Source organism: Piliocolobus tephrosceles, chromosome 13 (genome assembly GCF_002776525.5).
Source record: "Piliocolobus tephrosceles isolate RC106 chromosome 13, ASM277652v3, whole genome shotgun sequence".
In the NCBI taxonomy this organism is placed as follows: domain Eukaryota; kingdom Metazoa; phylum Chordata; class Mammalia; order Primates; family Cercopithecidae; genus Piliocolobus; species Piliocolobus tephrosceles.
Genome location: NC_045446.1, coordinates 51,214,309 through 51,358,149, shown reverse-complemented (window position 1 = coordinate 51,358,149; position 143,841 = coordinate 51,214,309). Strand labels below are relative to the sequence as shown.

Sequence of the window (143,841 nt, the reverse complement as noted above, 5' to 3'; positions counted from 1 at the left end):
AATGTCTTAATGAGATGTGGAAGTTTTGACATCACAAAGTTTTGACATATGTTGCTTTGGTCATGGTGCTGCTGTTTAACCTCATTGATACAGTTTGTTGTCGTTGTTTTGTTGTTTGCTTTTCTTGTAAATTCTCAAATTCCCTTAACTTGAGGTAAGATTTCTGGATTAATCAAATAGTGGAATTAACTTAACCCTCTGGGCATATTTCCAAAAGTTCAGTCAGTATTAAGAAGCCAGACTGCCTTCTTTTTTATCGCCTGTCAGCTACTTGTTTTCAAAATGTATAAATTATGTAGAGATGGGGGGGGTCTCAGTATGCTGATGAGGCTGATCTCGAACTCCTGGCCTCAAACAGCTCTCCTGCTTTGACCTCCCAAAGTGTTGGGATGACAGGCATGAGCCCCAGCACTCTGCCCAACTATTCCTTTTCATTTATATTTTTCTGAACTCTTTCTCAGAAAGACAAGAGTTCAGGATCTCTGATCGTAGATTCAAAATGCTGTGCTAAAATTTTAGGAAATAGAGCTCGATAAAGTGTAGCATGGTTCAGTATTCTCCAGCAGGAATCTCCCCTGGGCCATGTTCTCTGTTCTACTCATTATCTTCCACAAAGTTCAGGGATGTGTCTAACTGGCCAGTAGGAAGACGCAGCTATGTGCATGCACTAGGAAGAGACGGGATCACTGTTCCTTCAAGATCTGATCATACAAAATCACGCAGATGGGAGGGTGAACAACCATATCCCCAACACCCACCCAGCCCACTTAATGGTTGGTGGTCAGTAAATGTTTGCTAGATGAGTGAACAAATGAATAAATTAAATGGAAAACAAGAGATCAAGTACACATGGCCAAATAAACTTGAATTTGCTTTAACCGTGTCCCTTCAGACTGGTCTCTTCACGTTGGAAAAACTGAGGCAGCTAAGCTGGCTCATTCATTGTCCAGTCTTCTTAGAGAAGGATATTGTTCTGTTAATGAAGATGTAAACTCCCGAAATTAAAGCTATTAGAACTCAGCATTTACAGATTGAGACTAGCAAAGCAACTCACTCCCAGAGTTGAGTCTTCTGTCTGCCTCCAGTCCCCCAGTTCCACTCCTCCAAAGGCAATCCACTGGAGTTATTGTTCTAAAATAGAAATCTGATTGAAACTCTGCCCAACTGGAAACAAAGGGGGAATTAGCATTCACCAAGAGCTATGATGATATGCCATGGCCATGTTAGGAGTTTATACCTTGCCTTGTTTCATTCAAATAACTCCTCTGTATGTGAGGTGGACATGATGTCCCCATCTTATAGACACAGGCACTGAGACTCAGAGAAGCAAAATCACTTGTCCTCAGCCACATAGTCAGTAAGTAATGGAACTCAGATTCAAAACCAGATTTGACTCACTCTAAACCCCCAGGGTTGTTTCTCCTCAGACTGCACTGCCAGAAATCCTTGTCATTACACCTCACTGTCCAGAAGCCTTTGTGGGGCTTCAGTCCCTTTGTGAGCTGATTCCAACCCTTATTTCCAGCCTCATCTCCCTCATGTCATGCTCCTGTCCTTGAGCTCCTGCCAGCATCTGTCACAAAGCATTTCAGGAGTGCCATGTTCTCCCAGGTCACATAAATTTGTAGTATTATCATTCTCTCCTCTCTGTATACCCGCCCCCTTTCTCCACCTGGCAGACTTCTATTCATCCATCAAGATCCAGCTCAAATATCCCCTCTCTAAGTTTCTCTGATCACTCGCCACCAAGTAGGCAGTTAGTGGCCCCTGCCCAAGGATCCCGGTGCCCTTTCTACCTACTGCCATCAGATATAATCCAAGCAGTTCTCTGGTCTCTTCCTGTCTGACATCCTTTCGGCCACAACTTCATGTTTAAGAATCCACTGCAGGCAGAATCTGGGTGCTGCCAACCCTCTAGCCTATTTCTAATTGCTAGGCAGATGCCACCCCCTCTGTGGAAAACACTCACAGTGTTCCCTGCAATGAATTCAGGCAATTGTTTTAAGATGAAATCCTTCCTGGGTGGAATTAACCATCAGGTGAGCTGTGGTTCTATTCTCAGTGCAGTCTGTGAGTGTGTGGTCACTTTTGTGGTTTTGCGCAAGGTACTATACTCATGGTTTTTTAAAATTATGACTAAATGGACTCTATGAAATGTATGGACTGTGGAACCTTGACATTAAATAGCCTCACACTATCCCTGCTCCTCCCACTCCTGTTCTATGAATAGTAGACCATACAGACAGCAGGAAGAATGAATAAAAAATGACAACATTTCACCAGGAGACTGAAGCTCAGGATTATGGAACAGCTGGCTAGGGGATTGTGATCTACACACAAGCTACTGCATCATCTATTTTCTGCTGATCTTGTCCTTTTAGCTAGATTATGTGCTACTGTCTACACACTTGACTGAGCTGGTAATAAACATGATAGCTATGATTACTAATCTAATCATAAGCAGTTATTAATTGCTTATGGTGTCCCAGCAATTTTCATATGCCTTCTCGTACTATTACCATCATAAGCTTGCAAATAGAATGAATTTGTGGTTAAAAAACAGGCTCTGGAGTCAGAGAGACACGGATTTAAATTCTGACCCTCTAATTCCTAGCTGTGTGACCCTGGCCAAGTCACTCAATGTCTCTAAACCATGTAATTCCACGTGTGTGAAATGAGGATAATAAACGTGGTCATGTGGTATAACAACATGTCAGTCAATGAGGAACTGAATATACAACAGTGATCCGTGTTATAATGGAGCTGAAAATATATACGTTTTATCTGAATATGTTATTTATATAATATGTATGTGTTTCATATGTATGTGTATATATGTATAATGTCACACCTAGTGACATCTTGATGACATTCTGGCTCTGTGTAGTCCTATGCAAATATGTGTATGTTTGTGTCTCAGTTTTTAACAAAAAAGTTTAGAAAGTAAAAAAGAAAAATTTTAAAATGGAAAAAGCTTATAAAATAAGGATATGAAGAAAGAAAATACTTTTGTACAGCTGTACAATATGTTTGTGGTTTAAGCTAAGTGTCATTTTTAAAAGCGAAAACTTTTTAAAGATTAAAAAGTTTATAAAGTAAAAAAGTTACAGCAAGACAGACTAATTTATTATTGAAGAAAGAAAAATATTTCTTTATAAATTTGTTGTAGCCTAGGTGTCCCGTGTTTATAAGGCTTACAGTAGTGTACAGTAATGTCCTAGGCCTTCATACTCACTCACAACTCACCCACCACTCACCCAGAACAACTTCTAGTCCTGCAAGCTCCATTTGTGGCAAGTGCCTTATATGTGTACCATTTTTTATCTTTTATACCATATTTTTACTAAGCATTTTCTATGTTTAGTTACACAAAAAGTTACCATTGTGCTATAATTGCCTATAGAATTCAGTATAGTAACATGCTGTACAGGTGCGTAGCCTGGGAGTGATAGGCTATTCCACATAGCCCAGGTGTGTGGTAGGCTATAACTATGTCGGTTTATTTAAGTACATTCTATGATGTTCATATAATGACAACATTGCCTAACTATTCTCAATTACACATCCCTGTCATTAAACAACACAAGTGTACATTCATCACAGTGCAGAAGAACCTAGTAAATGTTTATCATGTTACTATCAGACACCCTTATCATGCAGGATAAAGAAATTGATTCAAGAGTTTAAATGGCATGCCTGTGGCTACAAACTAGTAAGTGGCAAAGCTGAGATTTGAACCCAGGTCTGTCTCTTTACAATACCATCCTTTCCAGTACAGCAAAGCAATATCGAACAGCAGTTAAGAGTACAGCTGTCTGGGCTCAAATTCTGGCTCTTCCGCTCTCAGTGTTGTGATCTTAGGCAAGTTACTTACCTACTTCTTTGTGTCTCAGTCTCTCCATTTGAAAAATGGGTTTTATAGGTTTGTTGTGACAATTAAATGTGTTGATATGTGTACAACTCTTAGAAGAGTGCCTGAAATACAGTAAACACTATACAAGTGTTTGCTATTAAAAATGACTTCCTTAGTTTTCCAAACATTGGATCTGATTGGACCCCTATCACAATGGTTAGGGAGAATGTTGGTAGAAACTTGGGCAGTTGCTCTGGATGATTCAGTCCTTTTGCTTTTCTAAGATATTTCTCAGGTCCCTAAATCTTCTCCAGGATAGTCACCAGTTTCTTCAATTTTCCCTAATAATACTGTTTTAAAAACTGTTCCCTCCACTAACCATGCTCTAGTTGCCTCATCAACTAGAGAAGGGTTTCTCATGCTTTGCACTATTGACATTTGGCCTAAGTAATTCTTTGCCACGGGGAGTCAGGGGCTACCCCATATACTATAGAATGTTTAGCCAAACCTTTGGATTCTGCCCACTAGATGCCAGTAGCACTCCCTCCAATTGTGACTACCAGAAATGTCTCCAGACATTACCAATGTCCTGGGGGTCAAAAACACCCCCAGTTGTGAACCACAAGGTGGAGAGCACGGCCACCAAAACTGATAAAATTCTCCAGATATAATCTGGGATCTGGATGTGCAACACTATATGTCTTTTAAGGCAGCTGAAGATTAGCATAGCTCCTTTGACACTGAAGAATCTCCATTCTCTCACTGAACTTGCTGAATGCTAAGACTCCTATGTCTTTTTCACATGAACTGCTGCCTGTGTAGATGGATTTCTGGCCTTAAGTGCATCTCTTCCCCAGAAATCTCAACGTGTTAGAGACTGCTTAATAGGCCTGTCAGTACGCAATTACCAGGGTAATCGTCTCTAAATACCATCTTCCCTTAGCTCAGAAGCAGGCCCCATTGTCCATCCTTCCATTTCTACCCCTCTGTAAGGCCTAATTCAAGTGCCATAGCTTTTAGGAAGTTCTTTCTGATGCTTTGTTAAAATTCTTATTCTTCAGCTGTCTCTACTGTGCTTTGTTTGCATTCTATGGGCTATTTCTTCCAAAGGACTGTTAGCTCTTTGAGAGCAAGAGCTTTCTCAGGGAATTCTACAGTTCCAGCCATCTGCTTGGGGCAAACTCTTTCCCAATGAATGTTCTTTGAATAGAGTTATGTCCTGACCCTACTCATAAATATTATAATATCTTCTTGTGTACTGGAATATTAACACTCAACCATTCTACTTGGCATTCAATGTCTTCCGCACACTGTCTCCACTTACCCAGTAAACTAGTCCCTAAACACATCTTCCAACTGGCCAAATCAGTCTGTTTTCATCCAGGAACAGGTTTACTCTTTTTAACCCGCAAAAAGCTGCTGTCTTAACCCAAAACACCTGCCTCATCTTTGAGCCCTAGTCTTCTCAGGCATGGCTCAGCTCATGTTTAGCTGTTTCAGATCCACTTTGGATGAGATAGTAGATAAAACACAAATGCTGTCTTTAAGCACAGCCTTTCCTTTGTTCTCAAAGGCAGACAAGTGGAGCGATTTGTATAATCTAACCAATCAGATAGGCATGGGCTCAAATCCCACTTCTGTAGATTTCATAGCACTGTGACTTTGAGAAAACAACTTCACCTTACCACCTTATTTCCATATCTATACATAAGAATTGTTTGGTTCATTTTGTGCTGCTATAACACAGTGCTATAGACCGGGGTGATTTATGGTGAACATAAATGTATTTCTCATAGCTCTGGAGGCTGGGAAGTTCAATATCAAGGTTCTGGCATCTGGCAAGGGCATTCTTGCTGCATTATCCCATAGCAGAAGAAGAGAGGGTGAGAGAGAGAAAGAAAGAGAGCAAGACAGGGCTGAGCTCAATGTTATAACAAAGCCACTCCTTTAATAATTACATTAATCTATTCGTGAAGGTGGAACCCTCATGATCTAATCATCTCTTAAGGATCCTACCTCTCAGCACTGTTATATTGGGGATTAAGTTTCCAACACACAAACTTTGGGAGACACATTTAAAGTGTAGAAAGTATCATAGTGGTGCCTGTAGCATAGACGAGTTGAGAAGAGTGAGGTAATGCATGTAAAGTGTTCAGTCTAGAACTTAGAATGTGGTCACCATTCCAGAAACATTCACTATTAAAGCTCTTTCTTGACCAGTCCACCTACTATTGACCTTCCTTATGAATTCCTACAGCCCATAGGCTATGTGCCACATAATGTATTCTTCCATTACACACTGTCTTATATTTTCTACTTGCATGGCTTTAGGACTTGTTATGTCTCTTTAAATAGACTGTTAAAATCCTCTGAGGCTAGAAATTCATTCACTCAACAAATATCTGTTGTGTACTCACTACAAGAATCAGGCTAGGCACTGTGGATGGAAAGTACACAGACATATCAACCTGGACCCTGACCTGTAGGAATTTACAATTTAGTGGGGAAGACAAGACATGTACAAAAAAGAGCCATAATTTAGGTAGAGAATGATCAGTGTCACTAGGAAAGTGTAAGAGGCCAAAGGTAAGAAGAATCACTTTTGCCAGGGTGATCAAGAAAGACTCAGGAAATCTGAGCCTTACAGAGATGAGGGCTGAGAGAAGGCTTTATGGGAAAATGGAATAGCTTGAGCAAAAGCATGGAAGTGAGAAGGCAAGAAGCTTATATGGTAAACTGAGTAGTTCAGTGTAACTTGAGCTTGGGGTATGTGAAAGGCAGCAGTTGGAGAAGCAGTTAGTGGCAAGAAGGGACCTTAAATATAAGGCTGAAAAGGTTGTACTTAATGTAAACTTAAGGGTAGGGAACAATGGGAGTCTTGATCAAGGAAATAGCCTGCTCAAATTTCTGCAACTGGAAGATAAATGTAGCAGGATGCAGGATGATCATTTATGAGACCACACTAATAATTCACGTATCATATGCAGGGAATTAACTTAAAGCAGCAGCTGTGAGGATGGGAAGGGAGGATGGAGTGGGCAAGACTCTGTGAATGTCAGGGGGACATGGATTACTATGTGGTCTTCACTTTGCCCCCTACAGTCTATTCTTCGTAGAGCAACCAGAGGGACCCTTTGAAATGCATATCAGATCATGTCTGTCCTAGTTGGTTTTCTGTTGCTTATAACAGAATATCGAAAACTGAGTAATTTGTAAAGAAAAGGACTTTATTTTTTATAGTTATGCTGGCTGAAATCCGAGGTCAAGGGTCCACATCTAGTGAAGGCCTTCTTGCTGGTGGGTGCAGGGCATCACATGGTGAGGGGGCTGTGTGTGCCAGCTAAGTCTCTCTTCTTCTTATAAAGCCATGAGTTCCATTCCCATGATAACCTATTAATCCTTTAATTCATTAATCCATGAAAAGATTAATCCATTCATAAGGGCAGAGCTCTCATGGCCCAATCACTTCTTAAAAACCCCACCCCTCAATTCTGCCACATTGGGGATTCAATTTCAACACAAGTTTTGAAGGAGACAAATATTCAAACCATAGGAATGTTGCTTCTCTGATTGAAACCCTCCAATGGCTTCTCATCACACTTAGAATTAAATTCCAAACCCTTTTCCATATCTCATAGCACAATCTGGAGGTGCTGCTTCTCTGGCCTTGTCTCTTTACTATCAACCTATCACTTGATGCATTCCAGCTACCAACCTCTTTGCTGTTTCTCAAGCATGCTCCCACTTCTGGCCCTTTGCATATGCCGTTCTCTGCCTGGTGTTCTCTTTCCCCAAATATCCACATGGTTTGATTCTTTATCCTGCTCAAATGTATCTTCTCAAAAAGAACTTCCCTGATGAAAATAAGCAGCATCCCCACCCCATCGCTTTCTATTTGCTTTTTATTTATAGTATTTATTGATTACTAACTGGCATTATAATATACATTGATATTGATGTGTTTAGTCTTGGTCACCCATACTAGAATGCTAGTGCCATCAGTTTTGGTCCATGCTGTACCCTCAGAAGGAATGAATGAATAAACGAAAGGGGGAGTCAAAGAGACACTAGCATTTCCAATCTGGATAGATGGGAGGCCAGCAGAACTGCCATGAACCAGGATGGGAAACACAAAAGGAGAAAGAATTTTGAAAAGAAAGATGAAGTCTGTTTCTAACATTTACTATTGCAATGCCAGCTGGACATATCATGGGAGAATCCTAGTAGGTAGCTAGGAAAGGACTGGAATTCTGGTTTGCACTGGGGTTCAGGAATCAATCATAAAGAGCATTTATTCAGCCATGACACTGGCTGGACAAAAGCGTAGACAACCCATCTATGAGTGTGTTCAAAATGAGGAAGCAGGCAGGGAAAGACAGGTTTTTCAATATCCACTCATTGCTCTTGGGAATAAATCCCAAACCGTCTCCATGTTCCCTACAAGATCACACATAATCTGGCCCATTGTCCGTGGCTCTGACTTCATCCCTCCACCATTGTTCCCTACACTTTAGCTACACTAGTATTCTTTCAGTTTCTTGAATTTGCCAAGTTCCTTCTCACTCCAGAGCCTTCACAGTTCTTCTTCCTTTTCCTGGAAGCCACCTCTCCAACTTTGCCACTCCTCACTCAGCTAACATGTTTTATCTTGCAGATCTCAGCTTCGAGATATATCACTTCCTCAAACTATTCTTCCTTAACTTGCTTTCCCCTCTCCCAGCTTCCTCCTTATTATATGCTTTTATAATATATTGTAAATATGTAAATGCACACATGCAGCAGATAGCTGATAGAAAGAGTGTGTATGACTGATGTCTGCTCTATTAGACCATAAGCTTAAAGGACTAGTGGGCCACTGACAATGCCTGTGATGTTCACCATTATATCCTGGCAGCTAGCACAGTTGTGGTGTATAATAGATGCTCAGTTAAAAATAAAAAAAATTGTTCTGTGAGTGAACTGAAGCAGTAACAAGAGAAGCAGGAGGAGAACAAAAATATATATACAATGATATGAAGTCAAGGTGGACTTTTCAAGTAGATCCAGGGCATTGCCATTGTTCAATACTGCAGTTGCACATGGCAAGCTGAAGACCAAGGAAAACCTGCAATCAAAGGGCCTAGAAAACTGTGACTTTAGGAACCCAATTTAAATATGGTGATGAGGGAGGGAGAAGAGGTGTTGAGGAGAGAGTAGGTGGCAGAGAAATAGAATCAGCTAGTGTAGACTGCTCTTTCAAGAGATTTGGCAGTAAAATTAAGAAGAGAAGGAGAAGATGAAGGTTGAATTTGTTAGAGTCACCAAAACAAATTCCTGAGGTGAAGAAGAATTTTACATTTTCTAAAGTCAAAAGGAAAAGTTTAGCTAAAGGGAATTACAAAACATTCATAAACAAGTACAAAGTAGTTGATGGGGCAAAGCTCCGAAGAGAAAGGGAATGGAATTTGGGACTCAAATGGAGAAGCTGGGGGGGTGGGGGTGGGAAGAAAATTCAGAAATTCAGGGCAGATGCCTCAGCTGCACATGCATCCAGCCATTTAATCCTCTTTACAAATCTCTTTGAGGTTGGTACTATTGTCATCCCCACCTATGGGTGAAAAAGGTGAGGCTTGAAACAGTAGATAAATTGCTCCCAGACATAAAACTGCTTGCTACTTAAGCTCAAATTCAAGCCCAAGACTGTCAGTTTCCAAAATCCATTTTTCCCCATTATACTTCTTGGGCACCCCAAAGGATGACGTGGAGAAGCTTTACTCCTCTGAGAAGTGAAAGAAGGGAGTGTGGTGGAGGGTAGGGAAGTTAAGAGAGCTCCAGTGAGGTGGCTTTCCCTCCACAGTGAAGGAAGAGGCAAAGGCATCTTTGGAAAGTGGAGTCCAGCTGAGAGTGAAAGGCTTACAAGAGATGCTACAGAGCATGGACAAGAAGCCAGGTGGTAGTGATGAGAGAGTGGCCAAGTCACGGAGACAGTCCTCCCAAAGTTGTAACAGATCCAAACATCCTGGGTTCCTGAACTTCCCCAGCAATGTGAAAGAGTGGAGAAAATAGAAGGGGTTTGTCCAGGTCTGGAAATTGGTAAAAGAGGCAGGGCTGCAGTAGAAAGAAAAGAGAGCAAGACAAGGAAGCAGCATCTTGCAATAATTGAATCTGGGCAAGGCTGGGCTGATGTTACGAACTTTAGGAGAGAAAGGATATTTGATTGTGAAAATTGAGGATTTCAGGCAGGGCATTGGAAGGGTTATCAATATGAGGGTTGGAGCTCTAAAGGGAGACAAAGAGAGGAGGAGAGGTGAAGGCTGTGAGCCTGGTGCTAAAATTCTTAAGGACTCCAAAAGAGGAAAAGCTGTTTTAGGATAAGGGTAAAATTATGGTCTATAAGCTACAGATGAATCCATCAGCTTATTGAGAGGACAGAGGTGAAATACTAGCAGACCCAGTAGAGAACTCTGTGAGGGGAGCAACGTCTTGATAGGGGACTTAACACCTTGAGAAAGTGACAGTGATGATTGAGAAGACCCTGAACATCCTAGGGAGTTTGTTCCCAGTAGAAAGCAGCAGCTCTGTGGGGCTTAGAAGTCAAGACTGAATTCATAGATGAATGAGGTGATGGAGGAAAAGATAGATAGGAATGGCCATGTCTGAGCTTGTGCATAGCATGTTGAGTTTAAGTGAAAGGAATTAATTTGCTCCGAAAATCATTGTTGAGGATCTACATACTGGAGTAGGAATACAAATGAGACACAGTCATACCCTTCGGAAACACCCTTTCACAGAGAAAATAGATTCATAGCTTAGTGATTGAGTGCAGTTACATAGCTTAGGTCCAGACTACAGCTTTGCCAGTTGAAGTACAGTTACTTAAACTCTATAAATCTTCATTTTTTCATTGTAAAATGTGGATAATAATAAAACCCACCTTGGCTGGACACTGTGGCTCATACCTGTAAGCCCAACACTTGGAGAGGCCAAGGAGGGAGGATCACTTGAGGAAAGGAGTTTGAGACCAACCTGGTCAACATGATGAGACTCTGTCCCTACAATTTGTTTTTAATTAGCCAGGCATGGTGGTATGCACCAGTAGTCCCAGCTAATCAGGAGGCTGATGTGGGAAGATTGCTTGAGCATAGGAGTTCGAGGCTGCAGTGAGCAGTGATAGCCCCATTGCACTCCAGCCTAGAAGACAGAGCAAGACCCTGTCTCAAAAATAAATAAATAAATAAATAAAAATATGACCCACCTCATCAATTTGTTGCAAAGATTAAATGAGATAATACATGGAAAGAACTTAGCACGGTGTCTGGAATACAGTTCTCATTAACGTCAGCTACTACTATTCATTAGAATACAGAAGGAGAAGTGTTGAGATACAGACATGACTAGAGTGCTTTTATAACTAGAGGAAATCAGGAAAATACTTCTATCATTTTAGAGTAAAGAGGTCTTTTAAAGTAAAACATAAAATTTAAAAGCCAAAAAGCAAAATATGGTCATATTTACTAATATAAAAGTGTGAAGCTTAAAAAAAAAAGTGCATCTTCTATATGACAAGAGGCATTATCAAGTTAAAAGGCAAGCCAAAAATTTTGGAAAATATGTCCATCCTCTCTAACAGATAAACATTTATATTCATACTATGTTCAAAGTCATTACAGTAGTCAAATTTGTAGAGATGAAAAGTAGAATAATGATTTCCAGGGGCTGGGGAGAGAAAAAAGGAGAAGTTACTGTTTAATGGGTATAGAGTTTCAGCTTTGCACGATGAAAAGCGTTATGGAGATGGATGGTGGTGATGGATGCACAACATTGTGAATGTACTTAATTCCACTGAACTGTACAGTCAGAAATGGTTAAGATGGTAACTTTTATGTCAGGTGTTTTTACCACAATGTTTTTTTTAAAAACCCATTGCAAATGAATAAAAATGAAATTGAACACTCCAATAGAAAAATGATTGATGGATATAAAAATAGTTCATGGATGAAGGACATAAATGGTGGTTAAATATCAAAAACTATCACGCTCAACAATTGAAAACAAGAAAGCTTTTGACCAATTAGGTAACACAGATTAAATACAGCAATAATACCCACTTATAGTGTGAGCTTCTGACACTCTTATGCACCATGTGTGGGAGTAGAAATGGGCAGTAGAATGCTTTTTTAGAAGACAATCAGGCTGGAGCTATCAACATACGATATGAGATGCCATTTGATCCAACAACTCCATTTTTAGAATATATTCCAGGCCAGGAGTGGTGGCTCACTCCCGTAATCCCAGCACTTTGGGAGAAGAGATAGGTGGATACACTCGAGGCCAGCAGTTCGAGACTGGCCTGGCCAACATGGCAAAACCCCCTCTCTACCAAAAATACAAAACTTAGCTGGATGTGGTGGCACATGCCTGTAATCTTAGCTACTCAGGAGGCTGAGGCACTAGAATTGCTTGAATTGGGAAGGCGGAGGGTGCAGTGAGCGGGTGCAGTGAGCCGAGACTGTTCCACTGCACTACAGCTTGGGCGATAGAGTGAGACTCTGTCTCAAAAAAAAAAAAAAAAAAATATATATATATATATTCCAGAGAAATAGCAACTGAAATTTATAAAGGTGTAAGGGGATTTATACCAGCATTGCTTGAAATTAAAAAAAAAAAAAAAAGAAGATACCTAAATAGCCATAAAGAAACAGATTTTCTAAAATGATAGTACAAGCACACAATGAACCAGTAATCAGCCACTGAAAAAGCAAAATTGCTCTCTCTATTACAACATGAAACATAAATACGAGAGATAGCAATTGAAAAGTAACTCACTAACTGGTATTATCCAATGATCTTTTTTTTACTTTCTAAAAGTATACAATGGTCCCTTTTTTATTTAATTGAAAAGATTTAGTATATGCTTACAAATGCAAAGAAAAGAACTCAGTGGTACTAGTGGTCACCTGGAGCCATGAGAATGGAAAGGGAGGCTTTCATTTTTTACTTTATACACCTCTGTGATGTTTGCTCATGGTTTTCTAGGAGCACTTTCTAATTTTTGTAATAAGAGAAGCAAACATGAGAAGGTTAGGAGAAAATAAAAGTGTTTGTGGAGCCTAGAAGCAGAAGTAACTAACATCCTACAAAAAGTGTCAGAATGGGGTGAAAAGCTGTTGTAAGGTGAGCAGGAATGTGCTAAGTGGAGAAGGTGATGAAAGGCCTCCCCAGGCTGAGGGAGGCAGGCACCTTGGAAGCAAGTTCAGGACACCTGTCAGTGGTGGGGACGAACAGGTGTGACCAGGCAAGAAAAGGCACTTAGTTGATGATATCAACTTCCCCAAGTTCCAAGTGGAATGTGGATTTGAAAGAGTACATTCTTTCATCCGAAAGTATTTACTGAGAACTACTATGTGATTTAGAACAAAACCCACATGAATTCTCTTCCTTTCAAATCGCTTTCAGTCTAATGGTAGGGGCACACAAAAAGTTAAATTAAATTTAAATTTAAGTAAGATAAAATTAAATAATTGGCAAGGGCTTTAAAGAAAGTACTGACAGTGCTGAAGTGGAGAATACGGGAGATGGGTCCAGGCAGTTATGTTTCAGTTTACATGCACACTATTTTTAAAGCCATTACAGTAGTGAAATTCAGAGATGAAAAATAGAATGGTGATTGCCTGGGGCTAGGGAGAGGAAATATGAGGAGTTACTCTTTAATGTGTACAGAGTTTTAGCTTTGCACAATGAAAAGAGTTATGGAGATGGTTAAGGAGATAACTACAACCCTCTGAGGCAGTTTTGCTCAAGCTGAAAGTTGAAGAATGACAAAGCATGCGCTTAATGGATGCACTGCCGTGAAGGGCAAAGGTTTTCCAGGCAGAGAACACCATGTGCGAACACTGAGAGAGGAAAAGTCTGTTTGAGAAAGGAAGGAAAGTCAGTATAACCATTTTCCAAAGCAATACCAGGAATTTGCCTAATATGGTATTCCTTTATAGCACCTAGGTTGGCTGAGGGGTGAGGACCTGGAATGCCCTTCTGCAAACACCTGTTAACTAATGGGTTTTTTGTTTGACATGGCATTAAAATTTTTTATTTCATACTAAATCTTGTACCCTAAGCTTCATTCACGTATCCTTAGGCATTTCTACTCTGTGTGTTGTGTATCTGTGTGGGTGTGGGGACAGAGGGAAAGACAGCAAATGAAAAACAAAGACAGAGAGATGGAGGGAGAGAGAAACAGAGGAGAAGGAGGGAGGGAGAGGGAGACTTGGAGTGCAATTTAGGTATGCTGCTATCTGTTCCTATCTTAAACTATTAAATGCAGAAATCATGCACCCTGAAACTGTTGCTCTTTTGAAACTGAATACTCAGTGTTGGTGCAAGCCAAATGTTGCTGAAAGTCACATTGAATGCAAAAAGCTGCACGGAGGAGAGCATCAGGATTGACCATTGTTGCAATGCAACTTCTTTTAAACTTTTGGCCATTATACAAATGGCAAAGAGTATAACAGCTGGTGTGTAAACTCTCCTTGATTCAATTAAGATGGAGCAAACACAGTACTTATCCCTGGGGAGCCCACAGTCTAATGGGGAAGAGAAAGAGCATGGACCGATCCCATACAAGGTAATAGCTGCTAGAAGAGAGGCACACATCTAGTGCCATGCAAACACAGATCAGGGAGCAACAAACTCAGCAGGGGTGGGAACAGGAGCCAGGAGTACTCCTGCAAAAAGAGGTGAGATGTGGGGGGCGCATTGCAGGGCTGAGCAGGAGGCAGTCAGTAGGCGATGGGATTCCAGGTAGAAGAAACAGCATGAATAAAGAAAGCAGAGCTGAAAGTACACAATGTTTTCAGGAAATAATGAGCAGGCAAATGTGGTTAGAAGCTCCGGGAGTGGCTGGTAATGAATCTGAAAGTTAGGCAGAAAGTCAAAGAGTGAAGGGTCTTGGATGGCCTATGAAGAATTTTGGAATTTCTGTAGGTGTGTATTCAGGGAGGGTTCCCTCAAAAGTTTTCAGGAGAGGGAGGTGATCTGAGCTGTGTTTAGAAAGATCACTGGCTACTGCGTGACGGATGGACAGAGGGGCAAGTCAGGGCAAGCAGCTGAGACAGGATTCTTGTTTAGGACACTGTTCCTGCTCCACCCCACCCACTCCTCAGCCTGGCCTCTGTACACGAATAGGTCTAATGGCGGATCAAGAAAAACACCAGTCAGCTTCTGCTCTTCCTCCATGGCAGGGCCGACCTCGGCACATCCATACTGCAGTTGGAAGGGAGGATCAGGCTAGCGAGGCAGTGTCCTCATGAGGCCTCATGCACACCCCTAAATCCTCCATTAGGAGATGCCTGTAGGTCTGTAGCAGCTGCAGGCAGAGCTGAGCCCTGGCTTCAGACTATTTCCTAGAGGGAGCAACGAGGAAATTTATCCTCTACCTTCCCAGGAGAGTACCTGCTTGGTGCTGGGTTATTTCCTAAGCTGAGTTTTGATTACTTTATATTTCAGTTTAGGAACGTCTCTGTCATTTGGGAACTGTTTTTCTGGCTGCAGCTCAACAGTGGCAAACATGGACACTGGGAACAGGCCCAGAGTCCTGAAATGATTAATATCCTGTGTTGTGAGATGTCCAAATGCATGGATAGCCAAAGCACTTAGAGAGCCAGGCTAGGCAGTGCAGTGTGATGGCAGACAAGTCCCTCAAGTTATGTGGGGAGAAAGATGCTACAATTCCATATACTAAATCAATGAAATTGAATAAAGGTTCTAAAGCAAACCTCCCTGTGGACATTCACTTTCAGGAAATGCTCGGGCTGGTTGGTCTGCAGAGCTCCGGTCATGCACGGCTTCTCCAGGGAGACTCAGCGGATCCCAGGTTTACCATCTTCTCACTTTCGACCCGATCCCTCACTTTGACCAGTGGCGGCCCTGCCTCTCCTGACTGCCACAGATCAATTGCTTTGTTTATCTTATTGTCAGCCTGTTTTGGAAACACTCTCCTAGACTCCTGTCTGACTCATAGGTTAAGGAGCGTGAGTAATTCTCCTGGAACTCACTTGGAACAGGAGGGAACCCTTCCCATTTGATTTCCGGTCCTAAAAAAAGACAAGATAGTTCACACAGGATGCTAATTAGTTTTCCTATTCAACAGTTAGCGTGGCCTAGCCCTGTTTGGAAAGCTGCCTTTTGTGCTGCAGGGTTTAGAAATTTGAATACCTCCAGCTTTTATTCAGAATTTATAAAATGACACCAGAATATCGTTTTGTTGTGATTAGTTTTGCTGCTAAAACTGTAGGGTTTTTTTGGTTTTGTTTTGTTTTTTTTACAGAGGAAACCCAAATGATTTCTCTTATGAGACATAAAAATGAGGAGAAATGAACCACCGGATTTCTCTTCTAAATTGTTCTCGTTTCATTGTTGGTGGATGAAGGTAACCTCTCATTGTTCTCCTCCTGTGGTTTTTGGCCTGTCCTTCTAAGCAGTGATGTAAACTCATGAAAGCTTTCACTTCAAATGGGTGTGGCTCTCTTTGTAGCCAGAATGGTTTGGCATTCATTTTCTGTAGCAGAAATGGTAAGAAAGTGGTTTTATGTTCTTCTGTTTCTAAACTGGCTTGAGAGAGGACCAGCCCCTTCGTAGAGGTCAGGTACCTGAGAGCTTTTCACGTTGCAGATAAAAAGTATTCTAGCTCTACTGGGGGAAAAACCACAGAGCGCAAGTTCAAAACCTCACCTTAGGGGCCGGGTTACAGGGAGCTTTAACTTTCTACTTTATGCAGTTTTGTACAGTTCGCATTTTTCACAATGAGTGTGGAAGACAGGACGAAAAATCAATCAAAGACTGACTATATTTCTTTGGAAATAGTTTCTTCATTCATTTTTGTCTTAGCTGCTCTGTGACCTTGGACAAGTTAATTCACTTCTTTGTCCTTCTCTGTAAAATAAAGGTGGTTTGGCTCACGCCTGTAAAGTAATCCTAGCATTTTAGGAGCCCGAGGCGGGCGAATCACAAGGTCAGGAGATCGAGACCATCCTGGCGAACACAGTGAAACCCCATCTCTACTAAAAATACAACAAATTAGCCAGGCGTGGTGGTGGGCGCCTGTAGTCTCAGCTTCTCGGGAGGCTGAGGCAGGAGAATGGCATGAACCCGGGAGGCGGCAGAGCTTGCAGTGAGCCGAGATCGCACCACTGCACTCCAGCTTGGGCGACAGAACAAGACTCCATCTCAAAAAAATAAAATAAAATAAAAGATAAAGGTGGTAATATACCCGTATAAGGCTGTTGTGCACTCAAACATCTAATGTACGTAAGTACTCATATTGAGTACACAGAGTTATGCTCCATAAGCTTTACTGTTGTTGCATTGTTGATATTGCTCATTGCCAGTACCCAAGACCCCCTCTCTGAAGCATGGCTGTTGAGTGGTGCAGAATGTAACTCTCACCCTTTTGATTGCAAGGAGGAATATTAGTCTTAATTAGAAAAACATTATATTGGGAAGATTTGGAAGAGACTGGCAAACCCACAGGTTTCCCCACTTTCTCTCCAATCATTTCTCCAGAAAACAGCTGAGAAGGTCACTGTCCACCCCATGCTTCTTCTAAGTGTAAGTCGGATTAAGCTCCTTCTCACTTGAGCCATTTGAAGGCTTCCAAAGCACTTTGAATAAAGTCAGACTCACCAGCCCTTCTAGTCCCTCCAGATCTGCTTCTACTCACTTTTCTTTCTTTTCTTTTCTTCTTTTTTCTTTTTTCTTTTCTGAGACAGAGTTTTGCTCTGGCACCCACGCTGGAGTGCAGTGGTGCGATCTTGGCTCACTGCAAGCTCCGCCTCCCGGGTTCACGCCATTCTCCTGCCTCAGCTTCCCGAGTAGCTGGGACTACAGGCGCCTGCCACCACGCCCGGCTAATTTTTTGTATTTTTAGTAGAGACAGCGTTTCACCATGTTAGCCAGGATGGTCTCGATTTCCTAATCTCGTGATCCACCCATCTCGGCCTCCTAAAGTGCTGGGATTACAGGCGTGAGCCACTGTGCCCGGCTACTCACTTCTTTCCTGGCCTATCCACTCTCCTGCCAGCTCATTAAGCTCTGGCATCCGACTGGACCTCATATGGGCAACCCACCCGCCTATATCCACTGTTTCTCATGGGTCTCAGTCTAAATATTACCTCCTCAGGGAAGCCCTTTCTTGTCTGCTCCCTTCATTATCCCATACACAGCCCTCTGTCTATTTCACTGTACCTGACAGAAGCTATCACTAGTTTACTTGCTTGTGGGTTTCTCTTACCAGATTGTAGGCTCCAGGAAGGCAAAGAGTAACCTGGACTGGCATGTAGTAAGTGCTTATTAAATATGCCATAGTAAGTGGGTAGGGGGCAGATCTGTGGAAGGAGTAAGAGGAGAGAAGTTGAAGGAAGGGAGGGAGGAAGGGAGGGAGGGAGGAAGGGAGGGAGGGAGGAAGGAAGGAAGGAAGGAAGGAAGGAAGGAAAGCCTGCAAAGGAAGGAGAGGTCAACTATTCAAGTGGGCGGCTTTAAAAGTCTAATGACTGGTAGAATGTGCTGCCAATGACAGAAACAGTTTGGGAGGGAGAATAAGATTAAAGAGTAGATTGAGAGCTTGGTTCAAACATGTTGCATTTAAAGTGAGGCCAAACACCTAGGTGAAACTTCCACCAGGCAGAAAGATGCAGGACTAAAACTCAGGACCAGACCAGGGCTGGAGATGCTAGGTGGAGAGTGATGAAATAGTATTTAGTGTCTCAGAATGGAAGAAACCTTTAAAGGTCAGGGAAGGAAGGAAAAGAGAAGTGCTTCTGGGAATCAAACCTTTGGGTTCTAGGGAGAATATGATGCAAAACAGAAATTTAAAGGAATCTGTAAAGAGCAAGATCATGAGTGGAGCCTGAAACTTAATTTGACCCAGCATGGGAAACCTCACCCAGGCAGGACATGGGCGGATTGACAGATTCCTGTCTTCATTTAGGGTCAGTGAATGAGAAGGCACATTCAGACAGACAGGAGTTGGAAGATGGTGTGAGGTCATGGCCAACGGAGAGGAGGACAGGGTTCTTAAGAAGACACCAATATAGTAAAAAATGCCTATGGACACATTACTCACAGGTTACTGATACCTCTTAGCAGTGTCCTGCCAATTAATGAGCAGACATGGACAGGTGATGGTGATGACCCCAGGCAAAACTGTGAAGTTAATGGAGTCTTTCTTTCCCTTCAAGGGTTTTTCTGCTTCCATTTTCCCCTTTCTTGCTGCTGGTGGTGTTTCTTAGAGGTACCATGGAGAAGAGAAAACAGTAAGGCCCTGGAGCTGGAGAGCCCTGGATTTGTATTACCTACTGCCAGCTTGGTGATTGGGAACATTTTCTCTGTGAGCCTTAGTATTGTTAATCTTTCAGGTGGGGATGATAATATCTACCTCCTGGGTAGTTGTGAAGATATCAGAAAGCCTCTGAAAAGCCCCTAGCACACTGTCAGTGCTCTGGAAATGTTCATTATCTTCCTTCCCAAGGCCTTTCACTTTCTGCTACCTTCTATTCTTATCAGAAATTAGTGAAACTACTTTATCTCTGCTAGGAGTATTGGCATTTATAGCTTTTTATGCACTTGTGAAATGCATTTTTAATTATTCATTCGTTCTTTCCACAAATGTTTATTGAATACTTACTACATATGTGTCCAATGCTGAGCTAGGTGCTGGGAGCACAAGGGTGAATACAATAGACACACCACACCTCAAAGCTCGCTAGGGAAATTAGCTTCACTGTTCTGAAGTATATGCAGGAGGGTGCAGCAGTAGTTCCCAAACTCCTGCATGGACCAGAATCACTTGGAGGGCTTTTTAAAACTGATTGCTGGGCCCCATTCAAAGAGTTTCTGGATCAGTAAATCTGGAGTGTAGTCTAAAAATCTGCATTTCTAACAAGTTCTCGGGTGCTGTTGCTCCTACTGCTCATGGTTCAAGGACCACACTTTGAGAACCATTGAAATAGAGCGTTAGGAAGAAGGGGAATAGGGTGTTAGTAAAGTATTGTCAGAAGAATCTGGTACCTCTTGTCTTTAAGTTGTGTTGTTTTCTTTGATAAAGATAAGCTGGGGTTATTCCAGCTAAGTGCATAAACTGCAGATGTTTTGGAGGTACAGAGGACTTCCAAAACAGTTGCACAGCAATCTCAGCTTCCAGATGTGGGGCCCATTTGCTTTCCATCCCAATTCATCTCTTTGCCCTGTCCTTAAAAGTCTCTATTCAAATCAAAGCCTTTTTCTGATGACTTTCCTCACTTTCCCAGATAGAGTTTGGCCATTCCTCACTCCCATCACACTTAATACATCCCTTTATTATGATAACCATCTCACTGGATTGTAAATTTGTTTATTGACTTGTATTCCCTGGTAGCCCAGAAATGCCTTGATAGGTGGAACTATATCTTATATCTCTCAGTATCACAGTTAAAACTTGAATGTTTATGGACCACTAGACTAACTGATAGGCCAAATGGATGTGTTTAATGAGTATTAAATTATATGACACAGGAAAAACCATCCAAATGATACTATGTGTAGATACTGAGAATTGGGAGCAAGGTTTCTCTTGTCTGACCAAAATGGGTTGAACTTGTTACTCCACTGATAGTCATGTAATCTTGGACCAAATGCCCAATCATTCTGAACTTTCCTTTCATTATTGGTAGAATAAGGACATTAATCTTTGCATGTGTGTGAGGATTAAATGAAACAACATATATAAAATGTTTAACATAGTGCTTGGCACGTAGAAAAAGTGAAATAAAATGTACTATTTGATAAAATAAAGCAAAAGGAAGAATTAAAAAATGAAAACGGATTGGGCTGGGAAAAAGTGACACCATCAGTTAAAGCTATTTATAATACTTGCTTAATATTCATGTCCAATTACTAAGAAGTAACCTTTTTGCATATCAGTTAATATATGTTAAATTAACTTTGGTAATTATTTTTCATTAAACTCTGTGTTGTTCTCAAGTTAAGAAGACTGAAGACGTAAGGAAAAGTCATTTGAATTGGTGTTTAGGATGTCATTGGTGACTTTTAAAAACCTTTATTCAGGAAAATGGGCATATAGAAGGATAAGGAAGGATTTCAGAGTTTATAACAAGAGGCCACAAGTATAGACAACTTTTTTGGGAGAAGTATAGCATTACTTAAGAGAGAAAGATAGGCCGGGCACAGTGGCTCACACCTGTAATCCCAGCACTTTGGGAGGCTGAGGAGTGGGGATCACCTGAAGTCAGGAGTTAGAGACCAGCCTGACCAATATGATGAAACCCCATGTCTACTAAAAATACAAAAATTAGCTGAGTGTGGTGGCATGCGCCTGTAACCCCAGCTCCTCAGGAGGCTGAGACAGAAGAATTGCTTGAACCCGGGAGGCAGAGGTTGTGGTGAGCCGAGATAGTGCCATTGCACTGCAACTTGGGCAACAAGAGTGAAACTCCATCTCAAAAAAAAAAAAAAAAAAAAAGAGAGAGAGAGAAACATAATAGCAATTCTTTGTTGAACAACTTATCTATAGGAACTAAATGTTTCCATTGGCATTAGCAACATATACCAGATTTGAAATGGTTTTAATGCAATGTACCAGGTATTCTTGAATCTGAAGCCCTGCAATTCTTTTCTCTATATTCTATGAGGTAAATGTTCAAATTCACATGTAGCTTATTTTAATGTTTCATTCCAAGGTTTCTTTACCAGTGGATTCCCAAGCATACTTTTTCAAAGAGCACTTAAAAACGAAGCTTTTTTACAGGATAGATATTTAAAATGGGCAACACCCCAGTAAGAGGAAGAATACCATTAATAAATTTGGTTTTAATGACCCTGGCAGGGCAGAGCAAGCAGGACCCTGTCATTGCTGAATTGGCTTCAAAGACAGTAAAGCACAGGAAATGGGATGACAGCAAATTTCAAAGTACAGCAAAATCCTCATTAATGCTGAACTTGGAAATCACACTGCAGCTTAAAATTTGCTGAAGCAGAAATAGAAAACAAACATATTGCCCTTCGGGTCATCTTGTGTACAAAAAAAAAAAAAATGAGTGATGGAATATTCTTTGGGATTCTATGATAATCAATTTTGACCACTTGTTTTTCAGGGAGCTTTTATCTTCAGAGTCATTCTCAAGGCGAGCTCATATAGTGCATTCTCCCAGTGTGTTCAAACGTGCACCAAGGACTATCCTACAAACAGAAACTTGAAAGCTTTTCAGCCTCAAACAATAAATAAATAAATAAATAAATAAATAAATAAATAAATAAGGCTTCTGCATTGCAGGTAATGGCCTCTTACAGAGGCTTGCAGAGAATAAATGCAGTTTAGAAGCATGGTTAGTAACAAACCAAAAAAATTAATTACGATTTTTTTATTCTTTGGTGTGTGTGTGGTTTTTTTAAAAGAGAAAATGCATTTTTCTAGTTCAATCAACTTAGTAGACCCTTTCTCTCCTTGCAGAATAAGAAACAATGTTTTCAAGAGACTATGGTACTTAATATTTTAAAATCAGATTTTATTTTCTAAACTTGACTAGTCTATGAGTTTCAAATGTAGTGAGTTACAGACCATCATTTATAAGGTGATCCCTTGGAAGTTTGAAAATACTTTCTAATAGGGAAAAAGTGTTATTTTCATTATGTTTTCATACTAACACAAGTCTCGTTAACCCATGATGTATTTAAAAGGACATATAATACCCCCTTTTTTTTCCTTTGAGATGGAGTTTCACTCTTGTCACCCAGGCTGGAGTGCAATGGCACGATCTCAGCTCATTGGAAACTCTGCCTCCTGAGTTCAAGCGATTCTCCTGCCTCAGCCTCCGACCAGCTGGGATTACAGACATGTGCCACCACATCTGGCTATTTTAAAATTTATTTTTAGTAGCAATGGGGTTTTACCTTGTTGGCCAGACTGGTCTTGAACTTCTGACCTCAGGTGATCCACTGGCCTCGGCCTCCCAAAGTGCTGGCATTACAGGAGTGAGCCACTGGGCCTGGTGCAGGACGTATAATACCTTTTATAAGTAGGACTATCCTACCTTTTATTAGTAGGAATAAAAAGTTCTATTTTTTATTAGAAAGTTCTATTATTTTTAATAGAACTTTTTATTCCTACTAATAAAAGGTATTGTATTAAATAAATAGCACTATTTCAGGTTGGAGAAAACACAAATATTAGAGCCAAAGCCACCTGAAATCTGAGTTGAATCCTAGATCAACTGCTTACCAGATTTGTGATGTTGAGTGAATAGCTTTACCTCGCTGAACCTCAGTGGCTTCATCCATAAAATGGGGGTAATGCCTACATCCCAAAATTGCTGCTGTGAGGCCAGCACATGGGCCGAGAGCTGCCTCTGGAGTCAGATGTCTGGGTTTAGATTCTAGCTCTGCCATTTACGTGCTGGGAGCCATAGGCAAGTTATTTAACTTCTCCATGCATCAGTTTCTTCGTTTATAAAAGAATAATAACATAGAAACTTACCTCTGGAGTTGTGTCAATTGTGACGGGTTGAGTCAGTATGTATAAAGTGTTTCAAATAATACTTGGCATGTGGTAAGTACCATAAAAGTGTTTGTTTTTATTATTATTATTTTATTAGGTATGTTTTCTCTCTCAAACAACAATAATGAACTCTCCTAAGTTTAAAAATAGATAGATTGATGGAAAGATAAATAAATAGATAGATAATAGTTACCTAGGAAACTGATTTGGTTCATGGTAATTTATCTCTATGTATAGGAAACAAATTTCATCCCCTAGATTGTGTAAATGAAAACATGGAGAAAGAAGGAAGGATTATGTCTAGCCAAAACCACAATTTCAGCTGCACATTCACTTGGTTTAGGAAGAATGTCAAGTGTTACCCATTCTTCAGCAGAAGGAAAACAAGCAACAAGTCTGCAGCCAGACATAGAAAGCACTGTTTTGAAAAAACTGGAAAGTAGATCTCAGACATGCTTGGGCAAGATTATTATTCCACTGCATTTTAATTGCAACTGCCATACTAAAAATAGTTGCATTAGACTTCATTTATCATTGTTCAATAGCCCCATTTGGGGAATATGAAAATATTTAATGCCTTGCAAATGAAGACAGCTGGATGCTTAAAACCCTGTCTGAAGAATTAAATAGAGAGTCTTACCGTATTATTTTCCCCTGGTACAGTGGAATTGCTGTTTGTCTTTCATATTCTCCAGTCCTAAGATTAGGAAGGAGTGAGGGAAAAGGTTTTATTTTAATAGGGAGGTTACCAACTATTTTAGTTTCATCTACTTGGAAAGGTTAACTCCTAAACCTTATAATGGACCACGAATCATGGCCAACCTTCCACGGTGCCAATATTGCACTCTGCATTAGGGGAAGAGAGTGGAGGAGTAGACAAGGTGGGGATTATGTGAGAAGAGCCGGTTCACTCTAATTTCCAAAGCCTGCTGTCCCTGGGAAGCATGAAATCACCAAGACCATAGCCTCAGGAAAAAATTTATATTTTCCCACTTTGGGCCCAGACCGGGGCTCCTGGTTAAGGCACTGACCTGGCGTAGTGTGTGGGGTTGTGGTGTTACAGTGCAGAAGTCCTTTAGCTATGAATGTTCCTGGGCAGCAGTGTCTTCCCCAGAAGCAGAGCTTCAAGCTGGAGAATGTCCAAAAAATAAAAATAATGCCAAGCACCACTAAAACTGTAAGTCATGTTGAATTTCATCTTGGAGCTGGAAATTCACAATACAACTCTTGGTATTTCTCTATCAGTGTATTGAGATTAAAAGGAACTCCAAGGCATAAAAGCAGATCACCCTGGAATTTTCCAGGGATCCCAGCCCAACCAGGGCAAGTCATCTCAAAAGCTGTTCAATTTGAAGGTGGATAACTGGTGACTAAGAAGAAAAAACCAGAATAACATGAAGTGGTGCCAGAAAACACATGAAGTGTTCTGGGACACTTGGCTCTCCTGGTTTCCTTTTAAAATTATTTTTATTGTTATAAACAACTTTGCAGAAAGTTTATCCCCTAACCGCTTCAATAAAATGCAATCAGTGAGATACCGCTAGAATACTTATCACTTTGTCCATGTATACACATCTTATTTACAAAATTTCAGTCACTCTGTATACGATGGGAGTCTCACTTTTCATATTACATTATTTGACTTTTTTCTATATATTTATGGTTTAACGTCATATTTAACATTTTAAAGGATGACATTGTATTTTATCCAGCTTATATAACTACTTATTTTCTCAAAAGTGAATCAACTTTCTAGTCCTTATTATTGGACTTCTGAACAACGACAACAACAACAACTAAATCAACATTCACACTGTAGCTTATGAAAAAGTTTATTTTCATACCCAATGAGATACTTTATTTGAACATATTGTCAACTCACTGAGGCAGAAAAACATAAAAAATTTTGATAGCTGCAACTTTAAAAATTGACTAACAAATGATAGAAACAACTCAACTAAAGGAAAATATTTTAAAAATTATTTGTTCTTTTATTTCCCTATATTATGAAATATGGTGCTTTTTGCTGGAAGTTGATATGACTATTTAGAGAGCCAAAATGGCTCAATGTGCTGCACTTGGGAATCTCATTGATTGATTGATTGATTGATTGATTCATTCATTCATTTAACTAATATTTATTGCACACCTACTACCTGCTGGAGACTATTCTAGATGTGAGAGATATGGCAGTAACAATAACCCTCCCCTCACAGACCTTACTGTGGGAAGCATGCAATAAATAAATGAATACACAACAAAATGTCAGATAGTGATATGTGTCGAAAAGAAAATTCAAGAAGCGTAAAAATATGAAATGCAGAGGCTGCTGTAATATTTCAGAAGGGATGGGAGGTTTTCTCTGATGAGGGGGTAATTGAAGCCATTGCTTAAATCCTATGTGTATCTCTGGAAGGTGATGACTTGCGTGTGTCCACGCAATTGGTACAGCTCACTTTCGCATCTCTTTATCATTTTTTATTAATTTGTTCAGACAATATTTGTTCTCATGAATGTGCCACTGCTTTGATAGCTATGGGAGATATGGAAGTGAACCATGCAGGTGTGGCACCTGCCTCACAGAGTTTATGAGAAGATGAGAAATTACAAGTGTGACAGTACTTTGAAAGAGGAAGTACCAGGTGCTATTGTGGTAGGTTTTTATAGCTGGGAGGTCAGGGAAGGTTTCCCTGAGGAAGTGACCTTTAAGCAGTGAAGCAAGTGTGAGCCAGATTCACGGGTCAAAGGCAATGGAAGTAAGGGAAATTTACAGGCAGGGGGATCAGTGTGCAAGCTTGCTTTCCTTTCTGTCCTTTCTTTCCTTCTTCCCTCCCTCCCTCCCTCCCTCCCTCCCTCCATCTCTCTCTCCTTCTTTTCTTTCTTTCTCTCTTTCTTTCTCCTTCCTTCCTTCCTTCCTTTCCTTCTTTCTTTCTCTTTCTCTCTCTCTTCTTTCTTTCTTTTTCTTCTTTTCTTCTCTTTTTGGCTGTTGACTTTCACCTTTCTCACCTATCCAAATCTTTCAAGGGCTAAGAAGTAATATCACTTGATTATATTTTCTTGTCTTTCTCTGGTAAATGTGCAAATGTATGATTTAGCAGTAGATGAATAAAAGAAAATGTACACACAGCACAGGAGTCAAAAACAACAACAATAATAATACAACCCAAACTAAATGGACTTTATTCATACTCAAGATTTGGATAGCTTTATTTACAGTAAGTTTTATTGTCCATATTTTGTTAGCTAGAGTGCTATCAATTTATGACACAGATTTTGGCTCATAAATTTCTCAAAGACCACTTATCAAGTTATAGTCACTTGTGGTTTTGTATTTAACTCAAGTGCATATAATTTTCCATGTCTTTAAAATAAGTTTTATGGCAGAGAGAGAAGCAGCAGCAGGAGAAGATAGCATTGAAACCTTATAAGAAAAAAATATGTAAGTTGTATTTCCTGTCTATACCAGCTGATTCTTTGAAACCCAGTGTGGTAATGAAGTAGAGTAGGAAAGCTATGGGCTGGTCCCATAAGCTTATAGCTTCCAGAGGGCCCTGAGGTTTAAAAATCCCAAAGAATGTTCTTTTCAAAACTGTTTACAGGTGAACCTCAACTTATGATGGGGTTATGTCCCAATAGACCCATGGTAAGTCAAAAATATTGAAAGTTGAAAATACATTTAATATCCCAATACACCAATCATAAACTAGAAAAATCGTAAGTCAAACCATTGTGAGTCCAGGGCCATCTGTATGATAAAGAAACACTAGAAACTATGTGAATATTTTCAATGAGAAAGTTTTGCATAATGAGGTACAGTTTCTCCATATAATAAAAATGCTGTAGCCATTAGACAGCCTGTTGTAGAAGGAGGCTCAGTAACCAGAGAGAATGCTTGTGATAATTTTTTAAAGCAAGATGACAAAACTTTGATGTGATAAAAATTAGATCAAAAGAGCTGGGTGTGGTAGCATGCCTACAGTCTCAGCCACTTGGGAGGCTGAGGCTTGAGGATTGCTTGAGTCTAGAAGTTCAAGTCCAGCCTGGGCAGCATAGCAAGATTCTGTCTCTGAAAAAGAAAAAAATTGGGTCAAAATATGATATAGTTACAGAGAAAATACGTTGATATTTTAACGGGGGTTATATCTTCTTAATGGAATTATAGATTATTTTTATTTTCTTCTTTATGTGTGTGCTTTCCAAATTTTTGATCACAAATGTAAATTGATTTCATAATCTTAAAAAAAAGCAATAGATGTTCTTGTTCTTCCAAAGAGAAAGGAGAGATTTGAGTAGCAGTTGTTCTTACAATGCACATACATCTGTGTACAAGATGAGAGTTTTCCTTAGGTAAATTCTGAGTCTGTAGCTTTTATGTGAGTGGAGCAAAGGACCCAGAGTTCACTGCAGAGGATCTGAACAACCTTCAATGCTAGAGATTGTGCTTGGTGATTATAAACTTTTATTTTTAAAACACCAAACGAGAAGGAGAGGGCCAATGAAGTAAGGCAATGTTACAAGGAGTAATTCTTTATAAGGAGTAATTCTTCTACCAATGACAGGTTAAATGACATCACTGCTTACATCTCACCATGCCAGCTGCTGACTTATTAACTGGAATGTGTATATCGTGCATTAATAATGTGTTGTGGGGCCTGCATGCTGGTTTTTCCTTTATTTCGTTTATATGGAGAGTGTGTGTGTGTGCAAAGGTTTCGTACACAGAGGTGTATGAAATCCACCTTTATTTTCATAGCCTCTGGATTTTGTGTTATACTTAGATGTGCCTTTCAAGATTATAGAAGTTCTACTCATGTTTTTTTCTAGTGTGTTTATAGGTTTGATTATATGCACTTAAATTCTCTATTCCTATGGTTTATGTTTTAATGTAAGTACAGGGTAGGGGGCAAATTTTATGTGTTTCCATACAGCTAGCTAGTTGTTTCAATAGCATTTATCGAAAAATCCATCTTTTCCCCAATCCTTTAAAATTCACGTTATAATTCAACTTTCATATACTTTGGGTCTGTTTCTGAATGCCATGCCTTTTAATTCGTCTATTGGTCTGTTTCTATACTAATACCAGACTATTTTATTACCACAGTTTAATAGTACACTTTGATAATGTATGAGATCTAATTCCCCCAATCTATCCCTTCTTTTCTTTTTCAAAAGCATATTGTAAATTTTTTTGAGCTAATGCATTTCTGAAATGGCTTGCCTGAACACTTCACTTTGCTATACTAACTTGAATAGATTCTTCCTTTCTTTTACATCTCCAGAAAGTGAATTCTAGTCTGCTCATTCCAGTGAAGCAGGGCAAAATCGATGCCAGTTTTTTGAAGATAGTGTCTATCTGTTCTTCAGAGCTTCTGTTGAGAAGCCATGTGGCCACTGGTGCTTTAGCTCCCTCTAGCCAAATGGAAAAGCCCCTTTCACATCTGAGCACCAAGATCTTTGGAATCTTGGCCATGTCTGTAAGCAAGATCTAGTCTAAAGCCTAATTACACGGTCTAGGACACATTCCAAATGAGGTATTACTGCTCTCCCATTCTGAACTGCTATGGCCATCTCATTCAAAAAAGAGCCAAGGAAGGTCTTTTCAAAAGCAGCTGAAAAAGCTATAAACACTGATTAACTCATTAATGCCTGATCTTTTTAATTCCCATTTTTTTGTACACCCAGATGTCAACCTTGGTTAACAGATCAAACCATTCACAAATGTTAAATCCCAGTGAAAAGCAATCAGAATCTTCCAGAATGGGACTCAGAAGTCTGTATTTTTAAAAACTCTCCAAGTAATTCTGATGGATCCAATCATTGGATCAGAGTCAGGGAAACTACTGTAGATTATACTACTTTATCCTCACTAACTTCATTTGTAAAACAGGAGCAAGAAATATCAATTTCATAGAATTGTTAAGAGTGATACCTAATATGTACTGAATCTTGACTGTATGCCAGGCATAACAGCCCTATAAAGTAGATACTAGATTATCTCCCTTTTACAGATGAGGAAACAGAGGTACACAGAGGTTAAGCAATTTGATAAAAGTCATCCAGCTAGCAAGTGTGGAGGGCAAGCATATCAACTGCTAGGGTTAATGTGAGGATTATATTAAATAATGTATTTGAAGCCTCTGGTACACAGTAGGTGCAAATAAATGCTCTCTCTTATCTTCCTTTTATCCACATCATTCTACTCATGCCCAGGACAATACTTTGACCTTAGCAGTGCCCTAAGAATTGAAAGTTCAGTATCCTGGAAAGTAGAAAAGAAAAGGGAAGTTAAGTAGTAGTGGAAGGAGGTGTTTGGGATCTCCAACAGAGAGAAACACAAAGAAAGGTGTAATTACCTAGGGAAAAACAGGTGCACATGAGGGGAGACAGTTGCTTGGCCACTGAGGGTAGGATAAGGCAGGGTGATAACCATTAAAAGAGGAAAGCCAGGGTACAAGATGAGAATCTCAGAGGAATGGAGTCCAAAAAGACACCTATTTCAGCCCCCCTCCCACTGCATGGTAATTCAATTCTCACTTGGAGATTTTCTGTGACAAGAAACTCAATTTACCAAGGCAGAGGATGTTCTAGCTGTTAGAAAATTGTTCATATTGATTCATTCTAGAGTTTCTATCCACAGGTTCTCCTTCAACCCCTTAAGGTCCTGAAGAATAAGTTTAATTTCTCTTCTATTTGACAGTTCTTCACATATATCAGGACAGTTACCTTGTACCCCTAGGGCAAAACCTTCTGCTTCCTTTAATATTTCCTCATATGACATAGGTTCTAGCCTCTTTGCATCCTGGTCCCTCTACTTGTGCAGGTAGATAATTTCTTTCTGCCAAGTCTTAATTGCAGACAATACTTCGTGTGGGTATTCACCAACACTAGGTAGCACAATGACACCTATCTTGCTTTACATGTCAGACTTCCATTGATGCAGCCTAAGAGCATTTATTTATGTTGGCAGCCACAATTCACTGTGGACTCAGATTGTCACCTAAGACCCTTTATCTTGCTCCTATAAGCATCTAAGACACCTCTGCCTCCGGCTGGCTTCACACAGGGTGGGACTCCACATTTACCCTTGTTAGAGTCAGCCCACTGCTCCAATATTGTATGTGGTTTGTGCTATATAATAGCGTCTCTTCCCCTCCTGGCTTTGTGTCATCTGGACATGTGATGCGAATCTTCTGGATTTTCCTTCAGGACACTGATAAAAGTTCTGATGTCTGGACCTGGGAGAGAGGCTTCTGTCATTCTGAGGGTAACTGGTGTGGTATAGAGGCTTTGAAATAAAAAGAAAAAGTCTGGTTTGAATCATGGCTCTGCCACCTACTGTGTGACCTTTGGCCAGCTAGCTAAATTCTGAGTTTCAGTTTTCTCATCTGTAAAATGGGGCAATAAAAGTTTCCTCGCAGTGTGGTTATAAAGATTAAGGGAGAAAATGCGGGGAAAGTACTTAGCACAGTGTCTGGTACGTAGTAGGTGCTGCTGGAATGTTGACTGACTCCCTGCAATCTTCCTTTCGGTCAACGTGGACTCATTAATCAGCATCTTTAGGTTATGGTTACTTAACCAGTTATTAGCCCAATTAATGATACTAGCATCCATCCCGTATTTCTTCATCTTGTCCACGATATCTTGTCAAGTGCTTCCCTTAAGTCCCACTTTCCTAGAGTGATCTCTTCAAGAAATGGGGGCAGAGACAAAGTAGCAATAAGATTCCATCAGCGTGTAAACTTAGGAAAAATAGCAAGCTACCGACCGAGTTGGTTGACCTAGAAAACAGTCAGCATTCAGCCCACAAGCACATATTGGGCACTCCGTGCCTGTCAATGAGCTGGGGATGGGCAATGCTGTTACAAAGATTAAAAAACGCAGTGTCTGTGTTCAAGGAACTTACCAGGCTAGAAGTCTAGAGTCACGGGGAGCCAGTCTGGGTAACAGAATTAGGCCAATTGATTTAATTCCATTTTTTATATATCCAGCCAGCAGATATTTATGGTGCACTTGCTGGGTGCCGGTCCCACCCCCACCACTCCACCCTACCCCAGCAGGCGCTAAAGGAGAGCTGGCACGATGGATAACGAAAAAGAAGACGCTGTCCTTCTATTCAGGGAGTTTAACATCTGGAAGGGCCGGGATTTCTTTGTGCTAAAGGCCCTCTACAAAGTGCCTGAGATGCAAAAATAAGTCAGTGTCTCTGTTCTCTCAGCAACCGAGTTGCATGTCGTTATCAAATTTTTATTTTCTGTAACTGTTTCCTTCCGTCTCGCTCCGTAGACAGCTTTTGGCAGCAGAGAGCGCTGCCGCGGGGCTGGTGTCTACCCCTCAGTAAGTGGTCAAAACCTGGCTACTGGAAGGAAATGCAATGGAATCGCTCCGCGCTCGAGTATTCTCTTTGGAACTACGGGAATGACAGCTCCAGTGGGACACTTGGAGGTCATGACGAACGCAAAGAACGTGAGAACACTTGCAGTCCTCGGGGTGGAAATACCTTCTAGAAATACTAAGTATTCGTTCTATCGTTTAGACTTGGGCACACCAGGGGTTTTAGGAAGGGTCTGGCACTCAATGTTCCTAAAATTAGTTTCCTAGATGGAGCTGGAGAGAGGGGAGTCAGGAACTGCTGCTTTTCGTCGCAATGCCCCGAGTGGAGAAGGAGGAGGGGTAAGGGCGGGCGGCCAGACGCCAGCCGGCAGGGCACCCAGAGAAGAGGGACATCCCCGGCGACCCCGAGGAGCGCGGCGTGGGCACCGCAGTGGCCGCGGTTAGTGGGAGACCTGAGGCGAAAGGGAGAGGGCAGGGGCGAGGAAACCCAGGGAGCGCGCGCAGATTGGTCCTCTCCTCGGGGCGTGCGCTCCTGTGCGCCAAATGATTGGTGGCAGGAAAGTAGCAGGTAAACCGTCCCCCGCCGCCTCGCCATTGGTCCGCGGCCTCTCTAGCCGCCACACAACTGGCCAGCGGGCTGCCGAGCCGCGCGCGGATTGGCTGGGGGCGGCCGCCGGGACCGGCTCCCTTCGGGCGCTCGGATTGGCTGGCGGGAAGAGGCAGGTATCCGGGCTCCGCGGCTCCTCCATTGGTGGGCGGGGAAGGGGGGTTGGGCACAGCGATTGGTGGGCGGGGGGCCGGGCCTGGGCCGGCGGGGAGCGGATTGGTCGGAAAGTAGGTTAGTGGTGCGACATTTAGGGAAGGCAGAAAGTAGGTCAGGGACGGAGGTGCCTGTTTACCCGCGCCGGACTCACCGCCGCCGCCGCCGCGGGATCCGAGTGCGGGCGCGGGCGCGGGAGCTCCTGGCGAGCCACGGTGAGTGTCAGGCCGGCGGCGGCCAGCGGCGCGATCCCGCGCACCCCGTCGGGAGCCGTTAGAACCCTCGCGGGCGCTGCGCCCCTGCCGCCGCCCCGGGGGCAATCCGGCCACCGAAGAACCCTGCCCGACGTGCCCGCTGCCGGCCTTAAAGGGCCCGTGACCGCTCCCTGCCCCCACCCGGGCCGCGGGGAGGCTGCGCCCCTTAAAGGCGCCGCGCCCGTCCGCCCCCATCGTCCTCGCCTGGGCTGCCGTTGCGGGCTAGGGCAGGCAGAGGTCCCACAGGAGCCCTTGAAGGGGCCGAGAAAGTGTCCGCTGGAGTACCCACCGCCTTTCCGCGGGCATCGCTACCTGGCTGGGGGAGGGGGCAGCTAGCTGCCTCTTAAAGGGACAGCTCTGCACTTGAGGGCAGTGAATCGGCTGAGGAGGACTCGTGGATGTATCCCCGGGAGCTTCGGGGATCCCCGAGGGGACCATCCCTGGCGGCTGCCCCCCAAGGGCGTTGGGCGAACGGTGCCGCGTCTGCCCTTCCTCTCCGCTTCACTTCCCTTTCGGGAGCCCGCGAGGCTGGGTGGGGGCGGGGAGGGCGTCTCCGTCGGGCTTGGGGAGTCCAAGTCCGCCCGCCCCTTCGGCCCTGTAGCCAGGGCTGGCGCTGCACCCGGGAATCCCCGGCCGGCACGGGGCCGACCCCAGCCTGCGAACTTTCGTGGGGCCTGTGCCGTCCAGGTCCTAGGCGGCCCGCAAGGATGCCCCGTGGGTCTGCGTGCAGGTGCGCGTCGGCGTGGGGATGTCGCCCGGATCCCGGGTGCGGGCCGGCCTTGGAGTCCCAGAGCTCGGTGGAGGGCGCAGCGAGCCTGGCTCCAGCTCCGAGTTTGACAGATGTCAGGGAAGAAAAGGTTCCCGCTCGGCTATTGCCGGGCGTTGACGTCCCAGAGAGCTCCCCGTTTGCTTGGAAGAAGACGAGGAAGGTAGAGGTGAACGTCGACCTTGTGGGGTGTATGTCAGCCACCCCGAGGGGTCGCGAGAGCCGGCCGCGGGGTGAGCGCAGGTGCCGCCCGGCAGGAGCTGGGGAGGGAAGGGGTGTGCTGGACACCGGCGCCTGCTGTCAAGTTTTCGCCGGCCGGTGAGAGACCCGCTGCCGCCGCGCCCCCCGCACCTCCTGACCCCTCTCCCCTCTCCTCCTCGGCCCCTTCCCGGTCACCTAGCGTTGTTTTGGCGCTTTGGCGCTTGCAGTCTCTTCTCCCTTCTTCCACCGCTACTCCTCAGCGAGGAATTATTAGCCAAGTTTTCTCACTCAGCTTCCAAAAATCAGATTCCGTATTTGTGAACAAGCTTTTCTTGACACTACCCGTATACCCGTATTTCCAGCATCGTCGTTTTATTAAAAATCCATAAAAGCTGCTCCTTAGATGCATTCATTTCCCACGACACCTGCTTGCTTGTCATTTGTCCTTCTGACATCTGCTGCTGTTCACCTCTTTAATCTATTTTTATATGACTATTATTTTAATTCTTCTGGACTCATTGATATCAAGATCTGTCAATTTGGATTGGTGGTGTTTTTAATTAATGTACCCATTGAATCATAAACTTAAAATAATCATTGTTGCTCCTGAGCAGTTTTGAATAATATCATGCTCTCTGTGCTTGCAAGACTTAAAAAAATATCGCCGCTGTTATATTTGATTTCCATATCAAAGGAGTTCCAAAATATTTTTGAAAATACAAAATTCGATCTTTCAGTCCATGTTTTGTTACTCAGACCACTTTATTGATAAGTCTTTAAAACAGCTTATAGAACATATTTAGAACGTTTGGAAATTTCCTGGGCAGGATTTGAAATTGCCTGTATCATCTGAAGCTGGGTCTGTAGAAGCGTTTTGGTTTTGATTGTAGGCGTAGCCAGTGAATGATAGCAATAAGTTAAAACTGTAGTTAAATTTGTTTTTTATTCTACCCTCTGAAGAACAAACAGGTCTGGTAGAAAAGCACTAAGGGAGTTAGGAGCTGGACATCCTGGTTCTAGTTTATGCTTGGGCTCTCGTGGCCTTTCCAGTTATTAAATTTATTAAAAGTTATTAAATTTTTCTGGGTTGTGTTTGCCTCTGATGGAAAGTAAGACAGATGAACTAGGTGATCTCAAAGTTTCCTCTGCTGTAAAGTTCTGTAAGTCTCTAAATATTTAATACATCTGAATTCAGGTTGGTATTTACCTCCTGGCACCTCCAGAATATCTGAGCTGAAGCCCTATTTTCATAAGAAAGTTAAGCAGATAAACAGATGGTGTTTTAAAGGATCCATTTCAAATGATTTATAAAATGATGACTACTCACGAGTTTGTCTGCTATTTGCAGAAGAGGTTTGCATGCCACAGGGCAGGAAAAGGAAGTGGCGGTGTTTTAAGATTTATCCCTTCACACAACAATCTCTGTGGAATTTATATGCTAAAAGATGGACAAGCACCATAGAAAGATTTGGCTGTATTAACAAAATTGCATATGAAAAGGTAAAAACTAGATAGTTAATATCTCTCTTTGGTGTTAGGGTTATAATATATCTGAGCTTTCTTTGTGATTTCATCATCAACTCTCACTGTGGTAGGAGAAAGTCAATATTAAATAAACAGTTTCAGCTCCCTGATTACATGCAGTGATTTTAGGAATCATCATGATAACTAAAGTAGTTACTTGTAGGGAAGTAAAATATTCTTTCTAGACCTTGAGGTTTAGTTGGGAGCTAGGGACACAGGCATGTTATCCTTCTCCACAGTCTTTTTTCATTATCACCAGACTCAGATTTATCCCACATACCCACCCTGTGTTTTCTTCACCCTCATGAAATAAGACCTGCTCTGACTCAACCCCCCTCAGCATCTCTTGCTTACTGCCCAAAATGTCCTGTTTCTATCCCCATCATCGCCTCCTCTCCTCCCAGTTCAGAGAAAGCAAGTGGACCCCTCCTCTGTTCTTTTTCTTGGCCTCTCACCATGGGCAAGTGCCTGGGCTTAGATGGCAGAAGAATCTATGACTCAGGTTTGGGCTGTGTGGCCTTGGATGTGTGCTTGACTCCTTTGACCTCAGGCTTCTCCTCTTGGTGTAATGGCAGTGCCTGCCTCATGGAGTCTATGTGAGGATTAAGGGAGATGGTGCATGTAAAATGCCTGGCACACAGGAAGCCTTTCCTTTGTGCCAGCTGCCATTCCTTCTCACCTCTGCCCGGGTCCTGTCACTAGAATATTATTTGTGCTGTTTGTCCTTAGTCTCCCCCTCCCCACCCTGAAAACCTTAGGCTTGATTTAGGAGAGGAAGGATGGAAGAGGCAGAAACACTTGTGGCGAGCCTGCTGTGTGCCAGGCAATTTACATGTGTCTTTACTTGGTACCCCGGCTTCGTATGCCTCTCTCTTTCCTCCCTCCTGCCAGCTTCCCCCACTCTCCCATCCCCTGCTCCATTCTTAGTACCTGCCCTCTGGCTTCTCTCTCTACTAACTTCCTTTATATTTCTTCTCAAAGTTTTCTCCAAAACTTTATCTTGAGTTCCTGGGGCCCATCTGCCCATCCTTATTCCTGAGTGGTTGTTCTTGGCCCCTTTGCAGTATTGTTTTTTTTAAAGGGTCTCACTCTTGCCCTGCTGGAGTGCAGTAGTGCAACCATGGCTCACTACAGCCTTCCAAGTCTCAGGTGATCCTCCTGTCCCAGCCTCCAGAGTAGCTGAGACAACAGGTGCATGCCACCACACCTGGCTAATTTTTGCATTTTTATTAGAGATGGGAGTTTCACCATGTTGCCCAGGCTGGTCTCAAACTCTTGGGCTCAGGTGGCCCACCCACACCGGCCTCCCAAAGTGCTGAGATTATAAGCATGAGCCACTGTGCTCAACCCCTTTGAAGCTTTTACCTTACTTGTTTTTTTTTTGTCCCTTGAAATTCTTTCCTCCCTCAGCCTTTGGGTCATGCTGGTTTCTTGATTCTCTTCTTGCACCCCTGTAAAGATAAATGTCTGTCCTAGCTTCTGCTATTCACACCATCTGTGGCCCGGGATCCCCTCTTTAGCTCTGACCTGTGTCTCCTGTGTTCTGCTAGCAAGGCCATTGTGGACATTAATGGCAGCCTGTAACCTGCATTTGTGGCCTTGGAGTTACAGGTTTGCAGACTGCTTGCAAGCACTGTCACAATGAGTCCTCATGACATGCTGGAGCCTACATCCCTTCATTCCCCAAGCTGTCCTAAAAGGCAGTTTGGTTGGGTAGTTTAGCATACAGACTCTGGAGCCAGATTTCACATCCTAAGTATTCCCTACTGGCTTTGTGACTTGTGGTCAAGTTTCTTTTACTCTCTATGCCTTGGTGTCCTCATCTGTGAAACTGGGATCATAGTAGCCCCTACATCAAAGAGTTGAGGTGTGGATTGAATGAGTTAAAGCTTTGGAAAAAGCATTGACAAGGGGTGCAACAGGGCCATAAGTGGACAAGGCCATGAGTACTTAGGTCTGCGTGGAATGAGAGTTTGAATTGGGGACTTAACCCCAGGGGGGAGATAAGATTCGATAAGGTTTAGTCATCTTTGCTGCAGGGGAACGTTGAGTACTGGCATATAATGGAGTGTGGTTTTTACCTTAGTACGTGCTGTCCTTTTAAATAGTGTAAACTAATTTTTATCTAGCCTGGTTAAAGAAAGGATGGCTTGTCTGCCTAATTTAATATTTGGCTAATGCTCTACCCACCGGGTTTTGTGCATGTACTGAATGAAGCATTGGCTTGTAATTATTCCTTCAATCACTGTTTGAAATGTGTGACCTGGGCAAGTTAGTTAGCTTCTCTGAGTGCAAAATAGGAATAACAATTTTTATGGTAATAGCCAGCATTTATTGAACACTTTCTATATGCCAGCACATATGTGAGTCACCTCTGCTTATTAACTCATTTAGACCCCCATAACAACTCCATGAGGCAGGTACTATTATCCTTACTTTACAAATGAGGTGGTTTTATAAACTGTCCAAGGTCACTCAGCTGTTATGGCTTGGGGCAGGATTTGTGCCGGTGGACTCCAGACTGTGCCCTGTAACACCCTAGTGGATGCCTACTGGGAGGAAACACCCCGTTACATCCCTTACGTCACTCAACCGCACCATGCCAGGAGCCTAGTAGGCCGACAGCAATTGGGAACCAGTGTTATTGTTGACAAACGTGGTATGAGTCTCTTTTAGAGCAGGGCTGGCTGAAACCCTCCGCATAAGGGACATGGACCTGGATGCTACCCGAGCAGCACCTCCAGGGGCTTGTGAGCATTCTCCTCACATTCTGTTGTACCTGGCTGTCTCTGGCCTCCTCCTGCCTTCTCTGCAGCATTGCTCTGACCCAGGCCCCCTGTGGCTCAGCCAGTTCCTCCCCAGGCAGCTCCTTGAGTGAGATGAACCTTTTAACCTAACTCACTAACCCCACCTTCTAGCCTCATCTAGCCATCTGCAGAGCTCCTCACCACGGAGGGGACCTTTTCAAAGGTCTCTCACCTTTGTGCTTTTCTCCCCGAAGACCAACGTCCACAACCTTGGTATATCCACAGCCTTGGGGTGTGTGTGTGTGTGTGTGTGTGTGTGTATGTTTTTAATGCCAGTTGTTCCCCAAATGCATTTAGATAGTAAGGGACACATTGTTTTATGTCAAAAACCTGTTACATAAAAATGTGTTATATAATGTTCAAATATATACTGCACAGTGAAATTAGATACCACTTTTTTTTTTTTTCAAAGAATAAAAAGATAATAAACACAGGCTGTCCTGAATATAATTAACCTCAGATTTGGGAGGCATGGAAGGACGTGCCCTGCCCTCAGAGCTGTCATCCTGAGCTCTGTCTTTCTTGAGTGCACCAAGAGCAGGACGGATGGGAAGTTGGCCTGAATCTGCCATGGTGTGCTACTGTGAGATGCTCTGGAAATTGTCTTTTTTTTTGGCGGGGGGTTGGGGATGCCTTCACATCTTGCTCACTTGTATCTTTCTCACGCCTAAGCAGAGGGAAGAAGTTCTTTTTGCCTCCTCATACTTAGACCACCCAGGTCATCTTCTGACCAGTTTTCTGCTCTGCTTACCTCCTTTCAGTCTTCCCACACGACAGGCCAGCTTTGCCTGCTAAGAACAGCCCTGTTGCCAGTGGCATGCAGGTGGCACCCCTGTGTCCAGTCTTCCAGGCTCTCCAGGGTCTAGTCCTGTTCCTCCTCCGCAACCCTGCTTCCCCACCCAACCTCCATTCCCAGCCACAGCCCTGTGCCCGAGGTTCAGTTCTCCTTGCCTCTCCGCTGTCCTCCCTAGGCCTCCTGACTTCACACTCTCCCTCTGGCTGGATGGGTCTTTGCTTAAGTTGTTCCCTTGAGGCCTCTCTTCCTTGCCCCTGCCTGCCTTTGATCTCACTTCTCTGTGAAGTACCTCTGATGACATTTGTTCCCTTCGTGTGTGCTCTCCTTTTTACTCTTGATTACCAGCCGTTCATTTGTTCAGAAGCAGGGGTATGTCATAATGAGCAAATTACCATATCATACCGAATCAGGATGGCCAGTTCTCTCATTTTTTAATTGTTTCATGGTTAATTATCTGTGCTTACTTCCCACTCTCCAGTTTCACTCAATTACTCTGTCTGTGAAGTTTATTGGATGCATAGCACTGTTCTGGGCACTGAGGATACAGCAGTGAACAAAACAAGGGGCCAGGAGGAGGAGGCAGATGATTAATAGTGAAACACGTTCATGCTTTGCTGTGACAAGTGCTGGGAGTGCTAGGATGGCAAGCAAATAGAGTAAAGCAGTAGTGATGAGGTATGGTGGGAGGGAGGGTGCCTTATCTGGATCACAGGGGAGACCTCTCTGATGAGGTGACGTTTGAGCTCAGCTTCAGAAAGATCTGGGTGAAGGTATCCCAGGAAGAGAGAACAGCATGTGTAAAGGCCCTGAGGTTGAAAGGTGCTTGATATTTTTGAGGAAAGTAAAGGCTAGTGTGACTCGATTATGAACTGCTTGTGTACACATGTTTTCTGCCTCTTTTATACTCTCTTTAACCCTGAGTCCAGGGTTAGAAAGGCCTTGTAAATACTTGCATACAGAATTATAGCATTTGTCCTTGGTTATATATTATAAAATAGTAATTTACCATACCCTGCTTGGAAGGCTTTTAATAAAACATTATATTGCATATAAACAAATTAAGGGTTTGAAGGGTTTTCTTATAAATGTACTCCTAGCATGTTTCACCAAATATTACTGTCTTAATTGTGTTTAGTGCAGAACTTTAGACCTCAGAATTCTGCTTCATGTGCACAGCCATCTTAAAAACAGGTTTTGTTCCAAAAGTTTATTTGTAAGGCACTAGATGGAAACTTGGGATAAATTTTTCTATAGGAAAAAATGAACTAAATAGTTGTTTAGTTCCTAGGTGAGCCCACAAAAGCTATTTAGTGGTGATTGTACCTGAAAACATACTGGTTAGTATCAGCAGTCGACAAGCCCTCTGCTGCTAGACCCTCCTCTCAGTAGCATTGTGCCTCATTTGCTACTAGCGTTCATAGGACCCATTTACCTCAGTCACTTCTCCTACTATATTTTCAGTCTGTTAAACTTTTATAGAAGGGATGTTTTACCTCTATATCTCTAAGATTTGGTTTCATGTGTTATAAATTTGACAGTAGTGCAGAGAGTGGGGAAAACTCTGGACTGGGAGCTGGGAGAGGCCTGGGCTCCAGTCTTGGCCCAGCCACTGACTGGCTGAGTATAACTTCGAGTAAGTTATCCTCTTTGAACTTTGATTTCTCAGGTTCTTCTTGGTTGAAAAATCCTGTTGTTTTCTCACCATAGCAGGGAAAAATAGATATACTTCATTGTTCAAACCTGCCCTCAAATGGCTGCCTCTGATTTCTTCTTGAAGAAGTATATGGCACTCAGCAATGAGAAACTCAAGCAGTTCCCATGTGTAGAGCTCTGCAGTGACATTCGCAGTAGGAACCTTGATTTTGATCTGCTATCTTTCTTGATGAGTTGAAAGAAATTTTGTCCCAGAACTTTTGGTCCAGATAAGATTTCTGTGTTCTTGGCCAACTTATCTTCCATATAATTATGTAAATTGTTTTTTCTTTTTAACTCTTAGGGATAAAAATGGTGATTCTGGTTTGCCTGCTTATAAAATATACTTATAAGTGCCCTTAGGGAATGGAATGAGTTTGCAGGAGAGAGCAGAGCTGAAAGAGTGTGGGATCAAAAACAACTTTAAATGTTAAATGCAAAGCTATTTTCAGTACCCTGCTGGAAGAAAAATTTTTTTTCAAGGTTTTAGAGGATAGAAGAGGTTTTTGCTCCAAAGAAGAAAGGAACCTAAGGTTTTGCAGTGGTGAAAAGTACCTGATCCTTTAACCAACTACCACCCTCCCTTCCCACCTCTGAGTTTTGTTTTTGACATCATGAGCCACATTTGCCATTTGAGAGGTTTGATATTTAAGTGACGCTAGTGGCAGGGCTCAACTGGCAGTGTTCAAATGACTTAGGTGCAGAGTGCCGTGCTGCAAACTTCCCCAGTGCATTCTAGGGTGAGGAATGCCTCATAGGGAGTGACAGAGCACTTTTAGCACTGCCTCTATTTGGTCAGTCGTGAATGGTGTGTTCTTTTTTTTCCTTACTTGAAGGCATAGCAAGGAGTTGGTACAAGAAGCTGTTGCTTCGTAGACTTCACTTTGGAGCTAGAGGGTGGCGTTATACCTAGCCTGCCTTCTTGGATGCTGGAATACCAGCGGCAATGTCATCTCTTTTGTTCTCTGCTATATCCCCAGCAATGAAAACAGTGTCTGTACAAGAAAGTCTCTCAATAAATACTTGTTTATTTATTCAAAAAGTGAATTCAGCTTTGGATAAACCTCTAATTTCCTCCACTCTCTAACAGTGTAGGCTTATGAGGTTGATCTTGCAAGATACTTTGCAGTTTAGGTTACCATTTCTTTTTGACATCTGTGTTTTTCTTATTCTTCAGGTTGGTCGGATATCAGTGTCTTTTACTGCTAATAGTTGTCCTTGCCCTGCTGATGTTCATCTTCTGTTAACTTCAATTGGCTCCAGGCTGTAGCAAATCTATAGCTGAGCCACATTAACTAAAAGAAAACTTGTTTGAATTTATTTAGGCATAGTACTACACATTTATTTATTTAGTCAACAAATATCTGTAAGCCTATATACCAAGAATGTTGCTAGACCCAAAGGAAGAGCAGAAATTGTTGTTGTGACCAAGGAGCCTGCAGTTTCTTTGCCTTGTGGAAGATGTTTGTGAGCATTGTAGAAGGGAGGAGGCTTCATAGAACAGGTCAGGCTTTCACCTGTAAGGATGGTAGGATTTCGATTCACAGACAAGGTGAGGACAGGTATTCCCAGGAAGTGCTGGGTGGAAACATAGCATAATTAACAGAAGTAGGAATGGACCAGTTTGCATTCATGTACACAGACTTGCCTAAAATGGAAGGTTCTTAAATAATGGTGGAAATTTAAGTTTGGAAGATCACTGAAGGCCCAAACCTGAAGCCATTTTAGACATCTAGTGACTTGCCTAAAGTGACAACTGATAAGTGGTAGATCCAGGCTTAAAATAAGGCCATGGGAGCTCTGGACCACTGGCACTGGACTTGGCTGTCTCCCAGCAGTCTCTAGATTCAGGATTTGGGCTTGATTGGGGATTTTCTTTTTCTTTTTCTTTTTCTTTTTTTTTTTTGTAGTGGACACTGAGATTGGGGGTTTTAGAGTCATGAGCTGGAAATGGGCAAGGCTCTATTTAACCCGCTCTTTCATTTTGCAGTTGAGGAAACTCAGTGAGGTTAAGTGGCAATTCGGAGTTTGCCTAGTGAGTCAGAGATTGGTAGGCAATGGAGAACCACTGGAGTTGTTTTATTATGATCATGATTTTAGTGACATGAAATATTTCTCCCTAAAGCATCAATTCAGTGTTCGTGTTCCAGTTGGATTGGAGCAATGAAGGACTAAATGCAGCAGAGACCTGACAGGAGGCTGCTAGATTAATCCAGGCAGGAGAGAGAGGAAGCCAGAACTGGGAATTAATTGTCAATTATGTTAATCAGCATGGCTGTTATCAGTCACCCTTTAGATTTCTAGAGTGCGGTGAACATCTGCCTGTGTGAGTGGCTTTCAAGTGTGTGACTCTGCACTGTACTGTGACCAAGATACCTTAGTTAATGAATTCTCCAGACAGAACGTGCCATTATGGAAGTCGAATGTTGTAAAACAAATGCCCACATTTTCTGGAAAGAGCACCAGATTAGGAGGAGTCGAATAACCTGCATTTTAGGCTGCTTCTGCTGCTTAATCACCATATAGCCAAAGCAAATCACTTAATGTCTCAAACTGAGCCTGACTCCTTATCTGTGGAACAGGTATAACGATTCTTGTTGAGCCTTTTTCAGTGTATGTGTGATGCTTGTGTGAGCTAAGGAAAGAATAGGCATTTTGAAGCTGTAAAGTTGCTTCCTGGCTGCAGGGAGCAGCAGTGCAGTTTTAATAAATAGTGAAGACGTAGTGGCCCTTACAGGAATAGCCTAGGAGAACCAGAAAAAGTTCCCCTACTTCCAGGGCGTGTTTAGGGATCTGGCGCTGTCCACCAGGTGGGTGCTGATGTGCACTATTTTGTTGGATAGGGCCATGTTTTTTTGTTTGTTTGTTTGTTTTGTTTTGTTTTTATTATACTTTAAATTCTAGAGTACGTGTGCACAATGTGCAGGTTTGTTACATAGGTATACATGTACCATGTTGGTTTGCTGCACCCATTAACTCGTCATTTGCATTAGGTGTATCTCCTAATGCTAGCCCTCTCCCAGCCCCCCACACCCTGACAGGTCCCAGGGTGTGATGTGCCCCGCCCTGTGTCCAAGTGTTCTCATTGTTCAGTTCCCACCTGTGAGTGAGAACATGCGGTGTTTGGTTTTCTGTCCTTGTGATAGTTTGTGGAGAATGATGATTTCCAGCTGCATCCATGTCCCTGCAAAGGACATGAACTCATCCTTTTTTATGGCTGCATAGTATTCCATGTTGCATATGTACCACATTTTCTTAATCCAATCTGTCATTGATGGACATATGGGTTGGTTCCAAGTCTTCGCTATTGTGAATAGTGCTGCAATAAACATACATATGCCTGTGTCTTTATAGTAGCATAATTTATAATCTTTTGGATATGTATCCAGTGATGGGATCGCTAGGTCAAATGGCATTTCTAGTTCTAGATCCTTGAGGAATCTCCACACTGTCCTCCACCATGGTTGAACTAGTGTACACTCCCACCAACAGTGTAAAAGTGTTCCTGTTTCTCCACATCTTCTCCAGCATCTGTTGTTTCCTGACTTTTTAATGATTGCTATTGTAACTGGTGTGAGATGGTATCTCATTGTGGTTTTGATTTGCATTTCTCTGATGGCCAGTGATGATGAACATTTTTTCATGTGTCTTTTGGCTGCATAAATGTCTTCTTTTGAGAAGTGTCTGTTCATATCCTTTGGGATAGGGCCACGTTTTAAAGATGATTATGTTTCACCCCATAAGCCTGGGCATGAATGGAAAAGTTAGGCATGGATAGCCATGTGAATCTATTATCTGCAAACACCTTTCAGGATAGTGACAGGCAGCTGTGAACCAGAAAAACAAGTGTCAGAATCTAGCCAGCTGGCCAATCTGTCATTCTTGGATGTTTCACCTATCCTGGGGCATTAGGCAGTGATCCAGAGGAACCTTGATTAGCCTGGGGGAACTCATGACTGAGCCAGCATGCTGTCCAGGTAATACCTGGCAGCAAAGCCTGACTGGAGATCTACCAAATCTAAGTTTTGCCAGCATTACAAGTATATTTATTATTATTATTATCGTTATTATTATTAATATTAGTGTCTAACCTTTGACTACTTACTGTATGCCAACAACTGTGCTAAGTGGTCCTGTTTTCTAGTTAGAGAGACTGAAACTCAAAGGCACTTCAGATGATACATGCTAAATGCGAAAGCCATGATTCAAACTCAAAACAGTTTCACTCCAGTGCCTGGATGCGTAACTGCTATGTTCTCCTTTCTCTCTTTTCCTGGTACCTCAAAATACTTCTTGTCTCTGGTTTTGAGGTTTCTGACTGTGTTTTTGGTTGATGGACTGGTTGCCACACAGAGGCTCAGCTCAGCACAGCTCTTTTTTCTTCATAGTTTGTGACGGACGTCCTCCTGATACTCTGGCTGGTGAGCAAATGGATGCCAGTGGTGAATGCGGCAGAAAGACTAACTCTTGCCAGCTAGTGTGTGTAGGTGAATTTTAAAGACAGCAAAAGAAATTTCTCTAGGTCAGTTTTTAAAGAGTGGCTGGTAGCTTGTGTTCTGCTTAAAGTTTTTGTGAAGATGTTCATCAAAGTCACCCTATAAAAGCCTTTCCAAATGCTGTGATTCTGATAACAATACCATAGAACATTCCTGTGTAATTCACAAGTAGTTTTTACATACAATTTCTTGTTTGGTCATCATCACAACCCTATGAGACAGGTGTTATGACATTTCCTCTTGTGGACTGGGAAATTGCTTAGAATTTAAGCAACTGTCCAGAGTTCTACAACTGGTCAGTGGCAGAGGCAGCTTTGTGACTTAATTCACTATCTATTCAAGTTTCATCTTTGCTTTCTCTATTGAAGTTCTTAAATGTTCTGATTCACTGTATTTAGAAGTCAGAAGGGATTATTAAAGTGAACTTCTTTGTGGTATACAGTGTTACTGAATCAGAGTAAATAAAAGGTCACATGATTGGTTGTTGTGTTAGATTTAATTGATGTGTACTCACTTTGTTTGGTACAGAATACACACATATCTTTTGTGGGATATCATTGGTACAACAGCTTTAACAATCTCAAGGCTTTAATAGATGATAAAACGTGGAGTTTGTATGATTTCTTGAAAAAGTTGACCATTGAGTTCTTGGTCAGGAACACAAGCTTCAATTGTAACAGTTTCCATGGAGACATTAGCCTTGGCTTGCATCATTTCAGCTTTCAGTGCCTTTCCTAGGAGTGGAGTGAACTGCTGAAAGAAGAGCACTGGTTGTGGTTGTCACTTACAGCTTTCTCCCCTACTGTTTCTTCTGGAGGCTGATTTGCTTTTCTGGGTCCTCTCAGTTTTTCCTGTGACCTAAGCATAAATTGTCTTTGAGATCCTGGTAATCTCATATTTTAAAAGTTTTCCATGAAAGAAAACTGAATGGAACACTTTTTTTTCACCCCTTTAAAGTGTTTAATTGTGGCAAGGGGCTTTGCTAGAAGAATGAAGACCTGGTCTCACTCTAGCTTCTTGTATTAGTTGGGATACCAGGTAAGTCCCTCTGTTAAAGAGACCCACAGGCACAATGGCTGAAACCAGGTAGAAGTTTTCTCTCTCATGTGCTAGTCCCGAGTAGATAGTGGTCCAGTCCTAGTATCTTTAACATATGGCTTCCATTTGATGGTTGAAGGTAAAAACTTACCATCTCCCAGAGGAAGGAACCAAGGGGGCACACATCCAGTCATTTTTAAGGGGAAGACCCAGGGGCAGCACATTCTCTTTTTCCAGTGGCCAGAACTTGCAACTACGTATAGTTGCAAAGAAGACTGGGAGATATCTTTAGTTGGGAAGCTGTGAGTCTAGCAAAATCTCTGTTTTTATGGGTGGCGAGGGGAATGAATGAGGGGAACTAGCAGTCTGCTGCGTTGTGGTGGCAATGGAAGGGATAAGTAGAGTTTGAAGCTGTTGTCAGTAGAGTTGGGAAGATGCCTGAGTCAGGGGTGAGAATCTAAGCAGGCACACAGAAACCAGGGCATGTGCAGCCATCTAGAGGTCAGGGCAGCTCTTGGCTCTGAAACTAAGCAGTAGGGGAGCACCCAAGCATGGAAGGGAATATGAATTACCCAAAAGACGTTAGGTTGTCAGTAAAAGGAAATTCACCAATATGACTGAATCAGTAGAAAGAGCACTTAGACTAGGAGCCAGAAGACCTAGGTTTGAGTCCTGCCCTTTTACTTCATAACCTGGGGCAAAATACTCCCAAAAATATTTACTTTATTGTTTAGATAATGGCAATAACAGTGATGGCCTTTCCTGCCTCCCAGGCTTAGTGTGAGACCGCAGGGTGAGGAAGTACTGTGTAGACTGCAGCCCCATGGAGATGTACACAGTGTCTGCCCAGCCCAGGGCCTGCCAGGGGTGTATTTGTTGAATGAAATGTGAACTATTAAAAGAGTTGGGGAAAATGCGTTATACTAAGGAGATCTTAATCCTGGACAGTCTTCTCTACCAGGCAGAAAGTTTCTGCTCTCCACTGGCCAAGGCCTTGGACATGTGTGTAAAACCAGATCCCCAATAATCACATGGGCAGATGCCAGCAACTCCTTACTGGGTAGCACATGACACGTAGTATGTCCTTGGCAAGGCCATTTGCTCATTCCTCTGTGTAGGTAACCGAGTGCAACAGAACTCGATGTGAACTAATGATTTTTAAATGATTTGGTCCATGGACAGGTTAGAAGATGAAACCTTCCCAAGGCCACCAGAATTTGATTTCTTGCTTCAAAATAATAAGATGCAGTTATAAAATGCTTCTGTTGATTTGGAAAAAATGTGTGGCTTGTTCAAAACAATATGTATTAATAGAAAATGTAACATAAATAAGAGGATACAAAAAAGTAATGTTTCTATCTTCTGGGCCTAGTATTAGTGATTTCTTTTCCTTTTGGTAGGAAAATGGGGGCTCAGTGGAATAATTAGTCTTGTTTCTTTTTCTTTTAACTTCATGAAGGGTTTGTATTATTCATTTTGTTACTTAAATTGTTTATTTGCTAAGGAAAGCACTTCTTTCTTGGAACTCTGTGGAGTGTTTTTAGATGGACTTTACTGGAAAAAAACAAGAATTGAAATTATATTCATAGTGTGCTCTAAACTCTTTTAAAATCTCATGCTTGGATGGAGGAAAATGCACCTAAATATTAATAGTGGTTCTCACCTCATGGAATTCGAGGTGACTTTTATTCTCATCTCCTCTGTGGTTTCCTATTTTTCAACAGTGAGTGTGAATTACTTTTTTTTTATTATTATACTCTAAGTTCTAGGGTACATGTGCACAACGTGCAGGTTTGTTACATATGTATATATGTGCCAGGTTGGTGTGCTGCACCCATTAACTCGTCATTTACATTAGGTATATCTCCTAATGCTATCCCTCCCTGCTCCCCCCACCCCACAACAGGCCTCAGTGTGTGATGTTCCCCTTCCTGTGTTCAAGTGTTCTCATTGTTCAATTCCCACCTATGAGTGAGAACATGCGGTGTTTGGTTTTCTGTTCTTGCAATAGTTTGTGGAGAATGATGGTTTCCAGCTGCATCCATGTCCCTACAAAGGACATGAACTCATCCTTTTTTGTGGCTGCACAGTATTCCATGGTATATATGTGCCACATTTTCTTAATCCAGTCTGTCATTGATGGACATTTGAGTTGGTTCCAAGTCTTTGCCATTGTGAATAGTGCTGCAATAAACATATGTGTGCATGTGTCTTTATAGCAGCATGATTTATAATCCTTTAGGTATATACCCAGTAATGGGATGGCTGGGTCAAGTGGTATTTCTAGTTCTAGATCCTTGAGGAATCTCCACACTGTCTTCCACAATGGTTGAACTAGTTTATAGTCCCACCAACAGTGTAAAAGTGTTCCTGTTTCTCCACATCCTCTCCAGCACCTGTTGTTTCCTGACTTTTTAATGATTGCCATTCTAACTGGTGTGAGATGGTATCTCATTGTGGTTTTGATTTTCTTTTCTCTGATGGCAAGTGATGATGAGCATTTTTTCATGTGTCTGTTGGCTTCATAAATGTCTTCATTTGAGAAGTGTCTGTTCATATCCTTTGCCCACTTTTTGATGGGATTGCTTGTTTTTTTTTTTTCCTGTAAATTTGTTTGAGTTCTTTGTAGATTCTGGATATTAGCCCTTTGTCAGATAAGTAGCTTGCAAAAATTTTCTCCCATTCTGTAGGTTGCCTGTTCACTCTGATGGTAGTTTCTTTTGCTGTGCAGAAGCTCTTTAGTTTAATTAGATCCCATTTGTCAATTTTGGCCTTTGTTGCCATTGCTTTTAGTCTTTTAGACATGAAGTCCTTGCTCGTGCCTGTGTCCTGAATGGTATTGCCTAGGTTTTCTTCTAGGGTTTTTATGGTTTTAAGTTTAACATTTAAGTCTCTAATCCATTTTGAATTAATTTTTGTGTAAAGTGTAAGGAAGGGATCCAGTTTCAGCTTTCTACATATGGTTAGCCGGTTTTCCCAGCACCATTTATTAAATAGCAAATGGCTTTCCCCATTTCTTGTTTTTGTCAGGTTTGGCAAAGATCAGATGGTTGTAGATGTGTGGTATTATTTCTGAGGGCTCTGTTCTGTTCCATTGGTCTGTATCTCTGTTTTGGTAACAATGAGTGTGAATTACTTTTGTCATCATGAAAGACCAGTTAAAAATTAATCTCACAAATTAACACTCTCAAGCCAAATCACGAATTTTTATTTTTCACAACCTGGCTTGGACTATAAACTGTCACACTATCTCAGACCTATCCATATTCTTTTCTGTGTGAGCCATTGAGGAACTTATTATAAAGATGATGCTTTCCTTCTGGAAATCAAGAAACAAGCCAAGGGCTTGTAATGTGTTAGGAAAGATGTCCTGAGTAACTCTCCTCCTGGGATCTGACTAGCCTTTATTATAGTTACCTAAGGAAATGAGTTTTGTGGGTTCCCTGTTCACTGTGTCACCATTTTTTTTTTCTTTATCCTGTACTCATATGTACCTCAGGGTCCCCAGACTTTCTTATCCTGGGATTGCATGACTTTGTCCTTGGCTGTCTTGGGCCCCTGCCATTTCCAGTGTTCTATGTTCATGTTCACAACATTGTTGATTTGGCTGTGGCTTCTTCCCCCAGTGTTCTTGTAGACTGAAGAGAGCACATTGCTGTCCGTGTCCCTGTGCAGCTTCCTCTTCCTCTTTTTCATTGCTCAGGTGAGTGGCTTGAGCAGTGCTCCTGGGATGAGGTGAAGAGAAGCCGTCAAGACTGCAGGGAAGGGCTGGGGTGCTGAGCTGGCCGAGCTTCCCGGGGGGAAGGCACTGGGCCATCCATCCAGCAGCAGTTGGCCCACAGCTGGCAGGGCAGGCTCAGGAGTGGCTCTTGAAGATGGCTACTTGGTGTTTGAAGACAGTTCCTAGGGCACGCATTCATCTGTTGAGCACCTTCAATGTGGCAGCCTCTGTTCTAGATGCCGGCTGATGACCAAGGCTGACATGGCCTTGGCTGTCATGGGACTTTCATTCTAGTGGTAGAGGGAGAGAGAGAGAAATGATTAGTAGGGAAATCAATGAAGAATATAATTACAGGTTGTAAGAATGATCCCAGAGGAGGTTACAGATACCTATTTGTAGAGAAGTAGGGGAGGGGGGCAGAGTTAGGATAGGAACCTATATCCCTGATTGTAAAGTCTGGCTCCTTCTGTGTCCTCTGGGCTTTCTGGTGGGAAGGGGGAGATGGAGGAGCCCTGCTGGGAGGGCTGAGCTTCTCCCATTCAGCCAGTCTGGGCCAGCCTGGGGCCTTCAGATGGAGATAGCAAAAGTTGAGGGCATGAGCTAGGGACTGACTCTCTTGGTCACTCCAGTTGCCCATCTCTGGACTGCCCCAGGTGAACAGCCATGTTTTTTAAAGAATGAGGAGCAAATTTGCATACAGGAGTCCAGATTTATGCATGCTGTAGCTTTAGTCTGAAGACAAGCTTATAGTTTCTCCCGTTATTTTCAACTTTTAATGAGATACCAGCATCTCAGTGCCTCTCCAGCAAGGATATTGGGCTGGTGTTTTCAGGGAACAATTTTCATTAACTACTCCTTATCTCCCTATCACTCAGCCACCCCCAGTCCCCTTCCTGGTGGCTCAGAGTCTGGCCTTGGCATGCAATAAGAATATTTTTGCCTTGGTGTTAGCCTTTCTGAAACTCTTGATTACCAGTGCTCACAGGACCTTTCTGCAGCACTGTCTGCTTGGCTGTGAACTACCCAGAGGAGCTTGGTGTCAGGCAAACTTAGGCGATTTCCCTGAGCATCCTTGTTGAGTCTGCCTTTGTACTTCTTTGTCAGGTCTAGAGGCTTGGCCGTTTGTCCTGCTCTATTGTCCCCTCCTTCTGGGAACCCTCAGGACCCTCACTCCATGGAGACCCAGAACCCTTCCTCCTGGAGACATCAGTGATGGGGCTTTCCCAGCCCTTTCCCCCATCTTCCTTTTCAAAGAACAAAGCCTTTGAAGCTTGTCTCTTACCTGTCCGATGCAGTATGGGAATCTGCAAGTTCTTTGCCTCCTGAAGGGGTCTGGGGAATCACTTGGCTTTCAGAGCTTTCCTCACCCCTCTCCCACCCATAGACTGATTTTAACCCGAGAGTAAGTCGTTCATGTTGTGGTTGAATACTCCTTCCAGGCCCACTAGAAAGACTCTTTGTTACTAAATTCTGTTTTCTTGTCAAAGGGGAGCTTATTACTATCTCATTTTGTTGGTTGTTATTACCCTCCTTTAAAAATGTATCTACATACAGGCATGTGTGTACCTACATGTTTCTGTATTTCCCTTGTGAATGTGGCCCTCAGAGGGCCTGGATTTAAACCCTGGGAGTGGTAGTGACCCTTTGGGAAATGTCTTCTTTTTGTTCCAAATCTTCTCTGGCTCAAATATGTGAAGTTTTGTTTAGCTGTAGTGTCATAGTTTCTCCCAGTTTCTAAGATAAGTTTGGGCTCACTGTAATCAGCATGCAGATAAGAATATGGCCATCAGCTCTGCCCCTTAAATTCATAATCAGACTCAGTGGGGAAGCCGTTCCTGTCCTACCTTGCGCTTGTGGCTTTGTCAGCCTCAGGCAGTTCCTGCAGTGTCCTCCTGCCTGTGAGTGTTGTCAGGAGTTATTGGTACTTGGGTGCTGCTTGGCCTCAGGGTGCCAGGGCTCCCATGTGGAGTGTGCCTGCTGCTGTCTTTACAGCCTAGGTGTCTCTGCAGTCCTCCTCCTACATAGCCACAGCACGGTAAAGTACATCCAGTTTGCGCTGTACTAAGCAATTTTATTTAAAAAATGAGTTGAATATGTAAATGGTCCCTTAGTTCGTTTGAATGGCTCCCCTCTCTGGCTTTGGTCTGAATGAGCTACACCTGGCTGGAGACCCCTGCTCCCCTCAGCATGGAGTCACCTCCCTGTGCTAAGGAGGAAAGGAAGAAGTTATTCTTACCTTGGTTTTGAGACAAGACAAGCCTGGAGAATGCTGTAGGGATGAAGCAGTCGCCCATTTGTCCAGCATCAGTTGAGGGTCTACTGTGTGCCTGGCATCAAAGGAAGCCTCTGGAGTGCTGTGAGCAAGAAAATAGTACCTGATTTATGTTTTTAAGGGTTCTTCTGGCTGCCTGTGGGCCGGTGGTGAGGAGGACAGGAGTGCAGCAGGGAGATGGGTTAGGAGGCAGTTGCTCCGGTCCAGGGAGCAGTGCCAGCTTGGGGGCTGTTGGTGGGTATTGGTGTGAGTATGGGCAGGCCGCAGATAGGCCTTTGCCCATTGCCCTTGCCATGTGTCCCTAGGGGAGGTTCTGGGCATCCCAAACCATGAGCCTGCCCTTTCCCAAGTGTGCTAGGACCTGTCAAGCTCCTGCTCCATGGCCTATGCTGTTCATTCCATCTGGAATGCTCTCTTCCCCATGCTTCCCCTCCTAGCTGAGTGACATTGGTTAAGTGACCAGATCTCTCTTGAGCCTCATTCTTTTATTCTGTGAAAGAGTGCTCATGGAACCTACTGCGTGGGACCATGAGGATAAGACTGTAGTTGAGTGTGGTGACTGCAGTAGCCTCCACAGCTGTCTCCTGCTTCCAATTTCATCCTGCTACTGTGCATTCTTTACACAGTGATCCTGTGACTGAGGATCAGATCAGGGCAGGCCTCTGCTCAGAACCCTCTCCACAGTAGCTTCCTGTCCCAGTGAGAGGAAAAGCCAAATCTTAGCATGGCCCTCAAAGCTTTGTGGTACTTCTGACCTCATCTCCTACCCCAGGGCCATGGTGTATGGTTGATCATGCTGAGTTCTGCACAGCTCATTGTGGTGCATGTAAGTGGCACTTGCTTCCTCCCCAACTTATGCATTGCACAACTTGTACAGCTGTATATGCTGCTCCTGCCTGCCCCTCTCTAGCTCTGCTCCAGCCGCAGTGGAATCCGTGTTGTTCTTCAAACACACCAGGTATGCTTCCTGTTTAAGCTCTTCCTACTGCCTGCTCCCTTGGCCTGGAACATTCTTCCCCCAGAGGTGTGTATGGCTAGTTAGCTCACCTTCTTCAGGTCTTTTTTCAAATGTCACCCTATTTAAAATTGTTCCATCTGGGTCACTGCCCCCAGATGTTCCCTTTTTCCCTTTCTCTTTATTTTTTCTCCTAGCACTTATCACCATCTAATATATTATACATTTTCCTTATTTGTTTGGTTTATTTTTATTTATTTATTTTTTCTCAACAGAACATAAGCTTGATGCAGGCAGGCACCAGTGTTAAATTTTGTTCACTGCTGTATCCCCAGTGCCTGAATTAGTGCCTGGCAGTAGGGGCTCAGTGATGCATGAGTGAATGAGTTTGGATGCACACAGGTAAAGTGTTGGAAACAGTGCTCAGCACACAGGAAGCACCCAATACATGGTTGCCAGTATTTTCATTGTCTCTGTTAATTGTCCAGGCCCTGGCTCAAATGTGGCTTTCTCTGAGCCTTTCTGCAGTCCCTTCTGAGGCTGAATTAAATCACCACCACCTGTGCTCTGTGTTCCCCTTCACTTTGCCTTCTCTGTTCGGCATTTATCACACTGCAGTAGTGGGGCTTATCTCACACTTTTTCCTGTTCCAGTTGGAATTCCTGTGGGGCAAAGACTGGCCTGTTCAGATTTGTATCTCAGGCGGTCTGTGCCCCCAGCTGGCATGTGGTGGGAGCTTAGGAAGTGCTTGCTGCTGGCGGCTGTGGGAGGTGGAAAGAGCTCTTTAATCCATCAGGACCCTTACAAGGGGGCCTGGCTCCAGCATCACTGCCGTCTGATGTTCGTGCCCCCTCCCAAGGAGTGTCAAAGTAGAGCTTGACAGTCACCTAAATGAGAGTCTCCAGTGGTACATTTAGAGCAAATTTTGGAGAGAGGAGTCTCTTGGATGACAGCATCTAGGTGACCTGATTGTTTCACATATAAGAGTCTGGCTTTTTGGCCACTCAGGTTTTGAGAGGTTGGGGTCATTCAAGGGAGGCAGTGTAAGACCCATGTGTTTGGAGGTGGCTGGGGCAAGAGGGTGCAGGAGAAAAGGCTTGAGCTGGCCTGTAAGGGATCTGGGTTGGTGAAGGGAGCATAGCTTCTAGGGGTGGCAGACGAAACGGGAGAGCTGCCCGTTCCATACCTGGGGAGGGGTGAGTGCCTTGGGAGGCATGGTTAGGTAGGTGGTTTGGGGCCATCGTGGGGAGACTATAATTCCAGGGCAATGACTATGGCCTCTTGTATTTGGCAGGAGAGGTCCACACTGGGGATTGTGGTGGAGTGAGGGAGAGGGCACTGGGAGAGAAGCTCTGGAGTCATTTTCTCTTCCAGAGGTGGAGTTGTCTTGTGGACCTGCACATGGCACGCAGAGCCCATGCTCTCAGGCACCTTCGGGGTGGCAGAGTTTCAACTGAACCAACAGAGGACAAGGGGCTGAGTAGTCGGAGGCCTTGGCTGAGATGCCCAGTTTCTTGGTTCACTTTCTTTACCTGTCAGATTAGCAGCAAGCAAGCAAATCCCTCCTGCCTTTGCTCAGCATTAGCCTCAGAGACTTGGAAAGAGCTGGACCTTCAGGTGGGAGCTTGGTGGCCACAGTGGAGAGTGCCAAGCTTGACATTGAGTGTCCGAGGGGCTGCAAGTTGTTCGCTCATCCAGAGAGGGATTCATTCTGCAAACGTAGGGAGAGTTCCTTTCCCATTCCTCTTGGCTGTTTGGGGATGGAATTTCTAAATTGACCTTGGCCTTTCCCTGATCTTGGCCTTTCCCCTGCACCGTGGCCTCTTTACTCTTAACATTATGCCCCAGCCCTTTTCCATGGGTCCCTCGTCTTCCTTATGGCCATCTAAAATGGCTGTATAATATTCTATCAAGGGAATGTTTTCGGTAAGCCATGAGCTTGTTATGGAGCATTTAGATTGCTTCTAATTTTTGCTCTTTCAGCTAATGCTACGTAAGTCATCTCTGTGTATTATGGAATCATTTCATTAGTTGGCATTTGTCTAGCTAATGGCAATGGCCCAAGATTTAATAGAGAATCAGAATTTCTTTTTTCAAGAAGAATGTCATGAGGATATATAAAAAGTTTACTTAAAATGCTAGGAATCATCTTTGTTGGGGTTTTCATGAATGAGGAAGCAGGGAAACAGTAACATGAAATTAGTCGTAAGTGAAAGGCTGTGTGTATACAAGTAACTCGTGACTTGTTTATTCCTGAGTGTGGAGAGGAGCCAATAAATCCTTGGAAGGAGCAATCTACCTGTGAAAATCAAAGAGATCTGTATTCCTGCGTCTGATGAAAACATAACAAAATAAAATAAACAGTGATCTCTTCTTAAGGATATTTTTAGAAATGCCCTAAAACAAGAAATAGTAAATAAGATTTCTGAGAAAAAACACGTCTCCTTAATTGCGAGTGAGCTTCTCTGGAAATGCCATTTAGTAGTGGAAGCAGGTTGTAGACTTGCTGAAAGGATTTGATTTTTTGGTCATTAGGAAATAACTAGAATGAAATTGACAAACAGCACTGACTTGGTCCCCAGTACTGCTTTTGAGCCTGAGGTATGTGTTGGCTTTGGAGCGATGAGGAAGGCTTCCTCTGACTTGCTGATTTGTTGTTGTTGTTGTTGTTTTGAGATGGAGTCTCGCTCTGCCAACAAGCTGGAGTGCAGTGGTGCGATCTTGGCTCACTGCAACTTCTGACTCCCTGGTTCAAGCGATTCTTCTGCCTCAGCCTCCCGAGCAGCTGGGATTATAGGCACACACCACCACACCCAGCTGATTTTTGTATTTTCAGTAGAGTCGGGGTTTCACCATGTTGGCCAGGATGGTCTCTATCTCCTGACCTCATGATCTACCTGCCTCGGCCTCCCAAAGTGCTGGGATTACAAGCGTGAGCCCTCACACCCGGCCTGTTGTTGTTTTTATTGTTTCAGTCTCTGGTGGCTTATTGTGTAGACTTGGGCTGTAAGCTTTGCATTTCAGTTTAAACCAGCAAATGTTTACACTATATAAGGTTGCAAGGAATAAAACTTTAGGGAGAAAGAACCCAGTGCACCCGTGTGTCTGAGAAGCTCATGACCAGGGAGTGGGAAGGATAAAGCAATGGTTATTCAAGGGAGATTAAGAAGGGGGCCCTGGGAGAAGTCAGCTCCATCCTTTCAGAGAAGGGAGGAGTTCTGCCTCATTGCTGGGCAGGATGGGGCTAAGGGGCAAGAGAATCAAGAAAGGTTTTATGGAACTGGTTGCGTTTGTCAACACCTTGAAGGACAGGCTGAAATGGAGGCTGGACATTCTCAGCAAAAGTAAAAGGCCTGAGTAGAGGAGATAGAGATGGAAGGACATGGGGCAGTGTTTGGGATTTGGCTGAAGAATTGGATGCCTGTAGTAATGGGCACAGTAGCACTTTATGGAGAGTATCAGGTGCCAGGCATGGTTCTAAGAGCTTCATGTGTAGTAACTCACATAATCCACCAAATGAGGTACTATTATTACCCCATTTTACAGATGAGTAAGCTAAGTTATATAGCAATGAATTAATTGCCCAGTATCACACTGCTGTGGAGCCAAGATCAGACCAATTTCATCTGGCTCCAGGCTCTGTGCTTCTGACCATGAAGCTGTCCTGCCTCTGATTTGGAGAAAGAACAGTCACTAGAACCAGAAAGATGGACAGATGCCATATGTTTAGAGGCTGAGGTTATCAACATTCAGGAATACAGAGGTGGAAAAGAGACCAGAGCTGGAGATGAGGGGGATTGGAGAGGTGGGGATGGGAGGAGGGTTTGGTGAGAGCCGTGAGGGACCACAGGAAGACGAGCTTTAAGAATTTTGTCAGTGAGGCCCAGGGCTGCAGAGAATCCCAGGAGGTGAGACCTGAGGAATAGGTCTGGGCCAAGGAGAAAGCTGTGAGGGCGTCGGGAGAGGGGCAGCAGGGTGACCCAGGCAGGAGCTGCTGAGGTGTCCTATCCTGGCTGCAGGGTGCTGCGTGTTCCTGGGGGATCATAGCTGTTGATGAGTATCACTGTCCCTGTCCTCTTATCTGTAGAAAGAGGTGAGTGTGACAGAGGAGGCAGGTGAGAGCTGGCACTGCTAATTTGGCAAACCTGGTGACTTTTCTGCAGCCTAATGATTTTTGAAAGCTGTTTGCTGTGCTGAGGCACAAGTGTGACTTCCCCCATCTAAATGCTGTGCAATTGCTATTTTCCCTGGAAAATTGGGCCCATGTGGGCTCTGTGTGTGGTTTATTTGAGTTCCATTTTTATAGCCCTATTACCTTGTCCCCATGATGCAAGAGGCCTCTCTCTTTTCTTGAGCTTTGCTGTGAAAATTGTTTCTTAAAAGGCACAAAGTGATCTCTCGTCATCTGGGTGGTGCTCTCTCCACAAGCAGCACTTTTCTGCAGACTCCACATACACTTGTCATCGCCCCTGCCCCCACTTGGCAGGTTCCTCTGATTGTTGGCAATTTACTGAGAACTTTTAGGCAGCTTTTGAATCTCACTACCTAGGTGTTTGTCTTGATTTCTTCTGGAAGAATTTGTGCATGTAAATATCCATTCAGCCTCTTCCTCTCTGAAATGTTGCCCTGCCACTGACCGTGCTAGGACCGGAAACCCAGTCTTGTCTTCTGGCCTCAAGCTGATTAACAATAGCAGTCGTCATGTACAGAACCTGAGCAGTTACCAGGCACTAAGCTAAGGCATTATGTTCGTGATCTTAATTATTCCCAATTTCTTTGAGGTAGGTACTGTTACTTCCCCCATTTTACAGATAAAGAAGATGAGCCTTAAAGGGGTAGAGTAAGTTACCCCAGGTCACACAGCTAGTAGATGGCAGAGCTGGGCCTCAGTGAGCCTTTCTAACCTTGGAGTCCATGTGCTCCATTCATTCATTCATTGGCAACAAATGATTGCCTGCAACTGGCTGAGAACTGTTACAGACCCAGGGTGTACAGCAAAGGGAAAAAAGGCAGAACTCCCACCTTCAGCTTATATTCTAACTTGGGGAGATAGAGATCATATAATAAATGACATACACATTATGCTACGTGGTAATGAGAACTATGGAGAAAAATGAAGCAAGGAGGTCAGATGGGAAGTGGGAGGATTTTGAATAGAGTGGTCAAAGAAGGCCTCATTGAAAGTACAACAAATTGTTAGGTTAACAAACAAACCCCCAAATCTCAGTGTAGCAACACAACAGAACTGCACTTCTGTGCAGAAAAATTCCAAACTGACTGCTCCTGGTTAGCAGGCAGCCTTCCTTGCAGTCATTGAGAGACCTAGACTCCTTTTATCTTGTGTCTCTGCCTTCTTCAAGGGCTTTAGCTTCCTTTCCATTCAAATGATGGAGCGTGAGGAAGAAGAGAAGAGGGCAGTTTGTGAGGAAGGCTTTATGGGCCAATCTGGAGGAAACATACCTCCCTCCCACCCACTGGCCAGAATTCAGTCACATGTTCACTCCTGACTGCAAGGGAGTCTGGCAAAGGAAGTCTAGCCATGTGCCCCCTAAAAAAGGAAGTGAGTTCTGGTGAACTCATGGCATGTTGTGTGTTGCAGTGAGTGAGGTGGAGAAGTGAGCTATGTGTTTAGCTGGAGGAAGAGCATTTTATGCAAAAGGAACAGCAAGACAAAGGCTGCTGGCATGGAGTGGGGAGGAGAGAAGGAGAGTGGGAGCAGATGAGGACATGGAGTTGTGGGGGTCAGGCCATTGGGGTCTCTGTAAGGATTTGGTTGCCTTGGGAATGGCAAGAGGAGCCAGAACATAGAGTTTTGAAGGAGGAACAACAGCATCTGAGGCATGTCTCACAGGGCTCACTCTGGCTGCTGTGTTGAGAGTGGACTGAGGGAGCAAGGGGGATGCAGGGGAGAAGCGGGCGTTTGTGGTTGTTATCCAGGTGTGTGACCGGAAGGTTTGGCCCTGAGCTGGGGTGATAGAGGTGGGGAGAAGCCATTAGATTTGAGATCTGTTCTGAAGGTGGGCCAGCAACTTTTGCTGTGGGATTGGTAGTGGGGCATGAGGGAAAGAAAGGAGCCAAGATAATTCTGAGGTTTTGGCTTTGCCTAATAATGAGTATTAGTCTCACTTCCTACCCTCAGAAGCAAGAGGGGAAATTTTTTGGAAAAAGATATCTGAGTGTTCTCTGGGCCCTGACGTGTCCTCCATAACTTCTTTCACTCTGCAGTACTTTTTTCAGCACAGATGGGCAATTCCCATTCATGACTAAGCTTTCAGACACAGGGAGGGCACCTGGAATCCCTCCTAGCACACAGCAGAGGTGAGGCAGCACTGGGAATTGTCTCACTTTCTCTGGGGTCAAACCTTGGGACCCCTTTAGAGGGACATGGGAGAGACTGAGTGTGCCCTCTAGGGGGGTGAGATATGCCTACTGGAGTCTACTTCCAATGCCTGCCATCTGCAAACACTGGTGACACCCTGGCTGAAGGGTAACAACCTACGTGTGTTTGAGAGTGGGAGCGGAAACTGTTTCCCACGTACTTCCTTGGCAGTCATGACCTACCAAGGCTGAAACTGGAGATGGGACTTTTTAATAGACCATGATCTCACTAGGAGCATATGGGGAAGAAGTTTCATCTTAGAGATGGCAGGACGTGAGCTGTGAAAACAAATAGTGCACACCTACTAGATGCTGGGTCCCCGCTAGGTGTTTTATTTCACTGGAGAGCAAAACAATATATCATCCCTGCCCTCATGGCACAGACGGCCTCAAGTGGCTAAACCACAGAATGGTTAGCTGAGAGAAATTATAGTTATTTCTGTTTTTTCTTTACTGATTGCGAATGGGGTTGTATTTTAAATTTTGGTATCCATGTGTTCATTGCTAGTATATAGAAATCCAATAGATTTTGGGGTTTTTATCTTGTATCCTACATGTTTACTAAACTCACTAATTAGTCATAGAATTATTTTTTTGTTTATTTCTCAGGATTTTCTGCATAGACAGTCATATCACTTGCAAATAGAGAGTATTTCATTTCATCTTTTCCAATCTGTATGTTTTTTATTTCCTTTCGTTGCCCGAGTGTGGTGGCGAGAACTTCTAGTCCTGTGTTGAACAAGAGTACTGAGAGTGCATATCCTTGCTTTGTTCTTAGTCTTGGGGAAAGCATCAGCCTTTCACCATGAAGTATAAGGTCAGCTGTGGGTTTGTTGTAGATGCCATTTGCACTTTGCTGGCATGGTTGTGAGTAGAACTATGGGGTTTTTTTTGTGTGTGTGTGGTGTTTGGCTGAAATACAGTGGTTATTATCTACAAGTTTTCTGTCTTGAAAGCGAGATTTGTTGGGGTATTTTCTCTTTGTGCTCCTTGGCATTTCTGGGTTGCCGGTCTCCTCAGTTCCAAGTCTGAGCTATATGCAGAAAAGGAAATGCAGGAAGCTCGCCACTGTGTTGTTCCTTGAGTCCTGAGGTCACAGCTGGTCTGCCTTCTTGGAAGTCTACCCTTTGGAGTCTTCTTATAGTCATCTAGCATAGAATGCCCAGGGATTTTCGTTGTTCTTAGCAGGTGGAATCGGGGAAAGTGCACCTGCTCCATCCTGCTGGGAGTGGAAGTGGTTGGGGGAAATTGGAGCATATAGGTCGGGGCTAGTTTAGATGCAAGGGCTCCATTCTGTAGGTGCAGGAGGGCCATGGAGGCCCAGCCCTGACAGCAGTGGGAGGGGGGATGGGAAGAGGGGGAGTGGAGAGAGCCCAGGTGGCTGCTGCCTACGTCCAAGCAGAAGGTCCTGAGGTCCTGGCCGTGACAGTAGAACTGCAGCAGAAGGGAAGGACAGGAAGTTCCATCAGGACAGTGAGGAAGTGCAAGGAGACTAGGTTGGTCTGAGGTTTCTAGCTTGAGCAGCTAGCTAGCTCTGAGATTACAGAGACAGAGGGAGGGGTCTAAGCATGGCAGAAGGGTGTATTCTAGGCATTGTAGAGCAGATCTGGAAGACTGGACTAACTGTGCTTCCCCTCAGGGGAGGCTCCGCAGAGGAAGTTTGGCTGCTGGATAAAAATCCAGGGAGTGTGCTTTCTGGGCAGAGGAAACAACGTGGGAAAAGGCACAGATACAGAAAACGGCGTGATAGGCCTGTTGGGACTCCAGCTAGCTAAGGCGTAAGTGGGTAGTTACTGGTTCCATGACTGGGAAGGATGCTGTAGGAGTGCACAAAAGAAAGAAGTTCTGGAATGCGAGTTGATGCTGCTAGCGGTCCAGTTGGCTCCTTGCCTTCTGTTCTTTATGTGTTGGCATCAGACCTCTCTACTGCAGACAGGCTGCTCTGCCTGAGGGGGTATAGCTGCCAGCAGCCTCAGTTTACAATCCCAGTGAAGGGGGAGAGCCTTTCTCTACATCTACGTATCAGTTTAGGGGAAAGCCTCTGATTGGCCCAGGTTGGTGATGTGCCTGCCTTTGGACCCATCACTGTTGCAAGGGAGTGGAGAGTTCTAATCTAGGCCGGATCGTCTGCCCACCCCCTTTGGGGCAACCAGAGTCTTTTAAAGGAGAAGGCAGACAACATGCATCTAGGAAAGATAAAAAAGACTGTTTACCATGGCTTACTATAATAGATTGTGAAGAATATATAGTATGGCAGTGCAGGAACTCTTCACAGAGGTTAAAGCAGGGGACTTGATCAAAGTTAGGTTTTATTAAAATCATTTTGGACACTGTACGGGGTTGTGGTTGGAAGTGAATGATAAGAGGTGTTGAGATAGGTTCGGAGGCCGCTGCTATAGCTCCAAGGAGCACTGATGATGCCTAAACTAGCTTAGAGTCCTGACTTACTTTATTTGCACTTCACCTCCAGCCACAGCATCAGTGAGGTGGAGGACAGGGATAGAGTCCTAGAGATGTTAGACAGGCAAGACTTGGTGGCCAGATGGAGGCAGGGAGAAGGGGGTCTTATGGAAGATTCCCCACTGCCACCAAGGGCATAAAGAATGAGTCTCTGGAAGGCTTAGATCTTTGGAAACATTATTAGGTGTTGGCATACTCGATGTACCTTATTGCTTCTTCAGAAGTGTTAGTGTTGTTGGCTTCTTGTGGTATCCAGCTGGAAGAGGAAGCTGATTGATTGGATTTCCCTCCCTTTAAAGAGCTTCCTTTTTTGAGAAATCAGATGATAGGTGATACAGTCAGGACTGCCAGTGGAGAAGTAGGTGGGGGAGAGGAGGACTCTGGCTTGGAGACTGACTCTCCTGCCCCCAGCCTGCCCCGAGGCCTGTGAGTCTGCTTTAGGCACATTTGTCCTTTTGACATCATCCTTGCTGGGAAGGCTTTTAAGGGATTTAAGGAAAGAAATGACACAATCTGATTCATGTTGCACCAGATTTCCTCCTCTGTTCAGAATAGAGTATGGGTGGAGGTAGAGTGACTCCAAGAGTAGCAGCAGGGAAGCAGGGCACCAATTAGGAGACTATCGCAGCAATCTAGGATGGGGACGGTGGAGGTGGTGAGAAATGGTCACATTCTGAATACATTTTAAAGGTAAGAACCAGTTTTAGTGAGGATTAGATACAGAGTGAGAGAGAAAGGAGATGAAAATGACTCCCAAATTTTTGGTGTGGGCAGCTGGAAGAATGTTGTCTTAAAATGAAGCAGATATGACTCTGGGAGGAGCAGGTCAGGGGTCTGTGTTTTCTCACCGTGTCTTACACAAAGCTGCCATCTACTTCTTATTTGACACAAGCAGTTAGATATCCTGCTCAGGAGTTCAGAGGAGGGGTCCAGGCTCGGAGAGAAATCTGAGCATCATCAGCATGGAGGTGATATGTGTGAATCCAAGGGACTAGTTGAGATCACCAAGGGAGTGACAGAGAAGAGATGAAAACAAGGACTGAACACTCTGACATAAGAGGTGGGGAGATAAAGAAGAATAAGCAAAGAGAAGGAGCAGCCGGTGAGGTGGGTGGAAAACCAGGAGAGCTAGAGGGCATGATTAAATGGTGTCAAAGCTGCAAGGTAAGGACTGAGACTTGACCGATGGATCTAGCAACATGTGAGACAGGCCTAATGCATGCTGTTGGACCTAAGTTTAACTTTGCAAATAAGTCATAGTTCCTTTCCAGAAGGAGAATATACTTTTGCAAAAATGGATCATTTAAGATTTATTGAAATAAATCTAAAAAGATGTGAAGATAGTACCATGGGAATCCAGCAGAAGGAAACAGTGCTTCTGGCTTTTGTGGGGAGGATTGAGTCACATTCATTCATATATTCATTAATTTATGTATTCATTCTTTTGACAAAAACTTATTGGGTGCCAGGGGTTGCGGGGAGGAGGGAAGAGAGAGTTGTTGTGTAGTGGGTATAGAGTTTTGTTTTTTGCAGATGAAAAGAGTTCTGGCGATGGCTGGTGGTAATGGTTGAACAACAATATGAAGGTACTTAATACCATTGAACTGTACACTTAAAAATGGTTAAGACTGTGAATTTTGTGTGACATGTATTTTCTCACGATTTAAAATGGAGAGAGATTAAAAAACACTTTTTGGGGCCCCATCATGAACTTGGTCTTGGATATGATGTTTGAAATGGATGCGCCATTTCAGTAGATGGAGGTAATGTGGAGAAGAGTGGAGGAAGATGTCCCGCTGAGAGGGTTTTGGGACTACCAGTCCTGTTTGTCTGGATGGTAGGGTCTATCAGGGGGAAACCAAGTAAGCTGAGACTGCAGCTGGGCCAATTGGTGCAGGCCCAACATCCTGGGCTGTGGAGTTGGGCCTGCCTTCTTAGATTCTGGGAGCCTCTGGTGGTTTCTGCCCAGGGGAGTGTCATTCCAAAGGTGAGTATTTAGATTAATTTCATTAGTCCTTCCTGTTTAAACCATTGCCTGTTAAAGGCAGTGGGGTTGAGGTGTTCATTTTTATGGTGAAAATTCTGGCCTAGCCGAATTTTAGATATCTAAGCATGTTTTAATGAATTGAGTAGGTTATTTTTCCGTCCATTTTACAAGTATTTATTGAGGAACATCTAAGTGCCCGTAGTGTTCTAGGAAGTTGGGGGTATGGAATGGGGTGAACTTAATAGATCTCTTCTCTTGAATAGCCTACAGTGTAGAGAAACCCCCTCTCCTTCCTGAACAAGAAGTTATGCCACAACGTGCCATGTGTTACCATAGGCATGCCACCAGAGTTCCATGGGTGCTGAGAGGAGGGGGTGCCTGGCCTGCCTGGAATACTGGGGAGGCTTATAGGTAAACACTGTCCAGTAGATTTAAAGGACAAGCAGGGATTTTCTAGGCAAAGAAGCAGAAATGGGCATCCCAGGAGTATGGTAAATCAAAACATGTTGGGTGCTGTGAATTTAAAGCTAAACTTTTATTTCATTGGCTTTTAGGTGGTGCTGGCTAGAGTGTATACGTTTGGACCCAAGCTTAACTTTTCCAATGTGGAATCCTGGGCCTTCATTGGTAAGTTTGTTTGATGCCTTCTTACCAAATTATGCTATCGAGGATTGGTATTTGGAATGAAAGGCAAGGTAGTTATCATTGGCAAGTTCTTTGTTGAGGTTACCAGTCCTGGACCTGGAGAAGCCTGTAGGGCAGGCTGAAGGGGTACATAGGAAAAGTGAAATGTCACTGTAGGTTTCTGTGGTAGATGCAGAGAGGGAGGCCACAGGAGGGGAACCAAGGGGTGCGGGGGATGGATGCAGCTGGCCTTATGGAGAGGTGGAGCTTTGGCTCTGTTTTGAAGGGCAAGCTAGATTGAAAAAACTCCAGGGAGGAGTGAAAGAAGATTTTCGGGGCTTGAGAACATAGAGGTGAGGTGTAAAAAAAGTGGGCTTAGCAGCAGTCCTATAGGAGCAAAATCTTCATCGAAAGGAGTCATGGGCAAGAACTGTGGTGTGATCTGCTGGCGTCTGACGATTCTAGTCCATCAGCAAACTTTTTCTGTAGAGGACCAGATGCTAAATATTTTTGGCTTCGTAGGCCATGTGGTCTTTGTCACAGCTACTCTACTCTGCTGTGGTAACATGCAAGCAGCCATAGATAATATGGAAATGAATGGGTGTGGCGGTATTCCAGTAAAATTTATTTACAGAAGCAGGTGGTGGGCTGGATTTGGCCTGCGGGATGTAGTTTACAGACTCCTTTTGTAGACCCTAAAAGCCTGGCTAAGGCACATAGGCTTTATCCTGAAGGCAGTGGGAAGCCATTGAAGTTATTTTGGGCAAAGAAATGAAGTGGCAGAAGTGATGTTTACATTTTAGGAGCATCCATCTGATAGCTGGACAAGAGGCATGGGCCCCTTTTGGAAGGCAGTAGTCATTCAGGCATGAGGTCTTATGGTGAGCAGTAGTGAAAATGGAAGCAAAGGTTCAATGGAGGAGATACTGCAAAGGGAGAACCAATAGTGTTTTCAGTCTCTTAGACTTTAGAGAGTCAAAGAGGAAGAAAGTTTAGACTTGCTTGTTCACAGTGGTATCATTGACAGAAATGTAGATGTTGGGGGTGGAGAGGAGTAGCTGATGCATCTGGTTTTAGATATGTTGAATTCAAGATAACAGTGATCATCCATAAGAAATGTCCAGCAGAGAATTGGAAATGCAGGGCTGAGGCCTAGCCTGAGAAGATTAAGTCTAGAGATGTAGAATGGAAGCCATAGGATTAAACATGGTCTCCCCAAGATGAGCAGTGGGTTGATTATGGGGAACATGCATAACTTTGGGATAGGAAGAAGATGAAAGAGACTCAGAGGCCATGGTGGAGAGTCCCAGGAAGGGAAGAAAATGGGGAGACCAGGGAGAAGGGACCTGTAGGGAGGCTGCTGAATTTGTGACAAGGTCTTTGCAGATGGCCTTGAGGAATATAATGTCACAGAAGGGGAAGGAAAGAGGAAGCCAGGTTACATGGAGTTGGACATAAATGAAGGATAAAGAATTGAGATGTTACAAAAATAGATCACTCATAGAAAGTTTGGGTAGTAAAAGAAGGGAGATACATAAGATTAAGATACTTGCTTGTCAGAATAACCTTTGCTTTAGCTTTGAGGCAGGCAAAGCATGCTGTGACCAGTTCTCATTTCCTTCTTCGGAGCCAAGCTGTGTTTGGGAGTTTGTGTGTGCTGTAGGCTTGTGATTGTATTTCTTATGCTCCCTTTTGAGGTGTGGTGTTCATAACTCTGCCACAACTTGCACCACGGAATCCAGCCCATGTTTGGACCCTTGCCATGAGACAAGATGTGATCTGTTGGGGGAGTGGTTGCAGTTGTATAAATTAGAGAAGAAAATAGAGTGGACCAAAAATTGAAATAAACCTTCTTACTGCAGAGTCTGTCCAAATATGGGGACTTGAGGATAATTCCTCCACTCATGATTGAATTACGTATCAATTTGTGCTCTGAGTATTTTGAGTGTACCTTCTTTGGTTTGAATTCTAAGTAGTTTTTGACTTGGTTTGTGTGAATATAGCGGTTAGAGAGCTGGTAATAAAAGCAACAGGTGTAACTGGTTTAGAGCCATGATTTATTGAACACTCATTATGTACTAAGTCCTGTGCTAAGTGCTATTGTGTATCATGCCATTTCATCTTTGCAATGACCTATGTGGGGAGAATTATTAGCAGTATTCTTATTTCAGCCAGAAATAAGTCTTAGTTGAGTAACCTATGCAAGGTTACAAGGGATTTGAACCCAGGTCTGTATAATCCCTGGCTTATGCTACTTCCTGCTTTTTCTCGCCTGTGTCTGGAATTTTTCCTCCTACTAATGTAGAAGGACTAGAGATAGATTGAGTCCCTCAGGTTAAATTTTCAGAGCCTGTAGTGGGTGTTTCCTCTTCTTAGGAGTCTATTGAAAGGGCAGAAGAAGTGTGGGAAGTCTGGAAGAGACTAAGGCCAAACCTCAAACACTTACTTTAACTGTTTCCCCAGATAAAATTTAGTTGAAGGCAGCAGCCTTGGGCTTGGAAAGAAAATAGCACTAGAAGGCATGAGAGTCAGATTCCAGTCCTAGCGTTATGACAATTATAATGTCATTTTTGTTTAAACTCTTGGCATTTCTCTCCAGTTACCTCCAGCTTTGAGCTCCAAAGGCAGGCTCCTATTTTGTCTTGGTTTTCACTGTATCCCCAGCATCGTAGCACAGAATCTGGCATGTAGTATGTTATGTACTCACTAATTATTTATTGCTTCAAATGAACCAAAGGACTTGGTAAAAGGTGCTTAGCCTCTCAGGCACTGCTCTTGGCACCGTGGTTGTAGAGGTGAAACAAGGTCTCTGCTGTCGTGAAGCAGACGTCTACATGTGTGAGATGTAGAATGTGACATCAGTTATGATTATGCTCTGAAATAAAAGACAGTGAGACCAGGGTGAAGAGGGAAACGCCTGTCCAAGAAGTGAGACAGTGAGCTTGTTTGGGGGTAAAATCCATAAAATTCCTCTTGGGGTGACTACAGATTTAATTATTATGCTTGGCTGCCATTGCTAATGCCCAGCTGACTGCTCCCTGCAGTGAGGACTCCCACCCCAGGTCTCGCTTTCTTCAGCTCTGCTGAGCATGCCTCTCCTGGGTCGGCTCCCAGTTCTCCTCCAGCTGCTCAGATCCCAGCCTCCACAGCCTGCTCTGCTGGTTCTCGGTTCTTTGTCCTTAGTTTCTGGTTTGGCTTGGTCCCTTTCACGTCATCCTTCACGTCCTCCCTGGGTGAGCTCATCCACCACTCACCCCTGTCTCAAAGACACCCAGATTTCTATATCCGGCCTGAACCTCCTCCCAGTCCACATTCCTAGTGGTCTGCCCTGAGGGCACCTCAACCTGTCTGTCCCCTCCGGAGTGCCACATGCATCTTTCTCCCTGTGCTGCCTGCTTGGTCCACACCCCTCAGTTGCTTCTGCTTCAGGAGTCATCCTGGCCTTGTCTTTTCCCTCATGTTCCTTTGGTTATCACATCCTGAAGAGCTCATCTTCTAATTTGTTAACTCTGTTCTTCTCTGTCTCTCCACTCCTGTGTTTAGGCTTCATCATTTTGTTCTATGACAGCCTCTTAATTGGTCATCCTGTGTTCATCTTTTTCCTCCCTCACTCCACTGCCCACATTCCTATCAACATATTTCTAACACACGTCTGATCAGAGCTCTCTTCTGCTTAAAACTCTCCAAGAGCTCCTCATTGCTTAGAATGTAAGAGCTAACCCCCTTCGGTGGGCCTACAGTCTTCTCATCATCTGGCTTTTGGCCCCCTGTACCTTTTGCCTCCCCCACCCCCACTCCGCTTTGGGTTTTCCTTTTTCCCTAACTCACATTTCTAACCTCAGCCCAGTTACCAACAGCCATCACTTCCTAGTGTCTTTGCAGTGCTGGGCCCTCTCCTGGGAATGGAGTGGTCCCTGTTCACACTTTGGGAACTCAACTCCAGTTTCCCCCAACTCTTCAGGACACCATCCTTCCCTACCCAGCACCTCTCCATGACCTGGAAATGACCTTCCTCCTGGCTCCCAGAACACCCTCATGTCTTTCTCTCTTTCAAAGCACTTATCATAAGGTGTTACTGTTGATTTACTTATCTGTTATGCTCAGCAACCTGAGCTCCTTAAGGGTGGAGACCACACACACCTACACACACGCGCGCACACATACACACTTTCTCTCTCGCGTGCACGCGCGTGCGTGCTCTCTCTCTCTCTCCGTCTCTCTTTCTGTCTCTCTCTGTTCTAAGTGCCAGCATAGTTTACCTGGCTCAGGAAGTTTTTGTTGAAAGAGTGAGGACTGGTCTGTTTGTGCAGTCAAGCAACAGATTTATAATGTGATAAAATGTACTTGAAATGGGAGGTTCATTGGCCATTGGGTTTATTGGGGCGCTCTTCTTGTCAGCTTTGAGTGCAGGACAAGTTGTGTTGGGCTTGAGTTTGTGACTGCCTGTTGTGTCTCCCAGCATGCTGAGACCTCAGAAATGTCTCTTTTCTGTATTCTTTGCCCCTGACTTTTTATTTTTTTAGCTCTTGTTGTTGATGGACCGATAATAGCAATTCAAAATGAAAAATAATCCATCAAGGAATTCTCAGGAACGAGGTCCACCCACCTTGGTCCTGGATGAATCCCAAATTTCCTAAATTATCCAGAATATCTATTCTTGCCAACCACTGTCTGACAGCCTTTTTCCCGCTTAATCCAGCTGAGAATGCTTTTCTTGAAGGGTGAGTGTACCTAGTGGCCCTTCATGGAGGTGCCTGAGGGCCTCTTTGTCTTTGTTTTAAACCTTGTGAACTCCCCAGTGAATACTAAGGAGTCTAACAAATAGGAAGAAGCTCTGACCCCAGGGGTCCCAAGTCAGTGTCTGTACTTTGCATGGGAGCTAGCACAATGCACCTAGCCAATAGCACATAAACTCTCATGTTTTCATTCAGGGCCTTAAGCTTGATGCTTGTTGTGTCTTCTTCACTTCCTAACTCTGCCAGAGACCTAAGAAGTTGTGCCAAGAGTGCAGCTTTTATTTGGGGGCTCACAGTAATCTAGGAAAGCTTTTCGGAAGAGAGCCATTCTCAGCCCCGAGGTGTCCTGCAGACCAGGGCCCTCCAGCAGGCTCTTGGAGCTGCTTTCCTTGGCTGGAAATGCTTGTGATGCTGCCTCCCCTTGTAGGGACTTTCCATATGCTTTTCCCTCAGCCTGGAATGCATTTTTCGCCCGGTTTGCCTAGCTTATGCCTGTTCACCCTTTGGAACTCAGCTGATTGGCCTGCCTCCTCCTCAGAAGCCCTCCCACCTCACTGATAAGAAGGCTAGGTCTTGTCCTCACCATTCCCATGCCAGCATCTGGCGCTTATGGGCTGCTCACCCTGTGTCAGGCACTGTTAGAATGCTTCATGGGTAGCTACTTTGTATTAGGGGCTTGGTAGATGTTGGCTGAGGTAAATGTCATCATTATCCCAAAGACACTGTGTGAGGAAACTGAGGCCTTGACCCATTGAGTAGGTGATAGAGTAGGAGTTTATCCCAGATGCTGGGCTGTGGATTTCTGCTCTGACCCTTTCTTCTTTACACTACCGTTCCCTCTGCTCCAGGTCCTTGCAGTCTGTCCTTTTTCAACACTTGTCACGGAGGTCATGACCTCTGTTCATGTGGTTATTTGATGAATGAATGTTCGCTCCCTTGCTGGGCAGCCCCTTTGAGCCCCAGGATGGCAGGAGTACCTAGGACTCTAGACAGGTGCTCAGCATGGAGTTCACCGAGAGCCTGTGGGACTGCCCACTTGCCCACAGCCGCTTCTTGCCTTTTGCATCACAGGAGTGTGGGCTAGGACCATAAAAGAGCCAGCCCAGGCCTCCCCCTTTCTGGAGGGCCTGGGGTTTGGCCCTCACCCTTGCTTCCATGGTTCTGCACCAGAGCCAGCTGTGCTGAGGAAACATCTGTGCCTTGTTAAGGTCTGTTCCTTCTGCCCACTCCCTTTGCCCTTTTCTCTACCTTACAACCCCTTTGCTGCCCTTCTTTAAGGAAAGGGGCTCCCTTTGCCTCTCAGGGCAGAACCAGCTGCCCTTCTCCTGGTCTTCTTGATCTGCACACACTCTGAGGATGACTGCCCCTGATGGGTCATGATGGTCCATGTGCCCTGGACTTTGGTTTCTGTGGCAGAGCAGTACTTTGTACAGTCAGGGCTCATGGCCCTATAGGAGACTAAGGGAGAACCCGAGGTCATTACCTTTAGAGAAGCTGCTTCATGGTGCAGTTTGTGTGTGTGTGCATGTATGTGTGGATGTGTGCTTTTTTCATGCATGGTGTTTTTATTTGTATTGTTTATCCCCCTGCTATATCTCCATCTCTCAGAGGTCTAACATGGGGCTTTGAATAGTGGATCTATCATAGCTCTTGGCAAAGTCTTCTCCCCTCCTGATCTGAAGGCACCTCCCTTTTCCCCTACCCCTCACTTTGGTATCTTGGTGTCTTCACAGGGTTGTTATGACTACCAGGACACTCTTCCCAGACCTCATTGAGATTGCAGTGATGTGAAAACCCTACCTAGATTCTAGCCAGCTGGGCAGGGGCCTGGGAGCAGGGGAAGCCCAGTTCCCTAGGGCACCTCACCAGGCCTCCAGTGCTCTCTAGGGCCAGGCTGGCTGAGCTTCAACTGACTCATACTGTTTTTGACTGGGAAAAATAAAATTTTTAAATGGCTTCTGACCAAATGGGGAAAGTGGATGTGGGAGGAAGAGAAGGGGGATGTTAGCCACACCCTAGGTACATTTGCCAGTGGCAAACTGAGATGGGCTTAAAGTGCAGCTGGCCTCTAAGACGCCTCCTTCAAGGGGCATTCAGCACACCGGTCTCAGGCTCTGGAGGCCCACCTGCTTCAGAACGTCAGCTCCATGTCTGTCTAGCATTGTGACTTAAGACAAACCCACCAAGCTCCCTTGGCCTCCATTTTCTCATCTGTAAAATGGGATTGTAATCATTAGAATAACCTTTATAAGGTTCTTGTGAGAGTGGAATGAAAATATGCTTAGCACTGTGACTAGCATGTAGAAAACACCAAATATTTATTATCTGTTATTGTTGTTGTTTGTCAAAGTATTGTTGTTAATAATAACTATACAAAGACTTTGGAGCAGATATAAAGTCTAAAATGCAGGCTGTGATGAAAGGGAGATGCTATATAAGAAAACTGCTTTTTGAATTGCACATTATGTCTAGATATTATTAGTAGTACAAGTGTATCTATTGTTGTTTTGTCTTTGAAAAAAAATGCTGGTGCACAATTTTATGATGTTGAGTCTATGTCCTTTGTTGTTTTGTTTTTTGTTTTGGAAAGAGGTTTATCACGTTGGCCTTTATTGGAATCTTGTCTAGTGAATGCATGACCCACATTGATGACCCTGGGTACCAAATGACTGGACAGCACCTGGCAAAGAAGAGCCATAATTTCCATGGTCACTATTGTTTAAAATGTTTATGGTAAACAATACCTGATAGGAAGTTCTTAGAGGTTTATTGACAGTAAACTGTCAGGAATGCACTGAGTTATTATTTACTCTAGACCTGAGAAATTCTCCCTCTCCAAGTTTTGTGCCTTGTATAGCTAAATAAATATAAAAAAATTCCTTAGAATTTGATATAAACAGCTACCATTGTCTTCACAAATATGTTAGAAATATTTTCTTAATAGCAGCTACTTGACCGTTTTGTTTTTTGTCTCCATTCTGTACCATTGCTCTGTCTCTTCCCATCTTTCTGAAAATAAAAGTGAGCCAAATTCACCATTTGAAAAACACATAGATACTTTTAGGCAGAGGTTGAAAACTCTCTACCCCCTGGCTGCATCTGGCTTGCAGATGTGTTTTGTTCAGCACTCATAGTGTTTTAAGATGTTTAAATTAGTGGCCAACGTTTAAAAATGGGTGGATTTTGAAACAAAATCCAGATTTCCAGCTCTTCGTGAAAAATCAAAGGTCTGGTGGGCCTGGGCCCATCTTCCTTGTGGCAGTGTGGAAGACTGGTGGTCCCTCTGCTGGGAGCTTGTTTCTCCAGCCTGCCCCAGGCTGGCCCAGCCTCCCTGTACCTTTCCATGGCCTGCTTGGGCCCTGTAGGTAATTGAGTTTGTAGTCTCTGCTTAATATAACTAATACCCCTTAGATACTGTGCATCAATTTAGAATTATTTCCACTAGCAACTGTGACCATAGGTAGGAAGGAAATTTTACTTGCTAAGTTGTCTTTCTTATGATAGCTCAAATGGCTATAATAGTATTTTAGGCTCTTTTGGATTTAATAGAATTACCTTCTCTCCTCTCTGTGGGATTTCCTCATTAACAATTTTTAAAAAGTGTTCAGCAAGGCTTATATATCAACGTAAAATTTTAAATAATGCAGGATATAAATTTCAATAGCTACTATTGAAGGGAGGTTGCAAACAAGCGAACTGCTTTAATTCAATAATTTATGGTGGTGTAAATTTGAAAAATAAAAGATACTTAGTTTTTTTTTTTTTTTAGAATATAATAATTAAATAGTTGACCTTTGGCAGAGTCTTTGTTGAAATAGGCAAGGGGTTTGAGCTTCTTAGAACTTGAGACCACTGCCTTCTGGAGCCTTTCCTCAGATGAGTCTGTGCCTCCTGCTAGCTAGTGCACGCTCAGCACTGTGGCCACATGCGGAGGGCAGAGAGAAGACTCAGCTTCCAGTGGTGGTCACTGTAGTCGGGGGGCCCTTGCAAATACCAAAATTTTAAAAAATTACTATTTTCTGAGTTTTTAAAAACTTTTTTGTTTTTGTCATCACAAAAGTAATAAACACTTGTGATAAATTCAGACAACACTGAAGGGCTTTAACTTAATTAAGCAACAAAATCTTCTGTAACCGCCCTCAACCTTTTCCAACCATTCCTCAAACATAAGCACTTTTGAGAGTTTGCTTCCTATACTCCTGGACTTTCGTGTTTGCTTGTTTCTCTCCACCCCTACCCTTTGCCCTCAACCACAACATAGATACTTTCCCTTTTATTTTCTAAAGATAGACTCTCCCTGTGCATGGTGTTCTGCAACTTCCTTTTTACAGCTGTCAATTATTTTGGTTATTTTTCCAAGGCCATATGTAAAGATAAATGTACTTGTTACTTTTAAAAGTTGTACTCCATGTTATGGTTGTATGTTAAGTAAATTTCATTTTGTATTGGTAAACACTCAGGTTGTTTCTGATCTTTTGCCATTGCAGCCATTGCTGCTGTGGAAAGTTTTGTGCACACCTGTGAACTTTTGCATGAAATTTTCTTTGGTATAGATACATAGAAGTAGGACTTTCGGTTTAAATGGTTTGCTATTTAAAGTTTGAATCCATATTGCCAAATTACCCTCCAAAAAGGCTGTACCAATTCATGCTCTTCCTAGGAACATCCCATTATGGCTTTGCTAATCTAGTTTTTGCTTAAATGTGTATAAGAAAAGTAAATCTTAAAAGCCTCACAAAAAATGCCATCAAAATTACATGTTTATCTTAGAAAAGCATTCAAAATATATGTCTGTAGATTTAATTATATGATTTTTTATATCTTGACTTTGATGATGGTTATCATCCTGCAAGGTGACAAAAAAGTTCCCTAAATACTGTGCACAATTATTAAATAATTATTAAGGATATCAGTCGCACCGGGTAGCCTTTGGAAGAATTACAGCCAAATCACAGCTTCCTTTTCCACAGCTCTGCCAGATTGGCTTGTCTTTCCCACCGAGGGCTCAGCCATTAATACTGAGGCCGGGTCAGCATTTGCAGGGGCCCTGACAGGGAGTACCAGGCCTTGGGCCCCAGAGACCTGGGGAGCGGGAGATGGCAAGTGACTGCTGTGAGGCTGAGATAAAGTTTTTGCCTACAATACCCCATGGCTTTTTCCTTTACTGAGCTAGATGAGGAAAGGAAAGGGAAGTGATGTTCCCAGACTTCTGGTGGTCACTTTTGTTCATAGATTTCTCACCGGAGTGCTAACGCTTAGGCTCATGTTCATGAAGGTTTGAAACCTTAGCATTTGGGAAGGATCTGCAGATTCTCAGCCAGGGGCCTTAACTGATCACAGGTAGTTGTGAACTCTTGGTCCAGGCTATATTTCAAGACTCCTTCTTAGAAAGAACAGGTCAGGTTACCACGTGCTAACTCCATGTGAAATTTTGAATTCTACCTTCTCTAGCCCTCCTCTGTGGCTCTGAGCTGGTATCTGGCATTTGGAAACAGTTTACCCTTTATTGACTTCTTAGAACTAGCCTCACTTTTATGAGGCTGAGTAGACTTGATGCCCAGGCCATTTATCCTTGGAGGGTGCCCTCAGCTTCATCAGACCCATGCTGGGCAGTCTGGCGTAGTGGAAAGAGGCACTTGGAGCCAGACAGACCTGGGTTCAAATCCTGACATCATCACATTTACTAACAGTGTGACCCTTTGGCTGATGACCTGACCTCTTTAAGCATCAGTGTCTCCTTCTACAAAGTAGGGACAGTAATTCTTTCCCGGGGCATTTTGAAGTATATATGAATTAATATTTGTCAGGTGCCTCTCAGATGTTCAACACAGAATGAACGGTGTATAAATATGAGTCCTCTCTCCTCTTCCTGCTATAGAGAGAAAGTTCCTTGGGGATGCTCCAAGCTGGTGGCTACTGGCTGAGGATCCTGGAGTGAGAGGAAGGCTACCATGTAAACCCAGAGATGAATCATACACAATGTGTATTCTCAGGAGCTTAGTATTTGATATGGGAGCCTAACAAGCAAATAGTGTGTCCAGTAATAGGAACTAATTAATAGAGGAAAGATTAACCTTCTAAGTGGGTGGGGTTGAAAAGTAGGTGGGGTATTGAAGGTTCAACAGGAGTCTGACAGAGAAGACAGACTATAAATAATTAATATACAGCTGTATCCACTAGAGATAAAGTTACATTGTTTTTTATGTACATGTTGACTTCTTTTGGCCTTGCCAATACACTGATATATTCAAATTCAGCTCCTCTCTTTTCCCCTTTCCTTTTCCCTTCACTTTGCCTTTCCCCCAGCCCTGCCTTGAAATATTCAGCCACTGAAAATTTCTTAAAGAATTTCTTTATAGTTTAGTAAGTCCCCAGAGGATACTAGTTCACCCTACTGAGATTTTACAAGAACTTTGGTGTAGCTGGGGTTTTCTTTGCATTCCTTTTTCTACAGTAAATATAAGTTCTTCTGGGTTGCCCAGCAATGAACAAACTACCAACCATTTGATGTTTACTGCGTGACTGCTGTGTACCAAGCACATGTGCCATTTCACTTAGTCCTCAGAATGTCAGAGCAGCTTTGTGAAATGGGCTGCCCATTCTTTCTTATGGATGAGGAAACTGAGGCTTAGGGAGGTTAATATACTGAATATTATACATGTAGTGAGTGGGAAAGCCACAGTTCACCTCCAGGGTCTTTTTCTCCCTCTTTGCTGCCTTGCTTGGGGTTCAGCTTCTAGTAGGTGGACAGCAGACGTTTGTCTGAACATATGAGAACACTGCCTGCCATGTGCCAGTCAGTTTGATTTGTGCTGCTGGTTTTGTAACCCACATGGGGCAATGACAGCTTCTCAGTTACTTTCCTAACTATTAGTGGGGCCCCAGGGTCACACATCAGTCATAATTGACAAAAAACACAATTTCCCTTTCCTCTCAACTTTTATTTCTAAGGTACTTGTAAGCAGATAGATTAGATTGTTAGCTTTTTAATTTTTTGCTTTGTCTCTGCCCTTTAAAGACTATGTGAGAGAATACACAGTGCCCTGAGAGCCTGGCCTGGAAATCAGAAACTTAGATTCTAGCTTCGGTTCTGCTGGTAACTCCTCAGTCATTATGGGTAAATAACATTCCCTTTCCAAAACTACTAGATTGTGTCCTTGGTGCAGTCTGGGGTTCAGATGGTCCTAGAGACCCTGCCTACTGCATGAACCCGTATCAACTGTGTGAGGCTGGAAGGAGCTCGGCGTTGGTGTTGGGCAGGCCCAAGTGAGCATCCTGGCTCCTGTACTCCCCAGCTCTGTGACCTTGGGCTAATCCCCTGACTCCCTGATGCTTGTCCTTGTCTGCAAAGGAAGGCTAAGAGGACCTGCTGCCCAGGATCGCTGTCCAGATTGAATGAGAAGGAATGTCGGCTTCCTTCCCTCTGTCTCCAACTCCTGAGTGCACTGGTTTTGGACTAACTGGGTGTTTCAGCAGTTGAAACCAAAACACCTTCATTAGGTACAGGGTTCATTATACCTCAACACCCTGAGATACTCAACATTTAGATTTCTTGAAGCTCTTTTTTGTTAAGAAACTCCTCAAAGGAAGATACTCTTCTGCCCCATTGAGCTTTATTAGTGCTTCAATGACAGCACCTTATTTTTTCACTTCCCCCCCCCCCCCCGCAGACAGAAGCTGCAGTGTGAATCAGTTTGCGTTTATATAATTTATTTTGCATTTCTTTGCAGAGAGGAAAACTCCATTCATTTAGCAAATGTCCGTCATGCCCAGGCCTTATGTTAGGTGAAGGGATTCAGAGAGAAAAAGAGTCACTGACCTCAAGAAACACACAGGGAGGAAAGGTATGAATACATAAAGTGACACGTGGGTTTGTCCTGTCACCAACGTATGCAGTAGGTGCTGTGGGAGAAGAGAGGATGACACTAGTTCTCCCTTGGAGGACCTCATAGAGAAGAGGTGACTTGTGAGCAAGTCTTTTTTATTTTTTGGAGAGAGGGTCTTGCTCTGTCACCCAGGCTGGAGTGCAGTGGCGCTATCCTAGCTCACTGCAACTTTGAAATCTTGGGCTTCAAGGGATCCTCCTGCTTCAGCCTCCCAAGTAGCCAGAACTACAGGCATGTGCCACTTGCCTGTCTGATTTTTTTTTTGTAATTTTTTGTAGAGACAGGGTCTAGCCGTGTTGCCTAGGCTGATCTTGAACTCCTGGCCTCAAACGATCCTCCCACCTTGTCCTCCTAAAGTGCTGGGATTATAGGCATGAGCCACTGCACCGAGCCGTTGTGAGCCAGTCTTAAAAGATGGGTAGGAAGGAGTCTATCAGCTGTAGAAGTAGGAAGGGCCCAGGCGGAAGGAGCACAGTTCAGAGGCTGGAGCCCTGGTAGGAGGTGACACACTAGGTGCATGTCTGGAGCGGGAGCCAAGAGGTGGAGGACCTGAGTGGCTTCATCTTGGCAGTCACCCATATATTGGCAAGTCCCAAATCTTTGTTACCAGCCCAGATTGTCTTCCCGAGCCCCCAACTCCCATACCCACTGCCCATTCAGCAGCTGACTGCATGTTGAAGTGTAGTGGTCTTCCCAGACACAACATAACTAAACAGAAGTCTTGATTTGTTCTTAAAAAAACAAACACAAAACTAACCTTGTTCCTCCTCAATCTTCCCCATGTTATGAGATCCCATCATTTTCACCTGGCTCCCCAGGCCTAAAATGTGGGCATCATCTTTGATTCTGCTTCCTCCTGTGTCCTTCACATCATCTGTTTGCAATTCTTTTTTTGTTTGTTTTACTGGTTTTAAAAATTATTTATTTATTTATTTGAGACTGAGTCTTGCTCTGTCATCCAGTCTGGGGTGCAATGGTATGATCTCGGCTCACTGCAACCTCCGCCTCCCAGGTTCAAGCAGTTCTTGTGCCTCAGCCTCCCGAGTAGCTGGGATTATAGTTGTGCGCTACCACTCCTGGCTAATTTTTGTATTTTGAGTAGAGATGGGGGTATCACCATGTTGGCCAGGTTGGTCTTGAACTCCTGACCTCAAGTGATCCACCTGCCTCGGCCTCCCAAAGTGCTGGGATTACAGGCATGAGCCACCGCACCCGGCCAATTTATTTATTTTTACTTAACACATAATAATTGTACATATTTATGGGGTACATAGTGATGTTTCCATACGTATAATGTATAGTAACCAGATCAGGATAATTAACGTATCTGTCATCTCAAACATTGCAATTTTTGACAGCCGTTACTGTATGTCCTGGAAGCCACCACTGCTCCTTATTATTATTATTATTATTAGTTTCTTTGTCAACCAAACAGACAAGACCACTGCTCTCTACCCTCATTCAAATCTCCACTGTCTCTCAGCATGTCTCTGTCAGTTTTCTATGTAGGCAAAGAGATTTTTTAAAAAGCAAATATGTGTCATTTCCCTGCTCTAAACTCTCCAGTGGCTTTCTGGCATCTTTGGAATGGAATCTAAACATCTCGCTGTGGCCTGCCAGCCCCTCCTGCTCATCTTCTCTGGTCTCATCACTTGGCACTTTCTGCTCACTCCATTCCAGCTGCTGCATCTTTCTCACTGTTCCCCTTGTTGCTTCATGGGCTTTGCACTTGCTGTCCTCAGCCTGGGCTGCTCTTCCCCAGACACCACCTGGCTCACCTTCACTCCACGCTGGCCTCTGTTCAAGTGTTCTCCCACCTGTCTGAAAAAGCACCATTCTGCCCCCTCTCCCCGCTGCTTCAACCATTCTGTCCTACCTTGCTTTGGTTTCCCTCATTAGCACTCATCACTCCCTGACTTTATATGATATGTTTGTCTGTCTTCTTGTTTACGGTTTGTCTTACCCCACGAGAATATAAATCCATGAAGATGGGACCTGGTCTTATCTATTGCATTCAGCACCCTAGGGCCTGAAACAGAGCCTGGCACACAGTAGGTGAACCTGAAACATGAGGTGGGTGGGTGGACAAATGACTGAGTTAATGCATACCTGCATGCAAGCGAAGACTTTGGAGTTTATTTCATAGGCAGTGCAAATCTAGCAGACATCTTTCAGGAGGTGAGTGACGTGGTCAGCACTTTTATTTTAGAAAGCCAGCTGGTGGCAGTGTGGGGGCTGGACTGTAGGAGGGAGGCAGCAGAATTACTTTAGCGGTTGTTAAAATTGTCCAGGAAATTGATGCTGAGTGTTGTGCTAGAGCTGTGAGGATGGAGAAGAGGGGACAGATGACAGGACCTAAAGATCTTTGAGTGTCTTTGATTTCTATTGGGATAACTTGGTGTAGTGATTCCTTTATAAGAAAAGCAGGAGGGGACGAGCTGGTCCAGGGAGAGACTGTTGACACTCCGTGGTGTTTTTCTCACCAAGCAAACCGAAGCCCTGGGATGCATGTTCTAGCCTCCCCTGTTCCATTTTTTAATAAGAGAATAGTCAAGATGGTGGTGGCAGTGAGTGGGAGTCTTCTTCCTGCAGATGGATCCATTGATCTTTGCATACTCTAAGCCACACTAAATCATTGGTTCTTTTCTCTCAGTGGGTACATTTCACCATATTTGATTCTGCTCTGACAAATGCTGCTTTTTTTCTTTTTCTTTTCTTTTTTTAAAGAACACCTAGACTGTGCTCAAGTTCCAGGTGGGGTTTACAGATAAATGGGGCTCCAGCATCTCCCTTCTTACAAACACACACAGGAGCCTTTGCCGTCCTTGGGTCTCAGGGAGGCAGACCGGCAACAGGCACACATTCCTGGCCCAGGTGTAGCCATGCTGTCTGGTGCTGCCTTTTGAGACCCTTTGTGTGTGTGTGGGGGGGCTTGAATGATTCCTTCTTTCAAAAATTCAACCCTCTCCAAGTTTTGATGAAAAGCCTTTCATCTCTAAGTAAACACATTATTTCCCATCTTGATGAGGTGTGTCCCTCTGTGTCCCTGAGAGCATGTCATTCCAGCCTTCTAAATTTTATCGTATTTTTTTTATTTTTTGTTTTTTCAGACTAGTCAAGTGCAGTAGTGAGACGCGGGGAAAGAGTAGAACAAGGGGCCGGGTGCGGTGGCTCACGTCTATAATCCCAGCACTGTGGGAGGCCGAGGTGGGCAGATCTCGAGGTGAAGAGATTGATACCATCCTGGCCAACATGGTGAAACCTCGTGTCTACTAAAAATACAAAAATTAGCTTGTCATGGTGGCACATGCCTATAGTCCCAGCTACTCGGGAGACTGAGGCAGGAGAATTGCTTGAACCCAGGAGGTGGAGGTTGCAGTTGAGCCGAGATCATGCCACCTCACTCCAGCCTGGCAACAGAGTGAGACTCTGTCTAAAAAAAAAAAAAAAAAAAAAAGAGTAGAACAAGGAGTTTGATCTGAACTATCTATCAATGGAGATAACTCACTACCTTTGGACTAGCCTCATCCCAGTCCTTTAAGCCTGGTCCAGAATTCCTAATCCTGCTTGTCAAGCCCTTCAAAGTGAAAAGTGAAATGCCGTACCATCTGTATAGCTGGATGCTTACCTCCCACCTCTCCTCTCCCTTCCAAAGGTTCCGATGTCATAGGAATCTACACTAGAGGGCTTCCTGTGTGCCGGGCACCGTGGTAAGCACTTCCCGTGCATTCTCTCTAATCCTTACCACTTTGAGGATGTAAGCATTATAATCTTCTTTTACAGATGAGGAAGCTGAAGCTTGCCACTGCTTAGTAGTTAAGAGTATGGGCTTACAGCCAAACAGACCCTGGATTGATTCTCAACTAGCTGGGGACCTTGGGCATGCTACTTAATTTTTTTAACCTTTTTCCACATTTAGAAGATAAAGATAATATGTAGATAGATAATATAGATTATATAGGCATTTTATATATATATATATGTTCTATATTATGAAGATAATACAGAGTTGTGATAAAAAAATTAAATGAAATGACCAGACATAGTGGCTCACTCTTGTAATCCCAGCACTTTGAGAGGCTGAGGTGGGAGGTCACTTGAGGCCACGAATTCAAGGCCAACCTGGGCAACATAGTGAGACCCCTTCTCTTTTATGGAAAAAAAAAAAAAAAACTAAGAAAAATAAAATTAAATGAAATAACATGTAATTTCCTAAGTACATAAGTACATGCTTACTATGTGCCAGACATTGTGCTATTAGCAAATAATTGCTCATGGCAGATGCTGTTATCATCATCATCATCATCATCATCCCAAAGTCACAGATTGAGTCTGTATGTGAGGCCCTGCCTGGCTCCAAAGATTCTGTTTTTTTCTCCTGTTGCTCCCAAGTTCACCTGTCCCAAACTTTCTGGCCCCTAAGTTGACTTCCTTGTGCTTTTCTCATTGTGCCATTTGTCCCTGTCTGGGCAGTGGGCTCAAGCTAAGGCACAGCAGTTTTCCAGTCCCTTTGAGCTACTGACCTCTTTTATGTCATTGACTGAACAGTTTCCGGTGGCTGGATCGTCTGTGTAAGAGCTTGGACAATTTTTTCTGATTGTTACCATCATCGTGTTTACTGTGAAAGGGCTTCCTGTCTAGTTGTTTGTGTCAGCAGCATTGTCTAAATGAAACAGGAGTTGCAACAGAAGGGGTAGTCCTAGTCTTTTGGGGTCACAGATCACTTTGTGAGTCTGAAGAAATTTATAGACCCTCTCAAAAAAAAAAAAAAAAAGCACAAGACAAATACAAGCCCAGCATTTTTCATGAGACGTTTTTCCTGAAGTCCACCCAGAGATCCCAGTTAACAGTTTCTGATCTGGAAGGCTATGTGCTCATTTGTCACTGTGCTGCTCCTCATTCACAGCCATGAAGGGTGTAACGTTTCTGCAGGATGTTTGTATTTAAGGGTTGTTGGGCAACTTGGCAACGCTATACCTGTTTCATTGATACTATGTGCTGTTTGCATTTATTTCCCATATTTGAGATATGTATTTACACATGAGAACTGGCCTGGCCATTTTGATGAGATGTACCTGCTGATTTGCACATAAACTCAAGCCATTGCCTGCATCTAGAGGATAGACTGGAGAGGCTTTCTTGGCCCAAAACATCAGACTAGTAGGAATTTTATTATGAGTTATAGACTGAAAAAGGGGATAAACTTAGCTTCAGCAGGGTTTAATATTCTCAATTCAGGTAAATGTAAATCTCTACTTTTCATTTTAAACATTTTTGAAATTTCAGTCTTTAAAAAATGCTTTTTTTTTCCCTTCCAAGTTTCAAGGTATGGGTTTGGGAGATGGCGGATTACAAACACTTTAACTCCTCGACGTCAGACTTGCTTATGAGCCTTTCTATGGAACATTTCCAGTGAACCGTGGAGCCAGCAGCCGTAGGCATGATGATCGCTGGTGCTGATGGCCCCTCCACTCCCTGCCTGGCTTTTGAGGCCCTGCAGAAAGAAAGGAACCGAATCCTTTCATAAGGAAGGCCCCAGAATCCTTTCTCCTGCTGTAGCTATGCTCCAGTGTCCTCTGTAGATGGAAATGGAACTTGGATTTTGGGTACCAGAATTGAATTCATCACAGATAAGATTAGTTGATATAAAGCTCTTTCTGATGAGCAGTTTTTCCTTCAGAGTTTTTCATTTTTGCTGTTTCTAAATTATACAAAATAATAGACACTCGTTACAAAGGGAGGATCATAATACTCCATACCTGGTTTTGAATTCCACCTTTATCACTTATTAGATGCAGCCCTGGGCAAAATACGCACCCTCTCTGAGCCTTGATTTTCTCATTGAATGGGAGATCTAATTGTTTTACCTCATAATATTGCTGTAGGGATTGAGGGAGATTGGTATAAATACGCTCTTCTGAGAGTCTGGTGTGTATTTGGTTTTTTTCAGTGAATATTTATTGAGTACCTACTAAGAACCAGTCACTGTTCTAGTTGATCTGGAACCAGTCAAGAGCAAAACAGAGAGTGTCTCCGCTCTCATGACGCTCACATTCTAATCAGAGGAGGCGCAAGAACACAAGGTCACTTCAGTTATTAAGAAATTAGAACCCAGGGGTAGCATGAGAGTCATAGGAAGGACCCCTTTGCATCAGATGGCCAGCAGAACCCTCCCTGAAGAGCTCAATGCTTTGTAACCGCCCAGGTCTCAAGTTTTCCAGGACTCCTACTTTTAAAAACACTGCCCCTCCAAGTGTGTAGGTCTCAATTTTGAGTTTGGAAAATCTGACCACATAGTCTCTTGTTCATTAATGGGCTTCCCATTTTGAGAGTGAGTTCCTGGGGCAGGAGCCATGTCACAGGACCTTTTGAAGGTCTCAGGGCCAGTGTGGACGACACTTCTCTTGAACACTCACCCAGTTGGGCTGACGTGAAAGCCTCATAGTGAGAGGTGGGGGGTGATTAGTTTCCAGCCAGAGCCCATTTTGCTCCACTGCTGCTTTGAACATTCTGGTTTCTAAGGTGCTGGAAGTAATTTCTCTCAGTGAGAGTGTGGCACACTGTCATCTTCTGATTCTCTGCATGCAGTTCTTCAATGACTTGTTGAGGCTGCGTGGAAGCATAGAGGCCAGGGCAGCTCCAGCTCACACACTGGCATTTGAACTGCAGAGCAGTAAGCCCTACACCTGACATAACTGCATTGCCTTCTTGGGGTACGGTACAGATTTTTAAATGACCATTTCAGCCTGCTGGGCTGGGCAACGGTGACCCAAACTGATGAGTCAGGAAGCCACTGAGCAGAAAGGCAGGCTGCATCTGGCTAACCTGTCATGTCCATAGTTGACCTACTTTTGTTTGACCTTGATTTGCTCAGTGCAGTTAAAGATGCTGTTGTGAGTGTCCTTCTGCTACCTAATTTAAATAAAGCCCAACATGTGACAGCTCAGGGTCTTAAATGCACACACTACTTAGGCAGATGGACAGATGGGTGAGTGGTTAGCCTTTCACTTACCTCTGAATTGTAATTCTATCACAAGGAAAGGGCTTAATTTCAGGAACACGGAGTAATTATTTGAGACTAGATACAATGCCAAAGCAGCAGGCCTTGATTCCTTGCTACAGGGCAGCTTAATCAGGAAATGGCCTAGATGGCCGCCTTTCAAGTAGGTCCTTGCAGTAGCTTGGCAACAGGCACAGGGTCATAATTGGAAGAATTTGGCTCTGAGTGTCTGTGGGTGTTTACAGTGCACTATAGGGCAGGGCTTCTCTTATTTATAGAATATTTTGAGCAACAAGCAGCAGAAGGCTGAAAAGCCACTAAAATCTCGATTTATTTTTAACAAATTCCATTTTTCTCCTCATCCCAGAAGGAGAACTGAGTTATTAAAAAACAGTTAAAAAATACATCATTGCAGAGCATGCCATATCTAATTATGGGGTTGCCAGCATCGGCCTGCAGCCACATTTTAAGGGCTTCGTAAATCAACCATCCATTCAATCTGTGAACTTATATGACTCCTGTTCTCCATTTAGATGTAGAGCGAAATTATTGGCAAGTGGGTGCCGATCAGAAAAAGTTCTTCCCTGCCTAATTTAGGAGATGGGAGGGATAAATATAGAATAGTATACTTATGTTCTCAAAAGGAGATAAAATCATTCTTCATTGTCCGTTATACTTAGCTGCACAAACATCCATCCCATTGCACTAAATATCCACTTTAGGCTTTTCACACATTGCAATGGCAGTTCTGTGCTACTCAAAGGCGCAGTATTGTGATATCTTGCTGAGCCTAACCCTGAGTGATTGTTGCTCACATAGTCATGAAGAGACATAAACCCAGTGCTTTTTTGCCTGTGTTATCATAGTCTACTAGAGCTACAAGATGGGCCTTCAGAGAGACACTAGTTTTAAGTACGTCTCATTGTAGGTGGGGAAGCGGAGGCCTAGGCAAGGGAGTGACTTGCCTAGGGTCCCATTAAGAGTCATGGCATAGGTGGGCTGGGGCGGCAGTCTCTGTGCTTCTCTTGGCAGTGCCCTGCTGTGCTCGCTGGAGCTACTGTATTAAACGGATCTTGTTTCTACCCTTCGGGAGTTCACAGTCTTAGAAGACACAGACACGAAGATGGCCAAACAATCACCCCATGCATAAGCAGACCAATTTGTGTGTGTATAACAGATTCGTTGAGTGGTGGAGAAAATGAGAGTGGGGAATTTTGGAATCTATTTGGATAGCAAAGCAAAGGTAACATCAGTTGCTTTCTGACCCACTTGGGAAAAGCTTGTGGATGCTATAAAGTTTTCTAATGGAAAAAGGTGCAGTACGTTTGCCACGTGTTAGTGGGAAGGTAAGCAGGATGCAGCGGTGGGTGGCAGGAGGCAGTGAAGGTTAGTATTGCAACTTTGGAGGAGCCCTGGGAATGGACTGTTGAGGTGATTTCATAGGAAACCAAAGGGAGCATAGGACTGGGCCACAGGCTAGAGACAGGCAATCCCGAGTTCCCTGGAGTGCTCTGCCCTTTTCTGGGAAAGCAAGTGGGTGGCATGAGTGCTGTGTTCCCAATGCTCTGGCCCCACCCCTGATAGGAGAATAATAACTGGTCATGGTGGGTTTGGGTTTTTTCTGACCCTCTATATCTTTGAGTAGCGTTCTGGTAGCTAATATCAATGGACTGGTGCCGGCCTGTGTGGTGAACCTGTATCTTTCTTGCCCTGGGCTACATGTCAGGCACAGTGCCTGAGCCAGAGTGGGCTTTGGGGAGTTACTTCTCTTTCTGAGGCTGGGAGGGGCAGAGGGACGAAGGGAAACCTTTGCTAGGGAGGGCAAACTGTGAAAGCCTCTGGAGAAGTCAGCTGTTGGGATGCCAAAGGCCAGGGCTTTTAGAGGATGCGAAGAGGCCAGGCGGGGTTGGTCTGGGCCTAAACTAAGGCTGTAGTGGCCAGCATGGAGAGGAACAAGTGAGGGGGAATGATTATGGGTGAGGAAGATATACTAGGGTTTGGCTACAGACAGGCAACCAACCAGAGAGTAAAAGACAGTGACATGCTGGGACATGAACCACCTACTACAGAGAAGGTCAGAGGTGGGGAGGGAGGAATCGGGGCTGTGGGCAGATCCAGCACCTGGGATCCAAAGTTGGAGCCCTTGGGTTATTGAATCCATTCTTTCTGAGAAGAGATGGTTCATCTTCCTGCCCAGGGAGTTCCTAGCCGGACTGGACAGTGGTTCTCAAACATGGTGCCAGGTGTTGCCAGATAGGAAACAATTAGTGTCCACAGAATGTCCCCAAGGTCACCTACACATATTTGTTTTTCCTAATCTTTTGATACCTACAGCCACTTACCCGCTTGTGAGTTCTCAGAGTTGAGAATATATAAATTAGCAGTAACAAGTACACAGGAAATACTCGGAAAATGGCTGATGAACTTTAGTTTGGAAATTTCATTTTTTTCTTGGATCTGGATTATAATTTCAATACACGCTAGCAATTTTTCTTGTTGATAAAATAGTTTCAAGTTTTAAAATTGTTTCTGTAGTTAATAAAGGTAACACTATTTCATGATGTAGGCTGCTCCTGCTCTGAACCAATTTTCAAAAAGCAGATTCTCCTCTTTCTCTCTATTACTTCTTGCCCTCGGACATTTCACTATGTTCCAGCAACTTTTCCTGTGTGTGACTCGGCCAGGAGACTGACTTGGGTAAGATCCAGGTCAAGGGGTTGTGTGGGTGGGTTGGAGGCAAGGAGGTGCTGAAGAACACTAAAACCTTTGCCTGAGAGGAGGCTGGGAAGTAGCCTGTGAACTGGAATGACCCCAGGCTTCCTATCACGGTCACAGCCCATGGAGTTGGTGGACTTGATCACTCTATATTGTGTGCCCCCAGATAATAATGGCATTAGTCATCGATACTGTCTTTTTTTTTTTTTTTTTTTATCTGAGAGAGAGAGTCTCAGTCTGTCACCCAGGCTGGAGTGCAGTGGTGTGATCTCAGCTCATTGCAACCTCTGCCTGCTGGGTTCAAGTGATTCTCCTCCCTCAGTCTCCCGAGTATCTGGGATTACAGGCACATGTCACCACACCCAGCTAATTTTTGGAGTTTTAGTAGAGATGGGGTTTCGCCATGTTGGCTAGGCTGGTCTCGAATTCCTGACCTCAGGTGATCCGTCTGCCTTGGCCTCCCAAAGTGCTTGAATACAGGTGTGAGCCACCGCGCCTGGCCAATACTCTTTAAATCGTCCAAAGTAAGAAAATGTTGATAACTTGTCACAGCCCTGTCATTTTACACATTCCCTGAATTATTGTCTGGCACCAGCAGGTGTTCCAGAAACACTTTTGGTTCTTTGAGCCATTACTGGTCATTCCTGTCCCCACTGCCACCACCAGATGTGGTTCTGAGAGTATTAAGTAAAAGTTTTGAGGGTTGTTTAAAGACTGGTGCAAAGTCCATCCTCCTTCCTTCAGGCTGATCAGCCACACCCTGGCTATCAGCACTTATTTACTTATTTTCAAAGTGACAGAATGGTCCAGTGGGCAGGGGCCTAAGGGGTCACTTCCTCTAGCCACCCACCAGTGCAGGAGGATCCCATCTGTGCAGTGGCTGCCTGTGACAGGCAGTCCGCTAGCCCCACTCGGACATCTGCGCACCAGATATCCTGCTCCCGCTTTGTGGACATCTTTGGCTCTTAAAAATCCTCCTTTTTTCTGACCTCAGATCTGCCTTTTGGCAGTGTTTCCTTGGTGACCTAGTTCTGCTCTTTGTAGCAACACAGAACAAAGGTCCGTAGGCATGGTGCAATTCCACCTTAGAAGTTTGAAGGTAGTGCTCATGGACCCACGCTCCCTCCACAAGGTTTATGTTCTCCAGTGCCTTCAGCCGTTCTTTCTATGGCGTGGCAGTCAGTATTAATCCCAGTAAAGGTGACATGCATCCAGAGAGTGCTTGCCATGGGCCAGGCACTGTTCTAAGCTCCGTACATGAATTGTCTTATTTATGACTCCAAAATCACCGTGTGAGGTAAGCCCTGTCATCATCCTCGTTTTACTAATAAGGCAACTAAGGAACAAAGGCTCACATCTTGTCCAGAGCCACACAATCAAGAAGCAGAGCAGAGATTTGGGGCTGGGCATTGTGACTCCACAGCCCATGCTCTTAGTTGTGGTGCCAGAATGTCTTACAGCCTTTCCTGCATAATGCTAAAAATGAGCCTATGGTGCACTGGACTTGGGCTGGTCCTGCTCTAACTTATTTTGCAAGAAATCATTTGACAGGAGCCTTAGTTGAACCATTTTCTCTGAAACCTTCAGAATTTGTTTTGACAGAACAGACTGCAGGGCAGAGGCATCAGCCCTATCCCCAACAAATGGGTTCATCCTGTAGCTCTGCCAGGCCCCACAGGGTTCATGAAATGGTGACTTTAGATCGAGGTGACAAATACAGGGCTCTTGATGTTTTCTTTTCCTGAACATGGTGCCTGAGCAATAGGTTTCTTGTTTAATGTGCTTAGTCATGGTTTTATGGCCAGAAAGTAGAAGGAGAGAGCTACCTAAGAATTGTAAAACTGGGTCACCTCTTCAAGTGCCTAATCCAATATTCAGTCTCAGAGAACAACTCCAGCAGTTACGGGGGTGGAGGGATGTGATGACCACCTACCCTCCAAAACTGGGATGTAGGTGCCAAATACACATTCTCCTGAAATGATCCCTGGTGCCTCTAGCCAGGCTCTTGCAGGAGTCTAGAGAAAGATGGCCCATGACTTCATCCAGAGTCTTTGCTTCCCGTGCTCTGGAATGTCTGGGCTTTTCTGGCCAGAGCCATACACTGACAGGACCAGAAGGGCTGAGATGCTGGGATTGAACCATCTTTCTCTTTGTGAGTTGCTTTTCAGATAGCACACATTCTCGTCACTATTTTGCAGACACTTAAGCAGCAAAGTGAGGGACCCTGGGGCATCGACTCAGAGACCTGGAGGGGAACAGCTTGAAGCAACGTAAAAAGCACTGGGTAAAATCTGGTTCTGCCAAAAATAGGGCTATAAGAGTTACCTCACCTCCCTGAAAGGTAATATCTTTATCTGAAAAATGGGGATGATAATAGTACTAACCCAGAAGATTGACAGGATTAGATGAGATTCTGCATGGACATAACAGTGCTTGGCACAATTGTCTAGCAGTGAAGAAAGATAAATATGAGAATAATAACTTCCTTCTTCCTCCGCCGTCTATTCCTTCTCTTATTCTAGTCCAGTCTGCCATTGGGTTTTCTCTGTTGTTTTGGGTAAATAGCTAACCTCTCTGCCTCTTTTTGTCTGTAGAAATGCTACCGGTTCTGAGTGGGTACATCGTGCCCCCTATAGGACATCATGGGAATGTGTGTGGGTGATCTGGCTGTCACAGCAACCCAGACGTGGCTTTATTGGAGGAAGAGGGGAAGGCAGAGGTGCTAGATATAATGCTGGGGGAACAAAAGATTGCCCAACACCTGCACAGTTGCCTAATGCTCAGTGCATTCGTGTAGGCAAAACCCTGCTTAAAATTATCTGAGCCTGGAATCTGACTCCAATTAACACATAAACACAAATAATTTTTGCATGTTTTTAGTATATACTGAATTTTCTAGGAACACAGCTACCAAGTATGTAAGATTTACCTATTTGTTTTGAATAGGTGCAAGCATTTCATATGTCTTTCATGATGTTTTCTGGTGTAGCAGTGCCTCAATACTTGCATATTGATTTACATATTGTCTTAGTTTTAACTGTATTTCCTTTCTTCTTTGTATTACAGTTAGGGCATTATATTGATTATTTTTGGAATTATAAGTGTTGTAAGGTTATATTGTTTACAGATTTCAAGACAGCTAAGGACATATTTAAAATATTTTTATTGCGTCTTTGAAAACATGAGAGAGCAAGAGAGAGAGTGTGTGCACATGCACGCACATGCTTACAAATTAGCTAGAAAAATTCTAAGACAGACTTTAAATAAAAAGAAATGGTTTCATATCTCTTAGAAATGTCCTTTTACATAAGGATATGTAGTAGAAGTCCAAATTTTTAACTGCATTCATTGTCAGAGAAATGAGGTGTTTTGATGTTTCCCCTGTCCCTTTTAGAAAATATATAATCCTAAAAGAGCCTGAAACAGTTTCCATTGTCATATTTTTTCATTTTTGCCATCTCTATTTTTTTTCACTCCTCCCACCTGTGCATATATATATTTAGGAAGTCCCCATATAGACTTTTAAAGAAAGAAAAGCCAGCCAGGCTCCCCACTCTTTACTAAGTTTGTTTTGATTGTTTTGTGGCCTCTACCTGCACCTCAGCCTGAGTCAGACTGACTCTGGGAGCTGTGAGCAGGTCCAAGGGAAAGTCAAGGAGGTAATGAGGCTCCTCGTGGGGGTAACTTGTAGGCCAAGTTGAGTGGGTGAAGTCAGTCTACCAGAAGCTTCCTGCTCAAGCCTGGGCCTCTACCTGCCCTGAAACCTGAGGGCTCCTCAGTTGGACCACGAAGGTCTGACATCCAGGAGGGTCCCCAGGAGAGAGCAACTGTCACTAGGGAACATGCTGCCCAGCACTGACTGTACTGAGCAGCAATGTTGTGCGCCTGTTGGGTTGATGCTATGGATAGCCAGGCGTTCAGAACTGAACACAACCCCTAAAAGGCAAACACGAACTGTGAATGTGCCAGTGTCATATGCTGCCTTGGTGGTCATGTGTGGGCTGGCAGTAAGCATTTGGTCGGTCCCTTAACACTCGCTGTGTTGGAAATTTCCCAAGGCTTTCATCTAGGGTGGCTGGTGTGTGATTTCCCTGTCCTTTGTTATTCCTATCTGGAAACTAGTTGAAGTCTTTTCTATGATGTTGATATAGTTACAGAAAATCTGAATACTTACTACTAAGTTTTACAGTTCTGCTTAGTTCAGAAGTAACACAACCTCATAAGAGAAAGTTTGAAACAGGTAGAGAAATTGAAAGATGGAAATCACTACCCATTGTCTCAGCCCACAAAGACAGCTACCATCAGCATTTCTGTTTACTTCCTTTCAGTCCTTTCTGTGTTTATGAAATTTTATTATATAAATAATTCATGTCCAATATAGAAAAAGATGGCAAATTGAGAAATTATAATGTTAAAACAAAAATGACCCATCTCACCAGTTGGAGATGTCTTAATATTCTGGTGAATTTTTTCTTGTGTTTTTTCTATAGACACATAAGAAGATTGGGAAATATTGTGTATATAAGTTTGAATCCTTTTTCACCAATGTATATCAATGTATATCAGTTCACTAATGAATACTAATTAAATGAAAATTTGTTAAATGTGTATCTATTTTTATCTATTGATATATTAACAGATACCAGTGCATATCTATTAAAAGAATACTATGTAAGAGATGATATTCTTAAACATAAAATTTAATTTAGACATGAAATTACTTTGTCAAAAGGTGTATCAGTTTATATTCAGATATACAGTGTACTGACCTGCCCATTTACCACATCTTCACTAATACTGGTATTATCTTTAAAACAGAATCTTCGCTAATATGAGCAGTGAAAGTGGCATATTATCTATTAAATTTTGACTGTTATGAGATTGAGCATGTTTTTGTATACTTACTGGTCTTTGTGTTTCATCTTTTGTGGTTTCCTATTCATATTCTTTGCTTAGTTTTCCACTGAAGTATTTGCTTTTTTATTGATTTATAGGAGATTTTGTTTTGTTTTGTTTTAACTCAGAAAAGGTAGTATTGCTTCAGTTGTCACAGCGTTTTGGAGTCAGACAGACCTGAGTTTGAATCCTGGCTTTCCTACTTGTGAACTGAGGAATTTCAGGCAGTTTATCTGACCCCTCTCAGAATTAATTAGTTCTTCCTTGAGGACTAAACAAAACAACACTGACTAGCATGAAAAAAAAGCCTGGTGTGTGGTTTCTGCCACTAGTTTTTGTGTTGTTATTTTTGTTGTGATTCCTGCACTATTTTCTCAGAAAAATGACCTTGAGCTCTACGACTCATGCCTGTTCAGACCCACAGAAACATGATACTCACTATATCCAAAGCTCAGAAAAATGAAACTGAAATCACTGAAGTTTGTGGGTTGTTTTTTTTTTTTTTTTTTTTTTAAATTCTTCTTGCCGGAAGGAGACAAATGAAGGAAAAAAAACAAGCTGATTTCGTTTTCATTAAGAGGAACTTGGGTTATTTCTGGGATCAGGCAGGATACATTCAGACCAACATGTTAGATCTAGGGCTGGGAAGATCCTGAGACTCGTTATAGATTACATCATCTTCCTCCTGTGCGCTTGCCAGGCAAATGGACAAGTGCATTTTAGAAGCGTTTTCAGTTGTTCACGTTTAAACAGAAAGGATCTCCTGGCTTTTAGTTAACCCATTGAACAGATGTGCCATTCCGCCAGCGCATTGGTTATTCACGTCCTTGGTACTGGTTTTTGACATCTTTGCACCGTAGGTGGGAGGAGGGATGGGTATGAGCCTGCCCTGCTCTCTTTCTCCTACTTGGGACAGAGCTGTTGCTTTTATTTGCTGAGTCACTGAAGCAACAGAGCATGTGCAGAGTCCCAGCCCGGAGTTGGGCATATCTGGGTTCCAGTCCCTGCTCTGGCCCTTCTCAGCCGTGTGATCTTGGACTAGTTGCCTTACCTCTCTAAGCCTCAGTCATCTTCTACATGATGTTGATGCCTCCCCCAAAAGGTCGTTATGAGGACCGCAGGAGACATGTCAAGGCAGGAACCATCCTAGGCACGTGTTTGATGCTCAGTAAATGGGACGTGGTCAGTGTTCAGAGGGGCGGGGGTGGCAGGTGACTGCTCTGTTTCACCTCCACTCACAGCAACAGGGCCTGTGGTGTCACCTAGACATCTCATAGGCATCCCATGCTGAACATGTCCCAAACCATCAGCTCCTCCCTGGATAGGTGGATGGCATCCAGGGCCCTCTTCCTCCAGCTGTCACATGGGGCATGTACCTGGAAAGTGGCTTTGCCCCCTTGGCTGGGGGCCTTTGTGCAGTTCATGGACTGGGAGTCACCCCCATGTCTAGAGCGTCAGGAAACCCATTGGCTATTCCTTTAGAGCATACCAAGAATCAACTTCTCAGAACATACCAAGAGTTGACTTTTTTCACCCCGCCATGGCCACTCAGACGGACTCCTCTTACACCTCACATCCCATTGATCAGCACAGCCCCTGGAAATATGTCTAGAATCCAGCTGCTTCTCATCACCCTCATGCCTAATACTGAGGGCTGAGTCACAGCATCTCTTCCCTGGACTGTTGTAGCTGTCTCCTAACTCAGCTTTCTGCCCTGTCTTTACACACACACACACAGGGTGTCTTCTCACCACTGCAGCCAGACGTAAAAACTAAGAGGGATCATGTCACTCCCCATTTTACTCAGAGTCAAGGCCAAGATCTGCCTGGCCCTTTGACTGCACCCCCACCTTCCTTAGCTGTCTCCTCTCCCTGGTCCCCACAATGTGGCCCTGTTCACCAGCTGTCCTCTGCCTGGAACACCTCTGTCGCCTCTCACCTCCTTGTGTCCAGCCTCCTTGGGGCCTTCCTGACTGCCTCCCTCCCGTGGTCTGCCTCCTCCCCATCTCTGACTTTCCTCCTGAGCACTTACCGCCACCCAGCACCCGACTTACTTGTTTGGTTTTCTTGCCTTCCTCACCAGGAGGTGTACCAGATGAGGACAAGGATTTTTGTGTCCCTACCCCCATCCCCAGCACTGCCGTGGAGAACAGTGCCTGGCACTTGGATGCCCTCAGTACATATTTGTTGAGAGATTAATGAGTGGTCGTGGGCCAGCGCACCAACAGTGTCTTCGTTGTTACCAAATTGTCCCGAATTAAAATTTGGCTACTACATGCAGTTTGTGGTGGAAATTTACTCAAATTACCAATTCTTTCACCGAAGAAATTACCTGGCATATGTGGGTTCTCAATAAACTGTGTTGGATTGCCTCAAGGTTTTGGGGCAGTGGTAGCCATCCAAGGCCTCCTTGCCAGTCAGCCAAACCCTGTGCTGGGTGGGTCATAACAGATGCCCCCAGCATCCTTAGCTGATGCTACTGTGTCACCCCAGAATCCGTGGGGCAGCCCACCCCTCAGCAGCTGCTGTCACCCTGCTGGGTTCCCCTTCTCCTCCTGTGGGCTTCATCTCCCTAGGAAATCATTGTCCTTGCTTTCTACATCTTATGTCCCTGAGCAACTCCAAAATTCTGTTATTCAAATCCCACTGACCTTTCTCATTGCCCTAGTCCAAGCTTTTCGGAGTTGTCTCTCTGTTTTATATTAAAACAAAGCAGTTGGACTCTTAAAACTCCATTCACTTTTCAAATTCTTTTGAGTCCTCAATGCTTCCTGCTACAAAATGCTGCCCTCTGGAATGCCTTCCAGACCCACCCCCAGGACACCTGTAGCCTTCCCTGCAGCCACTCTCCTCGACTCCTTCCTCGTTCCCGGAGGTCACTGTCCTGGATCTCTCCAGCTTTAAGTTCCTTCATGTCCTCTTGCCACCCCTGCTGTCACCATCTCTGAGTTCCTGCATCCCCAAGATTTCAACCTGAGTTTGCATCTACTGACATCACTTTTCCCAGCCTTCGCCCTTTTCAACCAGCACAAGGCCATCCACTTCCATGGCCATAGTAGGCACCACTGAGCATGCTAGGTGTTTTCTTATATTCAACTCATTTGGTCTGCGCAACAACCCAGTGCAGGGAATCCCCCCCTTTTACAGATGAGGCATCTCTAGCTCCTGGAGGTCACCTAACTTGCCTAGGACATGTAACTAGTAAGTGGCAGGGCTGGAATTGGAACCTGAGAGGCCCCGCACTGACCACCATCCTGCCCTACCTCTCCTCAGGCACCCAGAATCCCCTCACTCTATTGTCAGAACCCACCTTCTCCTGCCTTTCTGGTACCTGGGGGAGAACCCTCAGCCTCTTCTTCTGCTGCCACTTGCTTCCTTCTTCTGTCAGGAAGGTCCCATACCTGGCCAGCCTGCTCTGGAGACATGCCCACTGCCCGGCCTTGCCAGGAGGCTGTGCTGTGCTGCAGGCTTCCCGCCCCACACATCCCTTCCTGCCTGTCCTGGGGTCCCACCACCCTGCTTTGTAGTTGGCCTTGCTCTTTACTGTGGTAAAAGGTGTAGGCCGTTCCATCTAAGATCCTATAATATTCCCTTTCTCTGCTGTTGAATGTTCTTCCCATTCTCCCCACATTCTCGAAGAAGGCATGTGGTTTTCTTCTTTGCGTCTCAGCCCGCCCTGAGCCCAGCCCCTGCCGCCTGGCCCAGCCTGTCTTGTTGGCAAACCCTAAGCCCTAGCCAGAAACACAAGCACCTTTCAGGTGCTCCATCCTAACTCTACCCTCCCTCACACCGGCCTCTCTCCCTTTGCCACCAAATAACAGTGGTGCATTCTTTTGTTTCCTTTAGAACAAGATGCAGATGTTTTCCAGAATTTTCTTCAACTTCAGGCAGTAAGTTTGTTGGTGAAAGGAGTGTTCCTCCCCTGAGTCTGTAGAACCAGGCTTTCTCCTCTTATTCTGTAGCAATTAAAGACAAGGACAGGCAGGAAAACAATGAAAAGAAATAGGAGCCAGGTGGATGCGCCTTCACTTAGCTGGTCCTTGAGCATGACTCGTTGATCCTTCTTGCTTCCATCAGGGATTGTACCCTGTGCCCTCTTTGAACGCAGGGGCGTGTTGAGACCAAGGGTTGGGAAGAGAGCTTTGGCCTCACCAGCCTGGTCCCCAGAGTGGAAGTGGCAGGACTGGAGGGGTGTGGCAGACAGAGAGCGCATATTGCCCCCGGCCGTGCCCCCAGATGTGGAGTGCTAGGTGCCGGTTTGCAGAGGGGAACAAGGCCTGGACCCTGCCTGGGGAGAGGAAGCACCTGGGAGTTCTCTTTGTGGCTTCAGATCCCACGTTGTCCTCCAGGTAAAGCAGACCATCTCTGGGGTCTAGGCTGGGGGAAAACTCTTGCAAAAAATTCCTGGTTCTGGGACAGGCCGTGGGCTAAATGCATAGGGTCTGCATGGGGGCAGAGGACAGTGCCAGGCCAGTGAGCACGCACTACGCAAAGGAAGTGGCCAGAGACCACTCGTAAGAAAAAGTGGGACATGAACTTCAGAGTCTGGACTGCTTTCAGAGGAGCCAAGAGGCTGGGAAATAAGCTCTTTCTGGTGAGGAAATCAGCAGGGGGAGGGGAGGGTCACACAGGAGGGGACTCTTAATCCTGAATGGCTTTGCAGAGCACGGTTCCCCTTGTGTGCCCCATGGAACCCTTGGCTGTTAGACGTGAGGTGATAAATGGTGTGTGGGTGCATACACTTGGGACTCAGACTCCACTGCCCTTAGACCTTCACCCTCCATGGGCCCATCTTTAAAGGTCCAAGAAGCCTTGCAGAAGAAACACCTAACTATTGAACCCAGCATTCCCTATACGTATTTGGCCCCTGATTTTTCCCCCCAGATTACATCATTACAATCCTGTGGGATTAGTGTTCGATGGCAGAACTTTGGGAAGTACTTTTTGAAGAATTTGTAAATCCCTGCACCCTCTGGACTGTGCCCATTTCTTAGTTTGCATGGAGGCTGTGCTGTACAGTGGAAGGAGTATGGGCTTTAGATGGGACTGGCCTGTGTTTAAATCTGCCTTCCCATTATACAAAATCACTGATCTCGATCAAGTTACTTACCCTCTCAAACTTAGTTTTCTTATCTGTGAGATAGCGGATGAAACATTAGCTAGTTGTCTTATGAGACTGTTGTGATGGTTAATGGGAAGATAATAATGACACTTACAGAGGGCTTGTTATGCTCCAGACACCATTCTGAGCACTTTAGATATCTCACTTACTCTTCACCACAACTGTGAGGCAGGTAATGTTATCCTTATCCTACAGGTCGGGTCAGAGACCAATGACACATACAGACTAAATGTTGTGCCCAACGTCACACGGCTGGTAAATGTGGGACCTGAGATTTGAACGCTGGGCACTCATACATGATGGGGTCAGGATTTGAAACTTGACCGCCATCTCCCATCAGAGAGCATGCTTTCAATCACTATGTTATAAAGGGTCTAGAGCAGTAAAAGCACTAAGTGGTATCAGTTCCCTTTTCAGATGCCTCATGGAAATGTTAAGGGGATTGATGGTTCCTGGGACTCCAACTCATTCTGCAGTCATTATAATCAGCCCTGTTGAAAGAGTAATCTCCTCGATCTGCTTGCCAACTCAGATGCTCCCATTGTGACCATTTTGTTTGCTCATCCTGGGCCACTTCAATTTGGGCGGCTGCTCAGTGGTCAGGTGGAGTCAGGCCACTTTCCACAGCTGTCTCATCCGTGGCCTGTACCTCCACATCCAGGACCAAGAGTTCCCCCAGGATGCCCAGTGGGTTGGTAGCTTGTTCTCTTTCTACACCTCAGTGATGGACTTGGCAAAGGGTTAAGAAGACATCTCTTTTATCATTCAGCAAACCGAGTGCCTTTACTGAGCTAGGTGCATGCCCTGGGGGAACTAGTCCTGTTTGGTGACTTAGTTAGATCTCTGAATCCCTCTACCAACCCTCAGTAGCTGTCTGGGAGACTGGGATTCTGTGGACTCTCCTCTATGAATGATATTGGGGGTCTTTTCCACAAAGACCAGCCTTGTTTTGATTGACATAGTGCCCCAGATTTACAAATCTTACTCCTTGCGGGATCCTCTCAACTGATCAAGCCCCATAGCTCCAAATGCCGTCTCCTTGATTGATGTTTAATTTGGGGATCCACAAGCGTCTAGAGCTACCAGTTGAATTTGGGTACCCAAGGGCCACAAATGGGCCCTCCTCACACCCCAGCACCTGACAACCAGCACCTTTGAGACTGAAGTACCACTGCATATACTGCTGTCCTCTGGTCAGGGCATTCTCCCTACCAGCCAGGCCACCCGGCAAACCCCTGCAACACCTCATAAGACCTCTTCGCTGGTCTGTTCTCCTTTTATTAATACCTCCTCAGCACCCCTCCACACACACCCAAGCCCACAAGCAAATCATTTTTTCGTCTGTTCTGCTCTTGTACCTTCCTTATGCCCCACTGCTACAAAAAAAGCACGCCTTCCTCAAGACACTTGACTGCCACCTGCTGGAGAGTTGTCATCATGACTCAACAAATTTCTGCCACTTCTAAACCCCCAGGCACCTCCGGAGTAGGGCAGTGCATTGCTTGTACAGCTGGAAACATGGCTTGACTGTTGAATTGATCATGCTGACATGTACTTATTAAAACACTTGTCCCTCTAGCTGGACTGAGGACATCTTGAACGTAAGGACTGCTGATTTCTGTCTTTGTCCCCATTGTGGTTTCTGCTAGGGGCTAGAGAAATACTTATTGAATGATCCTTGTGCAAACACCTGTTACCTTAGGTTCAGGGCATCTGCTGACATTCAGTGAAGGTTTTCCAAATCTGTTGCAAAGCAAGGCTCCCCACAGGTGGTCACAGTAACCATGGAGGTCGGGCAGACTTGCAATGGGGACAGGACCCCATCAGCCTCTCACCTCTGCTCAGAGGTACCGCCCTCTGAACAGATCAGAGCATGAACAGGTCAGAGCAATTCAGTGTTCACTTCACAGGCACCATGTAGTGAAGAGTGGGGCCAGGGGCCATCTGCCGTGGCTGTTTGGGCTGGGGAAGGAGAGCAGTACTTCTGGAGCATGTGCTGTGCTCAGGGCCAGCTCCCTGTAGGTAGGTTGTGGGAATGCAGAGGTGGCAACTCACGCACCCCTGCTGGGGATTGAGAGTTTTGTGGAGAAGTAGATCAGTAAGCACACGGATACCAGGCAGGGTCGTCAAGGGTGTTGATTTACTATTGTCCCTATTTTCCTAAGCTCGCCACATCATGGAAGGCTGCTACCCAAGTGACATTCTGGGGCTTCACCAAGTGTTTTAACAGAGCTCCACCCAGCTGTCACACTAGGGGTAACACTGTGGGCCAGAAGGAGAGGCAGGCCTTCACTGGGGTCCCATTTTAAAAAGGGGGAAGTCCTCTGTTCTTTTATAACACTTGTTTTCCCCAAGCCATTCAGCATAGTATTACTCAGGTCCCAGAGAGAGAACCTTCCCAGAGACAGCTCTCCTTGCTCAGGCCTGTCCTGATGAACTCCCTGATACACTTCCAGGTCTTAAAAGAGTGAGAGCTAGCATTTCCCTCTCTGCCCTGGCTGCCAGGAAGCTCAGAGATAACTTGTTTGCTCAGTTCCTGTAGCTTTCCTGACCCGAGATTTCTTTTTCTTATAAATTCTCCTTGTTCCTTTTCCAGGAATGCTTGCTTTTTATGTTTTGTTTGTTTGTGTTGCTTTTGTCTCTGTATTATACTTTTGGGAGGTGGTTTTTGGAGGCAGGATTGGCAGCAGTGTGGTAGTTAGAAGCACCAGCAGTAAAGCTGGACACACCTGCGTTTCATCCCCACTTGCTAGCTGTGTCATTTTAAGTAAGACAAGTTACCTCTTCAGTTCTTAGTTCCTCGCCTTGAAAATTGGGATAATGATCACAATGAGTGGATAGATTATTGTGAAGATTAAACTTGTTTATTGTAAATGCCATTGTTTCCTGTTCCTGCTCTTGGATCAGGCTTGATCTGTGGCTGTAGAATCCTAGTCTTAATTTCCTTCTTCCTGCCCGTGTCTGTCACCATACGATGAGTTGTACAATAGCACTGACTATGGGACCAACCATCCTGGTTTGTCTGGGACAGAGGAGTTTCCTGGGATGCAGGACTTTCAGTGCTGAATGGGAAGGTCCCGGGCAAATGGATGAGTTGGTCACCCTGGTAATAAACAACCTCAACATTTCAGTGGCTTACTGTAGCAAAGGTTTATTTCTTCGTTGTGCTACTGTCCATCCAGGGCCTTGGCTAAAGGAGGAGCCTCTATCCGGGAAATTGACGGTCTTGGGCAGACAGAGGAACACATGTTAAAGGTCCTTTAGAAGGCTGTGGCTGTCACTTCTGCTCTCATTCACTGGTCAGGGTCAGTCACATGGCCAGCCCTGCCACCAGGCTATGCAGAACCTTCCCACTGGGTGGGGTAGCTCAGCCTGGAACACTGATCCACTCTGCCAGGCTCACCTTTCTGTTCTTTTGCCTTTTAGGGTGCTGGAGCAGGGACCAGGGGAAGAAGAGTCACCTGGTCTGGATTGGGGGTCTTGGATGTGATCATCTTCCTGTAGATAGTGGGTATGGGTTTCTCGAGGGGCAGTGTTCAGCTTTACCCTGCTCTGCTCAGAGGAGCAGCTGTATCTCCTTTGGACGCCTTCTGGTGGTTGATGCCCTCGCCTTTCTCAGCTGCCAAGGCCTCTCTCTGCAGGGCAGAATGGGCTGTGACTTCACTTCCACCCTCCTTGCTCTTCCCTGTGGGACCCCAGAGATCCTTTCGCCATGCTCCTCGGTGGAATGGAGGGTGCCCTCACATTCTTCCAAGGCATCCTGTGCAAGTCCCTCCATGCCCTGCTTTCTCTGGCAGTCCAGCAAGACTCCATCTCACCTTTGCGACTCTCTAGCTCGGAAGTGGGCACACCTGCAGCCCCTGACTCCAGGACCACAGGCCACGCTCTCCCCAGAACATCCTCACCACATGCCATGTGGATGGCCGGGTCAGGGCGGCCCTCAGAGCCCACCCTTGGCAAGGGTACCCTCTCAAAGGCACCTCTTTTGGCTCAAATCCCTTTTGGAAGTAGCCCAGAAAGAGGCTTTCTTTTTTTTTTTTTTAATTTTTTGTTGTTTTATTTATTGTTCTTGCATCTAAAAATGCCTTCTTGGGCAGAAAACAGTTTCCCAGAAATAATGTTAATTAAGTGTCACAACTGGCTTAGCTTCCTTACCTTGTCTAAGCATGCAAGAGAGGCTTTTGAGGCTGGGCGTGGTGGCTCATGCCCATAATCCCAACATTTTGGGAGGCTGAGATGGAGGGATTGCTTGAGCCCAGGAGTCTGGGCAGCATAGTGAGACCTTGTCTCTTCTAAAAATAAAAAGTTAGCTGCGTATGGTGGCACATGCCTGTAGCCCCAGCTACTTGGGAGGCTGGGGTGGGAGGATCACTTGAGGCTAGGAATTCTAGGTTGCAGTGAGCTGTGATCACACCACTGCACCCCAGCCTGGGCAACAGGGTGAGACCCTGTCTCAAAAAGATTAAAAAGGCTTTTTGATTTTTGTTTTGCAAAAGTACCAAAATCTATTAGCATTTATTATTATTATTTCTTTAAAGTAAATTTGAATATTGGGAAAATTGATCAAAATGAGAAATTTCATATGGAGTTTAATGCTTGAAATTTGGATCCTTCATCTAAATTTCAAGGAACTCAGGGCCGGGCATGGTGGCTCACGCCTGTAATCTCAGCACTTTGAGAGGCCGAGGTGGGCAGATTGCTTGAGCCCAGGACTTTGAGACCAGCCTGGGCAACACTGCAAAGCCTCCTCTCTACAAAAAATATAAAAACTAGCTGGACATGATGGTGGTGCACACCTGTAGTCCCAGCTATATAGCAAACTGAGGCAGGAGGATAGTTTGAGCCCAGGAGATGGAGGTTGCAGTGAGCCGAGATCATGCCATTGCACTCCAGCCTGGGCGACAGAGCAAGACTGTCTCAAAAAATAATTAAATAATTAAGTAAATTTCAGGAAACTCAGAGAACCAGAAAGCACATGAAGTTCTTCATTTATTTAGCATTTGTTGAGTACCACCTGGAGTGAGGCCTGAGCCCAGGCGCAGGAGATGCCTATAAATAAGGCCCTACCTCCCTGAAGCTTTTTGGGTGGTGGAGGAGACACGCCTACAAGCAGAGAATGGCCACAGGGCGTGAAGGAACCTGGGCAGGAGCTGCTGCAGGAGAGCCAGGGAGAGAGGATACAACTCTGAAGGCTTCTCCAGGAGATGTGCCCGCAGGCACAGGAAAGGAAAGTAGGAGTTTATCAGGTGACAGAGTGGTTGAAGGGAGCCACACCTGCAAGAAATGTGGGCCCAGCAGAGGCAGGTGGTTCTGGGAACTACTGTCTTTAGTCTGTTGGGGGCTTTGGGCAGCAGATGGGAGGGTTGGGCTGAAGATTAAGCAAGGCCTGATGTTTCCTGTTGGGGGGTGGTGAACTTTGTCTGGAAGACTTCGGGGGAGCAGTGAAGCTATCGCAGTGGTCTGAGCAAGGGGGTGTCCCGCCTCTGACCACAGTGGGAAGGGGATGGGGCTGGAGAGGACAGCAGACTGAAGAGAGGCAGTGACAAGGAGCTAGAGGGAAGTGGCTGGGCCCATCCCTTAGAGGGCTGTGTGGGGGCTGTGGGGTGTGGGAGGGAGAGAGGAAGGAAGCCAAGGGTAGGTTCTGGGTTGCTAATTTGGGGGCTGGGAGGATAGCGTGTGACCTAAACAGAGAATCAGATTTAGATGGAATTATGTATATTAAGCCTGGGGATTTCACATCCATTTGCTGCTGCTTTACCAGTTGAGGCTCAAGAACGAGAAGCCCAAAATTTCTGGTCACATTATTTGCATGTGCCCAGACTGGGGTTAACAGAATCCAACAGTAAGGGTTCTTGAATCAGATTGCAATGGGGAATGAATGCCTTGGGAGGCTGGAAGCAGTTGTATTCGCAGATATTCATTTGGAGATCTCTATAACGATCGAGGCAGAGATACCCCAAAGACTGCAAGAATTAACCAGTGGAATTTGAAATGCCAAAATTTTTGCTTCAGAAAGGTCAGGAAAGCCCCATTTAAAATCTAAATCTTGCCATCTCAAGGCAGTGCAGGGATGGATTAGGAGGATGTGGGGTGACCCTTTTCTTCCTTTCAGAGCCAGTTCCTGCCAGACACAGGAATCCTCCACATGAGTCATAGGGTGGAGAGGAGACCCCTCAGTCCTTTCAGTAAGTGGGAGGGCAGCACTGCCACGTGGCTACCGTGAACCCTATTTCAGAATTTCTTTCTTTCTTAACTTCGTATGTGCCCAGATGCACTTGATATTCACTGATGTTTTCTTTAGACCGAGGAGCTTGCTTGAGCAGTTGGTGTCAGGTGTTGGTTCTGCTGGCATTATGTTTCGGCTTAATGTTTTCTGAAGACTTGTTTTCTGTTGCTTTTCATTGTTCTTGTTGTCTGGCTTCAGGCCACTACCTTCAACCTAGCAGGAGCTAAGTGGTGTCTTCAGCAGTGAGGTAGCTTCTGGAGGCCACCACTCTCTTGCTATGTGACTTTGGCTAGTTTCTCCACCCCTCTGTGCCTCAGTCTCTTCTGTAAAATGGAGAACACAGGAGTGTCTACCTCATAGAGTTACTTTCAGGTTTCAATGAGTTAATCTACATGAAACAATAAGGATAGAGCCTGACACAAAATCACACTCAGCAAGTTTTCACAATTATGATTACTTGACCCTGTAGGAGAAATAAAACAAAAAAAACACAACTAACTTCCTTCTAAGGACATGCCCAAGAATCCAGTTTTAGTAACTTTGAAGGCATTGTTTTTCACAGAAAATATCTCCTGCCAGATTTTTTTCATGTGTTTGCAACTTAGCTTTAACAAGAAGTTGAAGGATGGCCAGGCAGCAAGGGGTAGTGAGTGCCGGTACAGTGTGACGTGCTCGCCCAGCCTTCCTCCCTGTAATTAGGAGTCATGAACCATCTCCACTGTCTCCCTTAGCTAATAAGAGATTTTTACATTTACTTACCTCAAAGTGACCTGTCTGGGTTTTCTTTTCTTGTGGCCCCCACTGTAGGTTTTTGGAAGAAGCTGACCGCCTGAAAAGAAATTATAAAACATGAAAATCGCTTTGAGGTGACCAAGTCCAGAGGCCCCTAACTCCTCCCAAGCTGGATCTGGGGTGTAAGAACTGTAACTTCAGGTAACAAAGTAGTATCCCATTCCTGCCCCCTGTGAACTGATGATTATTGGTAGCTTGCATGGCAGTTCTTCCTTTAGGAAGTGTAGTTTCTTCCAGGAACTCTGAAACTTGGGATATTCCACCTCATGCGGTTGTTTGGTCAAAAAAGGGAGTGGGGGATTCTGGAGGTACTTCATGTCTGCTATGTGGTCCAAGGGGGCCAGGGCTCCATAAATCACCAAGACCCTGAGGGCAGGGCTCGGTACTCATTCCTGGCCCTGCTTCTGTAAATGTTAATGACAAAATAACAACAATGTCACCCACCCAACAGGGTCTTTAATATGATTAAATAATCATGAAATACTTCTTGAGGGTAAATCAGAGAGAATAGCTAGGAAATGTCTGAAAATAAAGAGCGATGAGAGAGTATTTGTTCTGCTAGCTATTAAAATGTATTCTAAAGCACAATCATAAAAACAGTATGGTACTGTGATGGAAATAACTAGATCAGAGGAACAGAGTAGAGAGTCCAGAAATAGGTGATAAATCAATAAAGGTGTATTTCAGGTTAGTGACAGTGGGATGTATGAGCTGGCAAATGATGTTAGAAAACATTTCCTATCCGTTAGAGGGAAATACATTCCTAAGCTTAGGTAGTATATCAAAATAATTTCCAAATAGCATTAAATTAAAAAAATCATTAAAATCTTAGAAAAAAAGAGAATATTTATATTATTCTGGGTAAGAAAAGGCTTTTAAAACATGTCACTTCTGGTGCCACATAACAAATATCGTAAACAAAGTTAAAAAGCAAAAGGGTGGAAAAAGTGTTGGCAACATCAATGATGAACAAATTAATATTCTTAGTATACAGATTTATTCTTTCATTCAATATATATTTATTGAGCACTTAGTATGTAGTAGAAAGTATTCTGGGCACTAAGGGCACAGGGAGTAATTACTGTGCCTGCTGTCCTGGTGCTTAGACCCTGCTGGAGAGGACAGCCAGTGAATATGGGAGATTGTGGTAGGTCACGTGTTGATAAGGGCTAAGGACAAAACATTAAGCAGGGGGCTGGGCTAGGGAGGCTTGGCAGGGTTTGCATTATATATATGGCTATTCAAGGGGGCTTCACTGATGAAATGACATGTGAAGAAAAAGGGAAAGTCATTGAATGTCGAGCTGATAGCAAATTTGCTGTTTTTGGAATGTCGAGCTGATAGGATTTGCTGATGGATTGAATTCAGGTTGTGAAAGAAAGGAGTCAGGATGGCTTCTAGGTTTGGGGCCTGGCAACCAGAAGGATTGACACAGGAATGACTGAGAGGCTTGGCTTGGAGAGAATTAGAGTTTTGGTTATGGATGTTTCAGTTTGACATCTCTCTTGTATATTCAAGTGAGGATGTCAGGGAGGTGGTCGGCCATAAAAATCTGTAATTCAGGGTGACATCTAGGCTGGAGATGTAAATTTGGGAGTTGTTACAGTGTTCATAGTATTTGAAGGAATGACACTAGAGGCCCTGGAGAGCGTGTGTAGATAGAGAAGAGGGCCCAGGACATCCATGGGACCCTTCCTTGGAGTTGAGAGAGATGAGAAGGAGCCAGCCAAAGAGAGCAAAAAGGAGTGACCACTGAAATGGAAGGAGTCCCGCAAGAAGGGGGTCTCCCAAGCCATGAGACAGTGAGAAGGGCAAGGTCAGCTCTCCTGGATGTGCTGATGGGCAAGGAGAGAACTGGCCATTGGATCTAGCAGTGGGGAGGTCACTGGTCAGCCCGACAAGGGCTGTTTTGTGGGAATGATGGGGAGAGAATCTGATTGGAGTTGGGTTATTGAGAATAAGAGGAAAAAAACCAGAGACAGAGAAATGGGACAATAGCTGGAGGAGGATGGTATTCAAGTAAGTTTATTTTTCCCAAGATGGGAATTACATAACTCTTGTTTTTACCCAAGTGGAAATGATTCAGTAGCGTGGGGAGAGTGGATGGTGCAGGATTGGGTTGGGGCGAGGGTTCTGAAATGGTGGTCTCGAGGAGGTGGGAGAGGTAGAATCCCAGGCATGAGCTGGGAAGGGATCCTAAGTAGGAGCATCTAAGGAGATGGTGGGTGTGCACCTGCCTCTTTTCTCAGTTCACTAAGAAGCAGAGTCCTCAGCGGAGAGTGGAGACTGAGGAGATGATGGAAGTTTGAGGAGAGAGGACAAAGTATGAAGTCCTTCATAGCAGAATGAGAAAATAAATGGCCAGGGGAATGAAGCATCGCTGGGCGGCATGCAGGCCTCTAAGGGGTATGTTTTCTCCAGCCATGCCCTGTTACACAGGTGAACACGGGGTAGGAGGCCATTGTGAAAAACAGGACACGAGCAGACACAAGGGAAGACAGAAACACTTGTAAACAGAAGAGCACCATCAGTAATAGCTGAAGAATACAAGTAAAAACAATGAGATCTTCTTTTTTTCCTCTTCAGACCGGCAAGAATTCTTGTTGGGGATAGAAATTATTGTCGCTTTTCTGGAGTACAGTGTTATAGTGTGTTCCAGAATACATGTGTCCCCTTTTGACCTGTCAGTCCCACCTTTAGAAATTTATTCTAAGAAATAATCGCTCAAATGCAAGGAGATATATGCACAAAGATGTTCACCCCAGCAGTGCTTATCAAAGTGAAAAAATGGCAGTCATCTAACCAGGAGGCAACTGGTTCACTTATCTGTGGGCAGAACAGTGACAGTGGGAAACAGGAGCTCACACTCACCCTCCTGTTTTGTAGATGAGGGAAGTTGGGTCCAGAGGGGGATAGTGCCAGCTCCAGTCCTACTTCACGGAGCTCAGACCCCCTGACTGTAGGCAGGCACCCTCCCCAACCTCTTCAACTGGACTTGGAGTCAGAGTCCCTTGCAAGGCACTTGTGAGGCCCTTTTCAAGGGCTGGTTTGCTTAATGCTTTTAAAATATGAGTTCTCAAAATGTTTTGCAAATTTCTTCATTCATGGCTTTCCTTGCAAAGGATGCTGACCGTGGGGGAAAACAGGCCGACTGCCTGGGCCGTGATAGAGGGGACCATATTTTCCTGATTCCCAAGTAAGACTTACAGTGGAAGAAAGGATATTTTCTGCTTTCTTACAATGTTTACAAAGGTCACAACAGGATGTGAGGACGATCTGGCTGCAACATCTGTCACCCCATTGATCACCAGGGTTGATTGAGCTGATCTGGCTGGCTAGGCGGGTGTCCCATTCCTCCCTCACCAGTCCACGTGCGTCCCTCCTAAAGCTGTATGCTCAAAAAGGATGACCATCTCCAATAGACGAGGACCAGTCTTTGGTCAAGGGTGTATGAGTAACTGCACTCTTCTGCTAGGACCTCCAAACAAGCTCTCAAAAGTCCTAACAGAAGTACAAAGATAATAAGGAACTTGTGTTTGTTTCCTTGATCATATGTTTATTGATTAGAAGAAAATACAATTAGCAGCCAGGTGTGGTGGCTCACACTTGTAATCCCAGCACTTTGGGAAGTTGAGATGGGCAGACCTCTTGAGGCTGGGAGTTGGAGACCAGCCTGGCCAACATGGTGAAACCCCATCTCTACTAAAAATACAAAAATTAGCCAGGTGTGGTGGTGTACACCTTTAGTCCCAGCTTCCCAGCGTTTTGGGTGGCTGCGGCATGAGAATCACTTGAACCTGGCAGGTGGAGGTTGTAGTGAGCTGAGATTGCACCACTGCACTCCAGCCTGGGTGACAGAGTGAGCCTTTGTCTCAAAACAAGTAAAAAATAAAAATAAAATAAAATTAGCTTTGTTGGTGGAGAAAAGGGAGGAAAAATAATTAGCATTGTCGGAGAACATCTGGGATATTTGGTCCCCTCAGTGGGAACTGCCCTGGATTGTCACTCCTGGAGTTTCTGGCTCTGGTTTAGTTTTTCCATGCCACAGCACAGGGACTGAGAATCTGCTCAGCTTCTCTAGGCTTTTATGTCTTCACCAGAAAAATGAGCGGGTGAGCTTAAATTTCCTACAAAAACTCTTAAAATAAATATGATACTCTTTCCATTCTATCATGCCTGTTCTGGGTCCAGGGGTGTGAGAGATGCGTTAGTGCTGCTGTAAACCAGCCCTGGGTCTCCCCCTGCCCCGCCCGCCCCACCACCAAACCCCCAAGCACCACCCTGGGTTCTCCACCGCTTTCGAGAGCTCATCGAAATAAACACGCCTTTGTGCCTCTTGTAACAATTCCAGATCATCCAATGGCAGACCAGAGAATGGACATTTCTTCAACCATCAGTGATTTCATGTCCCCGGGCCCCACTGACCTGCTTTCCGGCTCTCTTGGTACCAGTGGTGTGGATTGCAACCGCAAACGGAAAGGCAGCTCCACTGACTACCAGTAAGGCCTTTGGGGCGTGTCTTCCTCTTGTTAAACTTGGTGTCAGTTCTTGGGCATGGAACATCTAGCGACCAGCTACTGTTTCTCCTGGAAAAGGGGATGGGAATAAAAAACCCAACTCTAGGTGGCTACACAGTTGGGTTTTGGCTTTACCTTCCCCTAGTTTGTAAGCAAGAAGGGAGCCTTCAGCACTACTGAGGCATTTAACTTCCACCTCCTATTCCCAAAATGTTCTACACCCAGAGAAAAAGAACAGCCTTAAGGCCAAGTTCTGCCTTTTACCCCTTTCTTCCTCTTCTTTCATTGCTCCTTTGAGCAAGAGGGTTAAGTCTATGGGTGTCATCTCAGGGAGTTCAAAGAGAGCTTAGCCCGCGTACCTCTCTGAGGAAGACAGCAAGTGTCAGGTGCTTAACGAATGTTTATGGGAGGAATGAGTGGAGGTCCTCTCTGAAAACAATTTAGGAACATTGATATTGTCCTTAAACATTATTTAAATTACTATGAACTTGTTATATTAAATAGTATTTTTGTTTATTTTTAGACTTAATGACTTTTCATTTGAGTAAGTAAATTTTCACACTCACAGTCATCCCTTCCATATATGTACAAACACCTCGGGAATAAGGCAGTGTAGAACATTCAAAGGCACATTTTCTTTTGCCGAAGTACCTGCGTGGAATCTTACCCAAATGTCCATTTAAGAGGTTTTCTTTTGTTTAATGAGGGAAAATCTCCGAGGAGGTATCCCCCCTACAGCAGATGTCCTTTCTGCTGAAGTTCACAGGTCGAATTTGGGGAGCACAATGGCTGGAGGTCAGATGCCCACTAGGAGATGCTATGATTAATATGTAAGTTATCCCAGATGATTAAGACAGCCAACACCCAGGGGCTGGAGAGTGGGTATGAGGGCTGTGAGGGCGTTCTTCCATAGCAGTAACTCCCCAGCAGAAAGACTGTGAGATGTTGGCCACAAACCCTTTGTCTTGAGCAAGCGCTGAGGGAGCCACTGATGTGTTCTAAGGCCTCTGTCATGTAGACCTGTGGGTTCCAGCCTGGTCACCACCCAAGATTTCCCTTGTGGACTCTGGTTTGCTAATCTTCTGTAATTCATGGAGACTCAATTAATTAAGCAACTGTAATCCCTTTCATTATCATTTTAATGTAACTGAAGTCATCTGTGACTGTCAGGCAGAGCTTTTTCTCACCTGAGATTATCACCTGGCCTCAAGGAACAGATAGAATTCTAGACAAAAGGGAGGGGGGAATTTTTGTCTTTCCGTGCGGCCTGCATGATCTCTGAACTTTAGAACTAGCTGGGGAAACCTTCTGCCTGTGAAGAACCCCAGGGCGTCTGATTGGGAACACTGTTCTAGAATGCCCATGATATGATCCAGTGCTCCTAGAAACACCTATTTTTGCCCTGGGGATTACATTGTTTGAAGGGCCATGATCTGTCCTTTCCTATGGGATAAAGGAAAAAGGAGAGAGGCCCAGCTGGCAGTCCATGCCCTCCTGATAAATGTATGGATTGGAGAAGGCTGTGAGGGGGGTTTGGAACTCCTTCCTCTGGGGATTTCAGTCTGTTTTCTTCTACTGAACCACAGGATGCAACGAAGCTTGGATTTCTGGAGTCTGTGAAAGGGAGGGAGATCTTTGCTGTGACCCCAGGACCCTCTGTGGCCCTCAGCCCCACTGCGCCCCTCCATCCCAATTCCTGAAGTCTAGGGATTCCTACCTAACTGAGAAGCAGAACACTTGGCAGCAGTGCCTTTGAAAAGCTGCCTGGGGCTCTGCTCAGTACTTTGTTGGTACTTTAATTCCACCCTCCTCACTTCACCCCTTCCCTGCCAAATAGATATGTGTGCACATTTGTCTTTGATGCTCAATATGTTTTGCAAATGGAATAAGCTTCATTTATCCAGAATTATGGGGATAATGAGAGGTTAGAGATATTTCGAGCCTATGGTTAACTAAGCATTTTTATAAACACTACATATTCCCAATTTTCAAACAATCAGAATATGGTAAAATATATATTAACACACAAACTCTTTTGGGATGATAACTTTTGTTTGATAACCTGAGAAGCTGGTCCAGGTTTTATAGTAAGTTCAAGTTAATTTCTGTTTGTTTGTTTTACCCTTATTATACATCATTAATCGATACTGTGGCTGTTCCAGCTTTCTAATTGTTTGGTTTCTGGATAAATGAGAGCCTTCTGTCTTACGATAAGAAGCTCTTCTGTATGTCTTTATTAACATGCAGTCACATTCTCTTTTGTTTTTTCAGAGAAAGCATGGACACAGACAAAGATGACCCTCATGGAAGGTACCATGAACCTAGTAATTTGAACTTCAGCATCCTTATAGCCATTTTCTTTGCACTGTTACACATTCTGTTACTTGGGGCAGCACCCATGTCCTCAACTGGAGATGAGCAAGGAGGCTGTGAGCTTGTGGGCTCACACTGTGTCCCTTCAACCCCCAATCCCCTTGTGTGTCTGCAGAGAGATGACAGGGATCGGGCAGAAGAAAACAGCAATGTGTGACTTTGCCATTCATCTCCAGGGAATTATGTTTTTATCTCTTGCTTTTTCCTCCCCCCAGGTTAGAATATACAGAACACCAAGGAAGGATAAAAAATGCAAGGTAATCTTGGACCTCATTTTGTCTACAAAGCGTCCTAGTTCTGGTTGCTTAGAGAGCAGCTAAGGAGGCTCTGCATGTTCGGTCCTAAGAGTCCTGTTGGGCACTGTCACCTCCTCAGGGAACAGGCAGGTAGTGGGCTTTGGCCAAGGTGGGCTTCTGCCCTCCATGCTCTCCATACTGGGCTGGCCTTTACTCTTTGCTGTCTAAGCACCTTTAACCTGAAGGGGATTTGAAGGTAGCAGAAATCAATCAAGGCTCAAGTTTTTCCCCAATCTTCAGCAGAAGACGTCTTCCTGACTGGAGCGCCCTCCACAGGAGACATGGCTCAGTGATTTGCGTCTTCCTGACTGGAGCGCCCTCCACAGGAGACATGGCTGGGACTTGCTTCTGACAGGGACCCCTATTGCATTGTGAGTTGCAACTGAATGCACCACATGGGGCACGCTAGGTGCCTCTAGTAGATTCTCTGCCTGGGTCCTTCCTGCCTCCAGCCACACTTGCTGACTTCTTCCCATTGGGTCCTCAGTTCTTCTGCCGTTAGTACCAGGCTGTGTTCTGAGGCTGCATCATGACAGACTGATACAGGGGGCTGCAGAAATTGGCTGCCCTAAGGCTTCAAGCTCTTCCCTCGGAGGCCAGCCTTGGCAGGAGCTCCCATGGCTCTATATCTGTGGCAGCTGCAGCAAACTGAATTTCCATAGTGGTTGCACTTCCTTAGGAGGACCGTCACCAACGGCAGGTGCACATCAGTCAGTGTCAGCCTGCCTCAGCAGGCAGCCACTCCCGGGAGGGAGGAGTGTGACATTCCTCAGGGGAGGCTCCTGGGGACAGATGTAGCGTCTGCTGCACCTAGGTGGAGTCCTGGTTGATCCAAGGATGATGGTGTTGGTTACTGGGTGCCCTAGTCAGTGAGGCTGTGACTGGAAAGAAGTGGTGCCCTGCCCAGGTCACACGGCCACACAGCGGGCTCCTCACAGACCTCAGGGACGGCCCACGGGGCTCTGGACGCTCTGTGCTATGACGCCACCACCTCCCTTCTCTGTCCTTTCACCCCCATTTCAAAATCCAATTTTACAGAGGCTGAGAGGAAAAGAAATGAGGAGACATGAACAATTCAGTTTACTCTGAAAAGACAATCTTTGTAGCTTTTCTCCTGAATTCTAGGGATGAGGTAAACATAAACTAATACTGACCTGGCAGTGAGGCCATTTTCTTGGAGACTTTAGTAGAAAAGTCTAATTTTGAACATTCTGCAGATTCTAAATTTGTCTTGTCAGATGAACATTGAAAACAGTTACAACTCATTTATTTTTGTCGTCTTTTCTTGATGCTTGGTTACATTTTATAAGAAATCGTTTTTCATATTGTTGTTCAGGGAAGCTCACAGTCAGATTGAAAAGCGGCGCCGGGATAAAATGAACAGTTTTATAGATGAGTTGGCTTCTTTGGTACCAACGTGCAACGCAATGTCCAGGAAATTAGATAAACTTACTGTGCTAAGGATGGCTGTTCAGCACATGAAAACATTAAGAGGTGAGACCCTGGGCTCTATTGTCCTTTATGTCCTTGCCCACACATGTTACCACCCTTGCCTAGAATGTTCCTGTCCCTAAGGCAAATGTTTATTACTTGCAATTATGTAGCCTTGAGTAGTATACCTTTACTTTTCAGCAACAGCCGTGATGCCAAATGAAGTGATTATTGAGCTTATGTGGGTTTTGACATGCAATTTTGCAGTCACACATTCTCAGAGCATAGAGACTATGTGCTTTGCACATCTCTGTATATGCATGTAATCAGGCTATGTGCCTATCAGAGACGATACTGCTCTGATGTCTCACATCTTGCCTATGTTTGTGCCTGGATCCCATCCTTATGATTATGACACGCAGAAATGTAGGTGCACACAGTGACACAGAAAAGTCAGTTTCAAAGATGAAAATTCATCATGGTTCCTTTGAAAAGTGAGTCACGGGTTGCGGGTTCTCGCGGCATTTTGTTGTCAGGAATGAACACTGAAGATATTTTCATCTTCCTGGAATTTTCCCGAACCAGATCCACTCTTTGTGAGGGAGGCAGTATTTTCCTTCTTTTCTGAGTGTGGGGAGGGTGAGAAAACAGAGGCAGAAAAGTGGAAGTGACTTATCCAAACCACAAGAGAAATCTGAAATATATCAGGCATTTTAGTGAATGCTGTTCCTGGAATTTTCCATAGCTAGTCTTGGACTCTTGGAGGAAATTGGAAAGTGGGCGCTCAGTCAGATCTCTGACCTGCGTGGTAGAATTGCGTCTTTTTATATTTGCACAAAGCTACCAGAAATAAGAAGTAACTGGTTGTGTCTGACTTTAGATCATTATCCAAAAATATAAATGTTGTATCCTGTGCTGGGAGAATGGCATTTAAAAATTCATATTAGCAAAGATAACATGGGTTAAATTATTATAAACTAATTTCTATTAAACTGGAAATAAGTGGCAAATCTCAAGTTACAATAAAGAGCAGGGATAGGGATCAGTTGAATGGTTGCAACACGCCCTGTCTCCCTCCCTCCCCATTGCACTTTGAATTGTTACAGATCCGTTTCATTTTATTCTTTCACTATTCTACTCGCTATTCTGCAGACTCCAAATCATTTACTGCTGGCGTTTTTCTCTGTTAAGTGATTGTTCTCCTGAAAAATGCCAGACTGACAACCTTTTAAGCGTAAGTCTTGTCCCCTTTTAGTCCTGGGAGTGGGAGCTGCACTGACTGAAGCAATGCATTCCTCCACATTGCCACACTCATTTAACTCACCCCGATGAAGAGGAATTCACATTAAATGCCTTCCGCAATATATTTACTCAGGGCCTGGCAGACTGGATGGGTTCCCAAGAACATTTAGAGTGGTGATTTGAAGGACTACCAGACAACCCATTTAATACAGATCTTAGGAGGAGGGAACTCTCTGAGGAGCCTCTACCAGTTTACTTCCAGAGCTGCCTTCTCTCTTAGAAGCAGATTGTTAAACTTCCTTCTATTATCTCTTGGTTTTCCCTGTAATGAGAAAAACAGGCTTGTTAGGTCTCCTGTGGGTAACAGTGTTCTCTTTTCCATGGCATTATCTTTGGCTTACAGGATTCCATCCAAAGCCAGATCTAGGCCCATCTCAGTTAAGGCCTAAACAACAAAATTTAAATACCAGGTCACAGGGACTAGGCCACTTGCAAAAGGTTTGAGGCAGCAAATTCGAATGAGACATTTTCTGAATATCAAGTATACCAATACTTTCTCTTTTTCCCCCCTAAGGTGCCACCAATCCATATACAGAAGCAAACTACAAACCAACTTTTCTATCAGACGATGAATTGAAACACCTCATTCTCAGGGTATGTTCAATTATGGGATTGTTTTACAACATTTGTTTTGATAAATTTTCAAGTAAATAGCAGCATGTGGGAATTTGATGTTTCAACACTGAGCCTTTTTTTAGGCCTGCTTCCTCTCTCGGGTCCCTCCCTTTATCTTATTGTTTGGACAGGCTTCACATTTCTTCCACAAAACCATTCTCCTCCTCTTTTAACCTCATCTAGGCAAAAATGGAAGGCCTATGCTACTGCAATTTTAAATCAGAAGAGGCAGGATTTGTTAAAAAATAAGAGGGATTTAAGAATCACATTTTTGCATGAAGATTTCAGGAAGGGACTGAAACCAACAATAATTGAGACTTTCTTTTCACCTGATTTAACCACTAGCACAAAAAAAGTCCACCTAAATCTTTACACCAAAATCCCATCAAAACAACAAAACTGTGGCTCACGCCTATAATCTCAGCACTTTGAGAGGCCAAGGCGGGCAGATCACCTGAGGTCGAGTTTGAGACCAGCATGGCCAACATGTTGAAACCCTGTCTCTACTAAGAATATAAAAATTAGCTGGGTGTGGTAGCAGGTGCCTACTTGGGAGGCTGAGACATGAGAATCGCTTGAACCCGGGAGGTGGAGGTTGCAGTGAGCCGAGGTCATGCCACTGCACTCCAGCTTGGGCAACAGAGTGAGACTCTGTCTCAAAAATCAAAGAAACAAACAAACTTCCAAAGACTAGTGGTCCAAATAAGAAAAATAAATGCAAGAGGTATATGCTTTCACTTGCTTGACTTGAGTGCTCTCTCTGTCTTGCTAAATCTCTGCTGGGAGATGGTTGAGGTGGCACTGTGGGAACCTGTTGTCTTCCATGAGGAATTAGGTCTGCACAGGGCTCTAAGTAGTGTTACTAAGTAAAGTGAGATTAACTTGGGAATTGAAGGGAAAGAAACTGAATTCAGAAACGTGTTCTCGCAAATTGTAAACAGAAGAATAGAAAAATGTTCACTAAAAGGAAGGATACCTGCTTCCACCTCCCACAAAGTCAGGGCTGACCTTACTTGCACAGCCTACAGAATCTGCATACCCATCTTTGAGCAGAAGTTTGCAAAGCCCTGGAGTAGAGGGTAGTCCATCTGGAATTTTACATCATCACTATCCATTTTCAGCTCTCTGTAAGCCTGGCCTGTCTGCTCACTCCAGCATTCTCTATTTATCTCCTCATGACGTGCTATCTCAAATTGGAAAGCATTCACCTGCGAGGACCAGAAGACCTGATGAATAAATAGAGTTTCATTTCTCAAGTATAACTGGTCTGGAGTAGGTTATGTGGGGTTGCTGCAGTGGTTTAATGAGGTCAATAGGAACCAGGTTCTTTCTGTCTTTGCACTCAGCCACACCAAGCTAGCATGCTAGCTTGTTTCCTTAATGTAGCCGGGTACCTCTGCCAGGTCTAAGTAGCCAGACCCACTGAAAAAATAGGGGTAAATGAAGCTCTAGTCTGGCTGTCCTTTTTATCAGGAGAGGATACACCTTCCTGAAAACTCAATAGTGGACTTCACCTTATCCAAAAGTGTGTCACTTGGTCACACCCAGCTGCGGGGCAGGGTGCAGAAGCAAGTATATATAGATTTTCCAGCCTCCCTGGTGGAGACAGGCAAGAGAGAAGGGGCCTGGGAATGGTGTTGGAAATTGGCTCCCCCAACAGTGTTTGCCACACACACTTTCCAGAGCCACATGCATTTGCTCGATTCCTTCCAGAAATGACTCCCACAACCCAATATAGCATGTCAACTGTGGTCTGGTTGGCCTGAGGATGAATGGGGCTAGTGCCTTCCTTGCCAAAAAAGCCATCTTATTAGTACCGCATCATTTGGGGCAGCTGCAGTACTGCCCCCTCCCCCTTCTCTCCTGAATATGAATTATTGTTAGGTCAGGTTTTTTACATCTTATATAGGTGCTTTTTTGAATTTAAGATAGGACTTCTCTTTTGTTTCTGTCAAAACCTGTTTGTTGAATGGCCCCACAGTCCAGCTTGTCATTAGTGACCCTTGGAATCTTTGTGTGACTTGTAGATCCAATACATGCCTCTGTGCCTTTCATCCTTGTTTATTCATAAATTCAACAAATATTTTTATATACTTAATAGATGCATGGCATTGTTCTAGGAACATCCAAATCAATGATAAACACTTTAGGGTGGGACCAGGCTTCCAATCAAGTGAGTGATGGTCTTTTGGTTACCACTCTCAGGACACAGTTATTCAAACACCCAGCTCTGTCCATCTCTCCATCCTTTTCATAAAGATGTCTGTGTTCTCAGAGAGGATTTGCTGAGGTTAAAATATGACTGATGTCTGTAGCATCTCGAGAGCCGCCATCGGTGCCAGCTTCATGGGCTTGCGACCTCTACAGTTTCACAGGGCCCCATGCATGGTTTAATGCCCTGTCACCATCTTGAAAATGTAATTTTTGAACAAGGATCCCTGCATTTTCATTTTGTACTGGGCCCCACAAATTATGTAACTGGTCCTGATTCCCATACTGGTAACAGATCTGCAGCTGTAGATGTGATAGGCATGCCTCTGTCTCTTTCATTCTTGCGTATTCATGAATCCAACAAACACTTTTGTGTACTTACTAGAGGCTTGGCATTGTTCTAGGAACATCCAAATCAATGACATTTGAGGCTGGGGTACAGGCTTGATTATTTTAAGAAAAAGAATCTATGTCTTTATTTCATATATATATGTGTGTGTGTGTGTGTGTAAAATAATTATCAAGCAGAGTCCTGTGGATGGACAAATTTAAAAATAAATAAAACAAGCTCCTTTTGCAATGGCACATGCTTAATCGTTTTCGTTTTGCTGCTTTTCTTAATAATTTTCTATCAGATACCCATACTTACCAGGGTATGGAACAAGGATTATAATGCTTTCTCAGCTAAGTACTTCATGTTGGGCTTGTCTTTTCTACTCCTTTGTTTTATGCAGCACTCAAGAGTGATCTCTCTTGCCTGATGAAGCTTTTGTCACCTCTCTGGCACGTCAGTGGCTGTGAAATGCTGTCCAATCCCTTATCACTTCCAAGGGCCCAGTTCCAGGGACTTGCTTCAACAGAAAGCCAGGTCCACTCAGATGATGTTCAGACAGTTTGGTTGCAGGAGCTGGACTTCTGCTTTTCCTCAGCCATGCAAAATGGACAAACTGCTTTCTTTACTAAGTGCTTTCAAAATATCTTTAATAAAGTGTATGTCAGGGATCAGTCAACTGTATCAGTTTACACTGTCTACATTACTTCTTCATGTTTTACAAACCAGGCAGACTGTACCAGGGCCTCTGTGTCATTTATTAACCAGCACTGTCTTCCCAAGAGTGACCCTACCACTGGCTGGCCCTGTGGCTCTGTGGTGCTGGTAGTGTTCTCACAGCTTCTGTTCCTTAGCTGTCCTTCGGGCCCGGCTCCTTCACAGATGGTCCGCCAGCCAGGGTGCTGTGGAGTTGGAATGTCCAGAGCCTCCCCTTGCTGATGCATTCACTGCTTTGGAACCTGCTGGCTTTCCCCTGGAGTGTTGAAATAGCTTTACCCATGTTGTTGGTTCAGGCCTGACCCTGCCCAGCATTACCTTCAGGGTGTCACAGTTCCCTTCTGTCCAGGTACCTTTCAAGCCACATTGCCACATCAATGAAAAGCCTCAAAAACACTTCTGTGAGATATAAGATTATCTGCAAGGCAAACGAGGAAGTTATTAATACCCTATTTGTTGACAGAATGAGGCTTCCAGCAGATGGTGCTTGGAAAGTTACTTCCCCCTCACTGTCATCCCTTGCCCCTGGGCCAGCTTAGGGACCTAACTTAGGAAAGGATCCTCCCCAGCTTCCTTCTGGCTGAGTAGCCTGCCAGGGTCTCACAGCAACAGTGATACTGTTCCCCTCTCACTCATGTCTTCTGTCCCAGCACAAGTGCATGCACCATTCTTTTACCTTCTGGCACATTAATTCATTTCCTAGTTCCTTGAATTAAACTACACAATGAAGGCCCTTTTGTGGAAAACGAGAACAGAGTTTCTCTGTATTTTTCCAAAGAACAGATTGAGGACCAGTGAATAAGGTGAGAAACTAGCCCACTGTGTATTAGAACCAAGGAGGGCTGAGTCATAAGAGCAAGGGCATGACAGAGTGGGGCGCACCCTCCTTGTCACCGGAAGACCCCAGCAGGAATTGAGTAGTTGTATGTCTGGAAGGCAGTGGGTGGAATTCACACATATGCTGACAAAACAGCCCAAGCTCTCAGGCACTATAGCTTGCATATTTACCTGCTTCAGTCTCTTTACCAAATGTTGTCCTGTCTTAATGACTGGTTTTATTGGAACATTTAGATTTTTTCCTGTACTTAAACTGAAGAAAAAAGTAAGAAGAATCTAAGTGGGGGTGGGGTGGGGAGGGGTTGCTTTTCTTGTCTCACTTAGAATGCAAATAGTCCAGCCCTGGATGGAGGGATAACATTTGAGAGCAGTAGTTCTCAGCCCTGTGTACATTAGAATCACATTAACGTGGAAGTGGGATGGGTTTACAAAATGCCCCAGTGATCAGCACCATGCCAGACCATCAGCATAAAAACAAAAACAAAAAACACTACTCCAAATGTTGAGAACCACTATTTTAGAGAGCTCCCTGTACATGGAAGTTTTCAAGTTGAAGGCAGATGGTGGCTGAGATGTTAGAGGGGATTTTTCAAGAGTCCTTTCAGATTTCAGATTCTGACTCTCCATAGAGTTGTTAGAGCAAAGAAGTATGATTTCTCTGGACCATGATACCTTCAAAAGAATACGTACAAGCTGAATTCTGCTTTGAAATAGAACTTACTTTATTTGGAATTTTTTTCTATAATAATTAGATGATATGTAGAAACACACACACATGCACACACACAATTTGTTTTCAGCATCCTGCACTCAGGATATCACTGAAACTGTCAGTGATTGTTCCTGTGCTTTGGATGCTTAGAAAGCACATCCTCTATTAGTTATCAGGGGGATTACAAGTTATCTTTCCTAAAGTATGAGAAATTGATTATCCATTTTTCCTGATTAGGCAGCAGATGGATTTTTGTTTGTCGTAGGATGTGACCGAGGGAAGATACTCTTTGTCTCAGAGTCTGTCTTCAAGATCCTCAACTACAGCCAGGTATTGTTCATGCCCCTGTTGGTGGTGGGCAGCCTCACAGCAGTCAGAAGTGTCACTCAATTTTGTCAGAATAATTATAGTATACAAGTCACATGTGAACTTCTTCCAGAAAATTCTTAACTTCTTAACAGATAAATTAATTTAGAGTTAGAACAGTCTGGTAATATGTTCCATATTCCCCCCATTGGAAGATCTGACTCTGATCTGATCAGTAGCATTATGGCTTTCTTCTATTGCTGCAAAATAAATCTCCCACAATATGTGGTGAGCCCAGAGGGTAAGAGGCTATCTGACAAGGGAGAAGGGTAGGCAGGTAACACAGTAACAGAGAATACGACACTTGGAAATCCACTCCATACTCTTTGCAGTGCTGTGTCACTTCTTAGCTCTACTGAACCTCAGTTTACTCTAAAAATTGATGATGATAACCTATAGGATCAAATAAGAGTAACATTTATAAACGCTTCTAGAACAGAGCTTTCACTTGTTATGTCCCCCAGAGCTTTTATTCATTTATTCATTCACTCACTGACACACTGGTATTTGCATGGAAGCTTGGTAGGCAGAAGACTTGAAGAATCAAAATGACATTTATGTAAATTAGAATTAATGTAAATTTAATTTTTCCAAAGATTTCTGCTCTTTTTAGTCTTAGAGCAAAGTTATGGAGGAAGTTGCTGTTATCTCTCTGTTAATAGACAAGGTGACTGAAGCATATGATATGCGTAACTTGCTTGAGAACAGAGAGGCTGAACAGCAGAGCTGGAGTCAGAGCCCACCCCTATCTTCCGCCTTCTGAGGTCTTACAGGGGAATTCCAAGATTATTGCCTTAGAAGAGCATGAACTATATAATTGAGGGTTTTCCTCTCACGTTATCAAAATTAACCTCCAGATGCCTCCTTCCTTGTGTCTAGGCAAAGTGGTTGGACATATGTACAGGTTCACATAGGAAAAGTTTGAGGTCTCGTGCACAAAAACACAAAGACAACATGCAGACTGTGTGCGCTTACTTGTTGCGTAATTGATTTTCTGCATGCAGTTGACTTGCCATGTTTAACATTTCATCTCCACAGAATGATCTGATTGGTCAGAGTTTGTTTGACTACCTGCATCCTAAAGATATCGCCAAAGTCAAGGAGCAGCTCTCCTCCTCCGACACTGCACCCCGGGAGCGGCTCATAGATGCAAAAAGTGAGTACCAGAGAGGCCTCGCATTTCCTCAGCAGCCCACTCACAGGCAGCCAACCCTGAGTGAGCAGAGGGTGAGTGTGTGTGATGGGCTCAGCCTTTCCAGTCCTACTTCTCTGTCCTCTTTCTGGGGCACCAGAGCTATCTTTGGCTAAATGGAATTATTTATGTTCTTTTGGGTTTATTTTACATAAAAAGAAGAAAAAAATCTCAGTGTCCAAATTTATTGAAAAGAAGAGCTATTTAGACTGGATTCTTTCTGATTTTTAGACTTTTCTTTTTTCTTTCAGAATCTAGAAAATCCCAGTTGTATGCTCCTGAGTTTAAAGGGCTAAGTTTGATTTGTTCTGTCAGAACAAATGGGCTCTATTTACCTGAGTTGCACACAGGCAGCCTCATAAAAGAAAGAAAACGTCAACTATAAATATGGTGTTTCTTCAACCAAAGTGTTCCTCTTTAGGTTGGCTCCCCCACCTGGCTTTCTTCTTGCAGTAGTGGAACCACCATTCACATCGCCCCCTCTGCCCCCGGCTTCCTGCTACTGCACACACTCCTGTGCAAGGACCCAGTAGCTGTCATCTACTTTAGTCCTGTGGGAGGCTGTGCACTCCTACAGTTAAGAATGAGGACTCTGGCTGGGTGCGGTGGCTCACGCCTGTAATCCCAGCACTTTGGGAGGCCGAGGCAGGTGGATCTCTTGAGGTCAGGAGTTTGCAGCCAACCTGGCCAACATGGCAAAACCCCATCTCTACTAATAATACAAAAACTAGCCAGGTGTGGCAGTGCATGCCTATAATCCCAGCTACTTGGGAGGCTGAGGCAGGAGAGTTTCTTGAATCCAGGAGGTAGGGGTTGCAGTGAGCCGAGATCATACCACTGCACTCCAGCCTGGGTGACAGAGCAAGACTCTGTCTCAAAAAAAAAGGAATGAGAACACAAGGGAGATTACTGGGCTCATTCCAGCTCCACCATTCACTAACTATGTGACCTTGAGCAAGTCACTTAACCTCTCTCTGTCTCAGTTTTCTCATTTATGGAAGAGTACCTATTTCATTGGGTTGTTGTGAGGATTGAGAGTGTTAATGTATATAAAGTAGGCAGAACAGTTCCTAGCACATAGCAAGAACAGTATCAGTGTTGCATTCACCTTGGCCCAGTGCAGTCATGGCCTAACTAATGTCCTGTCCCCAAGCTGTCCATGTTAATCCCTGGAAAGAAACACCACCAGAGGAATCTCCTTCAAATCATCTTCATTATAGCACTCCTCTTGTTCCTAAAAGTAAGGTGCAGACTTTGGTATCTGTTGTCCTTTATAGTCTTGCCTTGGATTGTTTTAGTGACCTTAGGAGAAAAATATGAATGGCATTTGGTCCTTACCTTTGAGGCTCTTAGCATATAGTCAGAGAAACGAGGAGACAGACAGCACCCTGCATAGTAATAGGTGCAGCCATAGAAATAGTGCCAGGCGTAGAGAACGGATGATTAATTCTCATGTGGGCGCAAGGACAGGCATCACTGAGTAGATGACAACCGAGGTGGGTTTGAAAAGATGAATTAATGTTTGCCAGGTAATGAAGGGAGGAAGACAGAAGAGGAAACAATCTGTGGACAGGTGCAGGGGTGTGGAGCCACGTGGCTTGCTTGGTGCTATTGGACAAAACATGCGGGGAGGGGAAGGGCTGAAGCATGAAGACCTTTTGTTCTGTGGGGACACAGTGAAGAGCTCTGAGTTGGGTGCGGCAGGCTTGGATTGGCATTCTAGGGGAGATCACAGAGCTGGCAATGTGGGAGGTAGATGGGAGGGGAGGAAGCCCAGAAAGAGCCCTGGGCGGCGGCCATTCCTTGGCACACTTGCTCGCGTGATGGCCATGGGTGTGTTTTCCCTCGGCTTCTGTACTGACACCTAGCCACTGTTTGGTAAGGAGGTGTGCACCTCAGAATCACCTAGGAGCTTTTCAACATAGTCATGCTCCACCCGCAGAGATTCTAATTTGGTTTTTCCGGACAGCACAGTCCAATAGAAACATAATGCAAACCACAAACATGAGCCACACGTGTAATTTTATATTTTCTGGTAGCCAGATTTTAAAAAATAAAAATAAATGTAAAATTAACTCCAAAATATTATTTCAGCATGTAATAATTATAAACAAGTTCATTCGCATTCTTTTATTTTTCTGTACTGTCTTTGAAATCATGTGTGTATTTCACACTTACAGCACGTTTCAATTTAGAAAAGCCACATTTCAAGTGCCCAGTAGCTGCATGCAGCTAGTGGCTAATGCATTGGACAGCACAGATCTACAATGGGGTCCAGGAATCTGTAGGTTGATCACGCATCCGGGGGATTCTGGCCTACAAGCCATGTTGAGAACTTAAGGCAGTCCTGCTCCCTCCTTTCCTTCCCAATATCCATATCCTACTCATCCTTCAGTGCCAGCCCAAGTTCTTTCTCCTTTGGGAAGCACAGGTTGTCTTTGCCATTTATTTGGCACTAATCTTATATCACCCTGTCCTATTATTAATCTTTTCTTGGTGCATGTCCATTTCCACTTTGTCAGCCATAAGTTTCTGTTGGGCAAGAACCCCATAGTATATTTCTTTTCATCCCCAGAGTACCTAATCAATTTATTTAGTAGCACACTCTATGTGATTTATAAACATTTCCAGATTGACAACATACCTATCCATGCTGCATCTGTTAAAGCCTAAACTAGGGAGATATTTGTCTCATGTCATCATTATAAAACAGTGAGGCAGGCAAGAAAAGCCTTTGCTCAAGGTCACACTCCCCCTCCTGACAGACAACACTGCTCTCAGTTTATCACATTTTGTGTATTGATTTGCAGCTGGACTTCCAGTTAAAACAGATATAACCCCTGGGCCATCTCGATTATGTTCTGGAGCACGACGTTCTTTCTTCTGTAGGATGAAGTGTAACAGGCCTTCAGTAAAGGTTGAAGACAAGGACTTCCCCTCTACCTGCTCAAAGAAAAAAGGTAACAATTAAAACCCTGTGACAGGTGAAGCTTGCTTTCTACAGCGGAGCTCTCAGCAGGGCATTGCTTCCGTGGTTTCTGGCTGGCCAGAGTGGCAGGTCCCAGAACTGCAGCCAGTACCCTGCAGTCCTCCCTGTGTGTAGGGCAGTTGGGAGCAGAGGAGAGAGCTGAAAAGCCTGATGGCAGAGATTTGTGGAGAGGACTCCTCTGTTTAAATTGTGTTTCTTTTAATGCGATTGAGGAAGAATACTCTCAGCCACAATCCTAACTGCCTCGTGAACACCCACCAGTCCATCAAAATTACTCTGAGCTCACCAGTGACCTTCATGTTGTTAAATGGAATGCACACTTTTCCTTTGTCTTCCTTCTTGAAGTGTTCTCTTCCCTTGATTCCATGAAACCACATTCTTCCTCCTCCTCGACCCCCTGCTGCTACAGGCTCTCTTGCTGGCCCCTTTGCTGGCTGCTCCTCTCTGTCCTGGGCTGCTTCTCTGTCTGCAGTCTCTCTCTATAGGTCACGTCATCTACTCCCTTGGCTTTAAATGCCAACAACTTCCACATTCATATTTCCAGCCTAGACTTCACTTTTGAACTCCATATTCATAAATGTACTGCTTACTAAATCAACTTGCTTGGATATCTCAGGGGAATTTCCAACAGGATACATGCTAAAGTAATCACCTGAGCCTCTCCTCCAGCATAAATGGCACTGCCATCCAGCTGGCTGCTCATGCTAGAAGCTGGGGAGGCACCCTCACTTCTGTCTCACTACCCCACTCCTCAATCCCATTAGTTACGAAATCCTGCCACAGAGAGTCCCATCTGCAAAAGTTCTCTGAAATGTTTGTCCCTTTCCATGCTGCCTACTGTCACTCAGCTCCCAGCTGCCCCCAACTCTCACCAGGTTGAAAGTGTAGACACACATGCTCCCCACCCCCAACACAGCAGCCAGGATGATCTCTTTATCAGTCCCCTTTTAAAAACCCCTTCAGTGTTCCCTATTGCTCTTGAAGAAAAGCTCAAAATATTTAACGACCATGCAGCCCCTGACCCTGCCACTAAGCACATGTAAGCCATGTTGACTTCCTTTGATGCCGCAAGCCCTTTCTGGGCAATGCCTCTGCACATGCTGTCTCTTCTGGTTGGAATTTCTTCCCTCTCCCCATAAGCTCCCTTCACATGGCTGTCTCCAACCTCAAACTGACTTATGTCTTACAGCACCCTTCTGGTTTGCTTTCTAGTGCTTTCTTATACTTGCTGTTATATAGTTATTTTTGTGATTATTTGTTTAAAGTCTGTCTCCCCCACTAGGTTGTGAACTCCACAAGGGCATGTCTGATTTGTTTTTCACTCTTATTCCAGTAACCAGCACAGACTCCATGCTTGGCAGACACTCCATAGTGGCTTGCTTGTTGGTGAAGTCTATAGGTGCTCCACACTTAACGTGTCCCGAATCAAAATCTTTTTTTTTCTCTCTCTGCTAGTCTGTTTTCTCTCTTCTCTGAGTCAGTGAATGACACCAGCAACCACCCAATCCAGAAAAGTTGGAGTCATCTTCATTTGTTTCTTTCCCTTAAGCCTGATATTCATAGCAAATCCCAATAGTTTGATCTCAGAAATTTCTCCTGCTTCCTTTCTCTGCTCCCTCTCATCTTCACTACACTGCCATAGTTCAGTCCTGCTCATCTTTTGCTGTATTATAGCCACTGGCCCCTGAACTAGCATTCCTACTTCTGTTTTCTACTCTCTTCCAGTTCACATGTCACTCTGTTCCTACAGCATCCAAACCACAATTTGATTTTGCTATTTCTGCACTTAAATACCTTTAGAGGCTCTCCATTTCCTGCCTTAAAAAAAAAATAGACCAACATATTGGTTAGCAAGTGATCCATGGCCCTCTTAATCTTCCACCAACCTGCCTTTCCAATTTGCCCCTCACTCCCAGTACCTCCAATTTCACTTCAACCACACAGAGCTCTTGGCCATTCCTATATACGCTATTCCTCTGTGCCTTTGTATGTCCTCAGCCTTTATGCATTCTAGTCCCTCAGCCACTGCTCATCCTTCTTGACCCACCTCCTTCACTGGTTTTTTGGGGGAGCCTTCCTCTCTCCAGGAAGAGTTAGATATTCCTTCCTTGGTGTATGTAATAAATGCCCATGGTATAACTGGCCCTGCTTAAGCATACTGACACTGGATGACAGTTGTTTGTTTTTCTTTCTGTCTACCCCTTTCACTAGATGTTCACTTCTGGAGAGTGAAGCATTGATTTTTTTTTTTTTTTTAACTCCCTACCTACATCCCACCCCACCATCGGCTGCGTACACCTCTATGACCCAAACCTACTGCTGACACTAACCACAAACTTTGCCTTCTAGCAGATCGAAAAAGCTTCTGCACAATCCACAGCACAGGCTATCTGAAAAGCTGGCCACCCACAAAGATGGGGCTGGATGAAGACAATGAACCAGACAATGAGGGGTGTAACCTCAGCTGCCTCGTTGCAATTGGACGACTGCATTCTCATGTAGTTCCACAACCAGTGAATGGGGAAATCAGGGTGAAATCTATGGAATATGTTTCTCGGCACGCGATAGATGGAAAGTTTGTTTTTGTAGACCAGAGGTAAGAGTCTACATACTACCCTTGAGCAATGATGGTAGAGGATTTTCAACCCTGATCTAAAAAGCAGAGAAGACTGGGCCATCAGCTGGCTTTTCTAAGAAGAAAGAAAGAAACAAAGCTGGGTGGAGTGTCTCACACCTGCAATCCCAGCACTTTGGGAGGCCAAGACGGGTGGATCACTTGAGCCCAGGAGTTCGAGACTAGCCTGGGCAACATGGCAAAACCCTGTCTCTACTAAAAATACAAAAATTAGCCAGTCATGGTGGCACATACCCGTAGTCCCAACTACTCTGGAGGCTGAGGCAGGAGGATCACCTGAGCCTTGGGAGATCAAGGCTGCAGTGAGCTGTGATTGCACCACTGCACTTTCTCCTGGGCAACAGAGTGAGACCCTGTTTCAAAAAAAAAAGAAAGAGACAAGTGATGTGAGTCTCTGTTAAAAAAAAAAAAATGGGACGGGGGAGGGATTGCACTGGGGAGTTATACCTGATATAAATGATGAATTGATGGGTGCTGACGAGTTGATGGGTGCAGCACACCAACATGGCACAGGTATACATATGTAACAAACCTGCACGTTATGCACATGTACCCTAGAACTTAAAGTATTAAAAAAAAAATGAGATTCAATAGGATATAATCATAAATACAGAGATTTTTCTGTCATTCTTTGGCATATAGAGACAGTTAAGTGGGTGCCTTGATGTCCATGGCTGAAAGAAAAACAGTAGGGATAGCATGCTGTCTGAATCTATAGAATGTTCCAGGACCATTATTGTGATTGACATTCTTTTGAATCTAGGACTTGGAAGCAATTATTTAGTCCTGAGTTGTCCAATAAAATACTCATTGGCCAAGGAAGCCTCCTATGTGGCTAACGGCACAGACGTAGAACATTTCCATCATCACAGAAATTATTGTTGGACAGCCTTGATCTAATCCAACCTCCTTATTTTATGGATGAAGAACGGAGGCCCAGCCTGGGGACTAGTCTCCTGTAGGATTCACAACTAATTGGTAATAGACCTGGACCAAGGACCCAGGTGTCCCAAATTTACTGCTGCCTACTGCTTTCCTTCAGAATATGCATAGGCTAATAATTTTTCTGGCTACTAGAGACAGCCACAACATGCTGGAAAAGGAGACAGCCTCAGCTGTCTTGTGGCCTCAGCTGCTGCAGCTTCTGGCATTTGGTTGTCCTGATAAAAAGGAGGCAGCAAAAACCAGAAGCCTTGCACTGAGATTTAGATTTATATCACATTTTAATCTAATTAATGTAGTTCCTTTTTAAAAGACGGATCTCAGTCTGTCACCCAGGCCAAAGTGCAGTGGCGAGATCTTGGCTTACTGCAGCCTTGACCTCCCGGGCTCAAGCAGTCCTCCCACCTCAGCCTCCCAAGTAGCTGTGACCATACATGTGTGTCACCATACCCAGCTCATTTTTCTGTGTTTTTGGTAGAGACAGGGTTTCGCCATGTTGCCCAAGCTAATCTTGAACTCCTGAGCTCAGACAATCTGCCCACCTTGGCCTCCCAAAGTGCTGGGATGACAGGCATGAGCCACTGTGCCTGACTGCTTACCATTTTTAAAGCCCCCTCAGATTTGATTTCTTGTGATAATAGTCCCTTTACAAAGCTTCTTTGCTTTGTTTCCCTCTATTTTTATAGCTTTGATTAAATTCAGATGCCTGAAAAAGATCCACACAGTGAGCCCTCTGAAAATCCATCCAGCTCTTTTGCGTGCAGCTTTGACCTTGCTCTCATAGGCTGTAGCAGGGTTTATCCATTGCAAAGTTGCAATTAATCGTCTGAATGGCTTTTTCTTCTTTAAATATTCCTTTATTCCCTTTTAGGGCAACAGCTATTTTGGCATATTTACCACAAGAACTTCTAGGCACATCGTGTTATGAATACTTTCACCAAGATGACATAGGACATCTTGCAGAATGTCATAGGCAAGGTAAGCTAGGATGTGTAAAAGATCTTAAGTTTAAAGTGTCCCCTTGCTTCTAGACTAGTCCACATGACCTTCCAGGGAAATCTGTCCACTGAGGATGTAGGACTCAGCCAGCCTAGGGCTCTTCAGGTCAGAACATCTGTGTGAAGAGGAAACTGACGCCTGCAGGCACTGTTTATCCCCTTGTAGTTGCCCTGTGATGACTGCATGGCAGTTTCTGAAAGACATCTCTTGTTCAGAGGGTTTTCCCAGACCCTGGATTTAGTACGGCCGAGACTGATCTGATTCATTTTTCCATTCAAGCCTGCACCACCTCCTGTACTTTCTGTCTTGACTAATACTGTGGCTCCATGTGCAACCTCCTCAGAGAGACCAACACTGACCCCTTCTTTCACTGTGTCTCCACCAGATCCTGTTCATTCACCTCAGACATGCATTTCCAAAAGTCTACTTTTTACCACCCCTACTGCCATCACCCTGGTTCAGGCCCTTGTGCCTACTTAGAGACCTGTGATAGACTTCTCAGGGTTTCCCTGCTCCCTCTCACCCCCAGTTCATCTTCCATAGTTATCCCATTTATCCCCATCATCCCCAGATAGATTGAGACTGATAATATCAGCCTGCTTAAAAACCTCCTGCTTTAGACTCAAGCCCAAACACTTTTGACAGGCATTCAGATGTGAGACTTTCCACCTCCTGGCCCCAGCCCACCTCAGTTTCAGTCCCCATCCCTGCCTGCAGAGGCCTGTGCTCCAGGCACCCTGACCTTCTCACTGGCCCCTCCCCGACCAGACCCTGCTGCTCCTCAGGCACTGCTGGGTTCTTCCCTCCCTCCTTCTCTTGGCAAACTCGTGTTCATCCCTCAAGGCTCTGATCTCTTCTCCCTGTATAGTCTTCCCTCACTCCTCTTCTTGAGGGCAGGAGTCATAGCCTGTCTCCTCTTGTATCTCCAGTGCCTGGCACATGAGAAGTGCTCATGACATGTTTATTACATGAAAGAATGAGGTTGAATAGGTGAGTGGCCTCTATCGATTTGGATGTTCTTAGAAGTAAGTTCTGTATTGCCCTTGGGCTTTGTGATTGGGATAAAGCATGACATTTTGGACAGTGCCTTCTCATTTGCTGGTGGTCATGTTAGAGCTGATTCCAGTTAGATATATAACATGCAGTCAGTAATTCCCTAGAGCCTCAATTTTACAGACTATGGAAAATTGTGACTGCTTCACAAATGAATTGAAAGGCTCTGAGTTAGACCCTCAGAAACAACCTGTTTCCTGAGTGTTGACCACTGGGGTTTCCTTGGCTTACTAAAGAGCGATGTCGTTGCTCAGGTACCTTTACTATTTTGTATTGGATGTCCTGTTTAATACTTTCGTCTGAGAAAACAACCATGTTCATGTTTTCTTTACATTTTCAGTTTTACAGACGAGAGAAAAAATTACAACTAATTGCTATAAATTTAAAATCAAAGATGGTTCTTTTATCACACTACGGAGTCGATGGTTCAGTTTCATGAACCCTTGGACCAAGGAAGTAGAATATATTGTCTCAACTAACACTGTTGTTTTGTAAGTACTTTTCCTATATCTGAAGCTCCCCTTGCTTCAAAGAGATGCCTAGGGCTCCTTATCTAGAAAATGGGGTGCAGGCAACATCCAGTATCACATCCTTTAATGCCATCTTGCTAATACCTGTGAAGCCTCAGGACTGGCAGAAGCTAGAAAGGATTGTTAACAAAGGACAAGCTTCAGTACTTGCACCGTGCAGGCCCTGGCTTATGAAACTGCTCCAGGAAACAGCAACATTTCCTTCCAGATAAAGCAGCTAACCTTTGAATTGCACAGGCCCCGCACTCTAGACATCCACTTGTGCTGCTGTGGAGGAAGGGGTTGACAATCTATGAAAGGTTCATACAGGCACTAGCTCACACTGGCCTTGGCTGAGGATGGGGAGGTCTCCATACCTATCAGGCAGGGGGTCCAAGCACTGGCAGCTGGAATGCCATCTCAAAAGGCTGCTACCTGCTAGATGAGCAGAGGGAGGTGAAGGAGCCTCTCTTCGGCCAGGCCTGCTCTCCATTCTTCCTTCCCCATAGTGTCCAAAACCCCACCTATCGTTAGAGCTGCATGAGGGGCCAGGGCTAGGTGCACTGCAGGCTGGCAGGAGGAGGTGCTGCAGTGCTGGCAGTGGTCACTGCAGCCACCACCTCTGCTGAACTGTGTCCCATACATATTAGGAAGGCCCAGGCAGGCAGTGGGGCCAAAGGCCAGGATGCAAACAGTGAGACCTGTTCACCCACTCAGACAGACACTTCATTTTCTGGCCTGTCCAGGTCCAGAGTGGACACCGGACACCTTGGCCAAGTTGAAAGGTGCACAGTTCTGAGCAGGCCTGACTCACGTTTCCTTATTGCTGGGATGTTCACAGAGCCAACGTCCTGGAAGGCGGGGACCCAACCTTCCCACAGCTCACAGCATCCCCCCACAGCATGGACAGCATGCTGCCTTCTGGAGAAGGTAACTATGTGCTGCTGGGGCCCTGGGGCTTGCCCGTGAGAAGCTGCTTGTGGTCAAATATCCTCCCCTAAAGTATTCAGGGTCCCCTCCATTCATATTCTGTGGAACAAGGGAGGTCTAGAGGGGATGATGTGCAGATTTCCCCATGAATGCCGAGGACACTGTCATGTCACTTTCTCTGTTGAGCCAGAATACTAGGAGCTCACTGATGCACTTTCCAAAGCTGCCAGCCCCTGGAAGCCCTTGAGCTTGCAAACTGCCTACTCCCCTTGTGCTTTCCTCCTGTGTTGCCCAGTGGCCATGAGGTAAAGTGCTCTTTGGTGACTGTCACTGGCTCCTGTAGTTGGCAGGAAGGTGTCTTTCGGCACTGGGGTGTGTACCATACCCAGTGGGCTCCCTTCTCAGGCTCAGCCTTGGCGCTGTCCCTGCTGTCCACACTGGACTCATCCTTCCTGGGACCATCCCCACATGCATGGCTGCAGCCCCCATCGATGACTCCATCAGTCATCTCTATCGATGACTCCCACATCCACATCTCCAGCCCCAGTCTCTCTCCCAAGCTCCAGATCTGTCTCTACAAATGCCTCATAGACAGAACCACCTGGAGTCCCAGAGGCACCTGAAATTCAGAATATCCCAAGCTGATTTTCTGCACTCCCCCACCTGATTGGTTAAGCCAGAAACCTGGCTGCTGTCTCTCCCCCATTATATCTAAACACGGAGTCCTGAACCTTCTGTCTCTTCAACTTCATCACCACTGTTGCTATTTCACCCTCCTCATCTGCTGCCTGGATCACTGCAAATCACTTTGCAACTCTAGTCCCACTCTCCCCACCCCATCCTCCATTGTAGTTCATTCTCCTTGCTGTGGACTTTCTAATAACCCAGATCTCATTTGTGCCTTTTCTGTGTATTGTCCTTTGGTACTCCTCATTCCCTTGTGGAAACTGTCCAAATTCGTTAGTACGGCATCCAAGAGGCTCCTCATGATCGGATTGGTACCTGCTGCCCCAGTTTCATCTATCATGCTCTCATCATCGTTCATGATGAATTCCTTGGAGGAGTCTCCCAAGTTTTAATCTGCCTCAGTGCTCCTGCACGTGTTGGTTGCTGTGCCTAGAATGTTTTCTCCTCCTTACCTCTCTGCCAAGCTAATTCATACTCATCTCTCAAGACTCAGCTCAGGGTGAACTTGCTCCAGAAGCTGCACCTGGCCCCAGATGAGTTGGTTGCCTTGTGCTTGCCTGTCAAACTTACGACATTTTGCTATAGCCATTGTGTTCATCCTGTTGGTTTCCCTGTTAAACTGTGAGCTCCTTGAGGGCAGGGACTTGTCTCTGTAACCCTGGCACATACAGTGGTCTTCAATAACTAATTTTTTTCAGTGCATGAAGGGAAAGAATTAGATGCTGCATGAAGGGAAAAAACTAGCCTCAGATCCTAGAAGGAAACGAGCCTTTCCCTGCTGGAATGCCTTTTCCTGACAAGCTATAGCCCTAAAGTCCCTCAAGGCACAACGCTGATGTTGAACTGCAAGTGGATCATGGGATAAACTGGTTTTACTTTAATACATAATAGTATTTCTTCCTCAGTTTTCCCCTTTCCTACTCTCAGATTCCTTTGTTGTAGGTGGCCCAAAGAGGACCCACCCCACTGTTCCAGGGATTCCAGGGGGAACCCGGGCTGGGGCAGGAAAAATAGGCCGAATGATTGCTGAGGAAATCATGGAAATCCACAGGCAAGTAACACCTTCTAGTTCCTCTGTTAAACCAGTGGTTCTCAACCCAGGGAAATTTTTTCCCCCAGGGGATATTTTGCAATGTCAGGAGACATTTTTGGTCTTCACAACTGGGTGGGAGGTTGCTACTTAAACATCCTGTGAATAGAGACCAGGGATGCTGCTTGTTAAACATCCTACAGTAAACAGGACAGTTCCCCGCTCCCCACCCAACGAAGAAATCCTGCCTTAAATAAAGATGCTAAACCAAAACAGCCCAGAGCTAAAGAGAATTACTGAGGAGACTTCCTTATGGCTCAAGGAGCTTCCCAGTACGGACAGATGTACCTTTACTTTACAGGAATGCAGGAGTAGAGCTGTGAACTATCAGAGTGATCTGGACCTTAACAAAACATTCATTTTTTTTTTTTCAAAGAGCTGCCCAGGATTAGTACTAGGGACCAAGCAGATCAGCTAGTTATTACTAGCTGTCTTGGGAGAGACTTCCTTTCCATATGAAAGAGAAGGAGCTTAGAAACAGTCCACCTGCGTGTGAGTCCTAGGCCTGTCTCTCTACCTGGCTCTGCTGAGACTTACTTAACCTCTTGCTGTCTGTTGACTTAAACCGTAAAAAGAAAGCACTATTTCCCAAGAATTGTGTTGGGATTGTGAGGGCACTCAGGAAAGTTCCAGGAACACAGCCTGACATATAGTGAGTGCTTAAAAATTAATTAAATCTGTCTTTAAGAGCAATCATTGAGAGGGACGCAGTTATCATAAGTCTGTCCAAATTTGGGGAATAGAGAAGGTGGTAACCAGATTCTTCAGAACGCAACTTAATGTAACATAATAATAAGAAAAGGAAGAAAAAACTGCTGCCACTGGATTCTGTCAGGAGAATTAGAGGCTGGACTGTTTTCCAATTGGCCCATAAAGGGGCTTTTTTCCCCATAGGTAACACAGCTCTCTTCCAACCCCACAGGGTTAGTGGGTGTGACCTCTGCATTAGGAAGGAGATATGAGGGTAGTGTGCAGTGTAATCAGGTTCAAACCCTGTACTTTGCATTTTGCATACCCTATACTTTGCTTGAGACCATCCAAGAACAGTATCAAACAGTCCTTGACCTCAAGAATTTTAAAATCTTTTAGAAGTCTATTTTCTTTATGATAACAGGAAAAAGGGAGAGTGCATGGGCCAAAGCAAGTGAAGGAGGAAAGATCTGAACTTGGCCTTAGCCAGGGTTTGCAATGAGCGTGGATGTTCCCTCTAGAAAAGTCAGGGATATTCTTGAGTGGGCATGTGAGTGGCAAATTCAGGGTCAAGAAACAAGCTACCTAACTGGGCAGGCTTTGTGTAGGAAGGAGACACAGAGCTATGATGGGAGATTAAGAAACCCAAGAAATGATACTATGCAGTTTGGACTGGAAGAAACCTGTAAGACCCCATTTGTTGTAGGATGCTGAACAAGCATCCAAAGTCTTGTGTTACGCTTTGTGGAAGTTGCATTGGAATAGGGAGAGAGAAGGTGGGCATGTTTGATAACCCAGGAATGAGGCCTTATCCAACAGAGATGACACTGCCAAAAGAGAAATCAGTAATCTAAGGTCTAGCGTTTGAAGATGAAATCAGGAATGATGAAACAGCAATTCTAAGATGAGAAACCTGGGAAAATAGTGGTTTCATAGACATAAGTAGGGAAAGGTGGGGGACACTCAGCAATTTTTCTGTAAGCAATTAGCAGCTATTTGTGCGTGCTGAGAATACGTGATACGTAGTTGTAAACTGCCATTAAGAAGCTTATAATCCAGAAAGAAAACTTGTTCACTCTGAAATCTAGAGAAGTAGGCAATACAAGAACCAAAGGACTTCTGGGCGGTGGAGGAGTGGTGTCTGGGTCACCTAAAAGCTGCATTCATCCATGTAGGAGCCGAGAGCCCTGTGGTAACACAACTGCCATCACACTCTCCCTAAACTCTAGCTGCAATGCCAAGTGATGGAATCTTTCCTGAGGTCCTTCAGCCTGACAAGTGTTTAGGTGGATTTACAGTTCTAAGTCTTCCCTTCTATAAATCTTCTGAGAGATATGCTAGATAAGAAAGTCCTGGACCCATTTTTCATCAACCACTGCCTTCGAAGACTGCTCTTACTATCACTACTCCTAGGCTACCTTTTAGAGCTTGGTGCCCTCCATGTCCTGAGAGTATTCACTAGCTAAACAGTGTTTGTGGAGAAGGGGATAAATTTTTTGCTGTGGATCAAAGATGGAGGTTGATCTTAGAAGGCCTCCTCCAATTCACCTGGATTCTGTGAGGAAATAAAACTGGCCACTTACTTGAAATTCACCAACTGAATGCAAACTCCAGTCCAAGGGCTTTGTCAGTGAGATGCTTGACTCTAGGGACTGCATTCTAGATCAGGTGCCTGCAGAACAAATCCAGCTTGTCACCTGTTTTTGTAAATAAAGTTTTATTGGAACACAGCCACACCGATTCATGACTGTGGCTGCTTTCAAGCTACAGAGGCAGAGTTGACCTTTTGTGACAGACACTGTATGGCCCAGAGAGCCTACTATCTGGGCCTTACAGAAAAAGCTTGCCAAACCCTAATCTAGATCTTCATCCCCTTTCTCACCTTTACCCCTTAACAAAACACACACACTCCACTGAAAAAAGAAAAGGCAGTGTAATTCTCTTTTCTGACAGGATAAGAGGGTCATCGCCTTCTAGCTGTGGCTCCAGCCCACTGAACATCACGAGTACGCCTCCCCCTGATGCCTCTTCTCCAGGAGGCAAGAAGGTAAGACTGATGACTCTTAGCCTAAGCTAGAGAGCCTCTTGCCCAAGATCTGAAATGTTGGGGGTGGGAGTATGGAATTGCAACTGTGACTGCTGAGACAAGTTGGACTACTTCCTCCTTGAAGTAAATCCCATCTGTGTGAGGCTGGATATAAAGCATACTGGTAGGGCTAGGGAGGCTTGCTGGCACCTCAGAGGCTTTCTTCCATGTGAGTGGAAGAAGGGAGAAAGAATAAGGAATGGGGAACTGTCAGTTCAGTTAATTGAGGGAGCAAATTCAAGAGTTCCCATGAGGGAAAGATTATTGAGTACCTCACATAGAAAAGTTTCTCATTATCTGCCAGGAGTTTTCAAGGGAGAAAATATTAGTGTCTAGGGCAGGCAATGGAAACAGCAATGCCACCAGCACTGCTTTGGAAATCAAGCCATGCTTTATAGCTGCAGAATACTTGGGGATCTGCTGCTTGGAGGTTCCTGTGGTGTGACAGCATTGGATCCAAGCAGTGGATCAATCACCAGCCCTCATGAAGAGCTTTCTGTAAGACTACACTATAAATAGGTTTAGGAACCAGTCATTTGTTTTCATCTTTGCCGGAGAACTTATAAGCCTAGGCCCACGTTAATCGTAAATCATAAATCTGTTTATACCGCCTGATGTCAGTAGAGCTTAGGACAGTTTAAAGGCTAGCATTTTGGACACAATGGCTTCCCTCCCCATCTCTTAAAACACATAGAGAGAGAGAATATTAGGAATTTCCATAGGCAGGACTCCTAGGGCACAAACCATCAAAAGCAGGGCAAGGATTTTCAAAACTGAGCTCCCTGGAGGTTTGTTCATGTTACCAAGAGCTGTGGTGTTACCAGGTGGGATGGGCGTGGGGGTAGTTGCTAAGGAGAGAAGGTAAGGGCAGAAATCCTGCTTCTGCAAGGGCAGCAATACTTCTTTTTTATATAGGAATCTTCTGCAAACATTTCTATTTGAAAAAGGGTTTTGCTCCCCTCGAAAAGGTTGAAAGTCAACAAATTAATGGGTAAGACTACAAAGTAAGAAAGACCTGGGTTCGAAGCTTGGCCTTGCCATGTGCTAGTTATATGAACTTGTACAACTTTCAAGCCCTAGTTTTCTTTATGATGGAGCTAATACTGGTTAGGGTAGCCAGCATCTTTGCACATGAGGTCCTATTATGAGATAATATATGTGAAAGTGCTTGGCTCACAATACCACTGACAAGTGAAGTCTAGGTTTGGCATCCTGTGCCCCTCGTCCCCCTGCCCCTAACACACACTGCTTGCCAGCCGTTGTCTTAGTTGTTCTTCTGTTATACTTCCAGGTCCTTCCTGCATATTGGATCCACCATCTTCTTAGGGTGGTCTTCCAGTCTCTGCTTCTCAAGTTAACTTTTAGGTACTTTACTTGACTCCTGGTATTACCAGGGATTCTACTACTTGGTTTTGAAAGGTTATCAGTCCAGTATAGGCTTAAATATTACTCAAAGAACTTTCACATGCATTGTTTCATCTCACCTTCACAACATTATAGTGACAAGATCCAGGCTCCTCAGTGTTCCTTTTATAAGTATGGCCCGAAACTACAATCCTGGGCTCATGACTTCCAATTCTTTTCACATCAACAACTACCAGCAATCAAAAGCTGTGCTCTGCATCATAAAGCTCCAGCTATTTTTGAGGCACTTATGAAACTTCTTCCTTTTCTTTGGGAAGAATGGATTATAAAATGGATCTGTGAGAAGAAATTTGGATGTGTTCTCATGAGATGAATCCTGGGCAGCAGAACTTACAAGAAAAGCAGCTTAAACAAGACAGTTATAACTGACAGCAGTATTAAATGGTGCACCATACCCAGCTCTTTCCAGTCACTTTCAAATTTGGAAGGTCCAAAAATGAACCATTTTGCCTGCAGTTGTTTCACTCAGGATCAAGCTAAAAAGGAAACCTAAGTGAGCCTCCGTAGGTCCCAGGAGAGTACAGACATCCAGAAGCACTAAGGAAAATTCAGAAAAAGCAGCACTTCTACAAATGTCATCTGCAGTCTTTTTCCAGAAAGAGGGGGCACAAGATCCTTTTAAGGATCTGCAAGGTTAAAGCTATTTTCTTAATAACGTTAAAACATTAATTTTTTTCACTGTATTGATAATGTGCACTATTCATGCTAAAAGCACTGTTGGGTAAAACTGCTGGCATTTTACCAAAATCAGACAAGTGGCACCAAACTATACTAGTAGTCACTGTATTCTTCACCACCACACCCTCGCGATTAAAAAAAAAAAAAAGTTTAAAGCTAGTTTCATTTAAGATTGTCCATCATGGCTAGGTGCAGCGACTCACCCCTGTAATCTCAGCACTCTGGGAAGCTGAGGCAGGCAAACTGAGTCCAACAGTTCGAGGCAAGTCTGGGCAACATAGAGAAATCCCATCTCTACTGAAAAATACAAAAAATTATCCAGGTATGGTGGTGTACCTGTAATCCCAGCTACTGGGGGACTGAGGTGGGAGAATCACCTGAGCCCGGGAGGTTGAGGCTGCAGTGAGCTGAGATTGTGCCACTGTACTCCAGCCTGGGCAACCAGAGTGAGACCCTGTCAAGGAGGGAAGGAGGGAGGGAAAATGTCCATCATTACTTTTATAAAATTGTCAAGTACACATCTTTTTAATGCTCTGTGACAAAATGAGAAGTACACACAAAGAACTTGTGCTGCATACCAAAGTATGATGTTTGTCTCAAAAACTACTTGTGTGATTAAGTTGTGAGTTGAACTAGCTGCTATTTTCATTGGACACCATTTTTATTGTATATGGTCATTCAGTTTTGTGTATTTAGAATACATTTTTTTGGAAATGAACGAAGTTAACCTGTCACTTCAAGGAAAATGACTGACATTTGTTGCCAATGATAAAATGTGAGCTTTCAAGCAAAAATTGGAATTTTTAGAAAACTTGTATCTGCTACTTTGACCTTGAGATCTTCCTAAAACTTAAAAAATGTTGTTGATTAGATAGGAAGTATTAACAGTGGTGATATTTTGATGCTGTATAATGAAATGTGTCAACATATAGAAGATATGCATAATTCAGTGAACCAAAATTTTCTAACTAAACGATGCAAGATATTTCAAAATCATGTAAGGGTAAAAGATCTATCCTAAGTGCAAAGATATAAAGAGTACAAAAAATTCATTGATACGGTTTCAGATTCCACTTTGCAACTCACCTTTAAGAAACTTCTACGTGTCAAGTTTTGAAGTGGTATCAAAAAAGAATACAATTATTTGAAAAGTCTATTAAAATATGCCTCCCTTTTCCAACTACTTATCTGTGGGAGATCGGATTTCCTTCATATACTTGAATCACAAGACATATCTAAATAGACTGAATGGAAAAACATATATGAGAATCCAGTTGAAAATTATTAAGCCAGACATTAGATTTGCAAAAATGTAAACTAATACCCTTCTTGATAATTTTTTGTTATTGTTTTGGAAAGTAGTTATTTTTCATTAAAATACTATTCATTATTTATGTCGACATGTAGTGGGTTTCTTACATTTAAGAAATCTATTAGTTTTAATTTCAAATACAGTAAATATTGATAAATACAGCCTATATAAGCTAAAGTTCTTTGGAGTCCTCAATAATTTTTTTAAGAGTGTAACAGGGTCCCTAGACCAAAACATTGCTGTGGAAATAAAGTAAGTTATAATGCCACCTACTGGCAAGGCCTGAAATGCGAGCAGCTACGAAACTGTTGCCTCATGTATATCCAGATAGGTCTCAAAGAATGCTCTTCTTTGAGACTCAGCCAGGGGAAGGCAGCTGGGGTGAGTAGGGGAGATTTTGAGACAGAATTAGAATTCTCCTACTGAGTAGCAGTAATAATCCTCCCCAGTGGCCTGTCTTAAGAACTTAAACCACAGGTTGCTGAAGTTGGCACCTGTAGTATAAGAGATTTACTTTTAAGTGTTTTGTTCATTTGACTCCTTAGAGCTGTGTCTCTTCACAGCTTGTTAACTCCACTTATTTCTTCTTCAGAAATATCTGTCACTATGTTTTATTCCCTTATAGGGGAAATACCCAGTTGGGCTCATTGAAATTTAGGCATTGGTCCTAAAGAAATATGTGGGCATCATGATTCCAGGCAGTTGAATGCTCTTGGGATTTTATTCAGCCTCTAAGTTGCCTCTGTGGGCTCACTAAAATGAAGAGAAAAGAACAGTTGGGGGAGAGGTTTTTTTCTTACTATGACCATGTCTGTTTAACAGTTCCTTACATCCAACAGAAAACTGAAGCCATTTGAAGCTTCTCCCCAACCCACCCCATGCATTTCCAACATGCTTCATTTTCCTTTTGGCATTGCTCATAATACTGATTCAAACTTCACACTTCCCTCTTTTTGTTTGTAGATTTTAAATGGAGGGACTCCAGACATTCCTTCCAGTGGCCTACTATCAGGCCAGGCTCAGGAGAACCCAGGTTATCCATATTCTGATAGTTCTTCTATTCTTGGTAAGTGGCATTATTATTGTTTCCATTGCAATGAGCTTGCAAAACATCTGACATAGTCAGTTTTAAGAACTGAACTGTATGAAACAAGCTAATCCTAGATAAATTTGATAGGAACAGAATAAAAGTTTAAAATTTGTTTAACTCTCTAAAAAGTTGACTTCAGTGTTTGAGTTTTGGTGGAGGTCCAAATTTGTGCCTGGAACTCAAGAGGAAGCTACAGCTACCTAGACATAGGCTTTCTCCTATGTGGGGCATAATCTCTTCAGAGAGGAAGCTAATGAAGGTTCAGAGATAATGCCTAGAAGGGTGATTAGTAAGCGTATCAGAAGGTATTAAAAGTCATTGAGTGAAAAGAGTTTGCTTTTCCCATCACATCCATCTTTTTCTCTACTTGTCTTTCTAGATCTGTTTTTTTCCCCTAAACTCTCCCTTCCTATTTGCCTTTCTTTTTGTAACTCCTCTTAACTGGTTATATCAGAATATTAAAATAAGCTCAACTCAAATATTTTTAAGATTTATTAAATTTTAAGCACTTTGTACTTATTTCTAAAATGATCATTTGATTCCTTAGAGCTGTGTCTCTTCACAGCTTAACCCCACTTATGTCTTATGTATTTTTTAAAAATTGGTACTTTCCTCTGAAAAACAGCAATATAAAAAAAGATAGCCATGCAGCCCAAAAAGCAGCCTCTCACCCTACCATTAAATGTAACCTTCTTATTAAAAGTGTGCTTAGGAATTGCTTACTTAATCTAAAGATGCTTTTAAAAAAAAATCACTGACCTGTCTTTATCTCCTCCCGCAGGTGAGAACCCCCACATAGGTATAGACATGATTGACAACGACCAAGGATCAAGTAGTCCCAGTAATGATGAGGCAGCAATGGCTGTCATCATGAGCCTCTTGGAAGCAGATGCTGGACTGGGTGGCCCTGTTGACTTTAGTGACTTGCCATGGCCACTGTAAACCCTACATGTTGCTTTGGCAACAGCTATAGTATCAAAGTGCATTACTGGTGGAGTTTTACAGTCTGTGAAGCTTACTGGATAAGGAGAGAATAGCTTTTATGTACTGACTTCATAAAAGCCATCTCAGAGCCATTGATACAAGTCAATCTTACTATGTGTAACTTCAGACTAAGTGGAACTAAGCCTGCTCCAGTGTTTCCTCATCATTGATTATTGGGCTAGCTGTGGATAGCTTGCATTAATTGTATATTTTGGATTCTGTTTGTGTTGAATTTTTTAATCATTGTGCACAGAAGCATCATTGGTAGCTTTTATATGCAAATGGTCATTTCAGATGTATGGTGTTTTTACACTACAAAGAAGTCCCCCATGTGGATATTTCTTATACTAATTGTATCATAAAGCCGTTTATTCTTCCTTGTAAGAATCCTTTACTATAAATATGGGTTAAAGTATAACGTACTAGACAGTTAAATATTTTTAATAAATGTTTCCCTTGTTCTATAAATACTGTTCACATTTCAAATAATTAGAAAAAAAAAAAAAATCCTACGTGTTGCAGGGCTGGATTATGGGTTTCTACAGTGGATGTTCAAGGATGATCTACGCCAGTAAAATTTGTGGTGCTTTTCTGGCCTTCATAGCAATTCTGGGCTTGCATAATTTCCCCATGCTACTAGCTTAGCTGTGTTGTTAAAATAGTTCATTTCTAAATTGTTGCAATTTTCATTTATGTGAGAGCAAAGATGTTACTGCTTACACACAAACATCGAATCCTCTGAAATCATAAATTCAAGATTATATTTAACACATTGGCTTTTCTAATGCTGCACCTCTCTAATACTACTTCAGTTATACAGTAGGTGACCCCAGTCCTAAGGCACCTAAATATTTGATTCCTTCTTGAATTGGACCACAGAATAGTTAGAATAGCATTTGCATAAATAATTTGCTAAGCAAAGTAGCATGGTATGATGGAAAAAGCACTGAACTAGTATGAGAAACTGGCTCTGAAACTTAGGGTGACTATATGAACTAGTAAAGTCATTTTGCCCTTCATATCAAGTTAGGCTAGAAAATACTCTTTTCAGATCTAATATTGTTTTGATTTATAGTATATTTTATAATTACTAGGGAATTTAAATGCCTCATCACACATATAATAAGTTAAAGTTCCTTGAGCTACTATTTCTAATAATACTTATACCAGCGAGATGGGAAGTTATGAGACTAAAAATCTAGTCAACATGGTTATAAATTTGGTCAGAAACATTAAAACAATGGAATTTTATTTTGATGAAAAACTCAAGTTTACAATCATTTAGTAAATGAAGAGCAAACACTTCATTTTCCTATCCCGTAACTCTTAAGAAAAAAAAGCATTAGTAAATAAATATCTGTGAACAGATTAAGGGTAAGGCAGACTGGATAATAAACCACTTCTGACTTTCACACTCCCTGCATGTGACTCACTCTAAAAGGTGAACCGGCCCTGGAGATAACTGCACTGGTAAGTTATGGGCATTAAATCTCATCCTGATCATTCAGATAAACCCAAGATAAATACTTTTTGCTCATCAAGGGCAGCAAACTATACAATTTTTACTCGAGGAATACTTTGACAGAAGCACTTAAATTACATTGTGTATTACAACTATAAAATGGCTTGAACATTTCCATTTAACCACCATTTATAAAGTGCAACTATAGAATACTCTGCATTTTATCTGGGGTGTGATGACTATCAATCCAAACTGAAAATACCCCAGCTGCCAATTTCCACCACTTTTGAAAAGACCTAGATGTGTGAAAAAGGACCGTCCCCCATACAAAGAACCAATTTCACAAACTTACTGGTAAACAAATACATTTATATAACTGGAACTTCAAAATGCTAGAGTTGTACTCATTTTTAAAAAAACCATTCAGCTACCTTTGGTCTTTAAAAGAGCCTACACTGCAATATCCTAAACATTGTTATGTGCATCTCACAATGAAGAACAGTGGCCTTGCAGTGCAGAATGAGGAGAGTACAACGTCACTGTGAAGAGTAGCATGCTATGGTTTCAAGGAAAATCAGCATCACAGCATTGGATTCTGTGCATCAGGATCGAGGTCACTGTTGCCAGAAGGGGGGTGGATAGGGAGAATATCCAGCTCATCCACTTGTGGAGTTGGGTGCATGACCACCAGCTGGTCCTGGGGAATGTCTGCTGCAGCTGCTGCAAGATTGGTGATAGATTTACTCTTTACACACTGAAAGTCTACATGCCGACTCTTTCCTTCTTCCTTCTCCCAGGACATTCGAATAAAGGGCCTTTGGACATAGTTGTAGATCACTTCTGGGCGGCCTCCAGGCCTTTTCTTTACTTTTTCTTTGTAGGTAGGATAACCTGAAAGAAAGAAAGATTTTCAAAACTGAGGAAACACACATAGACCTCTCACCCAATTTTGCCTTAGAAAGCTTTTCTGCTATAGATCCTAAAGAAACAGAAATTAAAACAAAGAAGTGAAAACAATATTCCATCCACCTACTCATTAGTTCATGAGCCAGAGATGAAAACCCTACTGATGTAATTCACAAAATCTATCATTCTTTCAATTATTCAATATACCAACCATCGAAAAAAAAAAAAATTCTTAAAGTAGGAGTATGTTGGAGATGAGTCCTTAATACAATAGTATGTATGTTGGAGATGAGTCCTCAATACAATAGTATGGAGCAGATTTTGGTCTCTAGCTATGTATCCTTTTTTTTCTTTGACATGGAGTCTCACTTTGTCACCCAGGCTGGAGTGCCATGGTGCAATCTTGGCTTACTGCAACCTCTGCCTCCCGGGTTCAAGCAGTTGTCCTGCCTCAGCCTCCAGAGTAGCAGGGATTACAGGCATGTGCCACCATGCCCAGCTAATTTTTGTATTTTTAGTAGAGAGGGGGTTTCACCATGTTGCCCAGGCTGGTCTCGAACTCCTGACCTCAAGTGATCCGCCTCGGCCTCCCAAAGTGCTGGGATTACAGGTGTGAGCCACCGCGCCGGCCTCTAGCTATGTATCCTTATATTCTTGTCACAGGATT

General features: G+C 44.0%; 2 protein-coding genes across 34 annotated transcripts in view; one reads left to right on the top strand and one right to left on the bottom strand.

Annotated features, from left to right (window-relative positions):
- Nucleotides 1–32,481: 32,481 nt before the first annotated feature.
- On the top strand, nt 32,482–141,274 carry ARNTL (aryl hydrocarbon receptor nuclear translocator like). Of its 27 annotated transcripts, none has more exons than XM_023230942.2 (21): nt 32,482–32,678; nt 64,365–64,437; nt 80,712–80,766; nt 103,823–103,948; nt 108,159–108,306; nt 109,084–109,154; nt 110,596–110,634; nt 110,913–110,954; nt 112,330–112,487; nt 114,241–114,320; nt 119,387–119,479; nt 120,554–120,671; nt 123,518–123,667; nt 126,049–126,292; nt 128,145–128,251; nt 129,666–129,816; nt 130,676–130,764; nt 132,394–132,502; nt 135,185–135,278; nt 139,696–139,798; nt 140,604–141,274. In XM_023230942.2, exons 6-21 carry the CDS (start codon nt 109,144–109,146, stop codon nt 140,762–140,764), a joined length of 1,749 nt encoding a protein of 582 aa, XP_023086710.1. In that variant the 5' UTR covers nt 32,482–32,678; nt 64,365–64,437; nt 80,712–80,766; nt 103,823–103,948; nt 108,159–108,306; nt 109,084–109,143; the 3' UTR covers nt 140,765–141,274. The 27 variants fall into 27 exon arrangements, 23 of the variants coding, with proteins under 23 accessions (XP_023086710.1, XP_023086708.1, XP_023086705.1 ...); XM_023230940.2 differs by having other exon boundaries at nt 126,046–126,292; XM_023230937.2 differs by having other exon boundaries at nt 126,046–126,292; nt 132,379–132,502.
- Nucleotides 141,275–142,024: 750 nt separating this feature from the next.
- Nucleotides 142,025–143,841, bottom strand: part of BTBD10 (BTB domain containing 10) — a 73,405-nt gene continuing 71,588 nt past the window's right edge. For 6 of the 7 annotated variants that reach the window (XM_023230948.2, XM_023230947.2, XM_023230946.2 and 3 more), the window contains one exon: nt 142,035–143,159. In XM_023230948.2, the coding sequence (XP_023086716.1) occupies nt 142,849–143,159 (311 nt within the window). In that variant the 3' untranslated portion in view covers nt 142,035–142,848. Of the gene's footprint in view, nt 143,160–143,841 lie in introns of all 7 variants that reach the window. The other variant, XM_023230945.2, reaches the window with a different exon arrangement.

What these genes read in the sequence shown, in the direction of transcription:
- ARNTL (XM_023230921.2), top strand. Translation starts at nt 106,165, where the DNA reads ATGGCCAGGGGAATGAAGCATCGCTGGGCGGCATGCAGGCCTCTAAGG. An exon ending in AGATCCTCAACTACAGCCAG is followed by an intron (nt 119,480 to 120,553) that starts GTATTGTTCATG and finishes TCATCTCCACAG; the next exon opens with AATGATCTGATTGGTCAGAG. An exon ending in TGCAGAATGTCATAGGCAAG is followed by an intron (nt 128,252 to 129,665) that starts GTAAGCTAGGAT and finishes TTACATTTTCAG; the next exon opens with TTTTACAGACGAGAGAAAAA.